Consider the following 144,179-nt stretch of genomic DNA (forward strand, 5'->3'; position numbering starts at 1 on the left):
GTATAATTTAGGATATAGTGGAATCCGTGGGACAGATGAACCTGTGTATTCTATGTGGGACTATTGCCAAGATCCTGGAGAGTCCCCTGCTAGACAGCAATGAGTCATGACCTTGCCTGGAAGATGTCAGATGCAGAGGAGAAAAAGCCGAATGTCACAGAGGGCAGGACACTGTTTAAAAACCACTAGCTCCTCCTTTCAACTCAGTGTCTCCCCTGTCCCCACCCCAAACACTGTTCAGACAGGCAGTAGGCTGGCTCTGAGCCCAGCACACCTTTAGGGTGCTAAAACTACCAAATGGGCCCTGTGTCCTTAGGTTTGGCCCAGAACTCATGGAAGACACTGTCAAGTAAGAAGGGTGGGGTAGTTCAGGAACATGGGGGAACAGAGGAGGTGAGGGATAAAGGCATTTCCCCCAAAGCCTCACCTCCACCTAGACATCCTAGAACTCAGGAAAGTCTCCACGGTAAGGAGCAGAAGTGTGCCTTCCTCATCCGGTTAGAACGGAGTATCAAAGCAGGAAACCAAGAGAGGCTCAGAAAATAAAGGTTTGCCTGAAAGCCATGACATCTGCCCCTAGACGCACAGGACATAGGGAAACACAGCTCCAAGAATGCACCCTGTGATAGTTGTCTTATTAAATTTTTACTGTTTGGGAATGAGCCAGCATGCATGTGTATTCTTGTGTGGAAACCCTAATACCTTGGGCCCTTAGGGAGGTTAAAAAGAGTTGGTTAAGCTAATAAAGAAGAAAAATCCTGTGCAAAAATCACACCCTCCTTTGGGGTTTTGATTTGACTTGCTTCACTTTAAGCTGCCTTGAGGCCCCGTAATCCCTAACCCAAGGCTGGTTAGAGCGAATCAGAGCAGTTTCCTTGACAAAGCCGAGGTAGGTCAGTGGTTCAGAAGCAAAAGACTCAGGAGTTTAGTTTTTGTAAACACAAATGTGTCCTATTTACAGAGTCCCCGATTGTTCCCAACTCTGAGGGGCCTCTTGACCCCCTGTGAGGATAAGTAAGGACCACGGACTTCATTCCTAGCCAGCTACTCCTTGTCTAACTCTCAGAATGCAGGATGGGTGTACCAACCCCGCTCCTTAGAGATTTCTGTCTCACTTCCTTATTTGTAGCTTGGAAAGTGTTTCTCTCCTGGTCATGAAAGCAAGAGAAAAGAGAAAAGCATCTCAGAGAGGGCATGGTCTCAGATAGGGCTTCAGAAGCATGGGCTGATGCAGTGGGTGTGGCCTTGGACAGGGCTTTAGAACCTGAATTGATGCTGACAGAGGTTGGCAGTGATGACGCTAGGAAGCGCCCGTATCAGACAGGATCCAGAAAAGCAGAATCTCTGGGGAAATGGTCGGTCTATCTGTCATCTATCTATCTATCTATCTATCTATCTATCTATCTATCTATCTATCTATCTATCTCTACCTATTATTTATTTATCATCTACCTATATATTATCTATTAGTCACTTACCTATCAATTATCTATTTGCCTATCATCTACCTATCAGTTATCTATCCTCTACTTTTCAATCATGTTTATGTATGTATATCTATCAATTATATATCATCTATCACCTGCCTATCAATCATGTATCTTGCTATTGGTCTACATATCAATTATCTATCAACAAATTACCAATTATCTATCAATAATATAGCTATTCCATTTAACTATATCTATCCACTTACCTACCTATAATTTATCTATCTTCACCTAGTAATTATCTATAGACATCATAGGAACACTTGAGTGTGCACACACACACACACACAATATTAAGGATGTGGTCAGATTTGAGGCTCTGCAGTGTCTGGAGCTGGGCAAGGTGTGCCAATGGCAACCTGCAAGGCTGCTTAGGTAGCTTGGTCATCTGTGCTCTTGTCTTGCTAAGGCCAGCTCGCTTCTGGTTTAAGTCTGATGGTTTATAGGCTACTACAGATATGCCGTAGGAGCCAAAATAAAGACCTCATCCTGACTCTAACTCTGCAGGAATATTTTACACCTAGACTACAGTACTACATCTCTCCATAAAATCTTTATTTTTATCAATTCCTGAGATGCTTCTAGTCTCCGAATGCCCCTGCAGTCTATTATGGCCACATTGATTCAATTTATTGGCAGCGGAAAATGACAGCACTAACATGGGCAGTGTCTGCGCCCCAACTTCCTCACCCGAACAAAGGAAATAGTGAGGGGAGCTCACAGAACTGTCACGAAGAGTAAATGTGCACTGCGTAAGCAGCTAAAGAAACTGGATGACCACTTATTACCGGTTTCAAGGGGACAGTGGTGTGAAGTAATGGCACGTCTAAAGTTAGTCTTTACCCGCAAGCATCTCGCAGAACTTTAAAACACTCCTCCTGTACTAATCGGTGGTGGTAGGAGGATGCTGGGTAGTTAGCCACCCCACTCAGGATCATGGGGAGAACAGGAGTAGTAGATATTGGAGCTGGCTTGAAAGTGGTGGGTTTGAAAGATCCACAAGACACCCAGTTAGGAGACAAAAGGGCTGTAAAAGTCGGGATTGCCCAAGAAAAGCAGACAAAAGCAAGCTAGTGGAAGCGCTCATCTGATCCGCCGTAGGGCATTTGGGGTTGGTGTATGACATCTGTGAGAGGTGATGTAGGATGGCAAGTCTTATCCTAACGTACAGAATGGGCTGACTGAGGAGGGCAGGATCATGTCCAAGGTTTTGTGTCTGAAGTTTTCTAGAGCGGAGACCACTGGCAGAAGTAGGAAGAGTTAACGGTTGTAGGGCAGGGTTTGGCTGACGACATAGAAAATTATATAGGGTACCTTTCATTTAAATGCTGCTACTATCCCAGAATATTCAAGTGGAAACATCCCGGAGGAAGTCAGGGAGGCAAGGGCTGTGCTCTCAGAGGCTGGGACACACTCGCCCATCTTTGTAAGGGCTAAAGACAAAGCTTTGAAGTTGGATGATCCCCAGGAACTTCCCTTTAGTGTAAGCTTGAAAACAAAGCAGGATAGGCCGGCCATCTTTTCTCTGATTGTAAACTCTCAGCAAGCGAAGCGCAGCAAATTCTCATTTTCCATGGTAATCACGATCAGCGCATTTGCTGTGCACATTGTGTTAGCAAGTCCTGAGGGGCTACTCCTGCAAGGGAGAACAGGGTTAAGTTCCTGTGAGTGTCAGTCACAGCGTTTCCATCAGCCAGTCAATACACGATCTCTCCTCCGCCTCTCTGAAGAGTGGTGTGTGTGTGTATGTGTGTACATGCATGTGTTCACGTGTGTATGTGTTCACAGGTGTGTATGTGTGTACATGTATGTGTTCACGTGTGTGTATGTGTTCACATGTGTGTATGTGTGTACATGTATGTGTTCACATGTGTGTTCACATGTGTGTATGTGTGTACATGTATTGTTCACATGTGTGTATGTGTGTACATGTATGGGTTCACATGTGTGTGTATGTGTTCACATGTGTGTGTGCGTATGTGTGTACATGTGTGTGTGTGTGTGTGTGTGTGTGTGTGTGTGTGTGTAGGCTGAGGATGATGACTCACAGCCTTCCATTACTGCTCTTCATCTTATCTTTTGAGACAGGGTCTTGCACTGAACCCAGAGCTCAGCAGTTGGCTGGTGCTAGGCTTATAGATACGTAAGACCATGCCTAGCTTTTACAGTGTGCTGGGGAACCCACTTTACACAGCAAACCCTTCATCAATTGAGTTGCCTCTCTAGCCTTGCTTGATTTAAGATGGGCGTTTCTGTTTAAGACACAATGCCCACTCATCACCATAGATTTCGTGATGACCCACTCTCCCTGCGTGAACCATCTCTAACACGTTTAGAAGTCATGCGTTTAGGGGAGCTGCCTTCAGCACTATGCCTGGTGTAGAACCTTCATCAACAAGGGGTGAAGGCGTAAGTCACAAACAATGCCACACCAACTTGGGATTATGATTAATAGGGTGATATTTATTTAAAGGGGAAAAAACTTACAGATCACTGTCAGCCCTCTGCGTAACCAGGAAGGAAGTCAAGTCACCGGCGGAGCAGGAAGTGAAGGGAGCGAGGAGAGGGAAGTGGCCGCTTTTTTAAAGGGAGAGAGACCACACCCCAAGGGGCTGGTATCTCAGCGGCGATAGGCTGGAGGAGTGGGAGGACCTCCCGTAACACCTCCCCCTTCTGTTTAAATAAGAGAGTTCTAAACCTACTATGAAATTATATACAATAAGTACAAATATCCTATTCTAACTAGCTTAGGTCTTGTATAATAAATAACTTGGCCAAGTCATGAGAGAAAAGTAACTACATCTATATAGTCTTCAACCCCATCGAAGATCTGAGAAGGGAAATAATGTTACCTGGGTAATTAGGAAGTTCAGTAAAACAACTTCCAAAACATGCAACAAATCACAGAGACAACTAGCTACCTAGGCAATCACCCAAAGTCACATTAGCAGCGTTGAAGCAACCAACTTTGGCTAAGGCCTAACATAACTGACACACCATTTTCAAAGGCAAGCAACTTTTCAAAACTATCTTACCCTGTCTTGGCAGGATAAGACAGCCCTGTTTTATCCATTGATGCACGCTCTGTATCTTTGTCAGTGGTTGAGGTATGGGCATTTCTTTGCCCCAAGGCCAGTTCTGCCAAAAGGAAAGGCTCCAGGTGGAGTGTCTTTGGTGCTCAACATTCTCTCGGGAATAGAGTGGTGTTGCCAGGAGCAATTGTGTCTCACTACCACAAAACTCTGAGTTAGATTAAAGGCCATTTTCTACAGCTCTTTGAAGAAGTTGAAGACTATCTATCTATACTGAGTATAATCTCTATATATCTAAAGAACCTGATTAGTCTAATTATAAATGACAAACTTAGATGACTATTAGTCTATATAATTCTCAATATCTATCTAACTTAAAGACTAAGACAATAAACGACTGTGAAACAAATGAGGACAATGACCTCCAAATATAAACAATGTACAAATATACATTGCAGTAGGTAAATATATATCAATACACAAACATTATATAAGTATCTTAATCAGAGGTAGAAATGTACACTGCAATATGGTAAATATATACAATATATATATATCAATACAATATATGTCAATACATAAAAAATGTTTTAAACAGAGGTAGAAACATGAATGCATACAATAGTCAATACAATTTAACTTTGTACCAATATACAAGAATCTATATCAATATATTTGTCTAACAACAGTAACTCACAATTACAAATCTATTATCCCATCATCCCTCTTTTTTTTTTTTTTTTTTCAAAATGATCCCTGAGCTTATAAAATTCCTCCCCCAACCCTCAATCGTATACTAATTATAATCAACCCCTAAATGATGTCCCTAACCCCAAGGGCAAACTTTACTGGGAGAGGGGACGTCGTCCTCTAGAATTACTTCCAGCTGTTATGGGGGCGACGTTCTTTCTGGGGGATCCTGTGAAAGTAAAATGATGGTTAAATTTCAAGATCAATGTCTTTTAAAATTGCCAATAGTCTCTGAGTATTTTGTGCAGGTCTGGCCAAAATGTTGTATAAGATGTGCACCATTTCAGCTAACCAAGTTGGAACTGTCTTGTGCAGCTGGTACCCAAAGCAGGTCTTGTTGTAGCGCTATCAGTATCATGACGTCATATCAACCAGGTGGAGTTGTTGTTATGGGGCCCCATCTTCTTCCTGGAAACTTCAAATGTCACTTCAGGAAAAACTCATTGTTCATTGTGAAAAACTTAAACATTAATCATATAGACATATATATACATATTCACTGAAAGGCATGATAGATATGTTCAATGAAAAGTATGATAGATATGAAGAAAAGCAAAGATGTTTTCTAAACTCATATTTCTTTCTGTCCCATATCATGGCTCTTGACATGAGACAGAAACTCCAGAAACTCTGGGTTTTTCTCTTACTAACAGGCTTGGAATTGGAGAGGGACTGAGCCAGAGTCCAACTTCAAAACCAGCTTTATAAATTTAGAAATATGGTTTAATATTACTTACACAACCCATTCAGTTTTCTTGATATTTCCTATCGGGCAGGTATTTTTCCATCTGTCAGTATCCAAACATCCAGGGTCCCTTGAATTTCTCAAAGATGAGTGTTTTCCTGTGGAGATAAGAACAGAACCCTGCCCCCATTCTATATGTTTTTCTTACCACCTGTATGAATATCATCATTGTGGATGAGTTGTCATTTCTCCTTTCCAAGAGGTTTCTCCTCTTCAAATCGAAACTTTATTAATTTTGATGGTATCCACAATTTTTCTTCTCCTGTGGAAACAAGAGCAAAACCCCTTCCCCAACGTAGCACATCTCCTGGCTTCCATTGAGAGGTCAGCACATCTTTGAAATAAATCGGTTGATTTAGTTCAGCAGACTTTTCCATTATCCAATGTCTCTCTGCTGCTGTCGTTCCTTTCTCATTAGCGTTAAGAAAATTCAAGGTTAATAAAGCATTATGTAATCTATTTCTGGGGGTATTTTCGGTCCCTTTCTGTTTGTTCAGCATATCCTTTATAGTACGATTTGATCTTTCTATAACTGCCTGACCTGTAGGATTATTTGGTATACCTGTAATATGTTTTATATTATAATAATCAAAAAAGCGTTTCATTTTCTTAGATACATATGCTGGACCATTATCTGTCTTTATTTGCGCAGGTATACCCATGATGGCCATAACTTCCAATAAATGTGTGATTACTGAATCAGCCTTTTCTGAGCTCAGGGCAGTAGCCCATTGAAAACCTGAATACGTGTCTATGGTGTGGTGTACATATTTTAATTTACCAAATTCTATAAAGTGGAACACATCCATCTGCCAGATTTCATTTCTCTTAGTGCCCTTTGGGTTACTCCCTGCAGGCAACGGTGTTTGATTATAGAAAGAACAAGTAGGACATCTCTTTATAATGTCCTTAGCTTGTTGCCAAGTAATGGAAAATTCTTTCTTTAGGCCTTTACTATTGACATGATGCTTCTTATGAAATTCTGAGGCCTGCAACACACTTCCAATCAATAATTGATCAATCTCAGCGTTGCCTTGGGCTAGAGGACCAGGCAGACCTGTATGGGACCGGATGTGTGTTATGTACATCGGACAAAGCCTGTTCCTGATTATGTCTTGTACCTGGATAAACAATGAAGTCAACTCTGTGTCATCTGGTATAAATTCAGCGGTTTCAATATGCAAGATAACTCTTTCTGCATATTGTGAATCTGTAACTATATTAAGAGGTTCTTTAAAATCCCTTAGCACCATAAGAATGGCATATAATTCTGCCTTCTGGACAGAATTATAAGGGCTTTGTTCCACCTTACTCAATTCATCTGACTTGTAACCTGCTTTCCCTGATTTATTTGCATCAGTATAGAACGTACGGGCTCCAGTTATTGGAGCATCACGTACAATTCTAGGAAGAATCCAAGAAGTTCTTTTTATGAGGTTAAGTCTACCACTTTTGGGATAGTTGCTATTAATTTCTCCCAAAAAATTAGCACAAGCTCTTTGCCACGGTTCATTGTCTTCCCATAACTTTTTTATTTCTTCAGTAGTAAAAGGCACTATAATTTCTGCTGGGTCTATACCTGCTAGTTGACGAAGTCTCAGCTTACCTTTTATAATTAATTCAGAGACTTTTTCCACATAAGTTTTTAATTTTTTACTTGGTTTATTAGGTATAAATATCCACTCTAAAATAATATCTTCCCTCTGCATTAGAATCCCTGTAGGAGAAATTCTGGAAGGCAATATGACTAGGATGCAGCTAAGATTTGGGTTCACCCTATCCACATGTGCCTCCTGTAATTTTTCCTCAATCATTGTCAGTTCCTTTTCTGCTTCAGCTGTCAGTTCTCTTGGACTATTCAAATCTTTATCACCATCTAAGGTTTTGTTTAAATGAACTATTAGATCAGGTGTTATCCCAACAGCTGGTCGTAGACTGGAAATGTCTCCTAACAATCTTTGGAAGTCATTAAGAGTCTTTAACCGGTCTCTCCTAATTTGTGCCTTTTGCGTTTTAATTTTCTCTAACCCTATTCTGTAACCTAGGTAATTAATAGAATTTCCTCTTTGAATCTTTTCAGGGGCAATTTGTAATCCCCACCTAGGCAAGACTTTCTTTACTTCTTCAAACATCCTTTCTAAAGTATCTTTATTTGGATCAGATAACAAGATGTCATCCATGTAATGATAAATAATGGACTTGGGGAATTGTTTACGAATTATTTCCAATGGCTTACTTACAAAATATTGGCACAGTGTAGGACTATTGAGCATACCCTGTGGGAGGACAGTCCATTGATATCTCCTATTGGGCTGAGAATTATTATAAGTAGGCACTGTGAAGGCAAATTTTTCTCTATCCTTTTCTTGTAACGGTATAGTGAAAAAACAATCTTTCAAATCAATAACTATAAGAGGCCATCCTTTTGGTAACAGAGAAGGCAAAGGAATTCCAGATTGTAGTGAGCCCATAGGTTGAATTACTTTGTTGACAGCTCTTAGATCTGTCACCATTCTCCATTTACCAGATTTCTTTTTTACAACAAACACAGGAGAATTCCAAGGGCTGGTTGATTCTTCAATGTGGTGAGCATCTAGTTGCTCCTGCACCAGCTGTTCCAATGCCTGTAGTTTATCTTCAGCTAGAGGCCACTGTTTGATCCATATTGGCTTCTCAGTTAGCCATTTTAAAGGTAGGGCTGTTGGTACCTCTAAAGGTTTGGTATTTGCTGTATGTTCTTGTACAGCCTGAATGGCTAGTGACCTTTTTCCATAATACCTCATCATATACTTCCCAGAATTATGAGTTCCTGGAACTACAGGAATGTTAATCTGGGTATTCCATTGCTGTAGCAGGTCACGGCCCCATAAATTTATGGCAATATTGGCTATATATGGCCTTAGTCTTCCTATTTGCCCTTCGGGCCCTATGCATTCAACCCATCTTGTGCTTTGTTTTACACGAGATAGGGTTCCAATTCCCAGGAACTGAACATCTACCTCTTGAAGAGGCCAATTCGGATGCCAAGATTCTGGGGTAATGATACTTACATCCGCACCTGTGTCTAATAAGCCTTCAATAAAAGTGCCATTTATACAGACTCTTAGCTTTGGTCTTTGATCATTAATAGAAGTCTGCCAAAATATACGTTTACTCTGTCCAACTGGGTTTTTTGACTCATCCTCCACATGGATTTCATCATTTAGACCAGTATTACTTTTTACAGCAGAAATTGGAGCTTTTAATTTTCTTGGTGAGGCACGTTCTCCACTGTGACTGGGAATGACTGGGCCACTGTTGGCTTGGGGGCCTGCGAGAGGCCCCTCAAGGAGTTTCCCGACGGTATCGGGTTGCCTTGTTTGTCTGTTGTTGACCTGCATTCATTGGACCAATGTCGGCCTTTACCGCATCTCCTACATATACCTGAAGGCCTAGGTCTCCTATCTTTGTCATTCCCAGAGGAGATAATATTCCTAGAAATTCTGTGCCTGCAATCCCTTTTCAGATGTCCTAATTTACCACAATTAAAACACCTGGCAGTTTGATGTCTCCTCATTGCTGTGGAAATCGCTTCTCCTACCCAAGATTCATCGTTATAGCTAAACGTCTCAACATTCATCGTATGCTGAATCCATTCATCCATAGGTGCTGATCTAGACTTTAAAGGCCCAATTATCTTTTTGCATTCTATGTTTGCATTCTCAAAAGCTAGAGATTCAAGAAGTATTCGTCTAGCTTCTGGGTCTGTTACCCCTATGTCCAGAGCCTTAATTAATCTTTGCAAAAAGTCAATAAAGGGTTCTCTCTGTCCCTGCCTAATTCTGGTATATGATTCAACCCTTTTTGCTGGATCTTGTATCCTATTCCAAGCATTTAAAGCTGCTTGGTGACATAGACACAGTACTTCATCATCATAAAGAGCTTGGACCTGTGGATCAGCATATTCTCCTGCACCAAGAATTTGATCTTGGGAAACCTCAATACCTTTTGCTCTTCCTTGCTGTTCCATATGTTTGGATTCTTCTCTAAAATAAATTCCAAACATCAAGGAAGGTCCATTATCTAAAACTGCAGACACTAACTGATGGAAATCATGGGGGGTAGCTCTAGCATTAGAAGCCCAAGTCCTTATCATTTCCTTTACGTATGCAGAGTGCAAGCCAAAATTAACAATAGCTTGCTTAATTTCTTTTAGATCATTCATTGCTATTGGCGTCCATCTAGCTTCTCTGACTCCCTTTGAGCCTTTAGAAGTTGACGCTTTGTCAGAATTAAGTATAGGGTATGCTGCTAAAACCTTTGGTAAGCCAGTTCTAATAGCTGGTGTTGGCATTGTATCCTGTCCTTGTGCCTTATTACTCTGTTCACCAGCTCCAATCATTTCTTCAATCATTTCAAGTCTTCTTATTATTGTCTTTATTATTGTCTCTTTTGAATCCTGAATCTCCTGACCTGCATGAGTTTCTAGTAAAGATTGTATGGTTCTTAGGAGTGCCATGATCTTCCTAAATGATAGAATATTCAAAAGAATACTGAAACCTAGTAACCAGTAAATTAAGTTATCCCCATAGTCATATAAACCTTGCATGATATAACCCATTGTATTGGTAACCAGAACAGTAAAATTCGCGTTGGAAACGAGAACTGCCATATTACCTATTATCCAGCAGGTGGCGCTGTTGCCAAGTCTCGACGAAAACACGGTCCTGTTTCAGAGTCCGCCTAGTATTTGTTAAAAACTGGAAAATGTAAGTTGCTCAACAAAGTAAATGTAATTAAATCAATTCCAGAGATGGAACCAGAAACCTAGAATCCAGGGGTAGAGAAGAGCAATCTGGAAGCTACTTATGCCTCCACGTGACAGAGTCACCCTGAGGGGTTGCAGCTTTCAGCAACCGCGTGCTCTGGTTCGCGCCACTTAAGAGCTGTGCTTGCAAGGGAGATTTGAAAACGACTCAGAAAAGAGCAAATCACGCGGGCAGAGACTACGCGGGCCTGTGGAGTTTAAATCCACAGGCAGCAGCTGAGGAAGCAAGGGCTCCCGCCAAGCCGAACAAGCGCCCACCAAGCTGAACTTGCGGCCGCCAAGCCGAACTTCCGGCCGCCAAGCCGAACTCGCGGCTGCGAGCCGGGAGAGGTTCTAAAACCAAACGTTGGGCGCCAAATGAAGGCGTAAGTCACAAACAATGCCACACCAACTTGGGATTATGATTAATAGGGTGATATTTATTTAAAGGGGAAAAAACTTACAGATCACTGTCAGCCCTCTGCGTAACCAGGAAGGAAGTCAAGTCACCGGCGGAGCAGGAAGTGAAGGGAGCGAGGAGAGGGAAGTGGCCGCTTTTTTAAAGGGAGAGAGACCACACCCCAAGGGGCTGGTATCTCAGCGGCGATAGGCTGGAGGAGTGGGAGGACCTCCCGTAACAAAGGGGTAGTGTAGTAAGAACGGTGGGCTGCGTTCCCACCCAGCTCCCACATGGTTAGCTTTATACCCGAAATAACAACACACAAATTGTATTCTTTTAAACACTGCTTGGCCCATTAGCTCTAGCCTCTTACTGGCTAATTCTCACATCTTGATTAACCCATTTCTAATGATCTGTGTAGCACCACGAGGTGGTGGCTTACCAGGAAGGATCTTAACCTGCGTCCATCTTGGAGAGGAGAGCTATATCGTCTGCTTGACTCGGCTTTCTTTTTCCCAGCATTCTGTTCTGTCTACTCCCCCTATGTAAGTTCTGCCCTATCAGGCCAAACAGTTTTCGTTATTAATTAACCAATAAAACAACAGATAGATAGAATACCCACCTACATCAGGGCAGAGAAGTGAAGACAGCAGTACATGTACGAGTGCTGAGGCAAGAAGGCTGACTGTTGTCTTGGTGGCTCTCTCCTGGGACACGCTAGGTGGGGGACACAAAGTCTTCACTATGCTCCACCCGTCCAGAAACCACCCCAAGTACTGTGGGCACTCAGATGTTATAAATAAGCATCACGAAATAGGTGGATCAGGATAATGGGATCATTGTGCTTGCCTGAGAAGATGAGGTGAACAACAGCCAGCACTGTTTGCCCCTTCGTTCCGAAAGCCCGAGGCTTTGGAGTCCATCCGCAGATCGGTTTGTAAGTATTTGTCACTGGGAGGTGAACTTGGACTGCCATAAAGTTGTTGCGCCAAGCCCAACCGGAGCGCTTATGTATTTCTTACCACGTAAGAAGAATGGTGTTAGGCATAGAAGCTCATACTATTTGTCCGGATTAGCTGCTTTCGCGTTGCTATGACCAAATACCCGATTAGAAGCAACTTTAGGATGAATGGTTCATTTTGGCTCCCGGGTTGAGGGTATAGTCCGAGGGCAGGGAAGGCACAAAGGCAGGAACCCAAGGCTGCTGCTCATTGGCTGCGCAGTCAGGAAGTGGACGCTGGTGCTCAGATCACGGTCCCCTTTTTGTCCAGTCTAGTACCCCAACCCGTGGGATGGTGTTGCACACACCGGGGGAGGACCTTCCCTCCTCCGTTAGATCTCTCTGGAAATGCACCCACAGGTGTGTCTCCTAGATGATTCTAGATGCTGTCAAGTTGCCAACGGTCATACGCCATCACACCACTTCAACAACCCCAAGACTTTAGTGACTCACTGTGCATGATAAGGTATATTTCTTGTTTACAGCAGCGTGGAAAGCAGCCAGGCCAACAGTCATTTGGGCACTCGGTCCTTTTACCCACTGACTCTGCTGTAGGAAGGGCAGTGAAACTTCTGCTGCGTTTTCTGCAAGTTGACCACCAGAGGGCGACAAAGGCGCGGAGGTTTTAGGGTCCACTCCTTACCTCGAGGTGGGAGCAGGAGAAATGCTGGGGTGCCATAGGGTGTGGGTTTGCTCCTGGCATTACAACAAAGACCACACTCATTTATTGTCCAGACGATATGGGGATCAGAAGTCCAAACCAAGTCTGATGGATCTTAATTCTAATGATACAGCAGTGTGTCATCAGTTACCCCGAAAACAAAACCGGAAACATCAGACTGAGGTGCTGTGAATGGCTTTCTCCACAAACTCTTCAAAAGTGAAATTTTACGAGTGTGGGAGTTCAACTTATGTCATTCTTACGGGGCAGGAACTCCCCCTTTGGATTCCTTCCCCCATCTCTTTGACCTTGACCCCGAAAGGTCAGAAACCATCAAGCTGGAAACATCTATGGAAGAAGGGCTTCAACAGTTTTCATGTTCCCAGATGCAGCAAAGATGAAGAAAATATAGTTTTATGTCAAGTTGATTAGATATTTTTGGTTACGGAATTGACACTGTGACTTGAAAACAAAGGAGACTCGTTTGGTGTTTAGCGGCTCAGGAGTTACCCTTGTCTGAGTTTCCCTCTGAGGCAGAAGAACTTTATCCAGGGAACATACGTTAAAGAGCAGTGGCTTCTTATTGAACGTAAGCGTGTTCCCAGTTAGGTACACCCCAGAGTGTTTCCTGCCGAGTGCACCCCAGGGTGTTTCCTGTCGAGTGTACCCCAGAATGTTCCCTGTTAGGTACACCCCAGAGTATTCCCTGTCAAGCGCACCCCAGAGTATTCCCTGTCGAGTGCACCCCAGGGCGTTCCCTGTCGAGTGCACCCCAGAGTATTCCCTGTTGAGCGCACCCCAGGGCGTTCCCTGCTCGCTGCACCCCTTTCAAACAGGTCATCTCAGCAGTGTTGGAGGTCTTGGCGCCTCCGCAGGCCGTGTGTTAGCGGTCTCACTGCAGCTGGACTCGCTCCGCTGATGGCCGCCAGTTTAGGATTCTGTGGCGGAGATGAACAACTTTTCTCCTCACTGATGGGCTACGTGCCACCTTGTCCATCAGCTGTGTGACATGGATGGATGGTGCTCTCGATATGGGAGTGAACGGAAGTTGTTTGACCTCTGCCTCCCGTCTTCCTCCATCTGATAGCAGCATCCGCCTTCCCTGGCAGAGCTGGAATAAGGAAACGCTGCTATCCTTGTTTACCGCTCTTAAACTATCACCACCCCCATCCTAGGGATTCTGTTACTGTGACGAAACACCATGACCAAGCAACAAGGGGAGGGAAGGGCTCATTTGGTTTACACTTCCACATCCCTGTTCATCACCAAAGGAAGGTCAGGACAGGAACTCAAACAGGGCAGGAACCAGGAGGCAGGAGCTGATAGAGACTGTGGAGGGGTGCTGCTTACTGGCTTGCTCCCAATGGCTTGCTTAGTCTGCTTTCTTACAGAACCCAGAACCACTTGCCCAGGGATGGCACTCCAAAATGAGCTGGGACCTCCCCGGTTAATCACTAAGAAAATGCCCTACAGGCTTGCCTACAGCCCAATGTTAGGGAGGCATTTTCTCAATTTGAGGTTCCCTCCTCTTTGATGACTCTAACTTATGTCAAATAAGCTAACCAGCATCCCCTACACCACCCTCCATCTCTCTAAGGAAGAGAGCTCTGCTAGCACACTTATGAAGAGAGGGAGTCATGTGATCCAGTGAAGCCTATCATACGCTCCTTCCTGGGATCATGAATTTTGGACAAGCTAATAGAAAAACTGGAAATGCCCGGAGATGGCTTGCCCCAAAACAAGGGTCTAAGAGAAGCTGGCAGAGTCCCAGGTCCTGTCCCCAACCCGTGGATTCAGCCTTTTCATCAATCTACTAAGTGATTCCTTACTCTCCTAACAGTCTTTGAAAGCTTGGTCAATTTCTCAATTCTTGACCAACAACATTAAGAGTTATGTTCATTTACTATTTCAAAAAACACCTTACAGCTCCCCCTCCCCAACCTGAGGTAGTATGGAAACTTCTAGCAACATCTGGAAGAATCCGAACTTCGTTTTATTTTGATTTACTTTTAATAATACTACTGTGTTACAGAGAATCTTCTCTTACTCAGGTTTCCTACATAATACAACCATTATTTTTTTAAATTATCTATTTTATTTCTGTGTGTGTGTTATCTGGGAACATGTGTGTGAATCCCCAGAGGAGGCCCAGAGAGGACATCAGATCCAGTGGAACCTGAGTTACAGGTGGCTGTGAGCCGCCCAGTATGAGTGCTGGGAGCTGAAGTCGGGTCCAGAGAAACCATTCTTAACCACTGAGCCATCTCTCCAGGCCCCTCCTTCACTTTGATTTCTCGTTAGCTGTTTTATCTTTTAGTACAATGATCATGGCTTTGGACTGGCCAACAAATAACTCGTTTGTTGTTGCCAGAGGACAACTGGTTTGAATTAACTTGCACCATTGATGAGAAGATCCAGGGTCTAATTAATTTCGCTGTTAGGCGGGGTGATTCACAAGGATGCTGAGCCACGAAATTGGACACAGCATTCTTACACAATCACCTTAGAGACCGTAAACAATGACATAATCGGCAAATACTGGCAAGGAGGATAGCCTAGCATGATAGCAAGAATTTCTTCATAAAACATGCTTACCAGTTACTATATCCTTCCTTTAGGTATACATCAGAAAAAAAACAAGTCTGAAAGTAGAACATGTGTGATTTCATGTGACAGCACATGGGAACAGTTCAGACTTACTGACGGGGCCAGAAATATCATTACATTTATAGTACACACATGTAGGGTTTCCTGTGTTAGGTAAAGAAAATTTTCCAGGTGACTTACGCAAAAAGCGGGTTCTGTATGAAGATGAACCACAGTGGGAACTGGATCGCTAAGAACTGAGGTGTCCTGGGAAGAGTGTGAAGAAGCGAACCCATGCCCACTATCAACCCCTCAAAACATGTCATGAGAGGAAACATGTGTCCGTTTTCCTAATTCTACTTACGTTTGCCCAGACTTTTAAAGACTGGAAATTACCCAGAGGGATTCACAGGGGTGGAACCAGGGCATTGTCACGCTTCTCCTAGGAGCAAGGGTGCCATTCACAAAATCTGAGGCCCATCCTAATCGTGCAAATGAACTCATCAAAGAAGATGAAATCAATACCCAGCACGCGCTTTATCGGATCCCCTGTAAGGAAGATTGCTTGAGTAAGTAGAGTCTTGTTGTTCTGTTGCTAGGACGTGTGGAAAGATCGGCTTTCATGTGCCAAGCCATGCAACTGACAGCGGGAGAAATGTCCAAGTTTCTGGGAGAGATAAAGGATCCTGTGCCAAAGCCTCTGGTGTAGCTCGGATAGGACTGATGACCCTGAATGTCCCGTGTTTCCTGGGTTTCTCATAGGAGAGTCCTGGTGGGGGCTACCCATCAGTCTATGATCTCCGGCGGGTTGTGAGTTCAGTAAGAATCATTTTATTTTCTTCAACATGAGGAGATGTGGAATCTTATCAAATACTTTATGAGTCAAAAGACCATATAGTTATCCTGTTAAAGGTGGTAAATGACATTTGCTCTAGTGCTAATGTCCTCTGAATTCCTAGGACAGAGGGAATTTGGATATGTTTTCATTTTCTTAATATTAACCTGGATTTGATTTGTTAATTTTAAAAATGGTACTTGTGCCAACGGTTATTGATGTAGGATTCCCTTCTGTATACGGTGAACATCACTGGTTAATAAAGAAACTGATTTGAGCCTATAGCAGAACAGGAAAGAACAGAGCTAGGGGAAAACTAAACTGAATTCTGGGAGAAAGGAGTTGGAGTCAGAGAGAAGCTATGGAGCCACCGCCGGAGACAGACATGCTGGAACTTTGCTGGTAGGCCACGACCTCATGGTGATGCACAGATTAATGGAGATGGGTTAAATTAAGATGTAAGAGTTAGCAAATAGGAAGCTAGAGCTAATGGGCATCCGGGAAAACAAACAAGTTATCAGTTAATATTCTTTAATTTCCTATATTATCTTTGTCTAGTTTTGCGCTCAGTTCTGATTATAGGACTATTTGAGACTTCCTTTCTTCTGGGGTCAAATTTAGAAACTATCATTTCTAGGAATATTTTGCTTATTATTATGAGTGCCAGGGGTTGAGCTAAGGGTCTCATGAACTCTGGGTAAGTGATCGACCACCAAGCCACATCCCCAGGCATTGGTTTTTCCATATAGGATCTTGCTATGTAGCTTGGGTTGGTCTTGATTTCACACCTCAGCCTCCTGGGGGCCAGAACTATGGATGTGCATCAGCATGGACTTTTCTTATTTTATAGAATGATTCATATTTGATGAAGTAATTTTAATCACATGAAATGATCATGACAATTCAGAATTATTATTTTTAGTATCTAATGCTTTATAATTGTTTATTTAAAAAATCCTATTAATCTTTATCTGTGAATTTTATAGGTTTTTGCTTTTTATACATTTAAATACAATAACTCAAAGTTGATATTTCTCTCATATTCAAACACTAAAACCATATATTGTCTACTTTTTAAATTCCTGTGTGTGCATGTGACATGATCTTCATAGCTATACTTTCAAAATCTTACAAGCTATGTATACACAAAGTTTATTATTTCTCAGTTTTTTTTTTTAGCATCAAGAGGTTCTATTATAAAATTAGGAACAATCTACCTCAACACCCAGCAACACCACTTTTGGGTATATACCCAAAGGAAGCTCTTTCATACCACAAGGACATGTGCTCAACTATGTTCATAGCATTATTCGTAATAGCCAGAACCTAAAAACAATCTAGATGCCCCTCAACTGAAGAATGGATGAAGATGTGATCCATTTACACAGTGGAGTGCTACTCAGCAGTAAGAAATAATAATGTCTCGAAATTTGTAGGCAAATGGATGGATCTAAAAAAAGACATATTGGATGAAGTAACCCAGAACCAGAAAGACAAATATAATATGTACTCACTCATAAGTGGCTTTTAGATATAAAGCAAAGAAAAACCAGCCTACAATCCAAAACCCCAGAGAACCTAGACAACAAAGACCCTAAGAGAGACATCCATAGATCTAAATAGGAAGGAGAAAAAGACAAGATCTCCCAGGTAAATTTGGAGCATGGGGGTCATAGGAGAGGGGAGGAAGGAAGGAGGAAGAAAAAATGTATAGCTCAATAAAAACAAGAAAAAAGGAAAAAAAATGCATGAAAAGGTTCTATTATGACATTATCTGATTTCTAAAATATTATTTAAAATTTCAATTTTGTCTTCTAATTTCATCTCAGAGTAAAAAGAAAACACAGTCTGTATGATTCTAAGTTTGTGAAATTTACTCTGCTCCTGTTTGACACAATTTATGGCCTTATTTTCTAAAAAAGGTCCCATGTGTTACTGAGTACATATAGGATGGTGGAGTCAGGCCTCTCAGCCCACGGTCTCACAGCGTTGGTGGTTCACCCATCTAGTTTACCCACCACAGCGGAGGAAGGGGCAATGGAAGCCACTCCTGGTTTTAAAGTTACATGCTCTGTCTTTTTCAGTTGTTACTCTTAAAACATCACCATGTGCGACGACAAAAAAAATCTATAGTTTTTCTCTGCTTCCCTCATGAACAAAGCCAGTTCGTCTGAACACCTCTGATGATGCTCACACGGACTCCACTCTGTGTGTAGGGGGCAGGAATTTCCATTATCTTTTCCTAGGTCCCGATCAGATGTTCTTACACTATTCTACATCTGGTGTTGGATTGGATGCACCTGCACACTTTAAATTCTCTTCATTCCCCTTTCCTCCTTGCACCCGGACCTGCCTTTCAAGTCTGTCTTTTCTTCCTGAAGTACCTCTAGAAGACCCTCTAGAGAAAGGTCTGCAAAGAGTGTTTTATTTCAAAGTACAGTTATTGGAAAATGATTTCATCTTGCGCAGTTCTTGAAAGATAATTATACCAAGTACATGGACTAGGTTTTCAGCTGTTTTTCTGTCCAAGTCTGAAGATACGGTTGCTTTGGCTTCCTGTTGAGAGCTCTGCTGCTGAGCGTCCCCCCTTGCAGCCATCGCCGGCTGTCTGGCTGTTCTTCCTCATCTGTGGAACCCTGGTGCGTGCCGATGTGGGTTTTGCCGTGCTCCTCTGGCTTGGCACGCGTTTGCCCCCTGTGTGGGCTCATATCTCTCATCGTTGCTCAGTCATGATCCCCCCGGGTGTTGCTGCTTCTCTGTCCTGTCAGCTGCTGTCTTCTTGGACTTTCCCTAGACCCTTCAGTGCCGTTTTCATTCTTTTAATTCTTTGTTTTCTTGTAACTCTGTGCTGCGATGTTGGTGTTTTCTTTTCTGTTTGTTTTGTTTTTGAGACAGGGTCTCTACATAGCCCTTGCTGTTATTGAACTCCCTATACACACCAAACTGGCCTTGAACTCACAGACATCTGCCTGCTGGAATTAAAAGCTTATGCCACCATGCCTGGCATCTGTTTCTTGAGGAGTCTTTCACTTTCCTAATTTTCTCTCTTGTCACGTCTAGTCTACTATTTAGGATGCATTATCCACAGTGATTTTTTAAATGTTATATTTGGCTGTGCTTAAACCATTTATTTCATTCTATTATTATTTCTACAGCTCATAAAATTATTTGTATTTTGAGTTTAGTAGGTTTTTTTTTATTTTATTTTATTTTTTTTATTTTCGAGACAGGGTTTCTCTGTGGCTTTGGAGCCTGTCCTGGCACTAGCTCTTGTAGACCAGGCTGGCCTCGAACTCACAGAGATCCGCCTGCCTCTGCCTCCCGAGTGCTGGGATTAAAGGCGTGCGCCACCACCGCCCAGCTGAGTTCAGTAGTTTTAATATAGGAAGCATGTAGAAGCTTTGTCTTGTTTCTGTTGAGCCTCTCATGGTATTTATTTCTTCAAGGGTTCTGTGATGGTTTGTTTGATTGATCGTAAACTGTGGAAGTTCTGAGGACCTAAATTGGGATGTTTTACTCTGAAGAAGTGTAGCGGCATTTTATTTGTATTTTAATAAATAAAACTTGCCTGAAGGTCAGAGAGTAAAACAGCCCCACTGGTCAGCCTTACAGACCAGGCAGTGGTAACACACAGTTTTAATCCTACCCTAGTTTGCTATAGAAACTGGGCAGCGCACACCTTTAATCCCAGCACTAGAGAGGAATATAAGATAGGGAGGAGAAGACAGGTCTCAGTTCAGTCTCATTCTGAGATTCCTGGAGGCAGGATCGCCATTTCAGACTGATGTAGAGGTATGAGCTAGTTTTCCTTTTTTGACCTTCAGGTTGAACCCTAATTTCTCTGAGCTTTAACTAATCATGCATCAAAGAAGTTCTGTTTGTAAGAAGGATTTCTGACTCAGGGCACTCAAGGGCTTAGGCTGATGGAGTGGTCAGAGGCTCTCAGACACTCTCTGCCTGTGATTGGCCTAGACATCAATCGTGGCATCCCTTCAAGTCTCTTGAAACACACACATGATAGGCAGCTGCTCCTTCCTTCATAGATGCTATTTCTAAGGACTTGTTTCTCTGTTGATGTCCTCATTTAGTCTCTTAAGATGTCTAACCTGAATTTTTTTTTTTTTGATTTTCGAGACAGGGTTTCTCCGTAGCTTTTTGGTTCTTGTCCTGGAACTAGCTCTTGTAGACCAGGCTGGCCTCGAACTCACAGACATCCGCCTGCCTCTGCCTCCCGAGTGCTGGGATTAAAGGCGTGCGCCACCACCGCCCGGCTAACCTGAATTTTTTAATTGTCCCCCAACTTCCTCTATACATTTTTTCTTTGCTACCTCTCTGATGTCTGGCTGGCTGCCTAATATTTCTAAAATACAGTCTGAAGTCTTTAGGTTTACATAACTTGTCACCTTTTTAAAATACTCTGCCCGACTGTCTCCTCTGCATCTATTACTGAGGAATGACCACTGGATTCCTCTTGCTTTCAGTCTTCCTTTTAAGAGCTTCTGTGATGAATTCTAACTGATCTTTAACACTTGATGCCTGTAGGTCCCTCACAAACATCCTTCTGTCTAGCCAACATGCATGCTCAGGTCTACTTCTGATGCCTGTAGGTCCCTCGCGTACATCCTTCTCTCTAGCCAACTTGCATGCTCAGTTCTCTTTGTGTCTTGGCCTTAGTCCCTCCAGGTCCCTCTTGTCATCACTACTTCCTGCAGACTCAATGATTACACTAGATAACCCACACCCCTAGCTGAGAGCTCTCGACAGCTGGCGGCTGCTGGGAGAGGGAAGTCAGTCAGTTTTCATGAAGGATGTGGTCTGTGGTAGGTGGATGGGTGTTCCAGCGGATGGTCCACACCTCTGTGTATATGGGCAGCACAAATCTGACTCAGTGAGCTACTAAAACTAACAAAAAGAGGACACGGAATTGAGAGCGGGGGAAGTGTTGGGGAAAGTGGGGGAGGAATGTTACCAAAATATACTGTATACACATATGAAATTATAAAAGAGTTAATAGACAATTATATTAAAATAATGACTCTTTTAAGTTGCCCTTAAGAATCCTGTTCCGCCTTGCCTGTGTTTTTAGCTGTGTTCTGCACATGTGAATGCACATGTGTATGTATGTGTACAAGATGTCTTTGTCTTAGGAAGTATCATCATATTCCTTTCTTCCTTCTTTCTTCTCTGCCCACCTCTCCCTTTCTTTCTGAAGCTGTCTTTGAAGTCATGTTCTACTTCATCTTTGTAAACCAGTTTTCTCTTCTCTTCATTCCGACCCCATCTTTAGCAATTTTCATCATGAAGACAAATGCTTTTATAACATTCCTAAATGTTTTTCTGGAGCACAGGAAGACATGATGGAGAAAGTGCAGTGTCCATAACTGCTTGATTCTGCTCAAGGTTCCAAGACTTTCTGGATGGAACCGGGTGTAAACAGAAGTTTCTGTCCTGCCTAGCCCTGCAGCCGTTTAGTCCCAACAAAACACACAGAGGCTTATATTAATTATAAACTGGTTGGCCTATTAGTCCAGGCTTATTATTAACTAGCTCTTACAACTTAAATTAACCCATAATTCTTATCCATGTTTAGCAACGTGGCTTGGTACCTTATTCAGTGAGGCAGTCTCATCTTGCTTCCTCTGTGTCTGGCTGATGATTGCAGACTGAACCTTTCCTCTTCCCAGAATTCTATTCTGGTTGCCATACCTATACTTCCTGCCTGGCTACTGGCCAATCAATATTTTATTAAACCAATAAGAGTGACAAATCTTTTCACAGTACAAGACCATTGTCCCACAGCAGCAGGGGATGTACAGGGCTGTATTTAGAGAATTGTTTAGGGAATAAATTGTTCCAGCAGAAGTCTGGAACACCCCCACCCTGTGACCAGAATTCCCATAAGACCCATCTTTGAAAAGTCTCACCAGCTCTCAACATTGTGCCACAGAAAACCAAACTCCAACACAGGAGTCCTCCAGCAACAAACCACAACCAAGACATAGCTGTCCTGATGTCTGAGATGCCATGTTTATATACTCCAAGGTAATTCATATCCAACTTCCTTGCCAACAGAAGGAAGGAAACAGCGAACAGGGTGTCCCCAGCTATGAAAATATTGAATCTGTTGAATAAGCACCCACCACTCATACACCCACCTTGGAAATAAATAAATAAACAGCTGCTTGTAACTGACTTGATGCATTGAACTAGTGAGTAAAAGAAACAGAGTATTTCTAAAATGTAATTGCTGCAGTGTTTCTCTGACCCAAGCCACCTGTCTACAGGTCCACAGAATCACAGGGAAGGAATGGGGGTAGAATGACCAGTTTATACTTCTTGCAGAAGGCCATTCTAGTAAGTCTGCACCACTAAATAGAGAATGTGCCTACACAGACTCACAAACCCTTCCCATGTATTTGCTACAAGGCAAGGCTTACGCCAGGTCCTAGGGATGTAGGGTGTAGGGTGTGTAATTTGGATTGAAAATGTTCCTTGAAAATCTTTGTGCTAAAGCTTGGTCCCCAGCTTGGCGCTGTTGGAAAGTAGTAAAAACTTTGAGAGGTGGGGCCTAGACAGGGGATCTTGAAGTCACTGGGTAGATGCCCTGGAGGGAGATGGTGGGACCTTGACTCTTTTTTATCTCCAAACACAAAGTTTCCTGTTGATGAGGTGGATGGATCGGATTTCCACGAGTTTCTACTGAGATATGCTCTCTTGCTACAGACCCAAAGCAATGGGGCCAAACAACCCTTTCCTTTTTATGGGCTGATGATCTCAACTATTTATTATAGTGAGGAAAAGCTAGCAGACAGGCAGGTGTGAGCCAAACCGGATATCATACCTGTTCTCATGGAGTTTGTAGTCAGAGTGGGAGACAGGGGTTAACCTCAAAGGTAAGTGTAATTCCACAGCCAGGAGAGTGACTGCAAAGGAGAATTATATAGTGTATGGAGTGGAGACCGGCAGATTTCCCTGACCAAGAGAGGTTTGTGGGCAACTCCGGAGGCAGCTGAATGTGGGAAAGCTAAGTGAAGGCAGAAAGGGACAGGGACAGTGCCAAGCCGTGAGGGAACCCAGTGGCTATGGCCTGAGCAGCCAGGGTGTGGATGCGCCTTCTGTGGAGGGCAGAGAGGTAACAGGAAAAAGCTTAGACTGCAGAGGGGATGGAGGAGTGGCTGGGGTGTGTGCAAAGAAGAGCTGGAAGAGGTAGACTTCCGGAAAAAGAAGATGCCTTGGGGCTGACTATGCTGAGGGCTCAATAAGTCACGACCAAATCAAAGGCAGAGCAGATACGTGATGTGGGAGTCTTCTGTTTTGTGTTGATTTCATTGGTTAAATAAAGAAACTGCCTTGGCCCTTTAATAGGACAGAAAATTAGGTAGGCAGAGCAAACAGAACAGAATGCTGGGAGAAAGAAGCAGAAGCAGGCAGTCGCTATGATTCTCCCACTCGACATAGATGCAGGTTAAGATATTTCCTGGTAAGCCACACCTCGTGGGGCTACACAGATTATTAAAAATGGGTTAATCTAGATGTGAGAGCTAGCCAGTAAGAAGCTAGAGCTAATAGGCCAAGCAGTGTTTAAAAGAATACAGTTTCCATGTAATTATTTAGGGTAAAGCTAGCCGGGTGGCGGGAAGCGGCCCGCCGCTCCTCACTACAGATACATCCTTCCCTGATGGAGGAGGCTAGGGAGGAGCTCATGTGCCCCTTTTCTTCCCTAGAACATCCTATAAATAAGAACGAAGAATCACCAGTGAGCTGTGTCAGACAAGTGCTGAATTCAGATGACATAGAAACCACAGAACGGTGCTGATGAGACATCTCCGTGCTTTAAGTGCCTGCTCCACAGGCATGAAGACCTGAGTCAAGTCCTTAGCATCCATGTAAAACCTGGGCAAGGCAGAGCATGCCTGTAATTCCAGTACCGTGGAAGACAGGATCCCGGAGGCTCACTGAGCAGCCAGTCTAGCTAATCACCGAGCTTCGGGTTTAGTTAGAGGCCTTGTCTCAAAAGTGGAGAACAGAAGAAGGCAGCTTCCACGGCCAAGCGGGCTGCTTTAAACTCCCATGTGGAAAATGCCCCCTTTTCTAAGGTTAGAAACACCTTAAGCAGAATAAAAGAGGCTTTGCCCTGATGTCTCCCAGACAACATTCTGTTTCTGTTAACACCATGTTCGAGAACTGTTCTTTTAGTTCTGGGACAGCGCAAAGATCGCCAAGCTTGTCTACGCGAGATCAGGTTGACTTCCCCTGGCTGTGCTGCTTACTGACTGAGTAAATACGAGCTAGATACAAACCTTGAGTTTCTACCTCTGCAAAATGTCTCTATTGACAGTTTGTGAGCAAGGGAGTGGGTGTTTCATGAATGCTAAGTACCACATGTGTATAGAGAGCGCTTGAAGGCTTCCTAGTCATTCATAACTCAGGCAGAAAGAGGTGGTTATCTCCTACGAGGTTGGGTGAGATTTTGGAGGGAAGGATTATTTATTCTACCAGGATTTGAGGGTCTTGCTTGGCCTTTTTAATAACTTGCCACAGGGCAGCTCACTGGAGTGGTGACAGCCAAGTTCCAGTTAACTGCCAGCTGGTTTTGATGTCATTTCGTAGATGGCCACAGGCCTGAGCCTTCTTTAGGGGCAAGGTACACAGTGAGGGCTCATCCCGGGGTTAGTAAATCAATAATTAGTTTTTTCACTCCGAGGACAAGCGCCTGTCTGTGTTGGGGTCCTGTGCTAGCCCGGACCATAAATTATTTCTCTAGACCAGACCCCAACATAAACTCTCTCTCTGGACCGGCGTGGAGGCGTGAGAATAAAGACACAACTCACAAGGCTTTATTGGGAGGGAGATTCTCAGTGGTCCCTTATGAAGTCCTGAGTTCACATCCTGAAGAATTTCTCTCATTTATTCTCCAAACAGCTTTTATACCAACACATAAACTGAGCAGGAAATACACCAACATTCTGTCTCCTAGGTAACCAGGTGAATGGCGTTTTGTCACATCTGCATCTACCTGTCTGCTGTGTATGCTAGCTGTCACATAGGTTTGAATCAGCATCTCTATAAGGCATCCTCCAAATTACAAAGAAAGGAGCAACAACATCCTGACCCTTTGTTAGGGCAGTGACAGCCCGTCTGCAGGGCTATGTGACCACCTCAGGTGGGGCCTATGGCTTCAGAGCCTGGCTGCCACACCACATAGAAATATGGGCCTACATGTCTGTCTTCACACCGTCTGAGGCATGCAGGACCTGCAGGACATGGAGCTCGGACAACATGCTTGGGATGACCCAGCAGCTTAGGATTGTGAGGACAGCTCTGGAGGGACACTAGCTTCATGGCTGTATGCTGCTCTTGGCAAAGGTCTGGGAGTCAGTGAAGTGCAGTCTGGGAAACTGGCCAGACATATGTTTCCACATGATGGTGCCTAGGCCAACTTTTAGAACTGTAACCGCAACTTGAGGACTTTACATTTTGAGCCCTGCTTCTATCCAGACTTGCCGGTGCCCCCTGACTCATGCCATGCTCTCGTTAATTCCTTAGGATTAAAGTGACTGTGGCTCTATCTACCTACAGCAGCAGCTCGCAAACTCTAGCTTGAGACCCAGAGGCAAACCTCTCTCTCCAAAAATATTGACATGACGCTTCGTAACAGTAGCAAAATTACAGTTACGAAGTAGCAACGAAAATAATTTTGTTGATGGGGGTCACCACAATGTGAGGAACTGCATTAAAAGTTTAAGGCATTAGGAAGATTGAGAACCATTGACCCACAGAACACACACACGTGGTGTTGTACACACGGGGTCAAATACCTCCTTGTGGGGGAAATAGAGAGAAGGGAGGTAGGCAATGTGTAAAATATCCTTGAACTTCTTGTCCCCGTACAACCCTCATCACACTGGACTGTAGTTTGGTTTTGATTGACTGGTGAATTCACTGCATTTGACCTAGCTCCTTGAGGCAAGGACAATCTGTCCTGACCAAATTTTGTCCTCAGATCCTAGCATATCGCATAAAGCAAGGCTAGATGCTCAATAGGGAGCATGCTCTTGAGGCAATGGATGTACAATCTCTCTTCATATAGTTCAAGCCAAGGGTCTGCCGATGAGTGCAGGCGACAGAGCTGGACTCTCAGCTTCTTTTTGAGATATGTGTGCTCAGCTCACCTGAGACATTGAACGAAGGGTACAACCCAAGTCTGTGGCTTTCTGTAGATGTGTGGGCTCTCTCTCTCTCTCTCTCTCTCTCTCTCTCTCTCTCTCTCTCTCTCCATGTGTGTGTTCATGATTTGTACCTGGAAGCTAGAGACCAACAACAGGTATTGTTCTTTTTCTAGAGTCGTCCACCTTGTTTTTAGAGACAGAGTCTCTCATTGGCCTTGGGTTTACCAGTTAGTCTATGCCAGCTAGCGAGTCCTAGAGACTCAGCTGCCTTCTCTTCCTGGTGCAGGGATTATAAAGAGCCTCCCTCCCTTTTTGGGGGATGGGTTCTAGGGATCTTACCTCGTCTTTGTGCTTTGTCAACAGAGTAGTCTGTGGCTTTCTATCCGTGCCAACAGAAGCAGCCTCAGCTAGAGCTCCTAAGGCTGCACATGCTAGGCTGGGAATCTGACATCTTAATCCTTCATGTTTCACCAACACATTGGTAGTAAGGAAGATAATTGCCTTGGCACTGCCTTGCAGTGGAAGCAAGTCGGAACTTCTGGGCTCAGGAGCTCGATGTGGGCAGTGGCAGAACAGAATAATACTTCCCTAACCCAGACACCATCTGTTTCTGTCCCTTCCAAACTCAGAGAAGCTGAATGATGTAGCAGCCAGGTCTTGCATAATTGTACGCTAGAGAGGGTTGTACTCCATTTGGAAGCCACCAGAGTGTTCCCCTCAAATCTATAGCAGTATTGGGGCAAGCGAAATAGACTCTTATCTGCACCCTCTGCCTTGATCACACTGCAAGTTGTCATTCGTGATGGAGAGAGCCCTGAGCTTGGAGTTGAAGCTTGGCTGGGTTGTCATGTTGGTTAGAGGACCCGGGACATGCCAGACTCCCTGGAAAGCTGAGTGACACTGATGAGACGCTTTCAAGGACAGAATGAACACGGCTCAAGGAAAGGTTTTCAGAGCATCCTCTCATTGCCAGGAAGAAACAAGCCCCCCACCCATATCATCAGTGTCGAGAGAAATGAATGAGTCTACTATCAACTTCTATTTTTCCTGCCTTTTCCATTTTACAGAATCCTAGAAAAACATGCTTTCTTCCTGATTTGTCATGATAAAATTATGTTTTCATGCCACTCACCCTAAGCATGTTTATGCATAACCTTTAGAGCTGTGTGCACATGGCCATCGTATAACGGGCATTTCACGGTATCTGCAGGTCCCATCATGAGCTACATCAGCAAAGGCAGTATTTCCAGAGATCCAGACCCAAGACTGGACAGGACCGGGTGTCCTATGAGAGGCCGAAAGCACACACTTTCAGAGCTCGGCTTGAGTTCACTGTGGACGCACATTTCTCATGAGAACAGCACTGTAACCCCCAGCCTGCCACACAGGAATGCCGTGACAATGTGTAGGGAGAGTGCAGAACTCTTCTGTTGCATGGTTATTTAAAACATAACTAGGACCAGAGACAGTGTATTTGGATACAGCCTGATGCGTGAGGCTGGGAATAAACCATTGACTGGAGCTGCAGGCGACTGGCAGGGGTCAGATACCTGGGGATCTGCAGAACTACAGAGAGACCTCCATGTTTTTCTTTCTTTCTTTCTTTCTTTCTTTCTTTCTTTCTTTCTTTCTTTCTTTCTTTCCTCCCTCCCTCCCTCCCTCCCTCCCTCCCTCCCTTTCTCCTTTCCTTTATTTATTATTTATTTTTGGATACAGGATCTCATGTAGCCAAGGATGGCCTCGAACTCATTCGTGATCCTCTTGCCTCCAGTTCCCAACTGCTGAAATTTTAGTCCTGTGCCACTAACCCCAGGCTTTGTTTTATTTTGATGACTTAAATCAAAGCAACAATCAAGAGGTGAAGAAAGTATGTGGAAAGACAGTAAAATGTGTTAGGGCAGCATTGGTTGTGCGCACTCAAAATCAAAGCAGAAAGAACAGCTGTGGGAACTAGCTGTGGGGGCAGAACAATGATGGGGGACAAATCACAACAAGGTGTGTATGTGTGTGTGCACACGCAGATGTGTGTATACACATATATGTATCTATATATGAACAAAATATATATGTGTATATATGACACACGTATAGGAGAATTCCATGTTGAGAAACATTACATTGAATGTTAACTAAAGAAATAATGATTAAAAAGAGGCCCGGATTGGAGGTAGGCGGTAGAGTGTATCCAGGCACACAGGGAGCCCTGTATTTTAACTCTAGCTCCACACAAGCCAGGTGTGGTGGTGACACACACCTGTAGTCCCAGCACTTGGGAGATAGTGGCAGGAAGAGTTCAAGGCCGTCTTCACCTTGTGACAAACTTGTGGCCATCCTGGAAAAAAAAATGAGACCCGGTCTCGAAAACAAACAAGGAAAACGTTAGCATGCCTATATTTGTGAGACGGTCACACGCAGGAGGGATGGCAGTGACTCAAGTCAGTTTAATGTCTCCCTTGTCTGTTTTGAACCTAAAAGCTGGGATGCAGAGATGGGCTCAGTTGGTAAGATGCTTCCATGCAAACACGAGGACCAGTTCTGATCTTCAGGACCCATGAAAATGCAGCTGTGGTAACATTAGCCTGTAATCCCAGCACGGGGGAAGTGGAGACAGGAGAATCTCTGTGGCTCACTGCCCAGCCAGTCCAGCCAAAGTAGTCAGCTCTGCGTTCTGGGAGAGGCCCTGTCTCAAAAAATGTGGTAGTGAGTGACTGGGGAAGACAGTGATGTCAATCTCTGGCGCGCGCGCACACACACACACACACACACACACACACACACACACAGTCACACACACAGATGCACACACAGATACACACACAGTCACACACACAGATGCACACACAGACACACAGAGATGTTGTAAGGGAAGGAACCATTTGTTCTTCTCAGCCACCTGGCTAGCTTATACCAGAAATAACCACACAGAAATTGTATTAATTAAGTCACTGCTTGGCCCATTAGCTCTAGCCTCTTATTGGCTAACTCTCACATCTTGATTTAACCCATTTCTATTCATCTGTATGTCACCACGTGGCGGTGGCTTACCGGGAAAGATTCGGCATGTCTGTCTCTGGTGGCTCCATGGTGTCTTTCTCCTACTCTGCCTTTCTTCCTCCCAGCATTCAGTTCTGTCTTCCCCGCCTACCTAAGTTCTGCCCTATCAACCAGGCCAAGGCAATTTCTCTATTCATTAACCGATGAAAGCAACACATGGACAGAAAGACCTCCTACACAGAGAGACACACAAAGACACACACAAAGACAACAAACACACACAGAGACACACACAGACACACAGACACATGGGCACACACACTTACCTTAAAGTTATGATACTTTAGAAATCTCCTATAAGACTTTATAATTACATATACATTGTATTTTTCTGGGGGGCGGGTGTCAGGGTCTCACTATGCAGATCAAGCTGGACTCCAACTCGCAGTAATTCACCTGCATCTGCCTTCCAGGTGCTGGGATTAAGTGTGTGAACCATCACATTTGGGTCAATTTTGTATTGAATCGGAACCAGGACTTGTAAATGTTGGTGACTTCACTGAGGGTCCATGGCCCTTGGCTGACTTCTGATCTGATTGCCAGAAGTCTGACACTGGAAGCTGATTTGTCCTGTGCTGTCTGAATAGTCCCCAGGAGACAGTCACTGTAACAAGCCACCTTCTGGGGTAGGAAATAAATGTGTGTCTCACACCGAAAGAGGGAACATGCTGTCTGCTGAGTTGCTGCACATTTTGCTGTGTTGATAATTTCATTGAGTCTAAACTGAGGGGTAAAGTCTTGGAATCACAGAAGTCCCACTGGCCAGGCCGAGGATGGCATGACCGTGTGACTGTCTGCTTTCTCCACAGCCGGGGGGTCAGTTCTAGAGCTGTCCTTTCAAGGTGATCTTGGGGTGTCTCTAGCTCTCGTGCCCTGCTGCTGTCCCTGCTGTGTGCCCTGCTCTTTGTTAGCCCCAAAGATGGGAGGAGAAAGTCCACTGACCCAAACCATCATGGTCAATTTAATTAAAACGAGCAATTAATTAAAGCAAGCTTTTAAAATTTTTGTAAACAGGCTGCCTCCCCTTAAGGTGGGGTTGGAGAAGTCAGCTGTGGATGTGAGGAAGACCGGGGTAGGGAGTTTCCAAATGGGAAAGAGGCAGGGTTATAGATGAAGACGGGGATAGGGAGTTTCCAAATGGGAAAGAGGCAGGGTTAGAGATGAAGAGCATAACAGGTGGCCAGGAACAGGTGGCCATAGGTGCTGATAGAAGCTTTGGAAACAAAGTTAGGGTTGCAACTTTTTGAAGCACAGACATGGCTGCCATTTCTGGAACAGGCAGTAGAGAACCATTGTAGCTAAGGTTTCAGGTAGGGCATAGCCCAATCCTTGAGAGACAGGCTTAACAAAAAACAGGAATGAACCTAGTCTGTCTTTACTATACGTTGGTTTTTAATCCTAAAATGAAGACAGGCTGGTTCTTTACTCTTCCCTGGGTTATGAGGGCCTATTTCTGGTCTGTCTCCTGCTCAGAGTTCTGAGCCCAGCTTCCCCCGTCCAGTTCCCTGCCCCTCCCCCGTTTGGTGGCTTTCTGTGGGAATTCCCTTCTCTCAGGTTGCATCCCTTGGAGTCAGAGCCATAGTTCATTTTGGCTGCTGCATCAGCCTTCTCTGGCCACTGTAACAAAGTATCACACACGGGGCAGCACAAACTTTGGAAGTTTCTTGTGTGGCAGTTCTGTAAGTTGAGGTCTGAAGTCAGCTCAGCAGATCGGATAACCGGGGCTGGCAGGGCTGTCCACTGGCTCTGATGAGAAAGGCCTTTTGACTCTTCTTGCCTCTGCTAGCCGCTAGTATCCTTTGACTTTGAATTACCTCCCTCCTATGGGACCCACAGTCTGTGGTCACATGTCTTCCCTTATATGTAGATCAAGTCCCTCTCCCCTCTTTATAAACATACATGTGACATTCATAGCCTAAGCACTCTATCTCAGAATGCTAAATTCAGTCACAATCCTTACCCCCAAAGGCACCCATGGCTCACAGGCTCCAGTGATGAGGAGAGACATACATTTTAGGACTGCGTTTCATTACACCATGGCACTACCCTACACCTCCGTGGGGCAATGAGGAAGAGAACGGTCTCCCACTAGCTCCGCCTAGAAAGATTCCCACCTCTGACTGACCAGCAAGAGCTACAGGAACTGTGGGTCAATCGGCTTGAAACAAACAGTTGAGAAAGCATGGGGAGTTTAGGGAGGGAACCCGACACTCCTGAAAGAAGACCATGCTGGCAGTGACACAAGCCAGCGTGCTACTAACTGGCATGTGGGGAAGCTAGAGCCCCAAGGGGTGGGGCAAGAGCGTCTGTTTACAGTAGAATGTTCCTAAGCACTAAAGAGGGAGTCGATGGAGAGCCCTCTTCTCTTTGGGGACCCTGGAGACTTTACTGAAGGCTGTAGTTAGGCAAGAGATGCCAGCCTGGGCTCAGTCTTGATTCTGTCATTTTGTTTCAGAATAGGATTCCGTGTTTTGTTGCCATCACCCCACGCTTTGTTTAACACGCTTTTCGTCTTGTAGAGTGAAACGAGTCCGGTCAAGTTTGGGGTTGCCACGTCGGCGAGCCCATTCCGTGTTCCGCATCGGGTTGGTTAGCAGAGAGCCACACTCTGCTTCCCTAGCGCTCATCTTTGTCGCCTCCAGGGGCGCTCCAATTCCGCTTGTGTCTCAGGTCCGGTGTGGAGCAAACCCAGGCTGTTATCCCGCACAGCGGGACCCCAAGGCAGTGTTTGAATTACAGAAAGGGAGGTCAAATAAGTTCTTGGCTGGGTTTACGCGGCTTGCTTAAGGCCTGCTTCCGTTTCAACTGGAATCACGCGCTCCAGCGAAATGACAGCCAGGAGCAGCCCTGTCTAGTACAGTTGATCACCCTTTCCCAAGCGCTCTGGCTGAGCGGGAAGGAAACTGCGAGCCCGCAGACCACTGCCATGTGCAGAAAAGGGTGACGGGTCCTAGCTTGGTCCCGCAAGTTGAAACCACACAGAGGGGTTAAGGGGTTTAAAGGACAAGTTCACGTCCCGTCTTGTCAGTCACTTTTTGGGCCAGAAAGTAGAAGAATTAGACAGAGAGGGACTTCCCTGTCACTTTTTTCATGATCTTCAGACTATCTTTTAAAATTACATATCCATTTTTTTTTAATTTTACAAAAACCCAGTGGGGTTCCGGGTCTCCCGGACTCTTGGGTCACTCACCCGGCGCCCCGCCCGCCTTGTGGGACCCCTTCGCGAGCGCACCGGCAGGGGGCGCCCGAGCGCGGCTAAAAGACGCAGCGGGCAGCGGGTGGCCCCAGTGGCGGAGCGCGGCGCCTGTGCGTGGCCAGGAGCAATCACCGAGGGGCTGCAACGTCGCTCGCACAGGACCCAGGACGCCCGGCGAGGGGCACCCGACGGCATTGCCTCTGCGCCCCCCTCACTCCGGCCCGCACCCTGCCGGCCACCCGCGCTCGGTACCCGCGCATCCCGGGCTCCTGATGGCCCCTGAGGCCGGGGCGTCCCCGCGCCCGCTGCCCTGGGCGGCGTTGCTGCTCTTGGCGGCGCTGCTCCCCGTGGCCTCCTCTGCGGGGCCCCCAGGTACGCACTTGCGGGACTTTGCGGTCGGTCGGCTGTCTTTTTCTCTGCCCGCCCGCTTGTCACTTTGGGGACAACTGCTCCGCTCTGATTCTGTGTAGCCTCCGTGCCTGTCTTGTCACTAACCTGTGCATCCTCGTGGGTCGAATGAGGGCTCGCTGGGTATGGGCACTGGACACTCTGCGCGTGGGAGATGGGCTTCAGGACACCTATAGCACGAAAGAACTGGGGTGCCTTCAACGGCGTCCTGGAACGTCCAGGAATCAGGAGACTGGAACTTGTCTAGGTGCCCTGGAGATCTAGGCAAAGGAAAGGAAAAGTGACTTTGGGCATCGCGCGGGGGTAGGAGGTGGGTGGGGGGACACTTTCTTTGGTCAGACTCTCCCTGGGGGTGTGGTTGGTCATCGTCTGTCATCTTGTTCACCTGTCTCGAGGTAGGATAGGGTCACTGGGGAGCCCAAAGGGAAGCAGGGTGGCAGGGCCAGCAACTGTCTAAGGAAACCCTGAGCGCCAGGCTTGGGGATTTTGCAGCTGAAAGAAGACATTTGTCTTTGGAGGAGGGATAGGGACCCAGACAGTAAGTGAGTTCCGGAGAACTTCACCCTCTCCAGCCTGGCTGGACACTTGCTTTGCAAGCAAAAAGGCTTGGCTGGCTCTCAGTTGTCGAGAAAGAAACAGTCTTGTACTGGACTTTCCTTCCTATGTCCTTGGTGTCTTGGTTTGCACCTCCGCTATGCATTTCCACACTCAGAACTGTGACTTTTATTTATGTCACCATTTTGTAGGAACCTAAGAAACAGACTTTTTTTTCTGTCCCAGCAGGGCTGAAAAAAAAATTAAAGTTTCTTTTCCAACAAGGGCTTCTTGCTTTGTATGCTGGTGCCTGTTTTGTTCTGCCCACAAGGATAGAGATACAGGTCTGTGACCTCTTTGGTAGCTCTATCATGACTATTGCTTGGCGGCACTGGATGCCATGTACCCTGATGCCGAGTTCCTTTATTATAAAAGGGTCCTATAGGAGGTAGGGGTCTTTTCTCTCCTGTTCATGATCTTAAGGCAAGTATCCATTTCATATTTTACACAATGCCTGACAGAATAAACCTATTCTAGTTTTCCAGCCTCCCCACCTACAGTTGCGTGGCTTCTCTCTTTCTAAGTTTTCTGAACGCTGAAAGAGTTTTTGTTAGAGAAAGCTATCTGAAAGTGGAATCCCTTCCTGTCTGTTTCCACGGTCACCTGTAGGGTGGATTCTGCTAGTGCGCAGGGAGTCAGAGCTGTTTGTGACCCTCAAGGGTTCTACAGTGCTGTCGGCCACTCCTAAGAATGCGCTCCGCTCTGCAAGTCACTGCACTGTGGAATGTTGGAACTGGAAGGCTTGTTGGCACTTCTCTCTACTGTGTTGACGTGGGATTTGCAGGAAAACGATGACCAGACTAGAAACGGACAAAGAAGACAAGCACGTCTCAGAGTGCCTATTTACCATACTTAAGTTCAATTAGCCAAGGGAAGAAGTGGGCATAGCAGCCTGCAGATGGCTCCTGTGCTCGGGAAGAAATCGTGTAATTTATTCCATGGGCTCCTTGAGGAGCCTTCCTGTCTGTCTTGCCATTCACATTGCAGCAGCTGCCTGGATTTGTGTCTGGTGGGGAAGACCACGGGCAGACTTAATTCATGCTTCCTGCAAGCGGTTGCTGTCTGTCCCATCCCTCCTCTTTTGGGTCCAGCATCTCTGTAAGGCAAATTACCGGGAGCTATGCTGACGGTAGCAGACCATTTAGCGCTACAGGGGTTTTGCTTGCAGCACACACCGAAGATCCCAATATGCCCCGAGATTTAGGATTGACGAAAATAAAACAAAGGCAGCCAGTGATGCTCCTCCCCCACAACACCCATTACTACAATAGCTACTATGTAAACATTAAAATAAGGGGGAGGGTGTTGCTCCCCAGTCTTAGGACACATTTTCCTGAAACCATGCAAGCCTTTACAGTGAGCGTCCAGGGGTGGCTAAGGGGTGACTTTTATTTAAAGCGAAAAATCTTTTCAATTAATCTTCAAGTTCAAACTTATTCTCAAAGCTCTTTGCCTCTTTTTCACATTGATGGTGCAAAAGCTTGCCCGACGTAATAAATGGTAGCCAATAATAAGGCAAGACAGGGATACCCAAAACACTAACAACGTTGAATTTTTCAGGACTTTGTGTGTGTGTGTGTGGGGGGGGAGAGACAGAGAGAGAGAGAGAGAGAGAGAGAGAGAGAGAGAGAGAGAGAATGAATGTGCCAGTTTAAATAAGGAATATCCTTGGTATCATTTTTGGCAGGAGTACTAACTCTGACCCACGCAGGAACACCAGTGTGACTTTGCGGGGCAGTTGAGTAACTTGCTTTCTAAGTAGGATCAGTATTTACTTAAAAAAAAATGGCTACAGACAAACTGTAGTTACTGGCTTAGGTAGCTGTAGCACAATTTTTTTTCTTCAAAAATGAACAAAATGGGCTTGCTGCCTCTAGCAAAGTAGTTGCAAGTATTTCCTGTCAGTGAAACAACTTGAGTTTTTAAGTTAAAACTTGGATGTAGCTAAGCTGCCTCTCTGGTAAGCAGGTGCTTCCCTGTGTTAGACCTTTCTCAGGACAGTGGCGATGTGGGTGAATGTGGTTTTAATAGCAATATGGGATGAGAGTGATTTCTAAAATGTCACTTGATATGACATGCCAAGCCCAAATGGCTATCATACAAAGTATCACACAGGGGCCCAATGTGGTGGCTTGTGTCCACAATGCCAGCGCTCCTGTAGCGAGATGGGGGAATCACTGGGAGCCACTCACAGTCAGGGGGCGTAGTGCACTGCACAGCAGCAGAACCAGGAGAGACTCTGCCCCAGTGAGGTACAAAGTGAGAACAGACTTCCTGATGTCATGTTCTGACCTCCGCGTGCAAGTGTGCAATCATGTGTGCACATGCCAGAGCACATGTGTGTACACAAGCGTGCGTGCGCACACACACACACACTCACACACACGCACACACACACTCACACACGCACACACACACGCACACACACACACACGCACACACACACACACACACGCACACACACACACACGCACACACACACGCGCACACACACACGCACACACACACTCACACACACACGCACACACACACGCACACACGCACACACACACATGCACACACACACGCACACACACACGCACACACACGCACACACACACTCACACATGCACACACACGCACACACACTCACACACACACGCACACACACACGCACACACTCACACACACACACGCACACACACACACACTCACACATGCACACACACGCACACACATGCACACACACACTCACACATGCACACACACGCACACACACTCACACACACACACGCACACACACACACACTCACACATGCACACACACGCGCACACACTCACACACACACACGTGCACGCGCACACACACACACACTCTCTCTCACACACACACACACACACACACACACACACACACACTCGATCTATTGCCTATTTTGAACTTTGAATCTTTCACCCCTGTAATAATTTGTCGTGTTGAGAATTGAACACGGGGCCTTGTGCTTGCCAGGTAAATGCTGTGTCACGGAGGTACCACCCTGTTCTAGAGGGATGCATTTTTAGTCTACAAAAAATGAGAAAAATTCCTTCTGTAGTTTCAGATTCTACAGTGCAATCAACCCTTAGGGAAGCTCCACGGGGTGCTCGGTGTAGTTTGAAATATTTTCCAAAGTTGTCCACAAAGGCTGTGGAAGCACTCCCCCGCCCCACATCTGTAGGAGGCCAGATTCTCTTCAGCCAAAAAGCAGCATATCACAGTGGACTGAACGAGTAGACAGCATAGCGGTCTAACCACCTTCTGTTAAGGTGATTTGCCGAAATACAAGGGCCGCTGCCCTTCTGTTGCCTTCTCAGTTAGGGAAACATAGTTATTCTTTTGAAACTTTGCTCTGTGTCAACATGGAAGACCTTTGTATAGTTATTTAAACACTTTTTGATTAAAATTTTCTATGTGTACAAGTGTTTATCTGCATGCATGTATGTGAGTGCTTGGTGCCTGTGGAAACCAGAACAAAAGCATCAGATTCCCTTGGAACTAGAGTTACAGATGGTGTGAGCCACCATGTAGGTGCTGGGAATCAAACCACGGTCTGCAAGAGTAGTAGTCTCTCTCAATAGCCGAACCATCTTTCCAGTTCTGTGGTTATTTTTTAAAAATAAATCAGCAAGTGTCTATCTGATTATTTCTGTCTGTCACTGGGTATCAAACACATGCTAGGCAGACACACCCCCTGAGCTACATCTCCATTATAAACTAATTCGCTTTTAAACTAGTATAATTCCTAGCACAGCGGGGAGGAAGATCATGCATAAGTTTTATGGAAATTTTATAAGTTGCAAGGTAGAAAGGCCACACAGTTTCAGAGCTCATGGTTACACAGCTCAATGGAGCTTAGGAGGCGGATGCTGGGCCAGAGTCAGCGCCATCGTGACATCTCTGCTGGCCTTCAGCAGTCCGCCTTCATTTGCAGACAGACCTGGCCAGGGAGATCCCCTTGTTAGAACCCTTGGAAGCTTTCCCATGACCCAGCCTGCTCCAGATCGCTAGTGTCTCTTTCTACGCTGCGTTGCAAGCAGGAGACCCCTTGTGTTTTAGCTTGTGCTGTGGAGCCTAGCCAGATGGATGGTTGGTACCACTGACTTTTGTAGGCACAGAATGCATTATTGTGAAATTAGAGGGTGCAGTGGGATTGCACGGTGACAATTTATGTCCCTAGGAAGCCATCACTACAGGGCTCCCCAAGATACCAACATGTCCTATCTGCACTTAAGTCATGGTGGCCCATCCCTTGTCATCGGGAGGGAAGGGTGTGGGGTGCATCATTTCCCTGTGGTTGCTGCGAGGAGTGACCACACCCCTCCTGGCTTAGAGCAGCAACAATTTGTTACCACATAGTACTGGAGGTCAGGAGTCCAGAATGGGTCCCTTGGGGGCTAAGAACCAAGGCTGTGTTCCCTTGGGTGACCTATGGCTGATCGGTTTACTTATCTTTTGAGTTACACAGTGCTCACCTCCCTTGGCTCTGGGAATTAGGAGGAGATATTTGGGGAGCACTGTCCTCCAAGGGATGTGAATAAAGAACCTGGACACAAAAGTCCCCAGAGAAGCTTCCGGAGGCTGATTGGGGGCCTCACCTCGACTTTGTTTCCTGTGGAATTTCGGGTTGTCTTAGATTGTAATTTAATTGTAATTTGTTAAACAAATTCAGGGATTTTGTTTTAATTAGAAAATACGGGGGTGGATATTTACAGCTGGAAAAGTGGAAGTGAGAAAGGAAGAGGCCTGCTGTGTCCTTGTGAATATTTGGGATTCATCTGTCTAGATGCAGAGCGAACTGGAAACTCGGTGCCTTGGGGGAGAGCAGGTCGCTGCGCGAGGCGGGAACTGTGGCTGTTGTTTCGGGCACGTCTTCGCCAGCGTTACTAGGTGCTCATTGGAGCATTTGAGACAACTGCTTAGTCACGTAAACCAGCAGCCTATTTTCCTTTCTCCTAGAAGCCCTTTAAGACTTGACAGCTTCCCTGAACCCAGAATTCTCGGCTGCGCTCAGCTCTGTGGCCCATAGAGGGCGCTCCCGGCCTTTCCGAGTTGGTCGCCTCTTCTGTGGGTTTCTTTAAAAGGGATTTGTTTGTTGGTGGCTGGGCCTCAAAGAGAGATGATCCCAAACGTCCAGTTATCAGTTTTGTTCCCTTAATGCGCTGCTTTTTTTCCCCACTTGGCCACTTGTTGAAGCTTCCTGCAAATATTAAGTTGGGAAGGTCAAATTACTCGTTAATGGTCAATATGATTGTATTAACAATTGTGAACAAAATATTAATAAGAAAGGGATTGGAAACCGAAGGCTAAAGCTGTGGTTTGTAACCTTTTAGCTGTTGGGGAACCCTTAGTACATTTGTGGGCCCAGGCAAAAGTTGAAGCAACTGGACCAGGGGGAAGAATATGGAAGTTGAAGGTGGGGGCAGGGCTCATGGTCTTGTTGACTCCGCTCTCTCAGTCAAAGCTAAAGCTTCATTTTTGTACCTAGGAAGAGCATTGTGAATATTATAGTTATGGTAATCAGAATATTCCATATATTATGCTACACTTAAAACTAAGTGTAACAACCTGTGGTGGTTTGAAAGAAAATGGCCCGCAAAGGGAATGGCACTATTTGGAGGTAGGTGTGGTCTTGTTGGAGGAAGTGTGTCACTGTGGAGGTGGGCTTTGAGGGCTCATAGATGCTCAAGCCATGCCCAGTGAGACAGGCCACTTCTTGTTGGCTGCCAGATGTAGAAGTCTCAGTTACCTCTATGGTGCCATGTCTGCCTGTGTACCACCATGTCCCAACATGATGATATTGGACTGTATCTCCAAACTGTAAGCCACCCCAATCAAGTGTTTTCTTTTATAAGAGTTGCTGTGCTCATGGTGTCTCTTCACAGCAACAGAAACCCTCAGACACAACCTAACTGGAGAGCTGTGAATGCTGATTAAAAGGAACAGCATTGCTGCTTTCTATGGTGGCATCAGAAGACTCAGTACAACTCAAGCTGCAGACACGAATTTCACCCTGTGGTGTAGGCAACCTTTTTTATTTCCTGTCCATAACTAACTCTTCCCAGGGTGTTCTTATACTTAGTTTCCACGTCGTGACACTCGTCTTCCCGTGGGAGTCAGGTTCCAAGCTGTTAACGTGAGCTGCTCCCCCAAAGGCATCAGCCAGTACATACTTGTCCTAGGATTTGGACTTAAATCTTAGAAATCCCGCAATCCTCCCCTGCAGGCTACCAGAAAGGAGAGTGCGGGGAGCAAGCCAACAAGCCAGCACTCACGCATTCGTTTCTCTCTCTTCTTGACTGCGAATGTGATGTCTCCCCCAAATTTCTGGTGCCTCAACCTCCCTACAGATCTAAACTGGAGCTGGAAGTTGAAGAGGTAAAAGCAGAACAGCACCCTTTCTGGGCCTCTGCTACTTGGCTGTCAATGAGTGATTCCATCACAGTGTGGTGTGCCGAGCTCAAGTAGGGCTTCCCCAAAGGAGTAGTTGTTGTCAACCTGGTCCCTATTGCAAAATGGACCAGGAGTGTGGCTATGAGCAAGGTCCTTCCTATAGTAGGCTTGTTAAACTTGCCCCATCAGCAGCTGGAGACCTATGCTTGTGTGTCTAACCCCACCCTTAACCCCCCCATGCTTTAACTCCACACACTCACAACCAACACAATGTGCATCTGGCACCCACGCTTTCTACTTGTAGAAACCTTGAAAGTATGCTTTATGGTTTCAACCAGGTATGGGTTTGATCAGTGTCCCTGACTAGTCGTGCAATGGGATTGGAGAGAAAATGGCTACCACAGGTAGAAGCGTCTCTATTCCCTTGTGTATTCCCAGTGCCTTGCTTAGACTCTGAGACTTAGTGTTGCTGGATGAATGAAAGGCATGACCGACTCAAGGTATCATGAATGACCGACTCAAGGTATCTGGTCGACCAAGCCCATTTTCTTCCTTAAGATTTTACACACACACACACACACACACACACACACACACACACACACACACTTTTGTTCATTACTTGGTACCACTCCTTTATTAACAGATTGTTTGTTCCCATTGACAACCACTAAGTGACTTACACATCTTTAAAAACTACTCATTAGGAATCAGGGCTGTCACTGGGTCTTTGTGGTTTCTGATCACACCTATTCCACTGCCTTTTTTAAAAACCCACCTCCCCACAACACTTGTCTGTCTTCTTTTATTAGTATTTTGTTCTGTGCCCCAGACTGGCCCTAAATACACCATCTAACCAAAGATGATTTTGAATTTCTGACCTTTCTGTCCCCACATGCTGGGACTGCATGCATGTCCCCCCATTTTTGGCTTATGAGGTGCTGCGGATTGAACTCAAGGCTTCATGCACACCAGGCAAACACTCACCATCTGAGCCCCATCCCCAGCCACTGCCTAGCACACTTTCTAAGGGAATTTTCCAGGGAGCTTTCAGGGATATCTGAGTGGTGACCAGGGACACAGGAATGCCTGACTGCTTAACATAGTTAGACAATGACTTTCACATTTTGGGGAAAGAAATGAATTTTTAGAGAGAGTTTTTTGTTGTGTGTGTGTTTTGGCTGGCATGTCAAGCAGTTTGTAGTGGGCTGAGTCTGAGCTGAACCAGCGAACAATGCAGTTCTTTAAGAAATCATTTCTTGGTTGCAAATTGAATTTGAAGAATGTGCAAAAGATCCCATAAAAACCTGGAAAGTACTGATTTCCTGCGAGTCTGTGACCCTGTCCTCGGCAGGCATGGCCCTGTGCTCCTTCTGCGGCTCCCAGCTTGCTCTTTGGAGTGACTTATCTCCTTATGGTTGTTATGCACGATATCCATGGGATCCCTCCAGTTTATCTTTCTAATCCACTCCAGAAAGCTAATAATGTAGATGGGGGGGGGGATAAGATTTCCCCCAAACAGTAGCTTCTGTTTACGTTAGTTTTTAAACAAAACGTCCAAGAGCTTTAAAAGTTTAAATCCTAATGATCCCATTTTGCCAGTGTGATTGGTTAAATTTGCCCTCATTTCTGGTTTCATTGTCCTGGGGACAGATGTACTCAAGTCAATGGCATTCTGACAAAAGACAGGTATTGTCAGAATGGTATTTCCAGAGTGTACCCCCAAATCAACAGCAATAAGTTAAAGTGAAAGCAGTCTCACTTCTAAGTCAGAAGTGACTTGACTTCATGAGTACACAAGCAAGAGTGTGGGTAACCCCAAATCCTTTGTTATGTCAGTGGATAAACAAACGGGGGGACTGTTTATCTCTTCGGCTGTAAACTTGGGAGCAGAGAGTCCTGGACTGGTTCTGGGGCTCAGGGTCATTCCATGTCTCCTCTCTGCCACTGCTTCATGCCATCATCTCCCACTTGTCGTCACTTTCTGTTGCCGGACGGTTGTGACCTGTCTCGGGATGATGTGTGATACCCAGGAGGTGAGACAAGAAGCTAAAAGGGGACATGAACATGCTAGGGCCCCTTTAAGTTGTCTTTCGTAAGAGACAGTACATTTCCTCACCCGTGTCAGAGGCCAGACTTCTTGTGAGTGTGTCCTAGCTGCAAGGGAGTCTGAGAGTGAGGGCTTTCACGTGTTTAGCATTCTAGCTTTCTGGTAGGGGAAAGCAAGGGCCAGAGGAATGGGGAATAGCCTTAGGGTGGCCATAGGTAGTAGTTATCATGGAAAGGACAGAGAAGTGGGGAATGGCCTTAGAGTGGCCATAGGCGGTGGTTATTGTGGAAGTTTCAGATTCTGTCAAAATGCTAAGCTGTTATAAATTACTTAGGAAACTTGAATAAGACTGATAAAAATCCAACAAAAAGCATCTTGGGAGGTAAGACTGGCTTATGTTGAGAGTATGCTTGGGGCACATAACCAGTCTCTATTGACTTAGGTGTTTTCATTTTAATTTTGCCATTTCCTGCTTTACAAAATAATTCCTTAGTTATTTACTAATTATTATTATTACTGTTACTATTATTTTAAATTTGGAATAGGAAATCCCAGGCTGGTCTTGAACTATATAGTCTAGGATAACCTGAACTATTTTAAACCAGACGTATTTTATTTGTGTGTATCGGCATGTGAGTACAAGCATGAGTATGTGCAAGTGTGTGTGCAGAGGCCAGATGAAGGCATTGGCTCTCTTGGAACCGGAGTTGCATATGTTTGTCTTGCTCATTACACAGGCGTTGGGATCTGAACCACCCAGCCACCTCTCCAGCCCAGACGTGTCTTTTTATTGCTCCATTTTGTGCTTCTCTGCTTTCTAGCTCTTTCCCCAGTTTCTGGGATGGAGGAGAGAAGAAGGTGAAGCAGAAATACAAGGAAAGGGAATAACAGGAAGAGGGCTTCATTAGTAAATGTGTGTCCTCCCCACTCAGCTTCCCTTGGGTGCAAATCAAGGATGGTCTGTGCCATGGCTGTCTGTAAGAAGCTGCTAACCCAGGCAGTGTGAGCATGTTTGATGTGAAGGCATTGTGAACCAGCATCTTACTCATGCAGATGGTCTTGCATCCTGGGGCTCTTGCTCTGGACCACTCTCAACAGTAGTCTGTGGTGGCCCATGTGTAACCAGCTTGAGCACAGCACCCATATAGATCTCCAGGAGATGTGGTTATTGGGTTCAGTTTCTACAGACAAGTGTGAACCTACTGAGGTGGCCCACCTTCCACAGAGATGAGCGCAGGCTGGTGGTGCCCACACGATGAGAGAAGCAGAGCGGGCTGCAGCAAACTCTATGTAAAGGTTAGCAAGCAAGATCTGGGTAGCGTTGCCATTTGGCTTCTTGGGGTCGATGAAGAATCAATGTGATTTACAATTGTATTCAGAGTCTGCTCGGAGCTGTCATGAGTGCTTTGGCATACACGCAGGGGGACGAAGCCTTCTGTTCTGAATAAAGTGGTGCTTTGTTATCAAAAGGCTAGCTGGAGGAACAACCACAGAGAATTCAAGTTTAGCTGAAAGGGCAGTAGATGTGAGCCCGAGGGTCCAACTGGTTCCTGTGTACATCAGTGAGTGCTGAGGGAAGCCAGGGATGCTGCGGTGATGGATGCTGCAGCTGGGATGCTGTAGCCAGGGATGCTGCGGTGATGGATGCTGCAGTTGGGATGCTGTAGCCAGGGATGCTGTGGTGATGGATGCTGCAGCTGGGATGCTGTAGCCAGGGATGCTGCAGTCAGGAATGCTGTAGCCAGCGATGCTGCAGCCAGGGTTGCTGCAATCACTTGCCAGGAGCAACCCAGGTCATCCTGACTCTCGCTAGCTGGTACTCAGTTGTGCTTGGTGCTTTCACTGCACAAATGCAGCCGCCGAGCAGGGGGACACCTGGAAGCAGAATCCAGCTAGTTAGCACTGTGTGGAAAATGACTGACTTTTGAGGACCGTGAACTGGGATAAAGTCAGAACACCCAGGTTGTTGTCTTGGCTGTCCTTGTCCTTGTGGAGGACCCGGGACATCTGCTTGTCTTGATACTTCTCTTTGCAACACTACGGCATGGCTTCCCTGTGGTGGGGTCAGACACTTTCTGAGCAAAGCTCTTTCAAGTCCTTGTGGTGTTTTATTATTTACTTATTCACTTTGGGTTTTTCCAGACAGGGTCTTACTATGTGCGGCTGGCTGTCCTGAAACTCACTATGCAGACCTGGCTGGCCTCAAACGCACAGAGATCCACCTGCCTCTGTCTCCCCAGTGCTGGGTGGTATTAAAGGGGCTCACACCATCATGCCAGGCTCCCTGTGGTGTTTTATTAGGGTGTATTCCACAGACCCGCAGTCAGAGCCCCAGAGAACCAATGTCAACTGTGGAAAACCCTCCTATGGAGCCTTGAGGTTGAGAAACTTCAGAAGAGGAACCAGGCTGCTGTTTTTCTGTTGCAAAAATTCTTTTTCTTTTACTTAAAATAATTTAGTTTCATTTTACACACCAACCCCAGTTGCCCCTTCCTCCCAGGCTGTTGTTTTAATGTGCAGATTGTGTCTACCTGATGGCCACCTCTCAGCCAAGATCCAGTTGGTCACTGTGGGTCGTGCTGGTCCCCACCCCACATGCCACCCAGCCTCTAATCAACCTGCACCTTCAGTTTCCCAACTTTTATCTAATTACTCTTTATAAGTAAAAAATAGGGAGTCAGATATTGGGGTAAGAACCTGAATGATCAGAGAAGCAGTGGAGAAGCGACTAGGGACCTCCTATCTCTTCCGTTCCTCCATCTAAAAGAACTGAGATCCTCTCTAAGCTCTGCCTTGCTGCTTCCTGTCTATCTGTCTTCAATCCTCTCAAACCTCTATGGTTAATTTTGGTCAGTTAGAGGCTAGCTCTGCCTTCTGAATCAAAGCAAGCTTTATTGTCAGGTTGTGATCAAAATACCACACAATAGGGTCATAATTATTTGGCAAATATATTTTCGTTTGAAGACTGATTTAAACTTTAGCCAATCAACTCAGAGATTTGTCCATATGCAGCCAGCCTTCTGGATGTTTCTGTATATTCCTGTGCTCTCTAGTATTTGTGGAAGATGGATGAGTGTTTCCCCTTCCTCTCTGAAATAATTCTCAAACTCATCTGTTACCTTGATTCCCGCTAGCAATCTGTACAACGGATTAAGTGTGTCTTACCCTCTTCCGGCGTCTCTGGTAAATTTTTGGTTACATACTTGTGGTTGAAGCTGAGGTGATGACTCAGTTGACGAAGTACTTGCCTCATAAGCACGAGAACCAGAGCCTGACTTCTAGACCCCAGTTAAATGCCGGTTGTCATTGTAGACACTTGTAATCCCGATGCCGGGCAAACAGAGCCAGGCGCATCCCTGGGACTCACTGGGCAGCCAGTCTAATCAGAGGAGATGGACAGTGTTCCAGAGAAGGACTCCTGAAGCTACACACACACACACACACACACACGGGGTGGGGGGGGAGAGAGAAAGAGAGAGAGAGAGAGAGAGAGAGAGAGAGAGAGAGAGAGAGAGAGAGAGAGAGACTAGTGTTGTACTCAACTCAATGCTTCACTCATTGAAAGCAGTTTCAGTGATCCCCAAACTGTGGGTGGCTACCCCCAAACCAGGGGAAAACACAAACACTTACATTATGATTCATAACAGTAGCAACGTTATAGTCAGGAAGTAGCAACAAAAATAATTTATGGTTGGGGGTTCACCACAGCAATAGGACCTGTATTGAGGGGTCACAGCATTAGGAAGGTTCAGAAGAACAGGTTCAGATGTTTCCCATGGATGGTAAAACTATTTTCAAGTATAAAATGTGGAGACTTCTGTCGGCAGCCAGGCTTCACACTGTTGGAGAACGATAAGGTCAGAGTGTTTGGTATTTAAGTGGCTTACCTTCTTCAAAGCCTGACCATTCCTCTGAGGGCCTTCTTTGTAACCAAGCTGGCCCTCACCTGCACCGTGGACCGGCTGCCTCTCGTGTCTACTGTGGGTGCTCCCTGGGCACAGCAGCCTCTGCCTGCTGAAGCTGGTCCTCGCCTGCACCGTGGACCCGCTGCCTCTCGTGTCTACTGTGGGTGCTCCCTGGGCACGGCAGCCTCTGCCTGCTGAAGCTTGTTCTCACCTGCACCGTGGACCGGCTGCCTCTCGTGTCTACTGTGGGTGCTCCCTGGGCACAGCAGCCTCTGTCTGCTGAAGCTTGTTCTCGCCTGCACCGTGGACCCGCTGCCTCTTGTGTCTATTGTGGATGCTCCCTGGGCACGGCAGCCTCTGTCTGCTGAAGCTTGTTCTCGCCTGCACGGTGGACCCGCTGCCTCTCGTGTCTACTGTGGGTGCTCCCTGGGCACGGCAGCCTCTGCCTGCTGAAGCTTGTTCTTGCCTGCACCGTGGACCCGCTGCCTCTTGTGTCTACTGTGGGTGCTCCCTGGGCATGGCAGTCTCTGTCTGCTGAAGCTTGTTCTCGCCTGCACCGTGGACCCGCTGCCTCTCGTGTCTATTGTGGGTGCTCCCTGGGCACAGAAGCCCCTGTCCACTGGTGTTGGCTCTCCTCACCTTGGGTGATTCCTCACTGGCAGTTTTTGTGACCTAATACATTGGCTGCCGGGTTAGTTTCAAAGGTTACTTTTGATTTTCCCAGAAGATCTTTATGGTGCCCTGGTCCATCAGTGTCTGAATACTAGAGGCAGAATCTCAATTTGGACTTGTTTAAGTTTCAGAATTCATTGTTTCTCGGAGTCAGGCCATGGGTTAAGTCCAGGAATTGGCCTTAGGGACCTTAGAACCCAGTACTCCCTGTTAAGTCTGTTTCAGTTGCTATAACTAAATATTCAAGACTCGATGCTGTGTAAAGAAAAGATGTTTGCTCAGATCACAATTTTAGATCTCTGTTCCCTTCTGTTTGTGACAACAAGACCAGGCTTTCCAGAGTTCCAGAACCCACCCTCTCAGCATCTTGGTGGTGTACCCAGTTAGAATAAATGCAGACAGAGGAGACTTCTGGGCATGTTGGGGGCCACAGGGTCATATGTCTGTTATAGAATTGAGGAGAGCCTACTGGATAGACAGAAGAAAGATGCTACCATTTGTAGATATTCTAGAGTCCACTAGAGCCCTCAGGGTCTCTACCCATGTAAGTCACTGGCAGATGCTGAACTCAGTAGCTCTAACTTCAGGGTCCTGAAAGTTCAGTACTGAGGAGGTTGCTGTCTGTGGCAACCCTGCCCTCACCTGAATGAATCATCTAATGGAGGAAAAATGGAGTAAGAATCTGGGGAGGGAAGATGTTTAGGTATTCGTTTCTTTTGATACTAAGTTAGAAGACAGCCAAGGCTTTATGCCTGGACTTTAACCATTCCTGGGGACTTTAGTGATGGGGTGAATGTACCTGACCATTGGCGTAAGTTTGTTTTGCTGGTGTCATCCAACCAGGACATTTTTAGGAGGTCACGGCATCTCATTACACCCACATGAGCTCTTTTGAATGTCGCACACTGGCACAATTTGAGACCAGAAAAGGACAAAATAAGGTTGTTACCTGGCTTGGTATTTACTGGTGTGGAGGAAACACGTGTCTCTTTTCTCTTGCACAAGATACAATTTGCTATTTGAAGACTTGCAGACGGTGCTAAGAGTCCATGACCTTAGGGTATGACCAGGACTCTGGAGAACCAGTGAGTCCCTCACATCTACTTTTCAGATGTGGTTATGGTTTTCCAAGACAGGGATTCTCTTTGTAGTCCTGGCTGTCTTGGAACTCACTCTGCAGACCTGGCTGGCCTCAGACACAAAATTTTGCCTGCTTCTGCTTCCCAAATGCTGGGATTAAAGGCGTACGCCACCACTGCTCCAATCAAACTAACTTTTAGCTGCATAAGTTTCTTCAGTAAGTACTTGTCAAAGAATTCATAGCATTTCTTTTAAAATCACCAGTGTGTGGTTAATTGCTTCAGAAAAAAATTGGTTCTTTCTGGTCAACATTTTCTTAGTGTTTTTCTCTAGAGCTGTGGGATCTAAACTGATCCTGTCCTCAGCAGCTTTCTGGGGCAGACCCGAGATAGAGAAGGGTTGCGTGGTTATCAGTTTCCCTTTCTTTCTAGATGGTAAACTGCCTGTAAGTCAGACTTAAATATTCACCCATTCACCTACTACTCATTGATGCCAGCGTGAGCCACCATCTTCTGAGCTGTAACAGTTTTGGCTATATTTCAGCTGCAAAATTGCAATGGAGCGGTTGGCAATAAGTGGACCAAACAGGAGAACATTCCCAATTTGTTTCTTCTATCTTAGCATTCCCTGGAAACCTTTGCCTGGCCCTTCTCCCTTCTCCCATTCCTCCAGCTGAGTCTCCACACACACCTCCCTTTCTCTGTTTACCTGATGAAGCAACTATACTTCAAAAGGGAGAACAAAACCCGGAAGGATTGGGTTGTAACTTTGAATCTGTTTTTCTGAGCGTGAGTCCTCCATGGAGCCTGACTTTATTTATTTATTTGTTTATTTTTATTTATTTATTTATTTGGTTTTTCGAGACAGGGTTTCTCTGTAGCTTTGGTGCCTGTCCCAGAACTAGCTCTTGTAGACCAGGCTGGCCTCGAGCTCCCAGAGATCCGCGTGCCTCTGCCTCCTGAGTGCTGGGATTAAAGGGAGCCTGACTTTATTGGTTTAATTTGCTGACTGTGCTTTGGACCATGTGTTTCTGCATTCTGAGACATAGTTCTCCACACGACTCTCTTTAGCGGAAACCTGTGTGCAAGTCATTAGTGTTGCTAGTAACTAGGCCTGGTAGCACCTCGCACCCTCTCTACCCCCACCACACCCCCAGGTTTCTGTTAACTCTTAGGACGAAGGGCAAGGCAAATCCAGAGTCCTTGGGTTTTGGGAAGGGAAGGATGTCTGGAGGTGGAATATGGTAAGGCTGATCATTACACGTCCTAGCACAGGTCGGGGAGTTCTGACACCTTCTCCATTCTTTAATCTCACCCCTTCCTCATGGACCCACACGCACAGAGACATCTCTCCAAGGCAAAGGACCAAAGGATGCTGGGAGGTTATCTGGGTTAGCAACTAGAGGATCTCTCCTTGGGTCATGGTAGAGGTTGCTAACCAGCCATCAGGGGGCCTGGTCTACTCTCTCTCTCTCTCCTGTGTGTGTGTGTTCCCTCGTGGTTTTAAAACAAATGAAATTAATTGCTAGTTAGCATAAAAATTGAAATATTCAAACAGGCTAGGCTCCCACAAAGCCAGTGAATGCAGTAGGATCAAAACCCAGTGCCATTTTCCTTGGCTTCTCATCAGCCCTCATTGTCTGCCATGTTCAGAGAGTCCGGTTTTATCCCATGCTTTTTCAGTCCCAGTCACTCTGGCCTTGGTGAGCTCCCACCTTCCTAGACCTGGATGGAGTGGAGAGGACCTTGGACTTCCCACAGGGCAGGGAACCCTGACTGCTTTTTGGACTGGAGAGGGAGGGGGAGAGGAGTGGGGGAAGGGGGAGGGAAATGGGAGGCGGGGAGTAGGCGGAAATTTTTTCAATAAAAAAAAGAATGTAAAAAAAATTGAAATATTTAATCGAAAGCTAAGATTTCTGTCTTGGAACTAGTAAGTAGGTCCAGTGGTAAAGGTGACTGCCAGAAAGCCTGAATTCAGTCCCTCGTGGTGGAAGGAGAGAAGAGACTCCTGCAGATTGCCCTCTGACCTTGACATGTGCCTGTCTCCCCCTCCCCCAAAGTAAGCAAAGTGCAGGAAAGCTTGAAATGTTTTCTGTCTTCTAAGGAAAAGGTCTCTGAGCACCTGCCGGTCTGGAACCTGAGGTCTGTGCCTGAAACTAGACAGTGACCCAGCGTACACAGGCACCTTTGCCCCAACTCCCTGGCCCTTGTAGGGACATGAGTAGGAGAACCCTGGGTTGATGTGTTCATCACACACCCCTTCCTTCACCCATTCCCAGTGTGTAGTTAATGATGGATGCCAGGACACATCAGAGCAGGAAGGCCGAGAGGGGCCCAGCCAGCCGTTGGCCCTGCCCACTCTGGAATGGACTCTGTAGACCTTGGCTGGGCTGGCCCTGAGGACTTAGCTCTGGCTTGGGTTTAAGGTTGTGTGTTAACACTGGAGATCCTCTGAGGTCTGTTCTAGAAGCCTAAGACTGCCCAAGGACAGTTATCTTAAGGGTACTGCCGCTTTGATGTTTGAAACAAATAGCCCTCGTGCGGTCCTCTTGGGTAAGCCTTGGGGTTTGGGACTAGACCAAAGTAAGGAGTCAGCGTGAGTACAGAGAACCATTCCTAGATGAGCAAGTAGACCCTTGTGGCCGCTGAGACACAGAGTGTGGCAATGGGTGGCACCTGAGATATCACCAGAGCAGCATTTTGCTATTTAGTAACAGCAAAATATTCTCCAGTCTAGACAAAGCCTGCTGACATGAACTACTGGCATGATTTTGCCACAGTATGGAATTGCTGGAGCCCTAGCTGGCTAGCACTGGCTGCTGGTTTGGGATGAAGCACTTCCTGTCTTTGTTCAAAGCCAGCGTGGGATAGGGGGAGGGGCAGGTTGCAGACAGAAAATTCTTCTAATTTAACCCTAAATCCCTCCCTTCAGCTGTGACTTAAGCTCACTTCCTCACTGAGCATGCCCCGGAAATGAAAAGTAGCTTGTCGGGGTCCTATTTGTCTGCTCCTCTGGCTCCTTACACTTCCTAAAACTGCAGCATTGACATTTGAGTCTGTCTGCTCCCTAAGAGACAAAGCTCCTGGGACAGACAGCCACCAAAGCTGTACCAGTGTCCTCTCTGGAGAAATGTATAGAAAATGATCTTTAAAAGGCCGTGTGCTCCAGCTATTTATTGGACACTCAAGAAGAGCCTGGACCTGGCAGTTCAGGCCTGTAGCCCCAGCTACTTGGGAGGCTGAGGCAGGAGAGTGAGATCAAGGTCTGCCTGAGCTATAGAATGAGCTCAATGGAAGCTTAGAAAGAACCTGCCTGGAAATAAAATGTTTTATATATATAATTATATTATATAACTATACATAAAATAGTTATAGTTATATATATATGAATCATATATATGGTTATATATAAATATTTTATATTTATGTGCACACGTGTGTGCTGAAAATATAACTCAATGGTAGAGTACTTGCTTAGAGTGCAAGTCCTAGATTTAATCCCTGGTTTCATAATTAAATGCATATTTAAATATAAACAAATAAGGGCCTCTGTGTGGTAGGGCAGCTTCATACTATCAGAACGGTCATTTCTCACCCAGAGCCTGGAATCCAGCCTGGAAGTCCAAAAACCACTTTCCCTGTGTGGCTTTACTTCATACTGGGAGATTAGAGTCGCTCGCCCTTCAAAAAGACCACCAGAAGTAGGACAGGTTGTTATGTTTCCAGTTTAGGCACAAGTTTACTGTGACCCAAATCCACATGGTGGTGTGCCCTTGCTGGAAGGACTGACCTGCTGCATCCTGGGTTGGTACCCAGGCATCGATGGAGGAGGTGGTTGTTGTAGGGCTGGCACGGCCCAGGAGGTTGTCTTGTTCACCATCGCATTCTCTTGTCAGCCAGTTCCCCCGATTATCTGTGTTTACTGGGAGGTGCTGCAGATGATGGCATGATGTCAGCTTTAACTGTCAAAGCTGATGGAAATCTAGGAATGAGAGCATGTAACCAGAGCAGAGATTCCATTTCACTGGCCCAGTGTGTGCTGTGAAGGGGAGGTGGTATTTGACCCAATGAATTTTGAAAAACCTTAATTCCAGACCGATTCTCCGGCTGCCTCTGAGACATGACTTCAGGGTGCCCCCAAAGCCTTTGTGCTCAAAAGTGACTTCTACTGGTGACTCTCCGAGGACTAGAAAGCTATTTCTATGTTAAGTTTTTGTCACGAGAATGCAAATGTCCCCAAGAGCTCATGAAGGGTCAGTTTCAGCGTTCTTCCCAGAAAGCAGGGTGGGGTCCTTGGCCAGCTTTGGTTTGAAAAAGGATTATTGTATGAAGAATAAGTTGTAAGGCTACCATGGCTTAGATGATCCCAGAAGGTCTGTGTTACAGGCGAGCTCTCTAACTCATGGGCATGTTGGGAGGTTGTGGTGTCAGAGGTGGGATCTAATGAGAGATTTCAGGTCCTAGAGTTTTGCCCTTGGAGAGGACAGTGGGAACCATCTCTTGCTTCTTAGCCACCATAAGGTAGGCCACTTTGTTATACCATTGATTCTACCACCATGGCTGCATCACCGCAGATCCGAGGGCTACAGGAATGATCAGTCATGAACAGACACTTCCAAAACCATGGCCAAGAGAAGTCCCTCCTGTTTCTAAATTGACTCTCCCTGATATTTTCTAAGAGTGACAAGAAGTTGATTGGCCTAGAGGCACAGCAGGAAAGAAAAGTGAATGTTTGTAGATGGCTCTTCTCTCTAGATGACAATGATGGCTCTTCTCTCTAGATGAAAATGATGCTCTTCTCTCTAGATGACAATGATGTCCTTCTCTCTAGATGACAAGGATGCTCTTCTCTCTAGATGACAAGGATGGCTCTTCTCTCTAGATGACAAGGATGCTCTTCTCTCTAGATGACAAGGATGCTCTTCTCTCTAGATGACAAGGATGCTCTTCTCTCTAGCTGACAAGGATGGCTCTTCTCTCTAGATGACAAGGATGCTCTTCTCTCTAGATGACAAGGATGCTCTTCTCTCTAGCTGACAAGGATGGCTCTTCTCTCTAGATGACAAGGATGGCTCTTCTCTCTAGATGAAAATGATGCTCTTCTCTCTAGATGACAATGATGTCCTTCTCTCTAGATGACAAGGATGCTCTTCTCTCTAGATGACAAGGATGCTCTTCTCTCTAGATGACAAGGATGGCTCTTCTCTCTAGATGACAAGGATGCTCTTCTCTCTAGATGACAAGGATGACTTTTCTCTCTAGATGACAATGATGCTCTTCTCTCTAGATGACAAGGATGCTCTTCTCTCTAGATGACAAGGATGCTCTTCTCTCTAGATGACAAGGATGGCTCTTCTCTCTAGATGACAAGGATGCTCTTCTCTCTAGATGACAAGGATGCTCTTCTCTCTAGATGACAAGGATGCTCTTCTCTCTAGATGACAAGGATGGCTCTTCTCTCTAGATGACAAGGATGGCTCTTCTCTCTAGATGACAAGGATGGCTTTTCTCTCTAGATGACAATGATGCTCTTCTCTCTAGATGACAAGGATGGCTCTTCTCTCTAGATGACAAGGATGCTCTTCTCTCTAGATGACAAGGATGCTCTTCTCTCTAGATGACAAGGATGCTCTTCTCTCTAGATGACAAGGATGCTCTTCTCTCTAGCTGACAAGGATGGCTCTTCTCTCTAGATGACAAGGATGGCTCTTCTCTCTAGATGACAAGGATGGCTCTTCTCTCTAGATGACAAGGATGCTCTTCTCTCTAGATGACAAGGATGCTCTTCTCTCTAGATGACAAGGATGGCTCTTCTCTCTAGATGACAAGGATGCTCTTCTCTCTAGATGACAAGGATGCTCTTCTCTCTAGATGACAAGGATGGCTCTTCTCTCTAGATGACAAGGATGCTCTTCTCTCTAGATGACAAGGATGGCTCTTCTCTCTAGATGACAAGGATGGCTCTTCTCTCTAGATGACAAGGATGCTCTTCTCTCTAGATGACAAGGATGCTCTTCTCTCTAGATGACAAGGATGCTCTTCTCTCTAGATGACAAGGATGGCTCTTCTCTCTAGATGACAAGGATGCTCTTCTCTCTAGATGACAAGGATGCTCTTCTCTCTAGATGACAAGGATGCTCTTCTCTCTAGCTGACAAGGATGGCTCTTCTCTCTAGATGACAAGGATGGCTCTTTTCTCTAGATGACAAGGATGGCTCTTCTCTCTAGATGACAAGGATGCTCTTCTCTCTAGATGACAAGGATGCTCTTCTCTCTAGATGACAAGGATGCTCTTCTCTCTAGATGACAAGGATGCTCTTCTCTCTAGATGACAAGGATGCTCTTCTCTCTAGATGACAAGGATGGCTCTTTTCTCTAGATGACAAGGATGGCTCTTCTCTCTAGATGACAAGGATGCCCTTCTCTCTAGATGACAAGGATGGCTCTTCTCTCTAGATGACAAGGATGCTCTTCTCTCTAGATGACAAGGATGCTCTTCTCTCTAGATGGCAAGGATGCTCTTCTCTCTAGATGACAAGGATGCTCTTCTCTCTAGATGACAAGGATGCTCTTCTCTCTAGATGGCAAGGATGCTCTTCTCTCTAGATGACAAGGATGCTCTTCTCTCTAGATGGCAAGGATGCTCTTCTCTCTAGATGACACGGATGCTCTTCTCTCTAGATGACAAGGATGCTCTTCTCTCTAGATGACAAGGATGGCTCTTCTCTCTAGATGACAAGGATGCTCTTCTCTCTAGATGACACGGATGCTCTTCTCTCTAGATGACAATGATGCTCTTCTCTCTAGATGACAATGATGCTCTTCTCTCTAGCTGACAAGGATGCTCTTCTCTAGATGACAAGGATGCTCTTCTCTCTAGATGACAAGGATGGCTCTTCTCTCTAGATGACAAGGATGCTCTTCTCTCTAGCTGATAAGGATGGCTCTTCTCTCTAGATGACAAGGATGGCTCTTCTCTCTAGATGACAAGGATGCTCTTCTCTCTAGATGACAAGGATGGCTCTTCTCTCTAGATGACAAGGATGGCTCTTCTCTCTAGATGACAAGGATGGCTCTTCTCTCTAGATGACAAGGATGCTCTTCTCTCTAGATGACACGGATGCTCTTCTCTCTAGATGACAAGGATGCTCTTCTCTCTAGATGACAAGGATGCTCTTCTCTCTAGATGACAAGGATGGTTCTTCTCTCTAAATGGCAATGATGAAGTGTTTTTCTGGATTGGGAGAAGCAAGTATGGCTCATTTCTCAATCCCAGGAAGTCACTGGCATTCTGTCCTTATGGCTCAAAGATAGCTTGCCTGTGATTTCTCCTTTATGGCACTTTAGGGGCTTCATATCTGGAACTGGGAGGGGTCCTTTGTGGATTGTGGTCAATGAACATCATCTAACATCTTGTTTTTTGTCTCCAGACTGAACATCCTTCCACTAACGATTCAAAAGGCACCAAATCCATCCTCTTTGCTCAGGTTGTGAATACTCCCAACGTGCTTCCCTCCAGAGCCGTGGGGGCAATGTTCAGAGGGAGAATGTGTGGTCAATGTTACAATCACCTGTGTCGTTCTGTTCAGAGGTTCCATCGGCATCAAAATCACATGCTAACCCATGTGTGTGTCCTCATGAAAATGTTGTCTTCCCCTTCCTCCAGGAGATTCCGAGTGCATTTTTCTTAATGTTTTTAAAATTAAGCTCTCCCCTCCCCCTGGTTACTTCTTTTGTCTTTGCTGAAAGTGCATCGTGTTATTGAATAATCAGCCATCTTATTACCCGAATTAGCTGAAGCTTTGTTTGTCTGTTGCTGTTGCTCTGTGAATATCTAGCACACGCTGCCATGTTCTCACACTACTGCCCTAGTCAGCAGTGAATGGAGAGATTTTGTTAGGTAAAACGATATGTATCAGATTGGTGATTTTGAAAATGAAGAAAATTTTTAGACTTCATCATTGAAGATTCAATAGTGCTTCAAAATTGCTCTATGTGTGTAACCATTTTGTTTGCATTTATGCAAGTGCGCCACGCTCATGTGCAGCCTGTGGAGGCCGTTAGTGGGTGCTGGAGCCTTTGGAGCTGAGACTACAGATGATGCTGTACCATGGGGGTTCTGGGAACCTACAAGTGACCTCTGCAAGAGCAGCCAGTGCTCACAAGCACCGAGCCACCACTCCATCTTCACAATGGTCCTTCTTAACAATCTTTTTTTTCTTCTGGGAAAATGTGGAAAAATTTGAAAATCTGAATATGGTGGATATTCTTCCTAACCCTGGTCATCAAGCCCTCTTCGAGGTGTTCCAAAGCATGTCTAACTTAACATACGGGACACCAGGAGCATATGGGGTGAACAACAGCCTCTGGATAATATAAGAAATTATTCATTTGTTTTGCTTGCCCTGGTATGTACACATAATCAAGGCAAGCAATGCCGAGTGTTTATTTTCACTTCCTTCCCGTTTGATTTAAATTTACCACCCACAGTTATCCAAAATACAGAACCCCGTGTGGGACCGGCATGTTTGTTTCGCTCTCAGGCTGTAATGAGGCGCAAACACGACTGCACTCAAGTCTTTAGGATCACACAGATCAAATGTCCTTTCCTTCTTACTAACAATATTAGGGAACGTTCAAAAACGTATCCTCCCAGCCTGCCCTTGCTGTAAAGTTGATAGTTGCGCTGTTCGTATAGCTGACCACCCACTGAAGCCAAGGCATGTGAGACTGCTGTCCACTAAAGTGGGCCTGAAGGTCGCATGGGACCCACCCAAAGATGCTACCAGTAGACCCGTGGAGCACTACAACATTGCCTATGGGAAGTCACTGAAAAGTCTTAAGTACGTCAAGGTGAATGCCGAGACAAACTCCTTCCTTATTGAGGACGTGGGTAAGTGACAAGCTCTTCGCAGCTAACTGTGCGTCAACATTTGCAGCTGTGTTCTTGGGATAGCTGTCTGCAAGGCAGAGTGTGGCTGGCCTAGGCGACCCGAGAGTCTTTGGAAACAGGAAGCCAAGTTCTGAGACTCATCATAAGGTTATTCTTTGAGGCTTCACCATGAGGCCTTTGGGTTTCACCCCAGGCTTCTTGCCCACCCACTTAACTCAAGCCTTCTTAGCCACAAAACAAAATAGAAAGTTTTAGCGTTGGAATGTGTTCTGGAAAACAGAGTGCTCCTTTATTTTTTGGTCTTACAGAAACTTGACTATTAGATGGTTTAATAGTCTAATGTGAACATTTCCCCTTCATCAGCCTTTTAATGATCAAGTACGGCTGACCCTCGAACAACTTGGGTTTGAACTATGTGGGTCTGCTCAGATGTGGAGTTTCTGGGGAAAGATTTGTGACAATTGGCAAGAAAGCTTTCTGATGAGCTACAGAGACTAGCGATGCCATGAAAAGGTTGGCTGTGTCAAAATGCATAAAACATGTAAATAACTCTGCATTATATCCGCTAATATACTGTAGTATACGAACCTGTTTAAAGTTAGCATTTCTCAAGTATACACGCAAACACTTAGAACCACATAGAGCACTTGTCTCCACTGGTCTTTATTGTCAACACAGCCTGGAATCATCCAAGAGGAGAACCTCAACTGAGAAGTTGCCAAGCTCATGTTGGCCTGTGGGCATGGCTAAGGGAGATTGTCTTGAATATTAATTGATATAAGAGGACCCAGTCCACTGTGGGCAGCAACATCCCTAGGCTGATCCTGAGTCATGTTCAAAAGCTAAGTAAGCGCCCCCCCCCACAAAGTGAATCACAGAATGAACCAGCAAGCAGCTTGTTCCCTGACGTTTCTGCATTGAGGGCCTGCTTGAGTTCCTGTCCTGATTTCCCTCAGTGAGGGAGTGTGACCCGGAAGTGTAAGACAGACAAACCCTTTCATCCTCTGGGTTGCTTTGGGTCAGAGTGTACTATCACCACAGCATCCCTTATCTTTGGGAGATGTCTTAACCAAGGCTGTAGCATTAAATCATGACTGCAGAACATGAACTCCAGTGACGTCAGCCACCTCTGCCTGGGAGCTGTCCAGCTCCCCGGTAATCGAGCATCTCAGTTAAAAAAAAATTTGCCTTTCATTCAAATGATACCTAGGATACAGGAACAGGTATCACCTGACTCCTGTGGTCCTCGAGGCATCCAGGCAGCAGCGAGCTCTTAGTAGCTAAGATTTTGGGAAGGTCAAAGTTCTTATATGCAGGTTTTCACCTGCACGGGTTTTGGGACCCCTTAATACTCGAGTTGCCTAAGGTCTACTGAAGCATGTCCCCATGAAGACACTCGGAAGACCAGGCATGTGGACGGCATAACCTTTGCTGAAACCGGAACTTTACTTTCAGTTGATTCTGGAAACCGGGAGCATTTTAAGTCTTGCCTCAGTGTGCACTGTCTAGGGGGTCTGGACTCGGCTTGGAGATGCCGCCTCTGTACCCTCCTTTCTAAATGCCCACCATTGTGTTAGATTACAACCTTGAGATTGGGCTTGAGGCATGAGGGTGCCCCGGAGCCAGCTGGAGAGCACCAGGAATCCCTTGTGCCGTGGTAGATCTTGGCATAAATTCTAGTCCACCCCTCAGCATCGATGCCCTGGCTGAGTCCCTGGACTTACTTCTTCCCCACCTTCTGCTGGGGATCACTGTGTTATTTGGGCAACTGAACAGAAAGTATATAAAACAGATATTGCAGTATTCAGCTTCCCTACTGCCTGCTGCCTCTAGCTAAACACACAATCCTCTGAAGCAATGTGGCTCCCACCCCCAGTCCAGCAGCGAGGTTAAGTGTAGATGCTATAAGGCCAAAGACATGAGCAGGGCCGTATTTGCTTAAATGCTGGATTGTTGTGATTGCTGTGGAGAAGAAAAAATACACGACAAAGGGCTGTACCGCCCACTAAACAATGTCTCCCAAGTAAACGATGAGTTAACTGGATGGGAGTCATAGACATGTGGCCTCCATTGCTGGGAAATTCAGATGGGTCCAGAGCAAAGAAAGCCTGGCAAAGCACAGCTCTGTATTCTGTTGGGACTGGAACAGTTTCCCATTAGCTCGGCATGTTGTGTCAGACTCCAAACGCCACCAGCTCCTGCCAGAGAGAGACAAAAGTCATGCTTGAGCATAGCAGGTGTCCCAGATGGTCTTGAACTTCCAGTTCAAGGGCTGAAGGAGGTTTTGTTTAAAAGAATGCTACTAACCTTGAGAAATGCCACGACCACTCACGTTTTCAACAGGGCAAACACCCGCCTCTCCAACCCTTCCTCTCTCCCTATTCTCACAGACTTCAGTCTCCTTGAGGAACTGCTCCCGGCTTACCTGCCAAAAGACAATCATTCATTTTGAGGAAAATTGGTGTTGTTTAGTTTTGAACACACTGAATCCGGGTGTGTCCTCCTCATGCTGTGGCCCTATTGGATCCCAGCAGCTTCAGGGGATCAGCCAAGGAGACCTCTGCTACTTGCCTTGACCCTGAGGCCAAAGTGAAAAACCAAACCTAATTATTTCAAGATTAGCATTTTCAGAATTCCAGGAAATATTTTTTTAACTTTTTTTCTTTTTTCAGTTGAAGTAGTCAAAAACCACATGTAGACATAGCCCGGGGAACATTTTACTATGAAAAAGAAAAATTCCATGGAGCTTTATGTAGAGCAATAAAGATTTTATGAGTTTCAGTGATATTTATTTATTATTTTTTTCTGGACCTTTCCATCTGGAGCATCCCTGTGCAGTGTTAGCAGTCTGTGGCACTGTGCTCGGGTACCACATGATCAGAGAGTTCTAATTCCTCTGCTGCATTCATATTAAAAAAAAGTCCAATCTGGTGTCAGTGGTGCAGGAATCCAGGTTTGTTACACTTGCCTGCACTTTGTACTAGACGTAGCTGATGCTCTTAGGGTCAGCCATGCTTCTGCTGTCTGAGGAGAATGCAAGCAACTTTTAGAAAAAACAAAGAGAAAGCTGCTGTTGGGCTTGCTGTGTTTGGGCTTTTGCATTTGGTGGTAAGTGGTGAAAGTGAGATGGTTAATGCACGAAGCCTGTGCTTCTGGAGGCTTGAGACGGTGCTCTGATGTGAACCGTGTGTTTCAGAGCCGGGGGTGGTGTACTTTGTGCTGGTTACTGCAGAGAACCACAGTGGAGTGAGCCGCCCCGTTTACAGAGCCGAGAGCCCACCCGGTAAGTCTGACTAGCCTGGGAGAACCCCCTCTCCGTGCGTCTTCATGCCAATAAAAACACTTCATGATTGGCCTGGTGAGAAGGTTCTTTGGGTAAAGGCACATGCCACCAAGACTGCTGGCCTGAGTGAGTTCAATCCCTGGAGCCCACAAGGTGGGAAGAAAGATCTGACTTCTGTAAGGTTGTCCCCTGATCCATACATTCACAGTGTGGAACGTACACTCCCAATCCATAAGTAGAACTTAAGAATTAAAATTAGAAAGACTAAGTGACTCCCAGACAATCCACATCACAGGCAAGACCAAAGCTAAAGCATCAGGAGAGAGGGTTTCTCTGTGTGTGAGGTTTTGGTTTTATCCCGTTTTGGGAGTAGTTTTGGTGCAGTTTACAAACATTTTGGCTGATGTTTTTCAACAAGGCTCAATTAGCCCCATGACTAATTGTGTTGTCCCCAAAGCTTAGGTGTAGAGTTGCTCATAGCCTGAGAGAACCCTTCTGAGAGACCGTTTGACGAGTCACTAAGGACGTTCTGAACTTGTGAGAATCCCGCAGACCTCATTTCTAACTATCCAGTTGCATTTCCCCAATTTAGGAGGTGAATGGATCAAGATTGATGGTTTTCCCATTAAGGGTCCAGGACCATTTAATGAGACCGCCACAGGTACTTGTCGCTCACTTGGCTCATGTCTTCGCTGAAGCCACATCTCCTAAGAGGGCTGTGGCTGTCACACACATGCGCTCACAAGCCTTCATCGTGTTCCCATCGCTAAACTAATACACATGCTGGTGGCCCAGACTGCAGCTGGTGTTGTTTGTGGCTTCCTGTTCCTTCCCGTCCCCATGTGGGCCGTGTCTGTGTTTACATCTGGAGATCGTCACCCGCTAACAAGCAAATATGGTGGCTGAGATGGTAGAACTGGCCCCGCTAGGAATTTTATAGCCTTTTATCTGTGAACAGCATAATTGACTGAGGCCCTTTAAAACAATGGCTCTCATTGGCCGTTGTGTGTCAAGTCTTGCACTTTTCCTGGAAGACTCTGGAATATTTTGGGATATGCCAGATCCCAGTCTTCCATCTCCGCTCCGTGTTTGCGTGTTTGTGTGTTGCCGTGTGGACCTCGATGTTGTCTGGTTATATTGTTTTACTTATTGAGCGAAGAGTAGCTATTTCTTATGAGCTGTTACTTGAAGACATTTAATTGATGGTTAAAAAAGTAGCCCAAATGCCGCAGGGCAAAGAGCTGTGCTTTGTTTCTGTGTAGCATGTCCTGAGACACGTTGACCTGGAGGTGAGTATATGCTGAGCCTGGTGATCATGATATGTTTCTCAAATCAGTATTTCTGGTGGAGACAGTTGTCAAAGTCTTTCATAGAGGTCATGGGGGTGGAAGAACATAAGAATGAGCTAAAGAAGCTGACTTTAGGGGGAAGCCACAGGCTCTTCCTCAAGTGTGCTGGGCTCAAAGCAGGGGGTGCTGCCATGGAACATTTTGTAGGTGAGTAGAGATGAGGTGCTGAGAGCTGGAAGAGAGAATGGCAGTTAGATACAGTTGGGGAGTCATTCTGCAGAGTGAGAGTTGAATTGCAGAGATTATGGGGGTAGGAGAGGATTGGGGAAGAGAAGGGGGACCAAGAATGCACTTTGGCACACACTGGCAATATAGTGCAGGAAGTGTGTTCTAAGAAACATGTAGAACCCGAAATCACAAATAATACCAGGTTTTCTACATTTCATGCTTTCTCTTCTATTTACAACCCCTAAGTTAGGTACACCGAGACTTTAACACTAGCTATAATAAATAAGAAAGTTCTACCAATGCACGGCAACAGTAACGTGAATGTGACTGCTCTCTCCTGTCACTCCTAGAGTAACCCACTGTACTGAATTTACTCTTCTCAGGGCAGGACTATGACCTGAGCAATATGGTTAGATAAAGTAACACAAGTTGGGCATTGTGATACTAAAAGGAGGATACCATGTATCAGGAGATGTTACTAGAACAGAAGTACCCAGGTAATTGCAAGAGACAATTTGACAACTCAGAAAGTTCCTAGGTAATTATCAAGAGGGCAGCATGCACGCAGTGGACACCCTGGATGAAGGCATCATTTGTATCTTGGGCAGGAGGGAGCGGGACAATGGAAGTGTTCGTTACACTTTACAGAACAATGAGCATTTACCTTCTGAATTGTTTATTCCTTGAAGTTTCCACTTAATTTTTTTGGAGGATATAGTTGCCTATAGATAATTGAATCTGAGAAGGTTCAGCTTTGCAGGGAGGGGGCTACTGCACATGAGAGATAAAGGGCAACATAGGAAAGGATGTTTATTTCAGACACGTTTACTCTTGAACACACACATGCAATCAAGTAGACACACATATTTTACTGGCTGGTGTACATGTCTTGTATTTGAATCTCCTATTTGTATTTTCAGTGTTTATTTTATACTTTTGATCTGACATTAGTTTTAGAACTAGGAATGCTCTTGCTTTTTTCATACATAATCACTTTCTCCAGCCACCTTTAATGGAAGCGTATGAGTGTGTATGGAAGTGTCGATGAGTACATGTCTTCACATGTATGATGTGGCCTCCCAAGTGTTACAGATTCAGGCTTTGGAATCAAAGAAACTCATGCTCTAACTTATTGTTGGTTTTATGCACCATGATGATATTCAGCTTCTTTCTGTAGGAGCTTTGGGCTCTGTGACTGGCAAAGCTGTTAGAATACACGATCTCCATTTGCCATTCATAATGAATAAAAGATACTAGAAGAGGTTCCTAGCTTAACTTGCAGCATATAATGTAGGCCATTCCTCAAAACACTAACAAAATCACCTATGGTATCCAGGGAGCACAGACTCAGAAAACGCTACATTTCATTGTCAATGAAGATAGTGACAATTTGTAGGAAACTGTCCACGAGTGATTGTTATGCCATCTATAGCTTTTGATTTTGAGACTTAAAAAAATAGCCATTCCTTGTTTATGGCAATGGTTAAGTGGATAACAATTTGATCAAACAAAAGGGGCATTAGAATGGTGCAGGTCTGCATACGCAGGCAAGGATTTTAAACCAGAGATAGATAATGTAACCTCAGCATCGGCACTCGGCGACGGCCTGGCAGGAGTTGGCTGGTGCTTCAGCCGACGGTGTCTGGTATTTCACCAGGCGCTCTGCTTTGAAATCAAGGAGAATCCATCCTTCATTCTGCTGAAAACAAGGATTTCAGTTCAAATTCCAGAAGGCCTCCTGGATCTAAGGCTGGCTTAGATCTTTACCTGAAAATAGAACTTCGGTTGTTAATCGATTCCTTCAGTGCCTGTGGTTTTGCCAGCATCGGACCCAGAGGTCTCTAGCCCGAGGGACAAGATGGACAAGGAGGGCTCATTGGCATGGAATGTACACACTAATGGGAAATAAAACCAAGAAGCAGCTAAGTGAACCACAATACATCAGCCCAGTGTTGGCTGGGGCTGCCACCGATGGAGGCGAAAGGGCTTGCACAACCAAATGTGTTTCCAATGGTTCTGCAGAGGCCTGAGAGCAAAGTGTGAGCAGGCTTGAACCCGGATAATTCTCTGTTTATAGATGGCCTCCTCCTCTTTCTGTCTTTATCCCGACCTCCCTCTGTCTTACACCAGAGACGGCAAGCGTCTGTGGGCCTACACCCTTCTTTCTGGAAGAACACCAGTTTGGTTGGATGAGGGCATACCCTGATAGCCTCATTTAAACTTGGTTATCTCTTTAAGGACCCTATACCCCAATATAGCCCTGTCTTGAGGTTTTGGGTTTAAGACATCAATATATGAATTTCTAGAGGACACAATAAAATAATGACAAGTTATTAAAAAATAAACTGTAATCTTGAATAAGCAGATGGGGAAGTCTGGTGATAAGATGGTTTCATCAAGCTGAGATGGAGAAGTATCATGAGGAGGAGGAGGAAGGAGAATGTTCTAGAGACTCCTGGAGGTTGGGCAGGACAAGTGACTCTGAGTCTGGTCACTCACCCAGGTCTGGGCTCAGAAACAGTAGACTAAGCGAAAACACAGTTCCTGGCCAGCAACCTCGGCTTCTTCCCACCCATCTGAACATTTCCTCTGTTTTTTGTCTGAACTCACCTTCTGGGATGTCACCTGCCTCCCCTGCTTCTCATCCCATGGGAGCAATGTCACAAGTGGTTTGTTTTCTATAATACTGATTTCTTATTATTTATTTCAGAATTCTTCCCTGCTGTCTTAACTTTTCCAGCAGCTGGCTCCAGAGTAGCGAGGTCACATAGAGGCAGATCCCTGGGTCAGAACTGTGCCAGGTCCCAACTTTGATAGTGAGCAGCCCACGGATGAGCTGGGCCACTTACTCTTCATCTGCCAAGATTTCAAACAGGAAACCGTGTTACATCCTATTTAAATTTAGTACAGAATATGCTCGTATTTATTTTAGTAATCGTTAAGGCTTTCTACAAATCCAATCCTCTGTGATTTTCCCTCAAGCTGTGGAGCTGAATGGGATCCAGAGCTGAGACAAAGTCTGAGTTTTGCTTCATGATGTCTTTGCATTCTATTTCAGTTATGAAGGCTGTTTACGCTTTCAGTAGTTCAATAATAGCTTGATCTAAGTTGGGTGTGGTCGGCACCATTCCTTTCTGGACATTGCCACCAGCACTGTGGTCCAGACATTCCCTCTGGTTACAGTCACTGGCCTTTCAGCTGCTCCCCCAGTCCAACAACATGAGGGCATATATGTAGTAGTAAGTCTTATACAACAGGCATCCTGGGCCGCATCAGTCTCCATGACGATGACCCATTTGTTAGCTTCAGCTCCTAGTTTCTAGCTGCTAGGTCTTGTAAAGATCTAGAGGTAGGCTAAATTTGGTCCTTGCTCATGCTGAGTTCTGAACTCCTCTGTCTGTTGGCAGGGTATCTTGTTTCTTCTATCCCTCACACCATAAACTTGCTTCCAGACTTTGTCAGGTCCCAGTTTTGTATCTCAGCCTGGGCCCTCAGTGTGGCCTCAGGGCATCTGTCTGTTCTTACACACCCTTTTCTCTTCCAAGATGGCTGTCTCAAAAGGCAGCCATGGTTGTCAGCTTCCTCCTGGCCTGTGTTCTCCTCCCTCCTGCCAGGTGCTCTTGCTTCCTATGCCTCTGGGGGTTAAAGGTGATTAGATGACGCATCTTGTTGTCCTTAGGTGACTTCCATCTCCCCTTCTCCCTGCTTTGGGGAAAGCTGAGTCTCTTGAAGGCTGACTTCATTCACAGAGTCCTTCGAATCACAATGAGACCCCAGGGCAAATTTGGGATTAGATTTCGCTGGAGCCTTCCCTCCAGCAGCCTCCCTGATGCCGGCTCTAAAGGTGGACACATACTCTTGCACAAATAATTTGACACAGAAATAACTTAACCATGAAATCATGAAAAACCAGTTTACGCTCTTCTTACTGTCTTGCTTAGTTGGTTCTTTCTTTTGTGGTTGAAGCAGAATGTTTGAGGCTAGATAAGTCATAAAGAAAAGAGGTCTGTTTTGGCGCATGGTTCTGGCCATGTGAGTGGCTATGCCTGGGCCAGGGCCAGTGTGCCTGCAAGCTGGAGAGCCTGGGTTGTGCTTGCTCATGCAGCCTTGAACGAATGTTCTAGAAGGACCTCCATAGTTTAATAAAAGCCGACATTTGTTTGCAGGCCGACATCTGTGGGGTACATGCTGCCCTCTGACACTGTGTCCACTAAAGGTTCTGCTTTCAAAGTCAGAAAGTGGAAAGAGAAAATGCACGTTTGGGATTGCCATGCTCCGGTGAGGGTGGCCTGGAGGACGTTTTCTAGGATCCCTGAAAAATACGTTAGTCTGGAAAGATGCGCCTCCTTCTTATCAAGCTAATCATAAACTGCAGCTGGATTTTATTGCAAAAGGGGGACTAGCTAAGGGCAGCAGGCTGAACGAACCAAGCATCTATTCAACAAGACCAGGCCTCCCATTTTCAGAAAACACAGTTTTCTCTCTCCATTTGACCCCTAGATGAAGCAAATGCAAGGAGACTTTGATAAAACCATTTCAGAGAAAACCAAACCAAACCTTTGAATGGACACGTGATTTTCCCTAGAATATTTCACATGGGTCCCTCTTAGACTCCATGGTCTAGGAGGCTCCCCTTGCACTGTCCTGAGGAGCCCAGCACCAGGAAAAGCAATCAGGAAAGAATTACTGCCATCTTTGCTCTTGGTGGTCCTTGTGAGCTGTCAGGAAGCGTGGCTGGAAACACGCTATCAGACTGATTCATGGCAGCTGTGGGGTCTGACTCACCCGGTTAGGAGCAGAGGGAGCCTCCACAGCTGGCTACCCTGAGAATGTGGATGATCCCTTCATCTGTATTGGGGGAATCAGGCCAGAAACAGGATCCAGTAGGCTGGACTTGGCAAGGGCTAACCCCGAGCTCCTTTTACAGGTGAGATGGTGATGGTGCCATCAGGATGGCATGAATATTAGCATCTGGCATTGGTTTCCTGGGTGCATAGATAAGCCCCTGCTGCTGAAGGGGCATAGATATTAGCTTTGTCTATTTAGGGAAGGCCTGAGATTCATGAAAACACAGACACAGGCAGCGGTGGAGCCTCTTGAGCCTCGCCGTACTATCAAGGGCTCCTTCACTGGTCCGTGCAGAGTTCTCTGCTATCAACACGTTGCAGTTTGTAGGTGACTTGGCATCTCGCAGCAGAGCAGGGCCTGATGATGTCATTGATAGAGCCTCTGATGGTCAGCTATGGTGGGGTCAATAACAAAGCTACCAGCTGACTGACAGGCCATCCTGACTGGGTTTATGGAGTCACTCAAATCAGCCCGAGAACCTGAGCCCACGGGTTGTGATCAGGAACCAGCAAAGACATGGGGAAAACTGGCCACCTCCAGTGGGAGTCCCCTCTCAACCATCAGGCACTAAAAATGTTATTTTTAACTGTAAAGCAGGCACCAACATTTGGTGTTGTGGTCTACAAAATTTAAACGCAACCTTGATAATTTTGAGATAAGTCAGATTGTACGTAAGCAGCAACACTCCAGACTTTGGGGGAACTGAGATAATTTTATTTGCTGTCCTATGAAAACCTTGAGGACAATTTTTTTAAGCGACCAAGTGTTGGCGGCACCCTGAGTGGCCCCAGGATAGAGTGAGGTGTTTGTCTCTATTTTGGCTAGTGGGGTACTGGATTTCAAGAGCCAGTTGTAGGGTGTAGATTCTGGCAGCCTGGTGGTAGTCTGGGGGGGTCACTTCTGATGACACCATAGTTTTCTGTCCTTGTGATGGGCAGGCTTCTGGTGATAGAGGAAGGTCATTGGTAATAAAGAAACTGCCTTGGCCCATTTTATTGGTTAGAACATAGGTGGGTGGAGTAAAACAGAACAGAATGCTGGGAGGAAGAGGAAGTGAGCTCAGAGATGCCATGCTCCCCTCTCCCAGGCAGACGCACACGATGAAGCAAGCTGCCAGGTCAGACATGCTGAATCTTTCCCGGTAAGACTGGTGCTACACAGTTTATTAGAGATGGGTTGATCAGGATATCAGAATTAGCCAGTAAGGGCTAGAGCTAATGGGCCAAGCAGTGTTTAAATGAATACCATTTGTGTGTTGTTATTTCTGGTGTAAAGCTAGCTGTGCAGGAGCCGGGCTGTGGTAAGAGGCCCGCAGCTCCTACTACATTCTGGTAGCTTCCTCATTTGAGAAAGTAGGAAAGCAAGGTCTCTGGCATACTCCACGGGCCCAGTGAGCTGGGACTGAAGGGCCCCATCGGGATGTTTGAAGTTGGTTTGATGTCATTCATGAAGGCTCGTTGGCTTCTGTAACCTATAATGTTTTACCCGGTATAGATGAGTCTGCGGAATGCCAAGGTTATTCCCTTTCCTCCTTTTCATCCTGGTTTGCTTTTTATACCACATCTTCCTTGCCCCCCTGCAAATGCCTTCCTGATTCCAGGCACTGGCCGACAAGCACCATTCTGATGTCTCTGAGGGTGGCAGGATGTCTGTGTTCTGTCTTTCTCTACTTCAGGTTCTGAATGATTCCTTGGACAAGTCAGTCAATGAGTCTATTAGCATGGTTGACGAGGAACTTGGCTCTTCATCCTTTGGTCCTTCCTTGGAGCACTGGGTACACCTCCAAATTAGAAAGGAATGGGACATTGAGTAGACCTCAGTGGGACAGAAGTCACTGGCTGACTTCCTGATGGGCAGTCAGACCCTGTGAATCTCACCAACAGTTTGTCTAAGTAGGTGTGTGTGTGTGTGTGTGTGTGTGTGTGTGTACAGGGACTTCCACTGCACTATAAGCATTCGGGAGGCACTATGGTCTTCTCCCAGAGTGGCTGTGTTTGTACCCATGTGGCTACAGGGATGCAAACAGTGCAGTCCCTGGGAACTTTTGAGTATGTGCTACAGGACAGTGAGCTAGGACTACAGATCCAACAGCAGGGCTCTAGTTCATGCTCAGTGCCTGTTGCCATCCAGCTCCGCAATGTTCCACCCACCTTTGCCTCTCAGTTTCTTTGTCTGTTATTGGTGGTTATTGGAAGGATGTATTCTCATAGATCCATTCCAAAAATAAAGAAATTAAGAGTCCTTCTTAATTAATAGTTGATCTTATTTAAGTATCACCCCAAACTCATTTAGTAAATAATTAAAACTATCAAGGTTATTTATCGGAGAGGATGCTGGCATTAAAGAGACTTTCAAGTATGTACAGTCAGGTGCTGCATCACAGTGGCCTGTGTATATAACCAAGGCCCTAGAGATTATGTCACTTAGTGATGTCATGGCCACCTTAGTGAGCATATAACATTGCACACAACGGAATCACCTGCATTTTTCCAGGGTGTGTTTCTGCTGTTAATGACACATGACTGAGTTGTAAACACTAGTTACATTGAAGAGTTTTGTGAATCTGTTCAGAGATAGTTTAGGAGTCTGTGTGTCAGAAATCGCCCAGGAAGGAAGACTTCATGATGGATAGAAGATGGTGAGGCAACTGTCGTAGTCAAAGCTATCCCAGCGCCCACTCTAGAACCCAGGCTGACCTTCCATTCACTTCAGCCTCCTACACACTGGGCTTACAGACATAAGCTTTATACCCGGCTGTTATATTCAGTCTCACTAAACAAGAAACTGATGTAGTCAGAGAGTCCCCCAGAAGTAGTAGATTTGAGATAGACCCTGAGTCTAGAGTCTGGGTAAGCCTGATTTAAAACCTATCACATTTAACTAGAATAGAATTATACCCAGGCAAAGCATCAAGTGGAAATTCCCCCCCCCCCACCATGGTGTAAAGAAAAATTTGAGGAGCTAGAGAGATGGCTCAGAGGTTAAGAGCACCGATTGCTTTTCCAGAGGTCCTGAGTTCAATTCCCAGCAACCACATGGTGGCTCACAGTCATCTAGAATTAGATCTGGTGCCCTCTTCTGGCATGCAAGTATACATGAAAGGAATGTTGTATACATAATAAATAAATAAATCTTTAAAAAAAAGAAAAAATTGAGTCCCTACAATTTCAGAAATGGTCTGACTTGCAAAGTTGGTGACACAAATCAGGAGGAAACAACCCTGTCCTGCCTGGTCTACAGTCAGGTGGGTTTATTCTCTGTCTTCCAGCGGGACAGTGTGTGGCTGTCACAGGTCTTCTGTGACCCAGCAGCTCTAACTGTGACTTACCTGGTTTGGTTGTGCTAAGACTGATGGGTGAATATGTCCTGCCAACTCTGAAGTTGTGAATATGTTCTGCCCTGGTGGGTGCGAGCCTGGATTGCTCGCTCGCTCTGCCCTGGTGGGTGGGAGCCAGATTGCTCTTGGCAGTTGTGACTTCCTGATTTTGAGATAAAAGATCTACAGAATTTATTAGAAAAATTGAGAGGGCTTTTGTAAGCCTATCATACATAGCGCAGAGAAAAAAACTTAAACAATTTAATTGCAAACGAACTCTGCCCATACGGAATGTTTTCCTCATGCACACAATCATATCACATCAGCTCCCAGATGATCTGGGAAAGAGTTGGCAGCATACAGAATCCAGAACCCTAAAGGAAAGAAAGTTCCAGAGTGCTTGAAAAACAAAGCCTTGAGAGAGAAGTGGCTGTGTTTGGAGGGGTGGTCGCTCTCTTTACTTTGTGACTTTCATCCACGCTCCTGTTATCCTGGGAATAACCTCTGGCCAAACTCTCTTTTCTTTCCCTTCTCCGAAAGGAGATTGCATTTGATTTGCTTAGAGTCGGCTGACTGGGCACAGTGTGCCCACTCCTCGGGGAGCCTGTCTAGACTCAAACTCTTGCTTCACACTTGTGAGTAGAAGAGGCTGGGTGGCTAGTGGGAGTGTGTATGGAGTGAGCCGTGAGTTTAAACAGGTAGAGCACTCAGGATTAGAATGGGGGAATTCACATCCCTGGCCACACTACATGGTCCTGTGACTTTATCTCTTTGTCCCTGGATATGAATGTCTTCCCTTCCGACCCCGAGGCACTATGTGGACAACCAGGCTGCAGATGGGAGAGGTTGTTGCTGACTTTAAAGTTCTATCTAACATAGCTCGTCATGTTGGGTTATCAGTTGTTCTTTGGGCCTGGCCACATTCCAGGGCCCCTGTAGGAGGACTGGCAATGCTGGTGGCAGGAGCTGCTCAGTACATTAGGACAGCTGTTATCTCTGCCGCAGGGTTATGTGGGTAATGTTTGACAGGCAGTAGCACACATTGGAGCTCCAGGATGCACGCCACAGCCAACAAACTTGTGTGGTCTTGACGAAGCTCCTTGCTCTGGGAACTCCATTCTCTCCCCTTTATTGATCCCATCACTACAGAATTCAAGGGTCTTTGCTCATCACTGCTTGACATTCTGCTGATGAGTGCAGGGGTTTCCGAATGAGAATCTATTCAGAGACGAAACCAGCAACTGTCCTAAAGGACAGACTAGTCCAGGGGACACCAGGTCTCCCTCAAGTCATTGTCTGGAGAGGACTCAGGGATAAAAAACAAGTGCAGGCTGGAAGTGTCGGACCTACGCAGCAGAAAGTGCCTCTCCTGGGCTTACTGGATCATCCTGTTGAATTACAGAAAGTTTAACCTTTTGTATATTGGGGAAAACTTCTGTTACAACTTATATGCCATTCTCAGATGCCTTTAAGGAGAGGTATCCAGTGGCTCCATAAGCTACTCCAGGCACCCACAAAGGCGTGGTCCTTTGCTTACGTGAATAACATTGGAGACGGTCATTTCAGAGTAGCTGCCAGACATGGCTGCCCATGTGTGTGGATGAAGCCAACGCTAACCATGGCATGAGTTTTCGGATCGCATCTGAGCTTGGAGTTTCTAGTCTAATAGAATTAGTGTGAATGGGGGCTGTAGTTAATATAGATGACAAAGAAAGAAGGGTTGGAAACAATTGTCTTATACGATTAGAGAGGTGCTTTTTTGCTTAGCAGCATCCACAAATGAGGGCCCGAAGGCTAAAAATGGGCAAACATTGTGGTCACATGATCCACAAACCCTGGTTCTCAACACATCAGTTCTTAATGCAGATACAAAACTCCAAACACTGGCTGGTGTCCCCAGGACACACTACTCTGAGAAAGCTAACAGTGGGAACATTTCATGTCAGTTCAAGATTTCCGGAAGCTGATTTGTTAATAAGAAAGCCAGAGACCCTGGGGATAGCCGCAATCGTGGGCCATAGCCAAGATTTGTCATGGGGCGGGGCTTACATGGGGATAGGACTAGAGACTCCAGTGAAATCAGTTAGTCTAGTTTGTTAAAGCAAGGAAAATCGTCTTTTCAACGCGGCAGAGCAAAAGCCTCCTGGAGGCCAGTTACAAACAGCAGCTAATTAAGGACTCACCACTATATTTTAATATCTCCCGTTAGCTCTCACGATGAGTATATAGCCTGTCTGGCTGTAAGGGGGTGAAAGAAAGCAGATGCAAAAGGACATCACAAAGCCTCCAAGGTCTGTGGCCGGCAGCCCCGCCACATGGAATGCTTTCATTTTAACTTCAGGAGACCTCTTGGCAAGAAACAGAACCCCGTGAACTTAACAGAACAGGTCACCCAAAATGAGTGCGTTAAGCTCAGCAATTAATCGATAGATTCGGTGTGTGCTGAGATTTCACATACATGATATGAACTTCATGTGGTGCATCATTTAATTGTTTCTACGTCATGTCTTTTTTAAGAAAAGGAAGTGCCCAACAAGCCTGTGCGCATGCGTGTCCGAGCCTCAGATGACAGGCTGTCCGTTGCATGGAAGGCGCCACGCCTGTCTGGAGCCAAGAGTCCACGCAGATCTCGGGGTTTCCTCCTGGGCTATGGGGAAAGTGGCCGGAAGATGAATTATGTCCCACTGACCAGAGATGAGCGATCACATGAAATCAAAAAGCTCGGTGAGTTTGAAATTCCAATGCTTCCATCTCCAGTATTTAGAAGCTCGTTCGAGACAGGGCGCTGTCTTAGTTCTCCCAGCTATGATGATTATCCAAGGTGTTAGTTGCTTTTCTGCTTGCTGTGACAAGACGCTCCACTAAGGAAACTTTAGGCAGGAAGGGGTTACTTTGGCTCACAGTTGAGGGACTGGAACCCAACACAGAGGAGAAGGCACGGTGGCGGGAGTGTGTAGCTGGGACTTCTCGAATCATGGCAGAACAAGAAGCAGAGAGAACAGGAAGTAGGAACCAGCTACAAAACCTACAAGACTCGCCTCTGGTGACACACTTCCGCCAGCAAGTCTCACCCTGTGAAGGTTCCGCCACCTTCTGAGACAGTGTCATCAACTTGGGGCCAAGTGTTGAAACTCATAAACCCATGGGGACATTTCTCATTCAAACCACATCTCTTCATCCCATCCTGTCTTGGCCTCCGTCATATTAACCTTAATCAGTGGAAGGACCTCTCTTCTTCTAAGTTATTTCGACACACAGATACCTTGAGCCAGGCCTCTTTGGTAGGGGTGAGATGTGTGGAGAGGGAAAATATGATCTTGTTATCATCACGTTGCTCTTTGCAGCTTTTTCTTCAACTCCCGAGACCCTGAACCCTGAGTCCCATTGAGAGTGAGCACCAGGACAACTGAGTAGACCTGCCAGGCAGGCTTCACCCCTTTCTTTTGGGTAATAGTAGCCTTAGCTGTGAAGTGCTGGTGGGCACATTTGCGGGCAGCAGGAGATACTGTGTGGTCTGTCTTAATAGGTCATTACCTTTATTAGCAAACTAGAGGGGGACACCATGCTCTGAGAAGATGTTGCTGCAAAATGGAGCAAGTGCCAATGACCCTGTCACTCTTGCCCTTGCTCCCTTATCTAATATCTGGGATCCTTTATATACCCTCCCCCCGAAAAGCCAGGCTACAGAGACTCAAGGGTCAGGGTGGCCCTGGCAGCACACTGTCTTGTCTAGAACTCTGGTTGGAAAGCCTTTTGGCTTATGCTTTTCTGCTTGCTCTTTTACCAATAAATAAGAATTGTGGTCCTCATGGTTCAAGCCTCTTTTATTTCCTAAGCGGTCAAGACTCAAGCAAGGGAGAGGCTATGGCTTCCTGGGCCCACTCAGAAGATTCTAGAAAAGCATCTGGTCTCGTCACTCAAGGGTAGTCAGGTGTCTCTTGGGCCCTTGCAAACAGAGAAGGGGGAGGCTTGCATCATTCAGAGGTGTGGAGGCCGGAGGTGGAGAGTGGCATCGTTGGGGACAGAGGCTGTGGTGGGAAGGAGCAAACGAGGCTCCCACCAGCCTGTGGCATCTAAGTGTAGCACAGGAAAGGAAGTACGGTGCCTCTTGCTTGGCACCTCTGTTGTAAAGAGTAAGTTCTTCTGCAAGATAGGTGAGGAGTAGAGCCATGGCATGCAGGAGAGAGACTCGCAGCCAGGCCATGGTGCACAGTGCTTTGAGTTCTGATGGAGGAAGGTCATTGGTTAAATAAAAAGAAACTGCTTGGCCCTCATTGGTTAGAAGATAGGTGGGAGGAGTAAACAGAACAGAACACTGGGAGGAAAAGGAAGTGAGCTCAGACTCCACAGCTCTCCTCTCGGGAGCAGACGCCTCAGGGAGATGCCATGCTCCCAGCTCCCAGGCAGACGCACGCGATGAAGCTCCCACCCAGGATGGACATAGGCTAGAATCTTCCCAGTAAGCACACCTAGGGGCGCTACACAGATGATTAGAAATGGGCTAAATTAATATGTGAGAATTAGCCTAGAAGAGGCTAGATAGAAATGGGCCAAGCAGTGATTAAATGAATACAGTTTGTGTGTTGTTATTTCGGACATAAGCTAGCCAGGCAGCCGGGGTGCTAGGGACGCTCTTATTACTACAGAGTTCAGGGAAGAGCCCTGGGTCAGAGTAGCTTCCTGGAGACAGAGTTCTGGGAAGGAAGCCTACAGCTTGCACTGCTGGTTTTCTCCGAGATTTCATCTGCTAAGGGCGTAAGTACAGACCGTTAGGGATCCTAGGCAGACACTCTGACAGTTCCCTGGGCCCCCAGGCCTGACTTCCTGGACCATGCTGTAGTGTGAGTGGCTCAGATTTGAACTGGTGAAGACCCTGGGAAGTGGCTCTGCTCCTCTTCCTGAAGCATCCCAGAAGTCTCTGCTTCATCAGACGCTGTATTCAGCTGCCTGCTGCACACTCCAGGAGAGTGTCTATCAAGTTCCTTGATTGGGTGCTTCCAGCAGGAGACGATGATGTGGTATTCCAAGAGGCAGCGGTATGGTGTTCTTTGTACCCACATGGTTCCCACAAGGAGGCACAAGCCCTTCTGAGCCACACGGAACCTCTGAGCTATCTCAAAGCCCAGCCAAAAGACACCAGCGAGCCCTCTCCTCCAGTGCCACAAGAAATGTAGCGAGAGCCGAGGAAGCAGAAGGAAGAATCCAGGCTGGGTGTGCTCCATGAAGAGCAGCTGTGGAAAAGGAGACTTGGTGGTGTGAAACCACAGAAGAATCTGGGATCACTCCAGTCCCTCGTTCTTGAGCTGTCCCTTTGGCCCTGGATGGTTTCATTCTGCCTGCTGTTCAGCTCTGCCTTGATGATACAGACCAAAGTCTACCCGGTCATCCAGCTCAAGAGGAAGACACTCTTTGCAGATCCAATACTGTGGGGGAGTTCTGTTCACATGGAACACTTCCTGTGAATGCTCAGAGGACCCTCGCTCATATCAGACACTAAAACGTAATTTGGCATCGTCCTGTCCTTCATGGCTGCCCTGTTGGCTTTTCTTCTCTTCAGTACTACTCCTCTGCTCACCTGAAGATGATATGAACTTGTTCTTTTGCTGCCTAAACTTGAACAAGTTTGGACCTAAGGTGTATGTGACCTCTAAGCCCAGTGTGTAATCACACAGGGTAGGCCCTTCCCAGCTTCTTCTACAATATGTTAGCTCTTGAGTTGTCGTCTCGTGGACAGATTGGGCTTTTCATGGTGGGTTTGTGTGAGGAGAAGGGCCTCATACAACCAGGGCAGAGTGGGGTGAAGGGTGAAGGGAATTCTCCGGGGTATGCTGTGCTCCGGGAAGCCCATCTTTGTGACGTCTTCTGCACTGTTCACCACAGAGATGCCACCATCCGCGGGGCATTGCAGGAAGTGGACACACACTGAGGAACCATAGAGACTGGCTTGAAGTCACATTGGCAATGCATCTCACCCCTAGACAATCACCAAACACACTTTATTGGTGGTCTTCTGTATTTGGGAAATCCCTGGGAAATGTAGCGAGGCCAAAGCGATAGTCAAAGTAAGCCCCACACAGAAGGAGATGGGATAAGCCCTGCGGGTGGAGCAGCCTCAGGACCACAGAAGGGAGAGATGATGAGATCAGGCCCTAGGCAGGAGTGGTAACTGATAGAAGACAAGCAAGTCTGGAGACCTTTAGGAAGATGCAGACTGGAGACCCTTGGGAAGTGAAATGTGGTACTCTGTTCTCATACGTCAGAGGCTGAGAAATGAGCCAGCCAAGGACTGCATTGATGGGGAGTATATGGGATGCTCTGGGGTCATTGGGTGGTGATGCTGCTGTCAGTTCGGAGGTTGTATTTCCTCCCAGTATTCAATAACCAAGGCATAGAGAGAAGCGTACATTTAGTGTTGGATGCTTTCTGCTCTATCTCTGTGACAGCTGCTTAGGGCCCGCTCCTTCCTCAGCAGAAATTAGTAAGAGACTGGGTCTCAAAGTTGGGTAGAACCGGTTGGAAGACCCAACTCCACTGTGACTTTGGCAGTTGCCTTACCTCTCTGAGTCTGACTTTCCTGTGAAATAAAGATCGTGATAAGGCACAGTGGGCACGAAGACTGGCATGTGAAATGTTTAGCATAGTTGGGGCAGGGCAGGGGAAGCTCTTAGGGCAGAGAGGGTCCTGGGGAATGAGGGCACTGTCCCATGTCCTGCTCTTTGGTCCACAGCCTCTGAGTCGGTGTATGTGGTCTCCCTGCAGTCCACCAACTCCCAGGGGCAGAGTCAGCCCGTCTATAGGGCTGCCCTCACGAAACGGAAGAATTCAGGTATGTTCCCAGGGATGCAATTGGTGAAGGCATGGTCTGGGGTGTTCCACATGTGCTGGCTGTGATAGGGTGATGGGTGTTCCCCATGGTGCTAGCTGTGTTGGGGTGATGGGGTTGGTGACTTTCAAGGGAACTGAAGGAAACTATAGGGCAGAGTGTCAGAGGAACGAACACATTTCTTCCATGCGTAGAGACAGGAGAATTCTTTGGATGAAGCCTGTTTCACTGCGGATTGCAGATAGCTTAGCAGTACAGTTGCTTTGCAGTGCTAGAGGGAGTGAGGCATCGTGCCATGGAAAGACACAACCTTGTCCATCTGTAATTGTCCCTAGCGAGACACTGAACCCAGCAGGAGAAAGCACAGGTGTGCTGGAGCAGCATGGAGGCGCACACACCACCGTAGCTCACTTTATGTAGATGCAATGGTATTGAGAGTAGTATGAAAATACATAATTGTGGGTTCACTAATATCTCAGTCATTGTGCACTTATTGAAGTATATTTTTCTCACTCCCATTGGTGGGTATTTGTTATATCACTCATAATATTAGCCAATCACACACCTTTTCTGGCCATGAACCTCAGTTAAGGTGCTCTAGCTCCTTTCTGCTGCTGCGATAAACACCATGACCGGAAGCAGCTTAGGAGAGGAAAGGGTTAATGTCCTATTACCCTTTCGGGTGACAGTCATCCCTTGAGGGAAGTCAAGGCAAACACCTAAGCCAGGACTGAAGCAGGACCCACCTGCTGGCTCAAGCTCAGCTAGGTTTCTTCTACAGCCCAGGCCCACTTCCCTGGGATGGGTCCTAGTTGGTCTTCCCACACCAGTCATCAATCAAGATAATCTCTTATAGACATGGTCCCAGGCCAATCTCATCAGGGCAGTTCTTCAGCCTAGGCTCTCTCTTCCTGACTCTAGCTGGTCTCAGGTTGCCAAAAGCTAAACAGGATAGGAGGAAACCCCAGCAGGGTCCCAGTGTGAAATGGAACTTGCTCTGGTTTTCCACGCTGCATAGGGATGTCCCACCTAGATCCTGGTTCATTTGTATCATTCAAAGATTACTACATAGAGCTTGGGCGGCTTTTCTAACAGTCTGTTCCAACTTTCCTCACTTAGGTCAAATATGTATTCTTTTGAAATCAAATGACCCATATACAGAAAACCAAAACATAAGAGAGTTAGAAAGCAAAGCTGAGGACACCTTGTGGGTCTTAGTTACAGACTGGAGTAAGATGGTGAACTTTGTGACTACATTTTTGATGACAAAAATAAATGGCAGCAAGAAATTGACAAACTTACCTCTTTCTTATATCTGAATATAACATTTAATCTGCCTTGCAACCACGTACTCCAAAGTGTGAAGAACATTGATTCCCATGAAATTCATAACCGTTGTTTAAAGCAGAATCTTTACTTCACATCCCGATCTCTAAAGACTAGCACTGTGAACTCCCACCCCCACATAGCCTCATGAAGGTTTTAGTATTCTAAGAAATTTGCAGCATGTAACGAGCAAATGCAGAGTTTCTTGCAGCGTTTTCTAAGAAGGGGTGGCAGCTCCTTTGCACTCCTCTGATGCTGCTTGGCTCAGTTAGCTTTTACAGTGAACTCCTTACTTCCTAGAGAATGGCTAAGAAAAGTGGAGATCTCCCTCATCTTAGCTGGTGTTTCTATTGTTGTGGAGAGACACCTTGACCACGGAGACTTGTATGAAGGAAAACATTCAGCTGGGGTGGTGGATGAGAGTTCAGAGGTTCAACCCACTATCATCATGGTGTGACGTGGTTTCTGGAGAAGCACTGAGAGGCCTACATCTTGCAGGCAACAGGAAGCAGACTCAGTGTCACACCGAGTGAAGCTTGAGCAAAAGAGACCTCAAAGCCCTCCCCACAGTGACACACTTCCTCCACTGAGGTCACACTTACTTCAACAGAGTTACACCTCCTAATAGTGCCACTTCCTTCGGGGGCAAAGTTTCTTTCGACCTCTCTCCCGCAATACAGACAGAGTGATCTCTTATCTTTCTGCTTATCTCGTTTGACCTGAATTAAGAACAAGCAACTAAAAGTTAGGCATGGCTTGGCCTGAGGAAGTCAGTAGAGAACCTATGGTAAGAGGAGCCGATTTGTGTGCCCACTGTCATTCCAGAGGACAGTGAGCTGGATGTACCTGAAGATATCAGTGTCCGGGTCATGTCATCTCAGTCCGTACTGGTAGCCTGGGTGGACCCTCTTGTGGAGAAACAGAAGAGAGTTGTCGCATCAAGGTACATACGCTTATTTCTTATCTTTATGTATGAGGAACACAGCTTCTCTGGACTTCATTCAGTAATTTTCTGTTTTAGCTTTGTAAAGATTTATTTATTTTACTTCTTGTGCATCAGTGTTTTGCTGGCATGTATGCATGTGGACTCGTGTACCATGTGCACGATTGGTGTCTACAGAGGTAGAAGAGGGCATCGGATATCCTGCAACTGGAGTTATAGATGGTTGTGAGCCGCCATGCAGGTGCTGGGAACCAAACCTGGATCCTGTGGAAGAGCCCAGTGCTTTTAACCACAGACCCATCTCTCCATCCTGATTCCATTTTCTTGCCTGTGTGGGTGCCAACCCCTCTTTTGCTACTGAATGTTCCAGGACTCTGTGGCAAGCTGTTTCCTGCAAATCAAATAGGACCTGGGAGTGTAATTCATGGAACAGGAATTCACATCTCTCGGGCTCCATTTTGTCTGTGTGGAAATTTTCTATGCTTGTTGTTCCCTGGCCTCAGTTTCCCTCTGTGCTGTGTTCACGGTGAGAGGAGTCTTCTTGAAGAGTCAAGGCAGGATGGATTTTTATGTAGAGTGGTAGATGCTTGTTGAATGGTGCACACGTGGCTTCTCTGTAGACATTCGCTGATCTCTGAAGTATGTCATGTCCTGCTTGCTGTGTGTAACAAAGAGCACCTTTTCTTAGCTCATGATGTTGTGCTGGTCTGTCTTTTATACCCATCTGTAGTAGCCACAGACAAAACAACTTTATCAAGTTAGAATCATCTTTATATGAGTTTCATGGTTTTCCAAACTGCAGAGAAATTCCGTGAATATGAGTAAAAAAAAATTTCTATGTTCTAAGACTTGATAGTTTGTACAACCAAGATAAAGCCAAAGGTTTGTAGCCTGATTACTATGTACTGAGTTTTGAACCTGTCTACAGCAGGAAAGTGGGACATACTTTGAAATATAAGAAATACAATGCTCAGATTATGAATGTGTATACACTATGATCCCTAGTAGGTACAGGATAGGCTTGACTGTCTGCTGGCAGAATGACCCCTGTTGAGGTGCTCAGAGCAGTCACTGTGCTTCTCTGTCAGTATACTCTCCCCCAACAGGAAGCATTCATAATTACCCCTGGGCTTTGGTTTCCAACCAGGGGAAACTAGAACTCTCCTCAGAAGGAATGCTTTATCCATTGCTGTGCTGTGTCTTCAGCTGATGCCTTCTCCTGCCATCTACACATAACTGATAACACTTGTATGCACACACATGTACCTGTGCATGCAGAAGCCAGAGGTCAACCTCAGTTGCTGTTCCTCAGGTATCTTCTGTCTTTTTTATTTATGATCTTGATAGAGACTCTCTCACTGGCCTGAAGTTTGCCAAGTAGGCTAGGCTGGCTGGCCAGCAAGTTCTGGGGTGACCCTGTCTGGTATTATAAGCATGTACCCCCATGCATGTTTTTTTCCTGCATGGTTTTTGTGAATCAGACTCTGGTCCTTACACTTGCCTTGCAAACACTTTACCAACTGAACTCTCTTGATCCCTGAACAGAACATTTTTAATGCCTCAAAGGCTTTCTAATGAGAAGTCATGAAGGAAAGCTTGATTAAAAGACATCCAGGCTTTAGAGTTTGCTGCCCTGAGAGTGTTGTAGATGTATGCTGTCTGGGCTTCTGAGAATCAGTACATTGGGTGTTTCTCTCTCTGCAGATCATACTGGGCCTCTCCAAGCCACTCTGTCCTGCTCCATTTCACAGCAGTCAGTCTATTCAAGGCCACTTGTTCCCTGTTCTGAGCCTGTAGAACATGCCCAAATGAGCATGAAACGAGGGTTTTTATGTGCGCATTCATGTGTGTGTGTTCTTGGGACTGTCACATTCTTCAATCCATGTGCACACACACCACTGCCTGCCTCCCTTTACCCCTTCCTTTTGTCTTCTCTGTTTGGTCTTTGGAACACTGGGACATTTTCAGTCTTGGACAGCAATACACTCTATATTTCTTGGCCTGTTTTACACTTCTTTCCAGGGACCCTGTCTGCAGATTCTGAGAGCCAATGATACAGTCAAAGCTTAGATTTTTCTCCTCACATCTCCCCCCTCACCTTCCAAAAGTCACCAGGGAGAAACAAGCAGCAAGGAATCTGGAATTCAGCTTCAAAGACTCTGGCCCCCACGAGGATTGTTGATTGTGTTTTCTCATAGACAGTACACTGTGCGCTACCGTGAGAAGGGGGAGTCGGCCAGGTGGGATTACAAGCAAGTGTCTAACAGGCGTGTACTGGTGGACAACCTGATCCCAGACACGGTGTATGAATTCGCAGTCCGGATTTCACAAGGTGAACGAGACGGCAAGTGGAGCGCCTCCATCTTCCAGAGAACGCCGGAATCCGGTTTGTGTCTAAAATGGCCTTGGGCTTCCTACTGGGGACCACTGGTAACTGAGAATTCAGGGTGACACAGGGTAGCGCCGGCCATGTTTAAAGTCTCACTAACTAAAATCTTACTAGTAGAGTTTGTATTAGAGTTAGAGTTTGGGTTCAGACTATTAAATTAAAAGGGAAAGAGAAAAATGGAAGAGGTTAAGGAGCAGTTTGTGTTGGGCCTATGCTTTGTACTGTGGTAGCCCGTTTCTGCCAAAATGTTCTTCTGACGTGTCAAACCCACTGAGTTCCAGGGTGAAGCATACACAAGTTGCTGTTGTGGCCACGAGTGTCCCTGGGTGGCCTAGCTTTTGATATATGTTCTTCCTGAAGTTGGGGTTATATTTGAATTTAGGGAACTTCTTTTCTGTAGCCAATATTACTCAATAACAGCCAGAACTACATCTTTAAAAGTTGTAGGAGGCTGGATATGGTAGCATGACTTTTATCCCAGCACTTGGGACACAGAAGTGGTGGGTCTATGTGAATCCAAGGCTAGCCTGGTCTACTTATCGAGTTCCAGACCAGCTAGGGTAACATAGTGAGTCCCTGTCAGAAAGACAAAAGTTGCACCGAAAGGATGTTAGAGATTTTGCAGTTCTGATTCTGTGATATTGAGCCAGAAGAGAAAATTGGAATTTCTAAAAGCCTATTTCTAAACTCGCTGCATGAGTTGGAGGAAGTGGCATTAAGTCACTTTCCAGAAAGCTAGTATAGAGCCATCGCTCGTGTGTCATTGACGTGAACACAGTATCCACTTGGAAGGTCCACGAGAGCCCTGTGACATCTTTGTTTTCTGCCATCCTCTAGCTCCCACCACTGCCCCGGAGAACCTGAATGTCTGGCCAGTCAGTGGCAAGCCCACGGTTGTCACCGTGTCCTGGGATGCACTGCCAGAGACCGAAGGGAAAGTGAAAGGTAGCTGTCTCCTCTTTACCCCGTAGTGTTCTTCCTGAGCAATGCTACTCTGGTGACTGACAGAAACTAGACAGACACCATGTACAGTGAGATACTAACCCGGGGGACAAACCCGGGGGACACAGAGGCTTCCTGAGCTGTACGTGATCCCCTGCCAGCTATTCTTGTGATCTTCCTGCAGGCGGGATCTTTAGGCTAGTCACCCTGGAGACATTTTTAACTGTACTATGTGCTGTCATAGCCTTTATACCCTGTGCTAAATCTAGAGCTTTCCCTTGTGCCTGCAAGATCCTGAAAGGAGAAGCTGGCAGGGGTGGGCCGGGACTATAAAGATCTTTAATGACACAGTAAATACTTTTAATGGGGCTGAAAACCTTAAGTTATAACTTCCAGAAAGTGGATTTGTTCCCTAAATTTCAGCCTGCATTGATTTATTTGGGTCAAGGAAAGGATGAGAAAAATAGAGAAAAAGATTATCAGAGCCTTAAAAGGACAAAAGGAGAAAGAGATGTGTACAGCTGGTGAAACTGCAAAGTAGTCTGTTGGGACTGCTAAGAAAACAATGGAAAAGGTTCAGTAATCTGGAGACGTTTTAAAGACTCACACTGGATTTTGCCTGGCTTTGCTGACAAGTGCACCTCACAGTAGGAAGGATGGAATCTCTATTAGAGAAAGGAATCTTTCTCTTGTTACAAGGTGCCTTAGTTAGGGTTTCTGTCTCTGTGAGGAGACACCATGACCACAGGAACTTGTATAAAGGAAAACATTTAATTGGGGTGACATTCAATTCATTATCATAGTGGTGGGACACGGTGGTGTGCGGGCAGGCATGGTGCTGGAGGGGGACCCGAGAGCTCTACATCTTGCACAGGCAACAGGAAGTGAACTGAGACACTGAATGGTATCTTGAGCATAGAAGACCTCAAAGCCCACCCACAGTGACACATTTCCTCCAACAAGGACACACCTCCTAATAGTGCCACTCCCTATGAGATTATGGGGGCCAATGACATTCAAAATACCACATTAGGTTTGGTTTGCAAATTTAAATCTGATACCAACAAAAGCTCTGAGGAGTTTGTTCAGGCTTAGAGAAACACAGAAAACCATGACCAGTCTCCTTTGAGAATTTCCCGAAGGAAACTATTAAATGGCTCATTTTTTTTTCATTCAACCATAAGATGAAGTGGCTCACATGTCATGTGACTTTATTAGAACGGTGTGTCTCCAGGAAGATGATTGGCATGACTGTCCTATACTTCTTTTCTTTTCACTTTTTAGAAAGAATGGATTTTTTTCTTCAAAAGAAGTTTGTCTCCATGTGCCACAGGAACAAATGACAACATTTTGGCTAATTAGATTTTCAGTTTTTGACAACAGTAGTTACTGTTCATCTAGTGAATTTATTTTCATAATACAGACTCATTCTTTTTCTGTCTCACATCTTAGTGTATATCATAACCAATGCCAAAGGAAACCACAGGTCGACAGTCAAATGTTGCCAGAAATGAGAGTTACTGAGTTCTTACAGATGGAAGAGATTTATGTATCTTAACCCTGTTTAGTTTCCATATGGGTATAATTGTGAGATTAAAATTCATGATAAATTGGGGATATTTTCTGTGTCTGGGAAACATAAAACGTAGTAAGAGAGTACACATTTTGATAAGGCTAGGAGTTTTTCTAGATGTACCTAATCCATTAAGGAATCTAATTGTAAGGTTTTGTAGGACGGAAGCTCACCCACTTCTTACTTTTTGTGATTATAAATGACAAGTTCTATAAGAAAAGAGTGCTGTGTTCCCCAGACAGATGGTGCAAAGACTTTTCTAGGTGAAAATATTATATATTCTGTGCACTGTGAGAAGCTGAGGCCTTAGAGGAAGGGGAAAGATTCCCTACACTCATGTAATTGCGTGGTTTTTCTGGGATTCAAAGGATTTTTTTCTGAGGTCATGCTCTTATTAGCTTGGTAAGTTATTGGAATCTTAAATTTGTTGAGAGAATAGGCAAGGGCAATTCTTTGTTGAACGTTAAAATGACACTATGAACTATGCATTTGTCTTTATTGTTGCATATATATGTACATGTTTCTAAATATATAGATACAACCTGCCCAACCCAGCTAATGTTATTTGTATACACATAATTTCAGGGCTGACGCTTGAGAGGGGTAGGAGGGGGAAGAGGCAAAATGGTGTAATTACATTTTAATTTCAAAAAATATAATAAAGAAGCTTAAAATATAAATAAATATTAACAAAATTCAGATGTAATAAAAGAAACAGTTCCTCATACTGAACTGTTTGTGGTTGCTAAACTGCAAGAGCATTCTGTGCTTATAGACAAGCCAATAAAAATAGGAACGTTAGGAACCACACCGCTCTATCAGTGACTTTCCTTCGCAGTTTCAAATACTATGAAGTATTCTCAGCAGCACAGAGTGAATAAGAACTTTTATAATTCTTACAAGAATGAAATTTTACGCCAGATATGGAATTTTTTTTCTGAGTTAATATACTAAGAGTCACTCCACTTGGTAAATGAAAGCTGATGTGAGGAGTTATTCAGAACCAGTTTCTGGAAGTCGGTGCTTTTGGGGTCCCTTGGTTTCTTATGCTAGGGTATGCTGATGCCACTATAGAAAGTTTGTAAGTAAATGGAACCCCCAAACTAGTATATATGTGTATGTATATATACATATATATGTATATATATAAATATTTGATCAGTTGTATATAGACAACTGCCCCTACCTCGTGTGCTTCATTTGCTTAAGCTAGCAAGTTGCCCGCCTGTGACTTCCAAGGACACTAACGAGTGTGAGCTTGCCTTGCACCCTGTTCTTCCACTGCAGCTGCCGACCAGGTGGTCATCGCCAGGGTGTTAGCTTCAGCCATGTGTGTTCTAACTCATTCTGCCCCCGCGGTCTGTCTGCTGGATGCAGGACTGTTTTCATTTTCTTCCTTCCAACCGTCTGCCAAATCATTTCAGAATACATTCTTTCATATGCCCCGGCTCTCAAACCATTTGGAGCAAAGTCCCTCACCTTCTCTGGACACACCACTTCTGCCCTGGTGGACGGTCTGCAGCCTGGGGAACGCTATCTGTTCAAAATCCGGGCCACAAACAGGAGAGGCCCGGGGCCACACTCCAAAGCCTTCATTGTCACTATACCAACAAGTAAGCATTGTGTGTTTGTGCTTTTCCTCTCTCCTCATTCCTGTTGTTTGTTTTGTGTTACTTTGAATCATGCTTTTGGGTTTAGATGTGCTCAGTTGATTTTTCAGGGGTGAGTTTGCACAGCTGTCTCTAAAGTGCTTTGTAGTCCCCTTTGAAGTCAATCTTTCCAAAGACTAAAATGTTACTACTGATATTAATTTATTGACAGTATTATCAATATATTGATTATATGATTACCTTAGTATTAGTGTTTTACTCGGGGCTTATATTGGGAGGGAAAGAACATGTTTGTAAGCTTAATTTGGCCTTTTAATTGTAAGCCTTATGCTGCATGCTTTAAATGGCTCATTTTGTCCTCTAGTATTTTGGGGTGCAACATTTCTCAGAAGACTTCCAATTGCCTGGTTTATCTGATCAGTAATAAAACTAACAAGTTCTCAAAGATCCAGAGATGGGGTGGTCTGTTGGTGGACCAGGCTCCCTTCATTGCTTCTTTTCGGCATTTATTCTGGAAACACACAGCTGTCTCCTCTGTGTGTTGCGAAACCCCATGGTTTCATGCTGGAAGACACTGAAAAAGCTGTCTGTTCCCTCTAGGTCCCCCTGTTGCTGTAGGAACTCCTTCCCAATACAACCTCCCTTCCCTCAGCCTGTTCTTCTCTCAAGACAGAATGAACCACAGGATATGTTTAAGATACTGTTTTGTCGACTCTGGGCTCTAGTTTAAGCCTAATTTTGGAGATACAAATGCATCCAATATGAAAGACACACTAGGTCAGAGAGAAAGCAAGTGAAAGTGTGTTGAGGGGAGACGGAATCCTGGTGGGGCTTCAGAGTGTCCAAGCTTGGAGCTCACTCAAGCCACTTACAAGTTCCATCTGCCGTTACTCTGAAACCGAGTATAGGTTGCTTGACATTAAGAACAGCCATGCTACATTGGCATCATACTGGTACTTAGCTTAAGAAAGCCCTACTTAAGACCTTGTACTTAAGAAACCAGTGACTCATAGTCATGTCTCAGTGTTTGGGGGTTGGTTCCAAGACCCCCAATCATGCCAACTCTGCAGAAGTTCACGTCCTTTTCTCTGAAACAGAAGTGTTGCATAGAACCCACACACACATTTCCCTGTATGCTCCAAATCACTTGTAGCCTACTTACACAATAATGTAGTGAGAACACTCTGTGGACACTATATTACTTAGGGGGAAATGAGTCTACACACAGTCAGTACAGACACATTTTTTTCCTTAAATGTTTGAGGCAAGATTGGTGGAATCTGAGTCTGCAGGATCCATTGATGCAGGATACAGGGCTGACTGTCCATCTAAACCCTCATTCTAGAATTTCTTCAGATGATACAGCGAGGCGTGCCCTGATTCAATCCACACATAGGATCTAGTTTATACAAAGTAAACTAGAGCAAGAACAAAAAGAATGTTATAGTTGGGGATGTGCATGTGTCGTGGTCTAAGGAATTAGAAGGAATCAGTTACAATGAGACACGTGGAACTCCTCCACACTGGATGGCAGATGCTCCTAAAGCTCCCCTAACACCCACCATTTAAAAATCTGTTCCAGCCAGTTCCCCAGAGGCCAGTGCACACCAGGATGGAAGGAACATCCGGAAACCTGAGAAACCTCAGCCTTCTCCCTTTACTCCTAAAACCGCAGCTTCTTCAGAACACACTCCCCCAGCCAAAAATGCCATGGATGATCTCCTTGACTTAAAGAACAAAATCCTGGCTAACGGTGTTCCACCTCGGAAAACCCAACTTCACTCTAAAATGGGGGAGCTGGATCCCCAGACCACGGACATCAATGGTGAGGAGGAGCTGGATTCCCTTGAAGATCCTCGTCCATCACGGGCGGAAACCCTAGACCGGAGGCGGCCCCTGAGGGTACCAAGTAGATCTGGTCATTGGGTTCCAGCTCCTGGCAGGACTCCAGCAAGGACTGGCTTACCAGTGCTGCCCCGCAAGGAGGGGATGGATAGGCGTGGCACCTCCCTGGTCCCCCACCCTCATCCAAGGGTTGAATCTTCAGTGACTTCAGTCTCTTCTACCTATACCCAGCGAAGCTCTACAGACAATGATTCCATGAACCAAAATGAGGACGATCAAGAAGTTTCCCCTGATCCTAAAGCTGCTTCTTACCAGACAACTAAGAATCCAGTTGGGTCCAAGCCCACCGCAACCCCTCGCCACCATGTGGCTTCTGACACGCTCAGGGACAAAAGCAGGCTGCTCCCAGGGGCGAAGGCAGAGCCGTCTGCATCGAGGCGTTCTCAGTCTTCTGCCAGTGAGGAGGATTCCAGTGTCACGGCCCAACCCCTGGGTCATGGCCCCCTGCACAGAGGCTCCTCTCGACCACACTCCAGATCCCAGCTTTCTAGGGGCTGGAAGGACCGCCAGGATGCACCTTCCCACACTGCTGTGTCACCTTCTGGCTCTTCTCGCCCCTTTTCCCTGACAGAAGGCTCAGAGGAAGAGGACACTTCTGATGGTGGAGGAGATGTTGACGGAGATGCAGGGGACACCAGAAGGCAGGCTGAGGTCACTGCTCAGACCCAGCAAACCCGGCCTGCCTTGGGACACTTCAGTTTGACACGGAATAAGCCCTTCTCTGCCCACAGCAGAAATCCGAACAGATTCCCCAGATTCCGGGGACTAAGACTGCAGCCCTCTGGGTCTACTCAGTCTACCTCAGCTCCGAAAGTCCTCACCAGGTCTCCTTCACAGCCAGCACCCCACACCAGGTCTAATGTCTATGGAGATGGTGAGGATGAAGAGCCACTTCCAGCCACTGTGGTCAACAATCGTACACCTTCCTCGTCCAGGCACCCAGCCTCTGGGGGATGGGACACCCTAAGAAGAGGCCCCCAGAGAGGAGCTAGCTTGTACAGGAAGGATCCCATCCCAGAAAACCCCAAAGCTGCTGGAGCAGATGCACATCCTGGGGGCAAATCCCCTCTGTCCTCCAAGGCACGGGACTTTGAACAGAGAACCAACGAGGATGCCCATCAGACATCCCCAGGGTCTACCAGTCGCCAGTTACCCCCTGCTCGGCTTCCAGCACCGAGGTCACAGCCCTTCCCTGGGTCCACTGTTCCCAGAAGAATGACACCTGGCCGCAGCTCAGAAGTTTCTAGTTCTCAGAGTAAGAGTGATGAGTCAGGGCGTGACCGGTCACACACAATGAACTCCCAAGGGGTGCTCCCCTCGGCTTCCCAGAGTCAGGATGAGGAGTCCCAGAGCAGCTATGAGGAAAACAGCACTGAAATTGAGACTCCAGATTCCCGGCCTCTCACTCACTCGGCTCGTGCCAAGGATGCCACTCCATCCACATTCAGACACCGGCAGGTGGGCTCCCAGATAGGGAACAGCGATAGCAGCCCTCAGCCCAGCCACACAGGAGCCTCTGTGAGACCCAGCCGGCCTGGCAGCCCCCACTCTCCGGCCCAGGTTCCTGGCAGGGCTGGATTCCAGGCCACACCAGTGAAGAAGATCTCCCCTTCCAAGGGTCCCCTGCCTCCTGAATCTCTGCAGTCAGTCTTTACTGAGGAGGAGGAGGAAGAGGAAGAGGAAAAGGAAGGACTTTTAAAAGGCAAGGAAGACTCTCTGTCCACCTCAAAGTGGCCTTCTTCCTCCTCCCAAAGGGGCAATAAATATGCGGACAGAAACTTTGACAAAGACATGGCTGCGGTTGGGCTGGTTCCCCAGGGAGGGAGCCTTGTGAAGGAGGAGAACGCCATCCCTGGAAGGCGACCACCAGGCAGCCCTTCAATAGCCACACACCCACCTCCACGGTACCAGCCTCGAAACCCTGCTACTGCGAGTCCCATGGCCAGCACCCACTCCTGGCCAAGGTATACCACCCATGCCCCTCCCAGCTACTCCTCCACAACGCCCATGCTTTCCTTGCGCCAGCGGATGCAGCGACGATTCCGGACCCCAGTCTCGCGCCACCCGCCGAGACCCGTGCTCGCACAAGGTAATTGGTTCTCACTTTTAGCCAACCAAACTTTTATATTTCTTTCTAAAAAGTGCTAAGTGGTTGTTTTAAAGCTTATTTTAATTTGTGTTACTAAGCATCCATGATAACCGAGCAGGTACCATTCCCACTTCTCTGTTCAGTTGTGTGTTGGGGCCGTGGTTGGTTGTACAGTGGCCACTGCTTTTAGATGGGTTTGACCCGCAGAGGTCAGAACTGCCGGCTTCAAGTCACATCAGAGATGTCTGAGCTGCAGCTGGGCTCCGGACACCGAGAATATTGTCACCCTCCAAACTGCCTCTTCATCTGGGACAATGTGTCATACCCAAATGTTATTTTCAGTTATTCACTTGACAGAAGATATTTAAGGAATCAACAGTAATAACACATGTATGTGTGTGTGTGTGTATATATATATATATGTATATATGTGTGTATGTATGCATATATGTGTTTGTGTGTGTGTTTTTGTGCATGTATGTGTGTATGCAAGTGTTTGTGTGTGCTTATGTGTGTGTGTGTGTGTACAGGCTTGTCTTCTGCTTGTTTCATCCTTATCTTTTGCATGTAAAACTTAACCAAATAAACCCTAGTACAATTTCAAATATCTTCTGTAGGAATTTCTTAGACATTTCTTCACCAAATGGTGTCTACAACCTGCAGAAAGCACTTGGTAACGTTGTCATAGAGTTGGGTCAGGCTAACACATGCCCGGAATTCTGTAACAGACAATGGAACATAGGCAGCTATGAACTAGGGTCCATGTGAACCCGCAGGGTAGGATCCCTGGCATTTGCCTTAAGTTTGCAGTCTGCTGAACCTTGTACTTCCCTCGTATGTAACTGGAGTTTTTTAGAGCATCTTCAGCAAGTGTGTGGGAATCTGGTGGCATTAGTTATTGACTCATTAATTCATTCACTTGAGACGGTGCCTCACCCTAGTCCCGACTGCCCTGGCACTTACTGTATGGCTCCAGTTCCCTTCAAACTTAAAGCGGTTCTCTTGTTTTAGCCCTTGAGTGCTGAGGTGCAGGCATCAACCACCGTGCCTGGCATCATGTTAATTTGCTTGATGCATTGTCCCATTTGGGGGTAGTTTTTTCTCCTAGGATTGTTGTAAGTGACATAGAGCTAGATGTAGAGTTTACCAGGGTCTTGTATGTAAAAGAACACACTACATGCTTGCTATATAAGGGGAGGCATGCACTAAGTCTGACCAGCAGTATTGTCAGAAGCCCTGACTCTTCTGAAGTCAGCCTGGGCCTCAGAGGCTACCAGTTGATAATAAAGGCCACCTGTCTCCTAGAGGAACTGGTCAGAAACAACTCATTTAACTTCTCAAGCTGCGCTGCAGAGCCCAGCACACCAGGACAACATCATAGGATGACTGGGACCTGGGACAGGGGGCAGCTGGAAATAGCTGTGCTGTTTGGTGGTGGCTAAAACTCTTGGAGATCATCCCCACTCTTCTCTGAGATTCCACTGCCTTCTCATTGGTAAAAACGAAGCTAGAACTACTAAGGTCTTAAACTTCACGAACAGAGGTACTTAGGAGGCTATTCTCAGTCCCCCAGCATGGTCAGGATGTCACTGCATTGTCCTGTAGAAATCACAGTGCAAACTTATCTAATACATAGATGCTACTGGTTGAGATTCTATTTTGTGTTTGTTGGAAACGAAGTGTTTGCACTTACAGGTTGATGAAGTCAGTGGTCTAGGAAGGTTGAATTTACTAGGAACTTCTTTCCCCTCTTCCCCGCTGTGTAGGTTATAATGGACGACCAAATGTAGAAGAGAACATACCTCCTGGTAGTGTTGGAAAACCGAACAGACAAAAGATTATCAATGGTCCTCAAGGAACAAAGTGGGTAAGGTAAACTTCTTTACACACTCAAGGTGTTCTTAAGTGCTGGGAAGAGAAAACCATGGATACTGTGTGCCAGTAAATCAGGCAGTCTGCCCCTCTATTCCCCCTCCTCTTCCCTCCCCTCTCCTCTCCTCCTCCTCTCTCATCCTCTCCCCCTCCTCTCCTCTTTCTTTTCCCCCTCCTCTCTCCTTCCCTTTTCCCCTCCCCTCTCTTCTCCTCCTCTTCCCTCCCCTCTCCTCTCCTCCTCTCTCCTCCTCTCCCCCTCCTCTCCTCCCCTCTTTTCCCCTCCCCTCTCTTCTCCTTCCTTCCCTTCCCTCTTCATCTCTTATTGATAAATTTTCAGTGTACTCCAGCTGGCCTCAAACTTGAGATCCTCCTGCTCCGCAGCCTCTCTGGCACTGGGACTGCATAGGTGCCACATCCTCTTCTCCTAGAATTTAACAGCTTAAGAAAGAAGAAAAGGATAGGTCTCATGTTTAGCAAAGGCGATAGCCACTCCACAGTAGAAACTTTCTCTTTTTTCTTTTCCATCCATGGTTTTAACTGCCTTAAATATAATGTCTAGAAAGTCTTTGGTGATCAGTGAGGCTTAGCCTTGGAAAGCCCCACTCTGGGGTTTTTCCATTTGACTTGATTGACAGGAAGATCAAAGAAATTCATGGTCCTACCGCAGCAGCTACCTGGAACCTAACAATGGCTTTTCCTACATTCCACCCTATATTTAACTTTTATTTTTAGTTTAGTGTATAATTAGATAGTGCATTTATTTTGTTAGTTGTCTCAAAATCTTTGTAAAGAAAATAGTAAACCCAAACCAAAAAACTAAACAAGTAGACAGTTTTATCAGCTAATCCCTTGCATCTGACCATTGTCTGACTGAAACTGAAAATATGTCATAGTGCTTTTCACTAAGATGATGAATATGCTAAACTCCTGCCCGGGGCTAAGACAAATGTTTAGGGGATTTTGGGGGTTGAGACAGTGGATAGAAAACAGTATTCAGGGCCTGAAAATATTCCTTGGAAGAATGAAAAATCTCACTGTAGAAATCACCAGCCAAGCTTTCTACTTACGATGAAAAGGTTGTAAAAATACATGTACTGAAGGTGTCTGAAAAATTTCACCACAGATGGTCTAAGGATGAGAGCCATGACAATCAAACAGAATTGCTTTATGAATGGTTCTGAATAGGAAAGGTCTTGACACTACCCTGGCCAAAAGCTGAATGGCAATCAGAGCTGATTTTGAAAGTAGGATCTATCACAAATGTCTCGTTTTTGCTGTCAGAACAGGACATTTTTTTGCATCATGGTTATGTAGAGATGGGTTTCAGGTGTTCCTCGGTGTGGGAGCACTGTGGCCTTGTCAGCTCCGTGTGTATCTGAAGGCTCACTAACAGACGGGGATGCTTGTGGGGGCAGGACCACACTGAGGGACTATCAGGAAAGAGCGGGAGATTCTCAGAAGGAAAACAATAAATTTCCAAGATTTACAATTTCTTAGAGTAAGAAGTTTCTGTATGCTATTTTTATAATAGTTCTATAAGTTAAAAATTTTTAATTAAATAATCAAAATTTTATTTTTAACATAACACAATGAAAGCATTTCATATTTTTAAGCAACTAGTAATATTTATTTATTCACTCATTAAATATAAGGAATACAAAAAAAAAGGAAACAAACATTCTTTACTCAAAACTATTTCTCAGAAGTGACCTGTTGGGGACATTTTGGTGGATACCTTTTCAGAACACATGTCTTTGACATTTTCAAGCCTATGTATAAAGTAAATTGTTTTTTTTTTTTTTTTACAAAATTATCAGTCCCATTACGTGGATATGCATAAAGCTAGGTCACTATATACAAGATCTCATATTCCTCTATTGGCTGCTGCTGGGCCGTTATTTATTTAAGTTCATCTGTCAGCTGATAGATTCCGAGGTTGGCTCTTGTTTACGATGTACTAAATGGCTGGAAAATACTTGAAATGTCTTTTGCATATTTGGGAAGCAGAGCAGCTTCTGTTTCATATAGGTAAGCAGTGGTACAAGGCAAACAATATGATACAAGATGTGATTGCATCTGACTTTGCAGACACTGCGAATGATAGCGACAAGGGGGCTTCCCTCTCACTTCCTTTCTTCTGTGGATGCTCACATGTCTGTGCCCACAGCTGGAGATGTGAACATTTGGGGATCCCCAGTACCCCTCCATCTGTGTTGTCTTGGTTTAGGTTGTGGACCTGGATCGTGGCTTGGTCTTCAATGCTGAAGGGAGATACCTCCAAGACTCCCATGGCAACCCTCTCCGGGTGAGACTCGGGGGAGATGGTCGCACCATCGTGGGTGAGTGAGCTGCGGGTAGCTTTTGTCTTCCCCAACCCCTTGTTTCTAATGGTTTCTGTGGTCTTGTTGCTCTTAGCCGTGTGAGAAGAAGGTCCCCAAATGGGGCCAGAGCTAGCTCTTTTCTCATGGCTTTAGTCTCCCTGTTTCTTCAGTCTCCCCCTCTAGAAGTGTTCTCTAATTTGTTCTTGAACTTGGTCATTTAGAACTCAGGGCAGAACAGGATAGCCCACAGGCTGTACTGCCTGATTGGGAAGACTGTGAGAATAGTTCTTACATTTTAAAATAACTCTTTCCTCTTGCCCCAAAAGAAGAATGTCTGTGGCATATGATAAAATGATATGAAATTCACATTTCGGTGTCCATACACGAAAGCTAACTTGGAATACAGGAACACTTACTTATGTATCATCTAGTTCATCACTTATGTATTGTTTAGGCTTTGTCTGCTGAGTGTTTCGCTCTACAAGGGCTGAGTCGAATAGCTCCACCTGGCCCGGAAAGCTTAAAAGTCTTACTCTCTGGACTTCTATGGAAATGTTTGCAGTCTCTGGCCCAACCTAACATGTCTTCTCCCCGAGGGATAGAAAGAGCAAGCAAAGGACCACTTCCCTTAACAGACAGTTTTCTCTGGATGTGGCGCACACCGACTCAAGAGTTTATGTAGTTCTATAGCGGGAATGGGCAGTCTCCTAAGCCCATCTCTCTGCAAAGCTACAGATACCAGCACCTCAGACACACACCATTGCTCCTCTGTCTTTTGATGATTAAAGTGTAGGCATGCATACGCTTTGAGAAGATGCTTTCTCATTGTGTTTTCTGTCCCCTGGATTGTTTCACCTTGTTGTTTATCTCTTGCTTGGCTTCATTTCAGATCTGGGAGGAACTCCTATGGTGAGTCCCGATGGCCTCCCCCTCTTTGGGCAGGGGAGACATGGCAAACCTCTGGCCAGTGCCCAGGATAAACCCATCCTGAGTCTCGGAGGGAAGCCCCTGGTGGGTTTGGAGGTCATCAGAACAACCACTCATCCTCCCACCACCACCATGCCACCAACCACGACGACCACCACTGTGCCTACCACCACAACCCTTCAACCCCAAACCACCACCACCCGTCGGACCACCACCCGCCGGACCACCACCACTACCACGCGCCGCACGACCACCACCAGGCGTCCCACAACTACAATCCGAGCTACCCGGAGGACAACCACCACTACCACCACTCCGGAACCTACCACCCTTTCTCCTACCTGTCCCCCTGGGACCGTGGAACAACAGGACGAAGCCGGCAACCTTATCATGGGCGCAAATGGGATCCCGGAGTGCTACCCCGAGGAAGGTAACCAGCTTTGTTTTAATGTAGAAAGCTTACAGAGGCGGGTCTCAGAGCCTGCCAGAAAGGGGTGAGTACTGGGCAGAGCGGATTGGCAGCCCGGCAGAGGCATTTGGATTCCCAGGGCCGTTGTTTGTCAAAACTTTTACAGCAGGGTCGTCAGATTCAGGAACTAAGAAGTACAGTGTGAGATGCACTGTGTCACATATACAGTGTATACATGTGTGCGTTTGTTGTTCCTCCAAAACCTCAGGGTGTCTTTTGTTTATCTGACAGCTGAAACTTAGTGTTATTGGTTTGGGATATGTTTTTTTAGATGTGTGTTTCTGTAACTTGGTGTGTGTGTGTGTGTGTGTGTGTGTGTGTGTGTGTGTGTGTGTGAGAGAGAGAGAGAGAGAGAGAGAGAGAGAGAGAGAGAGAGAGAGAGAGAGAGAGATTGGTAGGTTGGTTCTGTGATCGCGTGAGTGATCAGGTCTGACGGGTTCTGACTGTGAGGCCCATTAGATAACAGCTGTGAGCTCCAGGAAGTCAACACTGTGCTGGGCAGTGAAACTCTGGGTGATCAGCCTTCCCTTTGGAGAACGTCAGTCTCAAGTGATGAGCCTTCTCCTGAGAGGACGGGGTTTCCATCAGAAGACCATACCGCTTCTGCTTTGCTATGGTTGGTTTGGGCCCTCTGGTCACTCCTGACATCTGTCTGTCTTCCCACTGAAGAACCACATCTGTGAAGATCTAGGTCACGGCACATCATCAGCCTCTTCTCAGGCATCCGAGCAAAGAGGGACAGACACACGCTCTTCCCTAGGGTCGGAAAGACACACGTAGCCTGTAAAGCCTGAATATTTTTTTTAGTCTGATGCAGCGAAGACCCTTCCTCTAGGATGTGTTTTGCAAGCCAGGGATACTCAGAGCGTTGCTGCCTGTGAGGTGTTCTGAGGAATCTGAGCCTGAACACTGTGCTCAGAATGAGGATCCACTCCCAAGGCATTGTTTGCATGGAGAGGTGCAAAATTAACGGGAAAACTGGACACATCTTCAAAGTCCACAGTCGAGAAAAAGAAACGCAAACCAAGGGAGAGAGCCACTGGGGGAGAGAACTCTTCCGCTGTTCACTCGGTGAGTACACATCTGAATTTCCTCTTTTTAGCATTGTTTATGGGAGGGGTACTGGGTATACGTGTGCGGAGTCTGTGTGTGGAGGTGAGAGTCAGTTCTCTCCTTCCACGGCATGAGTTCCAGAGACGGAGCTGAGTCACCAGGCTTGGTGGCAAGTGCCTTTACCTGCTGAGCTGTCTTGCTGGCTCCTGCGTTTACCTTTAACTTCTCAGTGTTAAAGTGGCTTCCTCCTTCTGCATACATTAATATGTTTATCTCTGAAAGTGGACGTGTGACTATAGATGATTGCTTTAGTAAGTGGCTGTAAACAAAAGAATGACTGCCTAGGATTTGATTTCCATCACTGCCGTTTGGCATTTTACTTTACCTGCATGTGATTTCATTTACATTGCTCTATCCCAGACTTTAATTTGACGTGAAATCCAGTAAATTTTCTTAGCATCTGTACTAACATTTTCTTCGCCGATCGCAATGAACAGTGTGCATTTTGCTTGTAACCCTACTTCTAACTCCTTGGTCCAACCAAAGACTAATGGACCCCTCGGCAGCATTTTGAAATCAAGTATAAATTTTATGAAGTTTTGTGGAAAAAAAACCAACTAAACTTGGTGAGAGTGGCAGATCCTCTGCTGTTTTTAGCGGACTATGCATTATTTTTAAAAATCCTTCAGTGAGATCTGCTTTCTATACCATTGGATGCTAAAACTTGCATGTTCTCTTCTTTGCTTTGATTCTAACCATAGTTATTTAATATTTTAATTTAAAATCCTCTCACTGAGATGTGGTTGACATATAAAAAGCTGTGCATGTGAGTCTGAAGAGTTTGGAGGGAAGGCTTGTGCACACATTTGGTCATCAAGACCACAGACATGTTCATCACCCCTCAGAGACCGCCCCCTTATTGTTAGATATAATCTTTTATCTTTTGACCACTGTTTCATGTCTTAGAGCTGCTCTTGTTGTCTGTGTCACTATGCTGGTCGACTGACCTAGCATGCACAGATCATTACTTTCTCAGTTGCTAGCAGTGGGCGCCAATGGCTTACTGTGTACTCGCTTCTGATTTAACATGTCATTTTCAAATATCACGAGCCAGACACAGTGCTTGCTTCCCTCTTGGATAGGAACTGAGTCCCAAAGATGGCTGGAGATTTGAAAATAGCAGAGTCAGATGGCTCTAGAAGAGCCAGCTCACCACTGTGTCACACAATCTTCTTGTCGACTGAGTACCTTGTAACGGCCTCGGTCAGGAATGCTCTGTGGTCACTGCAATGACACGGAGCCGAGCAGGTCCCAGTCATGCCCAGCATCAGAGGAAGGAGGCTCTTTCTTGGCTCACGTACAGAACCCACAGAAACACCTGGGTCTCACCCATGCCCTTGCTTTGCTTTCACCATCATGTTCCCTTCACATTGTCTCCTTCCCAGTGCTAAATAAAGTTCCATCCTGAACACACGCTCACTCTGGGTACACAGTGGCTCTCAGTACACAGCTACAATCAGTGGGAAACCATCCTGGCTGCTGGTGCACTCCCCAGCTTAGGAACCTGAGTGTTTGTTGCTCCATAGTTATGACTTGGAATCTGCACTGCTGGCGGTGAAGAATACCACTGAGGGGCTTTTCCAAACCCCTCTCCCACCTCGCTTCAGCTGAACACTGGACATTCTATTCCGTTCGTAAAGTCCTGGGGTTTGGTTTCTGCTCTCCAGCTTTTTAAGCATCCAAACATTCGAGTCTTGGCTCCCTTGGTGAAATCAGGCCTCCTCCTCTTTTCCTTTGAAAACCTCTCTCAAGAAATGTTCTAGGAATAACCTCGGGCCATTCAGTCATGCCAGCAACTCTGTTATTTATGGATACTTCCTCTATGTTATGAATGTTCTACTTCCCGTAGCCAGAGATGCACAGTGCAAGTTTGTTTCCTTGATACTATTGCATTTATTCCTCTCTTTTTACACATATACACACACCCTTGCACACACATACATATTCATACACATATCCATCCACATACACACGTGAAAACACACCCTTCACACACATACACATTCATACACACATCCATGTACATACACACATTCACACACACGTGAACGCACACACATGCACACACGTATACATATCCATGCACATGCATCCATGAATACATACACACACACACACAGAATAACTTTTTGTTTTTTAGCTCAGTAATGAACTCCAGAGCTGAGATAATAGAATCTGCCATGTCTCTAATTTCCCAGGGTACCACATTATCATCCTTAGGCATCTAAATATCTTAAGATTTTAAGAGGTAATTCTGGGTTTTCTAGCTGAGAAGTAAAAGTCAGTGATCTTTGTTTTCCAGTCTCTTTCTGCAGCAGATTGTGTGAAATTGCATGTATCTGGAGATGCCCTGAGCCAACTGAACATTCAAGAATGTGTAATGTGACCTCGCTACATGTTGGAGAGACACATTCGTCATTTTAGAAAACAGCTCCAGCTGGCCGTGCTCACCCTCCTGACAGAAAGGAGAATAATCAGAACGTAGTTCCATTGGAGCCACAATCCCATGTGGGAATGTGCCCGAGGTCCCTCGCTGCTGTCTACTTCTTCTCTCTATACTTCTACAGAGAAAAAACCTTTAAAAAGCCATTATAATGTCTCTGGAGCTGAGGCCCTAATTCCTTGGAGACAGAGTGCATTCATTATTTTCATGAGGTACTGAAAAGACTCGGGCACACAACATGTCGATGACTGGAAGCCACTTTTATATGAAGATCAAATTTTGACAGGGGTTCTGGGTTGGGTTATAGGACATCCAATTTTACAGAGTCCAAGTGGTCCCATACGACAGAGTCAGGTGGTCATCAGTTCTGATGATATGTGGGTGTACAGTTCTGACACAGAGAAGATACATTTACTTGGAGAGAAGATGGTGGTAACTCAGAAATAAATTGATTTTATTTGATTCTAGAAATATATTCAATTGCTTGGTGGGATGTTCACTTATTCCAGAAGCCTGTGTTGGTCATCACAAGAATCTAATTTAGCACCCATGACCTTCTGCGCGGGACCGGCCATCTCAGCAGCTCTGGGCATTGCCATGGATTTGGGAATCCACAAAGAGAGTTCTGCTTCTTCTTGTTCATGCTTGTCCTGGAATAGTAAAAAAATGCACATTTTTGCTTATTTTTTTTAAACCTGGAGACATAATGAAAATGGAATGGAAATGACCAGAGAGTAAAATCACACTGTGCTCCTAAAAGATAAAGGCAAAAGATGGTGGTCAGGAACCAACGGTGGCAAGATAAACCCAAACTTCAGTCACCATGAACTTGAAAACAAAATGTGAATTGACTCAGAAGTAATTCTGTCTTGGATACAGGCATGTTGATGTTGACCTAGCCCGTAGATAACGTGTGTGTGTGTGTGTGTGTGTGTGTGTGTGTGTGTGTGTATACAACCATGCTTAGAATTTTGGAATTTTTTTACAGGATGACCATCCCTGCTGAAGGGTGGATGATCTGGAACTGGCCTTATTAACATTCACTGTAAGCACAGGTTGCCACCCCAAGGTGATGTTCAAGGGTGCTGGAGCCTGCCTTGAGCAGCTGAGGGTAGCTCTGAGTGTCCTGCTGCAGTGTTCAGAAGATGCTGGGCAGGCGGCAGAAGAGTGTCCCTGCCCTCCACCATAGAAGCTCCCTTTGGCACTGTCTTGCTCACTATGTTATAGACTGAAATACTGCTGTGTAAGTTATGTCTGATGGCTAAAAAATGCCAAATTGATGCATATGGTTTCCCGGGGAAGGGAGCTTATACACTTGTTCCCCTTCCATTTCCCTGTGGAATGCTGAGTCAAACAATGCGTGTTTGCAAGCAAACAGCTGGATTGGCTAGTTCAGCATCTGAAAAGGAGAGGTAGTTTGATGGAGTGTGAAGTACATGAACTCTGAGCCAAGAAGCCTGAAGCTCAAGTTCTGTGCTCCGCATCTGTGGGGCTTCAGGTCACTATGAACCCTCTCAGAGCCCCAGCGTGGAGCCTGAGAAGTGGGCGTGATAAACATGGGTATCCCAAGGATGTGCTGTGTAACTCTCACGGCACACACCGAGGGCACCCAGAGTCCATAAGGCATCTGGTAGGCATTGCTCCTTCCTCCTGTCATCCCGCCACTGCGTTAAAGGGGGTGTTGTGTTCAGAGAGTTCTGTGCCACAGCTGCGGGCTTCAGATAGTAAGTGGGGAGGGGTTCCCTTGAGTTGGATTTAAGACTTTCCCACCATAGCGATTGCTCTGTAGACCCAGGTGGGGATAACACCACTGCACAAAATCTAAGCAGCTTCAGTCTTAGCTTCCCAGATAATGCAAAAAAAAAAAGCCTTTTTATTTCCTCAAATTATTCAATTTTGCCAGCCCAGTCATTACTTCATGACTGGAATTCTAATACTAGTTTGCATAATTAAATTTACAATTTAAAAGTTAATTTTAAATGGAAGACATATAAAAAACTTCATCTACAATTTTATAAATCACATTGAAGTAAAATTCTGTCATCCTAAGGTGTCTAGAGGTTAGTAATATCTTAACGAGAAATTTAGTCATTGACATAACATATTCAAAGTTCATATGCAAGTTAAGGAATCCAATGAGTATCAATTTCCCAAGTTGGGTAGTAAAACGTCAGCAGGCAGGAAAGACAGACGAGAAAGAATGACGTAAGACAACACGAGTCTTTCATTGGGACGTGGGACTACAGACGGGGGTCTCCGTAAAACCCTGAGCCTGTCATCTGCTTACAAGTGGGGCAAGTCTTAGGGTACAAAGGGAGGGCAGGGAAGGAGGCTGAAGCATTTCCCTTTCCGGCTCACAGTCAGCCATTGCTAGGGGGAACCCCTGAGCAGTCAGTCAATGCCAGGTGATTGACAAATGCCTCTCCTAGCGATTACTAGGGTCCCCCAAGGCAAGGAGGGCAGGGGCTAGGGAAGCAAGTTACTTAACTTGGAAGAACCTAATTACTACAGTTGCAACAATCATCACGTTCCAGCCAAAACGGGAGAGCCTTACAGCAGGGCTGACACAGGAAACTCAGGTAGTGCAGTCTGTCAAGCGAGAGGCAAGCAGAGGTGGGAAATCACCTCATTCTAGAATATTCTAATGGCAAGACAGAAGAGGGGGGAATAAAGGCAGATAACTTGAGGTCACTGGGGCAGGGATTTTTGTCACAGGGCAGAGCCCCACTCTCCAGGCCATCTCTGAGCATTTGCGCCAAGCTTCTGTCAGGAGCACGGCAGGCTTCCCTCCAGGTCTAGAGCAATTCAGACGGGTGGGCAGAAGGGTCTAAGAATGCAGAGCCAGGTGTTTGCTCCTGAGCAAAGGGTATTGGATTGCCTTTCTCTGATCTATAAAAGAGGGGAGGCCCAGCTTCCTGTCTGGAGTTCCGATGATCTTCCTTCTGCTGAAGTGAGGAGATGCTGGTACTGGTGGCAACTTGTTTCTGAGAGCCACTCAGGATGGATGAGTGGTCATCCTGAGGGCCAGGATTCTGAGACAGTGCTGGGAAGAGCCATGGGTCCGTGATGATCTGTTCTCTTTCCTCTTCCTCCCTAGATGACTTCTCAGGCCTGGACACTGACACAGCATCACCCACAGATGTGGACTACGTTGTGTATGATGACGGTATGGAGCGGACCCCAAAACTCACCTTCATTTCCCTACCGCAAGATCCTATTTTGGTTAAAAGTGTTTGATCCTGATTGCATTTTCCTCTGGGACAGTGGGTGGTAACTACCCCCTCTTTTGAGTCACTCTCAAATTTATATTTAAGCTGGAGAAAAACAGTAGACTTGAGGAGCTGGTATGGCTTCCAAGCAAGTCCCTTCCTAGCCCCTTGCCATGAAGCAATCCTGGTGTTGCCACTGCCCAGACTTCCCCTTCATTGGCATCTTTATTGGCAAAACCACATGGTTTAAATCAGCATGGAGCCTCTTTTCCTCCTCACTCTTTTCTTTCCTAACTAAGTAACATAGATGCAGCCACCATGTGTTGATTTCTTTTCACGGAAATTTTTCAAATGGTTTAGTTCAATATTGCAAAATGTCCCTGCCCCACGTACCGCAGCCCCTTAAGAAACTGCACCTGCTCTTGGTGGTTACTCTTAGGGCCCTGGGGTTGTCTTGTCTCCGCTATTGAGAAGTTTACCTTGGAAACTTGCCCACCAGGTGTGGCTTTGCTATCCAAACTCAGGATATACTTCCTCTAATCTGCTGGTGTCAGGTGTCTTAGCCACAATCCCGTGGGTGTATATGTTCTTTTGTTCTCTCTCTCTCTCTCTCTCTCTCTCTCTCTCTCTCTCTCTCTCTCTCTCTCTCTCTCTCAATATGCAGCTGCATATAGCAGTGGTTCAGGGTGTATGCATGTGTCTGTGTGTGCAGGAGGAGGATATGTGTGTATGTGTGTGTAAGTGTATCTGTGTGTGTTGTGTGTGGGGGTGTCTTTGTGTGTGGTGAGTGTAATATTATATATTACATTTGTGTGTATGCCTATATGTAACATCTGTATATTTGCATGTCGTGTGTGTATATCTGTGTATATGTGTGTGGTATATGTGTTGTCTATATGTGTGTGTCTGTATAGTATAGGAGTACATGTGGTGTGGTGTGTGATACATATATATGCATGTGTATATATGTAAAAGTAAGTATGTGTGTATTAGTGTATGGTATAGGGGATAGTCTGGAATGGTGTGGTTGGGTGTGTTTGTTTGTGTGTGTGTATCTGTGTGTGTTTACAGTTGAATCTTAAATATCCTTAGATTGTAACCAGTGTCACTTTTGCTAGCACCCTTTACAAAGACTTTCCATCTTTTCAGATTATGGATTTGAGACCACGAGGCCACCGACCACCATCATACCCTCGACCACTGCTGCCACACCGAAGGTCATCCCAGAGCAAGGCACTGTCAGCTCCTTCCCAGAGGAAGAGTTCGATCTGGCTGGAAAGAAACGATTTGTTGGTGAATGTCACTTTCTTAATCGGAGACGTTGGTTTTAACTTTTGCCTTTGAAGGCAGCGTAACTAAGCCTTGGCCTGGCTAAGGTGGTATATTTTAAGAAAATGCTTCCCTGGGGTAAAATATCCAGTTGAGGTAATTTAGTGAGCTCATTTTACTTAGATACACATTACTTTGCAAAAGTCTGCACTAACCAGAGACCGGTGAGTGCTCAACAGAGGACTTCAGCGAGTGCATACCTAGAGTATGCCAGCTCATGTGCCCGCACATGGGCACACAGCGGCCAGAGGACACCCAATGTCTTCCTCCATCACACTCTACTTTGATCCCTTGAGGCAGAGGCAGCATCTCATTGAATCTGAAGCTCAATATTTCAGTTAGGCTGCCTGACCAGGGACTGCAGGATCTGTCTCCAGCACCCAATACCTGGATTACAGCATGCACAGCTATGCCAGGTTTTTAATGTGGGCACTGGGGATCCAAACTCAGATCCTCATGCTGGTAAAGCAAGCATTCATACCCACGGATCCATCTTCCCCACCCTGTGGCCAGTCTTCTGAAGATGGTTGGACTTTTAGTGGCACAGTTTCCTAAATTCTGAACAGCGCAGCTTGGCGAATGCTGTCAGTAGTGGTGACAGTATTGCAGAGCCAAAACTCCCTGTTGGGGCTTACCATCTCCAACTTCATCAGCCTCATAGAATTGGGATCTAGAAATTCTTTTCTCTCCTCTTCTTTCTCAGCAATTAAAGCAATTTCAATGGAAGATTCTACCCAGCTGAACTATGCTCTAGTCCCTTCCCAAGCCATCTTTTCCCATGCCCTCGATGAACTGTGTTAATGAGACAGTTGGATTAATACGTTACTGAGTGGAGACAAGCAGCAGCTTAGATTAACACCACACTTTTTGGTTTCCAAAACAAATGTTCTGCCATGAGCAGAGAAGAAGTCTTGCCAGCCAAGAGGCAGTGACTGGGCGTCTCACCATGCGAGGGAAAGAGCAAAGCCATTAGGCTGAGGCAGCATTCCTGGGGCTAAAGCCAGTGTTTGTCTGGTGTTCCAGCAGTCTGGAGAGTCCACTAACCTCTCACTTTCCCCTGCTGGAGTACAGCTAAGAGGGAAAGAGGCATTTGGTGGTGTCATTAGCCCTTCCGCAGATTGCTTCTAAAAACCAAGACGCCTTCCGAAATCTCTAGTCATTTCCGTTGAGCTTACTTGGGGGTCTTGGGTATATAAAGCCTTAATGTCAATTCCTTGGCATTCTTAACTTCTCTTAGAATATAGTCAAAGATCTGTGGGCTGGTGTCAGAGAGCCTGTTTGTCCCTGGCTCATGAGCACATTCTCATATCAGGAGGCTCAGTTGTGATGGGGTACCAGGCTATGACTGGCATATTCCCAGACTTCTGTAGCCCCTGAAATCATGTGGGCAGGAAGGGCTTCAACATGCCGTAAATGTGAGAGTGGGAACCTAAGCAATAGCGCTGCAGAGGGCCGCTTGGACCTTGGCATTGCACCCAAACATCCGAGAGGGTTGTGAGGTTCCCGGAGCTCTGCAGGAGGCCACCTAAGGGGAAAGCTTGAAGCTGCCATCTGGTTCTCTGGTCTTAAGATGGCTGAGGGAACGAAATACGATGAGGGATGCTAGCTATCTGACTCACAATTTTCCAAATTTGAGGGCATAGGAATGGAAGAATGCCGGAGGCTTGTATTACATCAAATTGTAGTAAGAGGACCTTTCTAAATCACTTTGACGTTGTAATCATCGGTGTTGGTGGGGCAACGAGACCTTTTGTAACAATCAGATTTGGAGCTATATGTACATAGATCCATTCATGAGAGGCAGGGATTGCTCTTTGATTCTGCTTATGTATATGTGTGTATGTTTGCTTATTTGTATGGGCATGGGCACACGTGTAGAGGGCAGAGATTGGTGTCGGGTGTCTCCCTTGTCACTCCTCCCGATATGTATTAAGGCAGTCTTGTTTGTTGAGCCCAAAGTTTGCCAATTATCATAGTCTATAGTGCCAGCTTACCACAGGGTCTCCTTGTCTCAGCCTCCCAAGTGTTGGATTATGGATGGTGGCCATGCCTGCTCCACCGTCACATGGGTGCTAAGGGTTGAAACGAGGCCCTTACTCTGGAGTAGCATGTGCTTCACTCACAGAGCCGTCTCCACAGCCCCAGGAGGTGCATCAGGTGTCTCTGGAGTCTTGGCAGGGAGAGGCTAAGCTGTGGATCTGATTCCAAGGAACACACGCTATGATTCTGCTGTCCCCCATCAACCCCCCCACACACCAAACCAACTCCAGCTGGACACCTCTGTCTTTTCCAGCTCCTTATGTGACGTATCTCAGCAAGGACCCATCAGCCCCGTGCTCCCTGACCGATGCTCTGGATCACTTCCAAGTGGAGAGCCTGGATGAACTCATTCCAAATGACCTGACAAAGAATGAGCTGCCTCCTCAGCATGCCCCCCGCAACATCACTGTGGTTGCCATGGAAGGCTGCCACTCATTTGTCATTGTGGACTGGAACAAAGCCATCCCTGGAGACGTGGTGACAGGTGTGTCCTAGGCAGATGCTCAGCATTCCCACAGGTCTGGTAGAGAGAGGAGAGGGGAATGGGTGGATGCACAAAGGGGCAGGTAAAGTGGAGAAGACGGACATCATTTTCGGTGGCACAGGGAGCACAGGTAAGTAGAAGCCTTACCTGTGAGTCATAAAGAACACAGGCTGGAAGCCAGAGTCCTGAATTATAATTCCAGCTTGGTTTATATGACCTTGAGTTGATAATACGTCATCTCGCTGGAACTCATTTCCTTACAGGGAAAATAAATATCATTATATCTTTAACCAATATCCTGAAAATAGCCACACAAACTACTTGTTAGCCGAAATCCTCTTGGAGAGAATGATGAAAACATTTCTACTTAACTATTACTTAGTGTTTCCTTCTTCTGTGCTGCTGGCTGCTCCCATGCCAGCCTGGGTGGTTCCCAATTCCTTTTGTGGGCATTGGGAAAAGTGGAACAACCCTAAGCATCTTGAGTCTCTCCTCTGGGTCTTGGCCTGTGCGATGCCTATGAGTTTCTGTAACCCTGCCAAGATGACAATGGGGAGCGAGTGTGTTGAACTGAGTTCCCACAGAAAAAAGAATTGATGAGCTCTGTGAACAGTCTCCTCTTTTGTGGATGAGCTGTGTACGAGGAAGGCAGACATGTCGGCTGTGGATGTGTCTCTCAATGGCAAGGGTAGTGTCAGAGGTTCGAGATCAACATTGTCTATCCCAAGCGTCACGTGTAATTCTACACGGCTAGTGCCTTTGCTGTAGGACCCTGACACCGTCTTTTAAGGAGAGAAAAGTGTTCAAGAATATTCCAAGTTTAGTTTTTCTTACAGACCTTGTACAAGGGTCCCAGAGTCAGGGTAAGGGACCAGGAAATGCAGTCCTCATGCATCCTGCCAGATTCAGGGCAAGTGTCAGTGAGGAGGGACCTGAGTCTTTGGCATAACTGACGGCTGCTCATTTCATGTTGTGTGCCTAGTGAGACCAATCTCTGAAATGCATGGCAATTTCTAAAAGAAAGCAGAGATCAGTGGAGGAAGGCCTGTAACCAAGCCCCTGAGATTCTCTCTCTCCCCCCATCTTTTTCTCTCTCTATCTTTCTCTCTATCTCTCTCTCTCATATGTGTGAAGTGTTTGTGCACACATGTGTAGGTACGTGTGTTACGTATGTAGGAAAGCCAGAGGAGGGTGCTAAGTGCCTGGCTCTATCACTTTCCACCTTATTCTCTCGAGACAGGAACTGAACATGGAGCTAGCAAGGGTGGTGACCACAAATTCCTCAATCTTCCTATCTGTGTCCCCCCCTCCGCACTAGCAGTGGAGTTGTAAGAAAATGTGCCCACGCTCTGCCCAGCATTGGGGCTATAGAAAACATGTACCCACACTCTGCCCAGCTATGGGATTATAGGAAGCATGTGCCCACACTCTGCCCAGCAGTGGGGCTGCAGGAAGCATGTGCCCACACTCTGCCCAGCTGTGGAGTTATAGGAAGCATGTGCCCACACTCTGCCCAGCTATGGGGTTATAGGAAGCATGTACCCACACTCTGCCCAACTATGGGGTTATAGGAAGCATGTACCCACACTCTGCCCAGCAGTGGGGCTGTAGGAAGCATACCCACACTCTGCCCAGCTATGGGGTTATAGGAAGCATGTACCCACACTCTGCCCAGCAGTGGGGCTATAGAAAACATGTGCCCACACTCTGCCCAGCTATGGGATTATAGGAAGCATGTGCCCACACTCTGCCCAGCAGTGGGGCTGCAGGAAGCATGTGCCCACACTCTGCCCAGCTGTGGAGTTATAGGAAGCATGTGCCCACACTCTGCCCAGCTATGGGGTTATAGGAAGCATGTACCCACACTCTGCCCAACTATGGGGTTATAGGAAGCATGTACCCACACTCTGCCCAGCAGTGGGGCTGCAGGAAGCATGTGCCCACACTCTGCCCAGCTATGGGGTTATAGGAAGCATGTGCCCACACTCTGCCCAGCAGTGGGGCTATAGGAAGCATGTGCCCACACTATGCCCAGCAGTGGGGTTATAGGAAGCATGTGCCCACACTCTGCTCAGCAGTGGGGCTGTAGGAAGCATGTGCCCACACTATGCCCAGCAGTGGGGCTATAGGAAGCATGTGCCCACACTCTGCCCAGCAGTGGGGCTATAGGAAGCATGTGCCCACACTCCACTCTTTCTGTGCATCTGGAATCTGACCTCAGCTCCTCATGCTTGCGCAGCAGACGCTCTTTTCTCTGAGCCATCACCCCACTGCCATATCTGGCAAATGGGTGAGCACACATGACAAAGTCTATCAAAAAATCTCCTTTTATTCTCTTTGGCTTCAGATCCCTCATACGACTGCTATCCTTAAACAGCTAGATCAAGGTCAGCAATGGAAATCATGGGTGAATGATGACCAACAAGTGAGGGTCACTGTGAGTCTTCAGTCACACCCACAGGCCTGGGACTCACTGCCAGCATTCTTCACTTCATGTACAGGACAATTGTGTATCTCTACCAGGAAACTTGGGCTTTGGCTATCCTTGAGTTCTTATTTTTGTATTCGTTGTACAGTGATGGTTTGCAGATTCACATTTTTGTTCCAATGTACCATGGCAATATTCACCCTCTCCCCTGCCCCTTTAATCTCACTTTCTGCAACTTTCATGTCATATATATGATCTATCTATCTATATCTATCCATCTATCTATCTATCTATCTATCTATCTATCTATCTATCTATCACCTATCATCTCTATCTCTATCTATCATCCATCTATCATCTACCTGTTTATCTCTATCATCTCTCTATCTCTATCATCTATCTCTCTTGCTCTCTATGTCTGTCTATCTATATATCTATCTATCATCTGCCATTATCATCATTATCTTTGCATGCACACATGTATTATCTCTGTCTCTTTCATATCTCTATCTATCATGTATCTATCTATCTATCTATCATCTATCTATCTATCTATCTATCTATCTTCCACATATAACAGAGAAAACAGGACATTTGTCTAAGTCTGGCTTAGTAAATACTAAGTGCAGAACACTGTTTTCCCCCCACTTCTTTTTTCTCTGTGAAGTCAGGATTAGATGTAATTAGCCCCAATGAGCTGAGTGAGGCCAGCGAGTGATGGTGGCAGAGAAGGAAGAGGAGTAGGAACCAGTGAGACATCAGAAAGCACTTGAGGGTGCTGTCCCCATCTGGGTTCATCAGAAGTTACTGAGGTATACCATCCTATCTCAAAGTGACGCTTGCTCTCCTTGAGGTTCTCATTGTATGCATGCGTTACCCCTCCCTGTCATAGCTCTTTGTGATCTGGCTCCCTCTTAGCTTCAGCTGTCACACGACACAGCCCCGAATTATCTGAGGGAGTCTCAACTGGGGCATTGCCTCTACGCAATTGGCCCATAGAGATAGCTGCGGAATATTTTCTTGATTGATAGTTGATGTGGTAGAGTCCAGTCCACTGTGGGTGGTACAATTCCTAGGCAAGTGGGTGTGGGCTGTATGTGAAAGGCAGCTGAGCACAGAGGAGGAAGCAAGCAGGTAAGCAACATTCCTCTCTGGTTTCTGCTCCAAATTCCTGCTTGAGTTTCTTTCCTCTTAGTGATAGAGTATGACCTGGAAGTGTAAACTGGAATAAGTCTTTTCCTCCCCCAAGGTGCTGGTGGTCATGGTGTTTATTGAAGCATCAGGAAAACAAACTAGGGCAGGTTCCTTGATGTTCACCAGGCTCCTCCCTCTTCCTGTTTCCAGGGTACTTGGTCTACAGTGCCTCTTACGAGGACTTCATCAGGAACAAATGGTCAACACAGACTTCATCAGTGACCCACCTGCCCATTGAGAACCTGAAGCCAAACACAAGGTATGACACAGTGGTCACTTAGAAAGATACAGTCAGACCTGTGAGCTTGGTCACAGTATCATCTGCTTGGGAACAAAGTCTCGCCATTTCCCTGAATTCTTGGTTTAGCTTACAGAATAGCAATGAAGGCTTACCATGTACCATGCCTTTTGCTTAAGAGAAATTATTGCATGTATTGTAGCTGTTACTTAACAAGTGGGTTTATTCCTTTCCCAAGCATTGCCTTCCGCGAGGGAAGGAATGTTGTTCTATATGTTGGAAGAGAATTAATTCAGCTTTTAATACAACCTTGCTGTGTGATATTAGTGGGACAGCATTTTGTCAAATGTATTAATTATCTGACACTTAAGGTTTGTGATGCAGGTGTTCAGTGCATTCTAGAAGGGTGGGTTGCATGCATTAGTAAAGGGTACAAGTGTGTCTCCATCACTGAGCAGTGGCTGGATCAGAGCACTAGTGCTTCTGCAAGCCAAAGTTTACGGCACTCAGTGCGAAATTGGCAATATGGTCCACACAGGAGTGCGTGACTGCATTCTCCAGTTGTATCACTTGGTTTGGGAGGTCATCAGAAAGTGACCTGGTGGATGAACACAAGTGACCTACTAAGTATGCCTTGGCCAGGCAGTGGTGTGCCGGTACACTGACTGTGTGGTCAGCTGGGCATGGGGTGGGGGGAATTCCTGGTTTATAACATTTCCGTGACTGTGGTCAGGTACTCCTGCTAAGGCCAACTGCGCAACATCAACGGGCCTGTAGGATCCAGATAGCCACAGCAGCACACTGTTGTATAGCACCAGCAGGCTTGCAGAAAGGAGCTCAAAGGAGCTGCCACAGGCAGAGCGACAGAGAAATGCAGCGGACATATGCTAGAGGGGACAGAATCTGGCTAGAGCCCTGCTACCAGGAGACTTCCCCAAAGCTGGGAGCACTCCCTGTGACATTTTAATGTGCCATTTAGGCTCTCTGGAACCAAGCTTCCATAAACTGTTATGAACTGCAGGATTTGGCAAATGAAATGAAGCAATAAGTCCCGGAATGGAGAAAGTGCTTCATTCCTTTCTAATGAAATGAATGTTGACCAGCAATGAAAGTTAATCAGAGGAAATAAAAGCAACAGGATCAGGTGAAATAGGGTCAGTGTGTGTGTGTGTGTGTGTGTGTGTGTGTGTGTGTGTGTGTGTGTGTGTTTCTGTGTGCAGGGATTTCTTACGTCGACAGCACTGCCACCAGACATTTCAAAACGCTGGACGATGCCTTCCAGTGTGTTTGCCACATGAGCATTTGCAGCAAAAGTCAAATCTTTGTCTCCTGACCTCTCCCTGCCCTGCCTCCCCTGCCTGTGTCCAATGTTCTTGCCATATATTTTGCTGCCATATTGGATTTCTGGCATTTTGACTGCCAGGTGATGGTAGCATAAGGAGAAGGGGTCCTTGTTCTGACCACGGCTCTGAGTCCAAACTTCATTCAAGCAATTCTTCCTGTTTATTTTGAGCCAGGGTTTGGGACATGGGGGTGAACCGGATGCAGCCCTCATAAAATTCACAGTGCTGTCCTCATGGGTTTTATTGTGGGAAGATGAGACAGATGTTAAGAAGGACAAACAGTACAGATACAGACTTCCACAGTCAGTGTCTTGAGGAAGTTTAGGGAGAGTACACAATAGGGGCCTCCCTATTCTTATGAGCCCAGGGCTAGTTTTGTAAGAGCCTGAGAAAGTTAGGTCTGAAGTGCACAGCAGTTAAACCAGAGAACAAACAGGTAAGGTGAGGCGAGGTGGGCTGAGGCAAAATTGCTCCAGGAAGAGGGGGGCTCCAAAGCTTGAAATGTTCTAGGAAGATGGAAAGTCTCAAAAGAGAATGAGGATGAGGGGAAGATGGACAGTACCGGGCCCCATCTGCCCCGTGCACCCAGGCTCCATCTGCCCCGTGCACCCAGGCTCCATCTGCCCCGTGTGCCCAGGCTCTTCTGCCCCATGCACCCAGGCTCCATCTGCCCCGTGTGCCCAGGCTCCTCTGCCCCATGTGCCCAGGCTTCATCTGCCCCGTGTGCCCAGGCTTTTCTGCCCCATGCACCCAGGTTCTTCTGCCTCCTCCAAGCAAGCATGGGCTGTTGGCTCTTGGGATGGAGATGCAGGTAGGGTGTAGTATAGGACCTTCTCTCATCAAATTTCCTCAGAACCCATGTGAACAGCAGCTGCAAACAGTCTGAGCAGTATGAATACAATGAACAGAAACTCATCCCCTCCCCCCCCCCCTGCACACGGAGCGGCATACTGAGCTGGTGTGAAAACTTTGGTATCCGTTGGGCAGCCTCTTTGGCAGTCCACCCCAGTGCTCAGGACCTTTGATAACCAGCCTTAGAGTCCTCGGGAGAGACAAGGAATCACCCCACTCAGAGGAGGAGCCAGAGTCTAAACATGAGCCTTGGTGGCTTATAACATAACCTATTATTTTTTTTCCAAACAAAGACCCGGCCGTAGCTCCTTGGAGTCTGTGTATTTTAAAATCTTATTTTACAGTAGAAAGATTGTATAAGAGCTTTAGGGCAGTCCCGTCAGGGATGTGAGGAACTACTCAGCACAGGTGTCCCGTGTGGCTTCTGAACAAAGATAGCACTCCTCATTTTTAAATGGCTTCTCTTTTAAGAAAAAAGTCTTTGCGAAATTCAAGTAGAATGGATGATTTGTGCCAACCCACTGTTGGAACTGCCATTGGAGTTTTTCCCTAAGTGTCTCCACAGCCACTGATCGAGAGTGTGACTAATCAAGAAACACACACTGCTGGGTCCATTGAGATTTGGAAATGTGTTCTTAATTGTGCATATCTTTTTAAAAAAATAAAGAATTGAAATGAATAGAATCAATATGTGGACAACTTCAGATTTTACCAAATGGCTTTTCTCTTCTTCATTCAGACCATGGGAAAATGTCTCTGTGTGCTGTGAGGCCAGAGGTGCCCGTGATGATGATCTTACCTGTGGCCTGTGGCCTGTGTGATGTTCTTACCTGTGGCCTGCGTGATGTTCTTACCTGTGGCTTGTGTGATGTTCTTACCTGTGGCCTGCGTGATGTTCTTACCTGTGGCCTGTGTGATGTTCTTACCTGTGGCTTGTGTGATGATCTTACCTGTGGCCTGTGTGATGATCTTACCTGTGGCCTGTGACCAGGAGTCAGTGGTACCCTCCATATGTAAACAGCCCTTCCCTAAAACTTTGTACTGTCTTCTAATCAGCACATGAACCTGTGTGCCTGACTTAACCAGGCCAAGAACTTTGAGACAGTTAAGTGAGACATTCTTTCTGGCCAAAAATTAGAGGAAAATGCTATTTCTAAGGTTCCAAGAGCCATCATTCACGGGTCCTATGGTAGCCTTATGCTATGTGAAACTGCAGAGAGAGGAGAGGTTCCAGCCGATGTGCTGATCCCCAGTTCTTCTTTGAGCATCAGTATTGGCAAAGTAAGATGCTTAGGAACTTCTTTTCCTTCTCTATAAGCTAGCCAACTCAAACAATGCTTCCTAGAATATTCTCTGTTCTGAGGCATATTTTGATCGTTTCAGTAAAGCCTCTCTCCTCTTCCTGAACAGGCTTCTCTTTCCTGAAGGTGCCAAAGCTCAAGGCAGGACCATCTTGTTAGTTCCTCTGAGAAGGATAAGCCCTAGCCACACTTTCCTACAGACAGAAGTTTCTGTCCTGCCCAGTCCTGCAGTCATTCAGTCTGAACAAAACACACCGAGGCTTATATTAATTATAAACCAGTTGGCTTATTAGCTCAGGCTTATTATTAACTAGCACTTACAACTTAAATTAACCCATAATTCTTATCTATATTTAGCCATGTAGCTTGGTACCTTACCCAGTGAGGCATTCTCATCTTGCTTCCTCTGCATCTGGGTGGTCACTGCAGACTGAGCCTTTCCTCTTCCCAGAATTCTCCTAGTCTAATTGCCCACCTATATTTCCTGCCTGGCTACTGGCCAATCAGCATTTTATTAAACCAATACAAATCTTTACAGGATACAAGAGAACTTTCCTGCTAGTCACAAGTCACATTATTGTTGGACCCACCATGGAGTCTGAGATGTTAGGTTAATATTTGATTTCTACTCTGTGTTTTGTTGGACCAGCTCCTCTTTCTTGGAGTTTATACTGGCACCTGAGTCTTAATCGGGTTTTTAAGGGATGAGCTTGAAAAGATACCCAGTGCCTGCCTGTATGATCCAGGAAATGCTCTCTGAGCAGCTATCAGTCTAATTTTCTATTCCATCCCCTCAGCCACCTGCCTGGGCTGTGCTAATTGTACTATTTCAAGACATCATTAAATATGAAAAAGTTTAGTAAAAAATATATGAGGATGAATGACCAGCTGTGTGTATGCATAATGTGTGTGTGTGTGTGTGTGTGTGTGTGTGTGTGTGTGATATGGGGGTATGATGTGGTATGTGTGTATGTGTGTAAGGTATGTGTGTGTGGTGTATAGGGGTGTGGTGTGTGTGTATGTGTGTAAGGTGTGTGTGTGTGGTGTATATGTGTAGTGTGTGTGCTGTGTGTTTGGTGTGTGCATGTGTGTATGGTGTGTATGTGTGTAAAAACAGACAAGCAGGATTCTAGAGTTACTACAGAGGCATACTTGGGAGGTTGGGAATCTGTCTCATGACTCAGAAGTCAAATAAATTTCTCTTTTAAAAGATACTTTCTTTCAATTTCAGATACTATTTCAAAGTTCAAGCCAAAAATCCTCATGGCTATGGGCCTGTCAGCCCTTCGGTCTCATTTGTTACGGAGTCAGGTATGGGCACATTCTTCTTTGTTTTGCTGTTTGAAAAGTGAAATAAATGATCATAATGATGGCTATTGGTATAGTGAAAATTAAGACAAGAAAATATCTTATCTTCTGGGTGAGATCAGGTTTCTTTTAATAATTTAAAACAAGCATCCCACCCCACCCTCCACCCCCTTCCCACCCCACCCCCACCTCTGCTAGGTTAGAAAAGAAGTGAGGTCGAGTTCTAATGAAAGGAAAAGCAAATTTAGTTTTCAATCTAAAGATAGTTTTGACTCCCTGGTATAAAACAGTTTTAGAGCTTTCTTTGTTGCTGGATTTTTATTATTTGTTTGGTTGGTTTTGGTTTTATTGCAACAGAGTAGCCAAGGCTGACCTGCAATTGATTAACTAGTTAAGGCTGGTCTCAGGCTACTGAGTCCTGAGATTATAGGCAGGAGCCACCCTCTGGGAACATTCACCTTAGATGCCATGGGAGACAGCTGCTTCTCCAGGTATCCAAGTCTCCTTCTAGAATCTCTACAAAGGGGCAGAGATGCCTGTAACACACACTTAGAGTTGAGCTCCTATTCTGTCTTAATACACTATCCCATATGTCCTTGTATTTGGAGTGCTGGAAGGCCAAGCTCCCAGGCTCTGTAAGGCCAGGTTCTTGCATGGGTCCCAGGGACATGAGGCAGAGTGCTGGCCCAGCATACCAGAAGGCACTGGTTTGAGCCCAACACCACCTAAAAATGATTTTTTTTCTGAAGCAAAATTTCTTTAAAAGCAAGTTCCACACTCTCGGAATTGATTTTTGCAGCTAAAGCATAGATAGTTTTAAAATATTAAATGTCATAGATTTTGAGCTATATTTAGCCCTGGTCACTGTCCAGACAGGAAGCATGTCTGTCACTACCAGCAGCTTCTTCCTATTGTCCTGCACCCTTTGCTATCTCCAGTGAGTTCACGTCATCTAGGATTTGACATAAGTGGCCTAGAGTGGAGACCCCTGTGCCTAGTTCTGTCAGAATCACCCACGCACTGTGTATGTTACTAGAGTGTAGATCCCTGTGTCGGGTTCTGTCAGAATCACCCACGCACTGTGCGTGTTACTAGAGTGTAGACCCCTGTGTCGGGTTCTGTCAGAATCATCCATGCACTGTGCATGTTAGTCCTTCGTTTCCCTTTCATCATTGGTCTGTATTTCTTTGTGCAGCTGCACCACAATATCTCCATTCAGCCCAATCTGCTGCAATTGAAGTTTGTTCTATTGTGTGTTAATTACAAAGATGCTCTAAGTGTCTATATACAAGTGCTTGGGTTTGTAATTTGCCTTCTGTTGGGTAAACACTGAAGAATGGAATCGTGTGTGATATTATAGTACACAGAACCTTCTCATAAATCACCAGACCTCCCTAAATATGAAGCTTAATAAAGTTTTTACATGATTTATTTCTTTAATTTTGAAAGTGCATTTGTGTGTGTGTGTGTGTGTGAGAGAGAGAGAGAGAAGAGAGAGAGAGAGAGAGAGAGAGAGAGAGAGAGAGAGAGAAGCAGAGAGACAGAGAGAGAGAGAGAGAGAGAGAGAGAGAGAGAGAGAGAGAGAGAGAGAATGTGTCACCATGATGTGCATATGAGAGCATGTGTGTACATGCCAGGGTGTGCATATGAGAGCATGTGTATGCAGGCCACAGTGGAGGTCAGAGGGCAGCTTTCAAGGGCTGGTTCTCTTCTTCCACCAGGTAGATCCTGGGGTAAAAGCCAGGTTGTCAGGTTTGGCTTACTTACTGAACCATCTTGCCAGTCTGAAGTACTGATTGCTTTTATGGTGCACAATTTCAAAACATTGTCTCTCCCAGAAACTCACAGCTTCTGTGTCAAAAACAAGGCAGTTGACTGAGAGTATTTCTCAAGAGAAAATACTTATAGAATGAAAGTATTCTTTCATTCTGGGAAACTTTGTTATCTGATAAAACATTATTTTCTCTCTATTCCAATTTGGTTAGCTCTTTTAATTATAGTCAGTGTTTCAGCATTTTTATAACCGCAATGCATGTTACAAAGCCAATTATTTCTTTTTTCATCCACAGACAATCCTCTGCTTGTTGTGAGGCCACCAGGTGAGTTTCTCATCTTGAGGATTCTGATGCTCAGGTTGATGTGACTGTAAGGTGTACAGTCACCATGACGACCCACAGGTTGATGTGACTTTAAGATGTGCAGTCACTATGATGACCCACAGGGAGAGACGGTGGGACATTTTACATCTATGTGATTTTTTTTCTGATAACTTCGATTCGTTCACCCTCTATTTTCTTTGTGGAAGAGAATTACTTGGAAATGCTTTAGTAGGACTATAGCTCTTGGTATCTATGAAAAACTATGATGGAATAGCTAATACCTATAAAATAGGCTCTTTGTTTACATGTTTTTTGAGTATTTTAATATGACAAAAAGGTGACAAACTGCAAGTATATGAGGGTGGTTTGCCCTCCTCAGCCAACCAACTGAATAAACCTGTGTTTCTAGTTCAACAGGAATAAGGAGTGACTAAAAGAGCATGCTTAGACATAGGGACTTGGAGTACTGTGGCCTGTCCCAAGGGTCAAATATGCCAATATAGCTGCTTTTCCTTGAGGCTTACATCTGCCATTAGCATTGAGAACCCTTTGTTGAAACTGCAAGATCTTAAATACTCTAGGTTTTTTTTTTAATGTGGTACTTAGCTTTTTGTTGTCATGACAAAACCCCAAGAAAACCAAAGGAGAAGGATTTAGTTTTGGTTTATGGTTTTGGAGATTCCAGAGCACAGTCACTTGGTTCCCTTGATCCCAGGTCTAAGGTGAGGTGCAACCTTGTAGCGGGAGGTAGGACAGCAAAGCTGCTCTTCACAGCAGGCAGGCAGGTGGGAGAAGGGAGCCCTTCACAGCCATGCTCTGGTTACATGTATCCTTCCCCAGGCTTCTCCTTCACTCAGGTTTGAGTCTATCAGTGAATGGGTTAACCCACAATGACCTTAGAACCTGCTTGATCCAATAATCTCTCCATGGCCCATAAGAAGCAGGCAGACCAAGCCTCTAATGCATGAGCCTTAAGGAGACATTTTTAGAACTTCAGTTGTACTCTAGCATTGAATAAGAAAGGGGAAATAGATAATGCATGCACATATGCTCAGAGAAGCCCCAAGAGGAAGGAAGGCCCAGAGGAAATGCTCAGTTTCCTGATAGTTTGTGTCTGATAGCCCCTGGAACCCGCCTTACCTTAGAGCATGTGTTTTGTGTTGTCAAGGTGGTGAGCCCATCTGGATCCCATTTGCTTTCAAGCATGACCCCAGCAACACTGACTGCCATGGTCGGCAGTATGTGAAGCGGACGTGGTACAAAAAGTTTGTGGGAGTCATTCTTTGTAACTCACTAAGATATAAGATCTACCTCAGCGACAACCTGAAAGGTAGGTCTGGCGCTTGGGTGGCTGTGGTAAACTTCTGCTGGGCACTGACTTGGAAAGCAGATGCCTTAGGATGTGTCTGAGGTCTGGGACTGTGAGGACTTTGGTGCAAACCAGTTTTGTAGATTCCACTTTGGGATAGCTAGCTTTATACATAGGTGCCCACTGCATTTGGGGCATGAAATCCAAAACCAACTGGCCTGATCAGTTTTTAATTTGTTTCTTTTTCTTGCTAGAAAGAATAGGTTTGTCAAAACCAAAGTCTTCCCTTCCATCCTCATCTCTCGAGATTTATCTGCTTCATCTCATCACCAGTCTCTCCCTATCTTGTTCTCTCTCTGTCTCCATCTTTGTGTGTCTCCATTCATCTCTTCCAACCATTTTCTCTCCCTTCAAAATCTCTGGGAGAGATTGCGCAATCATCTTCGGGATCCCAGTGTGGGAAACAGAGTTGTCCAACCCCTAGTTGTGATTCAGCACCATGGACAGCACCTCGTGCCTGCAGCTGTGTGGGAAGTTTCTTCTAATTATACAGACAAGTCTGGCTTCTAACCTTCCCTCTTGAAAGCTGAGGATTAAAAGGTCCATTATTTGCAGGGTGGAGCTGCCTGTATTGTTCATATACAGGCATATATTAAGTGTTTAGTATACAAGATCTTGGGGGCTTCTCACAACACTTAATGACATTTCTGCCATTACAAACATTTTTCAGACATGGAAACTATGGAACACATGATTTAAATAACTCAAACAGTCTCCAATGCTTGTTCTAAGTTGTAAGCCAGCTATGACACTCTCCAGTAGTCACTGACCTGTGATATACCCTCACACAGACACATTCTACAGCATTGGAGACAGCTGGGGGAGAGGCGAAGACCATTGTCAGTTTGTGGATTCACATCTGGACGGAAGAACAGGGCCTCAGTCTTATGTGGAAGCCCTCCCCACTATTCAAGGTAAGAAGGACAAAGCTGCTGTCTTATTCTGTGGGTGGGAGAGGAAAATTGTTATAATGAGAAAATACGTGGTAGCTCTGCCTTTGACCTAAAATTTAGAGATTAATGTTGGGAGCACTTTGGATCATAAAGGGTTAAAATAAGGAATTAAAGTACTACCACCATATGCTGGCCTTGAGAAACCGGGAATACAGAGGAGTATATAAGACCCCAACCCTGTTCTCAGAAATAAGCTCTGTCCCCAGGAAGAGCAAGCAACTGTGTGGAAGGTGAACAACGGTGGGCAATGTGAAGTGTAAATAACAACAGATTATGCCGCCTGGCTGTCCTCTTCTCGAGGGATTGTGTTCTTGGTGAGCGTATAAATTTGGTTGTTAGGAGAGGCAGTGTGAGCAGAATCTTACAATACAGATGAACATGAACAGTGAACAGCGGAGTTCAACTTGAGTGAAGAGCAAGCATGAAACCCACCAGAAGAGGCTTCAGGGTCAGGGCACCAGCTCTCTGATGATGCATTGTGAGGCGGGAACACAAAAGCTAGCCAGTGTGGGATGTCACAGATGAGCTCAGCCTGCCATGCAAACCAGCAGCAGCTGGAAGCAGTCCAGCATCTTTCCATCATACACTCAACTCTTGCTGATGTTGTACATTCAGGATATGATGTGCTGATCTATAGGTTTCTTCTTTGTGGAAAAATATGTGGATTTTACATGAGCATCTCTGTTTAGTTTCTATTGCTGTGATAAAATACCATGACCAAAAGGCAATGTGGAGATGAAAGGGTTTATTTGGCTTACACATCCTGGTCACAGACTATCATCAAAGAAAGTCCAGGCAGGAACTCAAGCAGGGCAGGAACCGGGAGGCAGTGGCCATGGAAGAGTGTTGCTCATTGACTTGCTCAGTTTGCTGACAATCTGATGGAAAAATCTTCTCAGGTGAAGTTCCTTCCTCTCCAATGACCCTGGCTTGTGCCAAGTTGACAAAAATACCAACACAATGAATTAGCCATTTTCTAATAATTAAAATACACAGGCAGCAAAATAAGCATATTTAGAATCTTGCGTCTAGAATAAAGAACCAATGGGATTTGTCTACTTCTTAGAGTTACTATAGACAAATGCTTCAGGTGACTCTAGATGCGGGGGTGGGGGAGGGTGGCATTTCCAGCCTGCAGTAGGTGGGACAAAAACTAAGACTCGGGAAGATTTCACTCTATTCTGCAAGTCTGACAGAGGCTGTGTTGTGGCACAGTCCTCCACTTCCTCTCTAGACTTTTTATTAAGACTTAATTGTCATTTTGGTTAAGATTTTTACCTGATTAGGTGGGGCCACATTATAGAGACAATCTTCTTTGTCTGCTGATTTAAATTATAACCTCATCTAGCAATGCTTCAGTAGAAATGTCTAGAGTACTGTTAGGTCAAATATGTAAGCCGGCTCAGTTCATCTCCACGTACACCCCATATCTTTTTAGCTCTCACAGTGCCCTAGCATCTGTTACAGTCCTGTGTTATCAGGCTCCTCTGTGACTAAGAGCTAAGGTTGTGGTACTAACCACGGCTGGTTAACATGCTCACTGGTACAGTGGAAGCTAGCCTTTATTTGATAAGAGTAAAGTAAATAAGGCTAAATGTGAGAGCCGTCGAGCCCCCCAAAACATCTTGAGGCTACTGGAACATCCTTCCACATCAAGGAGTTGGCAATGCTCAGATTTTTTTCTGGAAAGGTCTAAAAGTCTACTCTAGGTTCTGGGGCTTAAATCTTGAGCTGCGCAACTCTGGGGAGCTGGAAGCTCTGACCTCAGAGAACAGGATGAGGGTGAGTGCTGTTCAGTTTCCACAGACCGGGGTACACTGCACAGTGAGTGCTCACTAGTGATTGGCTAAAATCATGTTCTCTTGTGATAAGTGAGAGAAGATCTGGATTATTTCCCATGAAACATGATGGGGTAGACCTATTATTATGATGACACATAGAACTGGCCCAGTGTACTCGCAACTAACACCCAGACTGCAGGATGAGATGTTTCCCATCAGTGACTTTGACGATCTTTCTCTTTCTTTCCCACTGCCTTTCCAGGCTACTACCGTCAGTACCGCCAGGAGCCCGTCAGCTTTGGCAACATTGGCTTTGGAACCCCCTACTACTATGTGGGCTGGTATGAGTGTGGAGTCTCCATCCCGGGAAAGTGGTAACCACAGGACCAGCTTGCTGCAAGCTCACCCTCCAGCCTGCTTGACTAACTTGCACTAGGGACTGTGGGCAAGAGAAAGACAGTGTTCCAAGCCCAACGTCCCAGGGTATCAGGAGGCCACAGGGTGGACACAGAGCATCTGGTCCTCTTCGGTCAGAATTCGGCCACATTTCTTGGTCTGGACCATAAAGAGAATTTGGTTTTGCTGAAACTTCTTCTTCATGCCTTATCTGTAATCACACATTCCAGACATCAACCTAGCAGAAGATCCAGTGTGACTTCCAGACTCTTCCGGCACAAAATTTGGATACTCCAGGATCTCCAGGGAACGGCACTGGCATGCTGTTTGCTTTACAGAATGCTTTCTGCTTTTCTCGTCTTTGAAGCAGCTGAGTTTAAGCTTCACACCTGTCTGTATGACGTAGAATTGAATTACTGAAATTACCAAAGGAAACACACTCCCTTTGAGATTTATACTAAAGACTTATCCACCACTGGGCAAGGTGCTTCAAATCCTATTTGTAAATTCTCAATTTTGATATATATGTGTATGTATATATGCATATACGTATCTACACTCATCAAGAATATTGATTAAACTTGCTAAATTTCTTTTTGTTCTTTAGATGAATGTGTGACAACTGTGTGGACAAAGGTTCTGTCTGTTAATATCTTCCTGGGGTGTCCATGGATAGATTTTCTGCAGAATATAGATTCTGTGCAAAGGTATGCATGCTTCTGGTAGTTGCTGCTGGACTTGGGCCATGATGGAGGTGTTGATGGACAACACCATTACCAGTCACCCGTGCCTTCCTCCAGTCATTTAATATCATGGGGCAGATGACTTTATTACCTTTGTTGAAGCGTGTGTGTGTGTGTGTGTGTGTACATGTCTCTGTGTGTGTGTAGGCTTGTGTGCATATTTGCATGCAGGCATATGGATGTGTGTGGAGAGGCCAGGGACCAGATCAGACATCATCCCCTTGTTTGTCGAGACAAGGTTTCTCACCGAGAGCTGGGGTTTACAAATTATTCTGGGCTGGTTGGCCAGTGAGCCCTCGGGATCTGCCTGTCTCTGACCTCCCCTCTGCCCAGTGTTAGGAATACAAGGATGTCCCACCATACCCAGTTTTTTGTGTGGGTTCTGGGTATTGAACTTGGGTCCCGATGTACTTTCCTGACTGAGTTCTTACCTGCCCCTTTATCTAATGTGTTTCCAGACGAATGAATACTTTAGGTTTATCGTGATTTTAAAGTCATGTCTTTTTAAACATGATTTTAAAGTCATATCTTTAAAAACTCAATTTTCATTTCTGTCTCTGTCTATTCCTGAAGTAGAAGCATCTTCCTCCCTGGACTCTGGCACAGAGGTTCATTTAGAGCCTTTATTTCCACTGTTGCAAATGTGTCTGTCTTTCCTATGTGCCCCAGCTAGCCCTGTGAATGAAGGGCTTGTCTTCTTTATTATTATTATTATTTATTAAAGATTTCTGTCTCCTCCCCGTCACCGCCTCCCATTTCCCTCCCCCTCCCCCAATCAACTCCCCCTCTCTCATCAGCCCGAAGAGCAGTCAGGGTTCCCTGCTCTGTGGGGAGTCCAAGGACCTCCCACCTCCTTCCAGGTCTAGTAAGGTGAACATCCAAACAGCCTAGGCTCCCACAAAGCCAGTACATGCAGTAGGATCAAAACCCAGTGCCATTGTTCTTGACTTCTCAGCAGTCCTCATTGTCCGCTATGTTCAGCGAGTCCGGTTTTATCCCATGCTTTTTCAGACCCAGTCTAGCTGGCCTTGGTGAGTTCCCGATAGAACATCCCCATTGTCTCAGTGTGTGGGTGCACCCCTGGCGGTCCTGAGTTCCTTGCTCATGCTCTCTCTCCTTCTGCTCCTGATTTGGACCTTGAGATTTCTGTCCAGTGCTCCAATGTGGGGCTCTGTCTCTGTCTCCTTTGTGGGACTCTGTTCTGTCTCCTTTCATTGCCTGATGAAGGCTAATATCCAGGAGGGTGACTATATGTTTTTCTTTGGGTTCATCTTCTTATTTAGCTTCTCTAGGATCACGAATTATAGGCTCAATGTCCTTTATTTATGGCTAGAAACCAATTATGAGTGAGTACATCCCATGTTCCTCTTTTTGGGTCTGGCTTTCCTCACTCAGGATAGTGTTTTCTATTTCTGTGCATGCAAAATTCAGGAAGTCATTGTTCTTTACTACTGAGTAGTACTCTAATATGTATATATTCCATACTTTCTTCATCCATTCTTCCATTGAAGGGCATCTAGGTTGTTTCCAGGTTCTGGCTATTACAAACAATGCTGCTATGAACATAGTTGAGCATATACTTTTGTAAGGGTCCAGGGGTAGGGTGATCCCAAATTTCCTGAGAAACTGCCACACTGCTTTCCAAAGTGGTTGCACAAGTTTGCATTCCCACCAGCAATGCACAAGTGTACCCAAGGGCTTGTCTTCTTGCACCGAAGTGGCAGCATCAGAGGAACTGAGAGGGACATGAGCTGAAAGAAAGGGCTGATGGGTCTGAGGGCAGCTCCTGACATAAACCACAGGCAGAGTGCGGTGCAGGAGTTGGGGGCTGGTGGTTTTCAGACCCTTCACCGTGCTGCGGTAAAACCTCATGTGTCTGGCTTTCTGCAACTCAAGACCAGCCTGTGACATTCTACAACACCCATTGCACAGTGGCAACAACAAAGAAAATAGCCTGAGAAAAAGCTAGAACTTCTCAAACAGCCTGCAGCTCCTGGGATGCATGTTGCCAAGGCGCTACGACTGGGGTCTACTCCCCACCCCCAAAATTGTGTGTTTAGATAAAACACTGTGAAAGCTTTTGCATTTTCTATAGGTCTGGTGAACAGGTCTCAAGTGTGAATTCTGTGGATGACAGTTACCCTGCAGTGTCACAAGTTTGTGTAGACCTGCTTCAGAGAGACAACTGTATGCTTATCCAAATTCAGTTTGCAAACTACGTAGGGATCTTTAAGTAGTTCTGGGAGGCTCTCACACATAATAGAGATTGTTAATGAAGATGCCTTAGTTTCTACACTAGCCAGCATCCAAATACCTTTCATGGTGCCAGATTGAAGGTAACCCAAAAAACATTTTCAGAAAGTATATAATCTACAGTGCTCTCCCCACAGAGGCTGCGATCTGGCTTCTTTCTCCACTCTCAGGAGAAGACTAGTGACTTGGGAACAAGGGACTGAAACATCAGAAGCAAATCAGGAGTGATCTCCAGGGTGAACTAACCAATAAGACAGACAGACAATCAGACAGACAGACAAGGGGCTAGAGACATGGCTCAGCAGTGATGAGCACTTGCTCCTCTTGCAGAGGATGGAAGTTTGGTTCCCAGCACCCACATTCCATTTGGTGGCTCATGATCTCCTATAACTCTAGATCCAGGGGATCTGATACCCTCTCCTGGCCTCCATGGGGACAAGCACACACATGGACCTTTACACACAAAAACACGATGTATAAATATTTTTAAAAGAACGATAAGTAGACAGATTGATAGATAATAGAAGATAGATAGATAGATAGATAGATAGATAGATAGATAGATAGATACTATCAAAGGTCTTGATAGGGACAATTAGTTCACATGGTTATGAAAGGCAACAAGTCCCACAACAAACTGTCTGAAATCTGGGGATTCTAGAATGCTGGCAGCACACCTGGGCTTGGGGCTGAAGGATCTAGGTCCAAGGACATTAAGGATGTCATTGTCAGGCCAAGACCAAAGGCCTGAGAACTTGGCTGGGCCAACAGCATCCAGAACTAGTGACCCTGGAGTTCTCCGTAGAAGAACATGCCCAGCTCCCGGAGAATGAAGCTATCTTTCCTCTATCTCTGTTTTCCTGGAAGCTCCAGCTGCAAGAATGAGATCCACCCACACCGAGGGAGGATCTTTCCCACCAGCCCACAGACTAGCATGCCAGCTTCCATGGGGAACACCTTGACAGACAACCCCTCTAGCACGTCATTGTTTCTCTAGGCATTCCTTGATCCAGTCAAGTAGACACCCACAGTGATCCCTCCTGGATAGTGGTATCAGCAGCATTCTGATGAATTATTCCAGTTACATTACAGAACACATCCAATAAGTCTCTGATGGTCATTTTGAACCTTAGAAGGTCAAATTCTGGGTGTAACACTTTAGAAAGGCCATTGACAGCAAGACATCGAAGACAGAGGAAGGTACGAAAACACGAGACTGTATTGCAAGAACTTCCACGAGATGCTTTACCTCCCCAGAAGCCCGCCATGAAAGAGCTGAGCATTTGTCAGCTCCAGACATCTGAGCGGATGCCCATAGGGTTACAGGGAAAGGTAAGTGGCTCAGAGAGATGGCAAATTTTAGTTCAGCTGGTGTGGGTGCCCTCAACATCCAACCATGAGTGAGTGGGTGTCGCCCTCCATGGGGGAAACTTTAGACACAACCAGGATGACAATGCCTGGCCTCAGTGGCTACTCTGCTGTATGTGGCCCGTAAATCCACAGTGGTCTGCACACATGAGAAGGGCTGTAAATGATGCAAAAGAGATAAACAAAGAACCGGTAGCTGGGACAGAGACTGCAAACAGTGTGTGGAGCCTGAGAATTTTAAGATCTGGCCCTTTTAGGAAAAGTCTGCATAGTCTCTCAAGGTTTAACGTCCTAATTTAAAAGTAACATGTAATAGTCTGGGAAAGATATCCCTAAAGTGCTTGTTGGGGTTTGAGTTTGACGCCACATAAAACAAAAAACAAAAACAAAACAAACTTAAACAACAACAAAAGCACATTTTTTTCAAAAAGCCTGTGTATTGTGGCATGCGCTTTTGATCCCAAACAGAGACAAGTGGGACTGGGGACCTCACTGGCCGGCCAGCCTCACAGATCTGGTGAACTTCAGATGAGTTGTAAGACCCTGCCTTGAAGGTTCCAAGCTCAGTTAGTAAGTGCCTGCCACATAAGCGTGGAGGCCTGAGTTAGAATCCTAAGCACCACGAAAGCTGGGCATGGTGGCAGGTGCCTGTAACCCCAACATTGGGCAGCCAGCCTACCTGGACCAATAAGCTTTTGCTTAAGGGAGAGGCCACACACACACACACAAGTGCTCACACTCACACAAGCAAGAAACCACACATGAACAGCATCACACACACACACCAACATGGATGGCTTCTGAGGAACAAGAGCCCGGGTTTACCTCTGGCCTCCATACATGTACACACACTTATGCACACACTTGCACACATATTAGCATGCACAAACATACACTAGCATATATTGTTTCAAACATTTGTGCTCTTTTGTCTTACAATACGTTTATTTTCCGACCACCATCTCCCTGTGCTGTTATGTCTTTTGTGGCTGGGTCCTGGGTTCCCAGGCTTCTGACTTGGAAAACTCTTTGCTCATGTTGTGATCTTGGAAACTATTATGCTCTTTAGACAGCTTCATGCACGGTTAACATACCTGTTTACTTAAGACATAATTCGCAGCATTTTCCAAATGAGTGTTGATTTATTTTTTCCCTTTTGACCTACTCAGGCCACATATCTGGGTTAGTTGGTGGTAGGGCAGGGAACTGGGGACTTTAGGGTGGATCAGCCTCTCTCAGCACGGAAAATAGCTCTGAGTCATTATGAGCGATTGCAGAACAATTCCTCTGGAAGTCAGGCACTGACCCGAAACTTCTCTTCTTCTCATCTTTTTATTATTATAAGTTTTACTTTATGTGAATGGGTGTTTTGCTTGAATATAGGTCTGCATCTTTGGGGGTCACCAGATCCCCTGGAACTGGAGTTATAGACAGTTACAAGCTGCCATGTGGATGTTGGGACTCAAACTTTGGTCCTCTGCAAGAGTAAACGGTATGCTTAACCAATGAGTGTCTCTCCAGCTCCCAGATCTGTAACGTTTTACACAGTGCCTTCCATGACCTCCTTAAGGCATAACTGTTCCCGAGCGGTGGTGCATGCCTTTAACCCCACTTGGGAGGCAGAGGCAGGTGGATCTCCAAGTTGGAGGTTAGCCTGATCTATGGAGCAAGTCCCTGGACAGCCAGGGCTACACAGAGAAACCCTGTCTCATGCGAGAGGAGGGGAATAACTATTTTTCAGAGGACTGGGTTCAATTCCCAGCACCCACATCTGTGAGCTCATGACTGCCTGTAACTCCAGTTCTAGAGGCTCTGACCCCCTCTTCTGGTCTCTGCAGGCACTGCACATATTTGCTGCACATAAACTCACACAGGCATACAGCCATACCCACAAATAAAGAAAAAGTATCTTTTTTGGTAAGGTGTCACGCTTGGATGATTTACTCTTTAAAATAACTTAAAGTATCTTTGCAAACATTACCCTTGGATCCTGGATCATGCCCCAGTCTCAGATTCGGCTGAGCTCAGGGCTGCTGTAGGAAAACAGAGCTCGGTGTCACAGAGGGTAGGTAAATGACTCACGTAAGAGTAGAGCAACAGTCTCAGGACAGGAGATGCCTTGTAACGTGCTGTCAGGTCTCTTGGGACTCTTCTGGGTCTCTTTCTTGGGTAATTCCTACTCTTGTTCTCTGTGTGTATGCTCAGTTTTCTCCTGGAGACCAGTTCCCACTGAGTGTTTATGACATGAGTGACCACTGTTTCCATTTAGCCTGGGTCACTCTGTGCCCTCCCTTGATTTCATGCCTGTCAGACCTTGGGAAACCCAGCTCTTATTAGCCGCCTACCCAGGTCTCTCAGGTCCAGACTCAGATGTAGAATGAGGTTTTGAATAGGCATGCTGATCCAACCAGTGGCTCCTACGTAAGGAATGCCACTTGGCATAAACTAGCAACTGCAGCCTGACTATAGAACAGACAACAATGCCTTTCTAGAATGGATAATCAGGTGGATGAAAGCGAACTAAAGCGAGTTGCCGTATTAGGACAGTGCTCATGGTAAAAGGACTTCCTTTTGAGACTTTCAGGTTTCTCTCAAAGGCTCTAGTATCCCTCCTTAATGGAGGAGCTGGAAAAGGAAGTTTGAGGAACATTCCCTAATCCACAATAAACGATGTCACACTCCAAATAGGCCAACAGAAGGAGACAACAGAGAGACCATTTGTATAGGTATGGGTGGATACCACATGCTGTGGGAAATGCTCTTGTACACTGTAAAGATTTGTCACTCATATTGGTTTGATAAACTGATGATTGGTCAATATCCAGGCAGGAAGTATAGGCAGGGTGACCAGACTAAGAGAATTCTGGGAAGAGGAAAGACAGAATCAGTCTTAAGAGAGACATAGAGGAAGTAAGATGAGAATGTCTTACTGAGAAAAGGTACTAAGCCATATGGCTAAACATAGACAATAATTATGAGTTAATTTAAGTTGTAAGAGCTAGTCAGTAATAAGCCTGAGCTAATAAACTATTTATAATGTATATTTCTGTATGTTTCTTTGGGACTGAATGGCTGTGGGACCTGGTGGGACAAAAACTTCCATCTTCAGCTGCATCAGTGAGCTGCTACTATTTAAAGCTGAAAGGGCCAGAGGAAGGACTGGTGGGAAAAATCTAGAAGAGTCTTAGACCTAAGTTTCAGAGGAACAGCAATGTTGCTCAAGGAACTGTGTCAACAAAGGGCACCTGCAGGGTAGATCACTGGGCTCCCTCCCTTCCTCTCTTCCATCACTCCTGCCTTCTGTTAGTGTTTTCCATTGGCCAAGACCATCTGGAAGCCAGGTGACCAAGAAAATGGTTGAATGTTTTCAGATTCTTCTCTTTTGGAAGGAATGGATGTTTTTAGTGGGCATTTCACCGGCTCCATCATTCATAGCTAAGGAAACAGATCAGACAGGTGAATAGCTGGTGAAGTCGTATTTCTGACTACAATGAAAACTTTGAACCCCTGCTCTTTCTACCTGTACATGGGTCTCCTCTCATCTTTCCCTAATCTGGGACAGACATCACTAATCAATCAAGCCAATCCTTCCTCTGAATCTGCATTTGGCTTCATCCTCACCACTAACCCCCGACTAGAGGACAGGTATCCCAGGTAATACTAGAAGCCAAGTTCAAGCTCATTTACACCTCTGCTTAGTCAAGGCAAATGACTCTTTACTGACATTTGACAGAAACAAACCTTCTACCCCAGGACCCCATGGTCAGAATAGAGACTAAAGGACGGTATAAGTAAAATAGGATAAAGGATAATGTGAATTTAATCACTATTTTCCATTTGACTTAAGTTGGCATTTTTCTTTTACTTCATGCAGAACCCAGTTCTTTGTTAAATTTATCAAGTATTTGATCATCCTACAAAATCTACTCAGTCATGTCTAACTGTGTGTTGGTTCCCCTTAAAAAGTTTAATCAAGTTTAGAGGAAAAGACACCGATGTCCATGTGGGTGAGGAAAAGTCCCTCCTGAAATGTATTTCTATTGCTTTTTTAGAGCTGGATTCTCAGTGAAACTGCTGAGCCTTGCAGTCACAGGAAGGGATTTGAAAGGTTGTCCCTTCAGAAGAAAGCAGAGAAAGGCACAGGCGTGAACAACCAACATCTCACTTGCTTCCTGGGAGCACTGCCTGTAGGAGGAAGAGATGAAGGATCTGATGCTAGACCAGACAGAAGTGACCACAGTGGCTGTTGTCTGGGAGACCATCTGTACCCTAAGACAGCATCTTCCCTCTCATGTGTCACCTGTCTTTCTCAGAAACTGGCCTTTTCTGAGCTGTAAGCAAGGTTTAGTCATTGTCCTCCTCCATCAGGCTAAATGCATGTGGCTCCTGTACTTAATAAGCACATAACGAAACTTTTCCTGTTGTCTGTATATTTGATTGATCAAGATTATCAAGCCCTCGGAGAGCAAGAATAAACTTCCAGCTTCCTTTACAGTTCCTCCTGACTCCGAGAGAGCAAGGTGACTCCAGCTTAGTTATCCTCCGCAGCCATCTCCTCCTTTCCCCTTGCCCCAGAGTGGATCAAAGCATGCTCCACCCCCAGGCTGCCCACTTGGCCCTAGGCAAGTCTGGCTTGCATTCTATCCTCCTACCTCAACAAGACCACACACTCTCAACTCTTGGGTGGGGTGCAGGGAGGGGTTGAAAAGGCTAAAATCTAGGGGGATCAGGTAGGATGTCCAAAGCTCCACACCAACACTCCCTTTCTGTAATGAATGTGAGGTTTGCTGTGGAATGACGGTGTGTGTGAGGCCAGTTCTGGGACACAGTAACAACCTTTTCCTGGGGCACAGGTTCCCTGTAGGGTAACGCTGACCCATGGATGCCCTGGCTTCTAGAAATCGTCAGGCTTCCTTTTCACTCAGCATCTATCTAACCTATCTTTAAGTCAGCAAACACTGGAAGTGTCATGTGGGCTGGGAGCTGAATGATATACAGCCAGGCAAGTACACAGTCTACAGTCACTACATGTGGTTAACTGAACTAGAACAAATGGAAACACTTCATTTTTTTCATACTAGATTGGAAAATGGGGACTCAATGTTAGATTGAAAGTATTGTCTGAACACTACAACCTCCAATGGTCTAAGTCTGTGGGAAGCACAGCTGCTGGATGCTCTCTGGATCCCAGTTAGAATGTTTTGGGGATCATAGCCTTATCATATGGGAAATATTTATTTGGTGACTCCTGTCTGAAAAATGCTGCTTTATCCCCTAAGAATACTGCAGCTGATGGGAAGAAAATTGTGGTCTGAGAGGCGCAAAAGCTTGTTGGCCAGTCCAGAGGGTTTTCTCAGTCTTACTTTATCTATAGCCAGGCTATTTCTGAGCTAAATTATAATTGAGTTAAAAATGGTTTGTGCCTGGTTCACAGTTTGAAGACGATGAGGAGAATATTATTCATGCGTCTGTCCGTTCATCATGTCTGTCCATCCATCAGTAGTAGTCCACTTCAGAAAGTGTTTATGAAGTACAGAGTCCCTCCTGAGCACAGATGCATCCCTTGTTTTTATGGCCGTTTGGAAACTTATGCACATAAAACTCCTTCAGTGCACACTTCTGTAAGTTTTGACAAATGGACAAGGTCATGGAGCCACACTCAGCAGAGCAATCCCCCTAATAACCCCTTTTCTCCACCTCCTATCCTCCAACCACCAATCTGTTTTCTATAATTCATGTTTTCTCAGGATGTTGTAGAAGAGAAATCATATATGTGTTGAGAGTCCTATGTGTTGTTCTAAACTCTAGGAATTTGTTCTTTTAAATTATGAATAAAATTGCTACAAGTATCCATGCCCAGGATCTTTTTGAACAGAAGATATCATTAAAAAAAATAAAACAACCGTGCCATGCACTGGGAGAAAATACATGATAATCGTATGTCTGGCCAAAAAAAATGTTTTTCCATACCAAGTGTTAAGCACTTTGTCAACCTAATGATAAGAAAACAAACGACCAGTTAAAATAAGTGGGTAAAATATCTTTGAACTTATTTACTATTTTTGTGTGCATGGGTGTCTTGTCTGTATGCATGCCATATTGCAGTGACTGTTGAGGCCAGAAGAAGGTGTTGGATTACATGGGACGGGAGTTATAGAAGGTTGTGAGATGTCATGTGTGTGCTGGGAAATGAATCCAGGTCCTCTGGAAGATCAGCCAGTGACTTTCACAACTGGGCCATATCTCTAAGCTCTAAAGTATTTCAAAAAGACATTTTACTAGTGATATTTGGATGGCTAGCAAGCATAAGAGCAGATAGAGGACAGAGGTTCATATTATAAAGCTTATTGTTTATTGTTGTGTGTCTAGACATTTGTCTGCATAAACTCACTGGATGACCAAGCTGCGTTTAGTGGTATCATTGCTCTGGTCTGTCACCAATTCTCTGGGGCAAGTGCCCTTGTTCACATCTCCCCAGGAACAGTGCCGTACAGCAAAGGTACAGGCTCACTGCCAAGCTTTACTTGCACAAGATAGAATCAAAGCAGCAGAGAAAAGATCTGAGAAACTTAGTGTGAGATTCGATCACTGTCTGGGGATGATGGAGAGATTGAACTCAATCTTAGCCTAACTAGACTAATGCACGTAGTGCAAACACATGATCATCCTTGAGAGGATAACAACAGGACAGGGGAAAGCAGCCGGGGAGGCGGTAGGTAGAAAGGGGTAACCCACGCTGCACGGCTCCCACCAGAACAGCTTGTAGTTAGTGTCCAGTGGCTTTTCCATCCCAGTGTTCTGAATTTTTCCACATAAGAGTCCAAAAAGCCTAAAAACCAAGATGGGTTTATCATATCAATGGCCCCACTTCCTTGATACCAATTTCTGTCCTGGTTTCATTTCAACGATTGTGGAAAAAGAAAACAAACCTTGATCAAAAGCAACTTAGAAAAGAAAGGGTTTATTTAGCTCGCAGTTCACATTACAGCCTGTAGCTGCAGGGCAGTCATGGCTGCAGGAGCCTGATACAGCCGTTCACATGGGATTCACAGTCAAAAGCAGAGAGAAATAAATGCATGAATGCTTATCTGCTTGCTTGTCTGTCCTCAGCTTGATTTCTCCACTCTTAAACAGTTTCGAGGGACTGAAGAGATGGGTCAGTGGTTAGGAGCACTAGATGTTCTTCTAAAGGACCCAGGGTTTCATTCCTAACGCCCACAAGGCAGCTCACAACCATCGGTAACTCCAGGGGATCAGAAGAAATTCAGCAACTTCCCTAAACTTGTACTCACCAGACGTTGAATTCATGATGGCTACCTGTGAGACCATCATGTCAGCTGGAGAAGAACCTCTCAGAGTTTTTAGGAGCATGTTTTATATGTGGCAACTGTTCCATTAATTGCAGAGATTTTGTTTGATGAACAGTTTGTTCTTTGGTTCTCTAGACTGAAATCCACGCACACATTTTCTTGCAAGTGCATTTTGCCCCCCATGTCTTGTGTATCACAGTGCAGACATCCCAACACTGTTATGGGCTCATTAATCACACAGATGCCTTGCTCAAATGTTTGGGTACAATTAACCCCCAATGCATTTGTGATGTCCCTGATCCTGCATTCTGAATGTCATCTGTATGTCAGTGGAAATATGATACTATGTTGAGAGCCATCTGCAATTCATCCATGAAGTTCTGTTCAGTCAACCTCATTCATTCCAGCCACATCATGAAGGGGGACAGCTGGATGGATGTGACGGCTCATCCTTGTCCTTCCAGCATTTGGGAAGTAGAGCCAGGAAGACTACCATGGATTTGAGGTCAACTGAAGCTACATAGTGAGTCCAAGGCCAACCAGGGTTACACACAGAGAGACTGTCTCAACAAAACAAAATGGCCAAAGTCACATTTTGTTTTTAAGAAAAAAAATGTAGAACTTCAACAAGAATCTTAATTTAATCTGAAATGACTTCACTAATTTTTGGTCAATTTGCCCAATGGGAGTGGTCCTCAGCTATGAGTGATCCATAGTTAATCCATATTTAGAGCTCTTCATCCCTAGTTTCTGCTATAATGACCTAAACAAACAAATATGTCCATTTGTCTCCCCTGAAAGGTCACCTATGCCCTCTAAGATTTCCAAACATATGAACAGATGTTACTCATACATAATCTTAAACTCCCTGATTTCCCATTAGGTAATTTCTCCAAAATTTGACCTATTTGTTGAAATAAAATACATTTCATTTAAGATAGAAATGGCCAACCTTCTCCGAGTCTCTGTGGAAACAGCAGAGGGCCTGTTGAATGGCTTCTGAGGGTGTCCTTTCCCCCCGAGAGCTGCTCACACAACAGTAGACAGCTTGCAGCGAGGTCCGAGCACTGCCGTCACTTTTTCAGGCATGTCCGGGCCACGGTGCTAGTCTGAGGGTGTTTGTAAAAGTTGCTGAAGCACACTTAGGCTGAGCCACCATGGTTATTCATGGACAGTGTGCACAGCCTTCATGGCAAGCAACAACGTGGAAGGGCCTGTTTTTAAGAATTTTGAAGAGGCGAGTCACTGCTTAATGTTAATTTATTTCTATTTGAAATAATCAAAACCTTTTGCCAAATTTGAAGTGTAATTGAAGTGTTCATTTTATATTTACCAGGAGAGAAGAAGTCCACTCATTCAGTTCACCCCAAGGTACACAGATGTCCCCACATCATCTACTGCACGTCTGGTCTGCTGATCAGGTGCCAGGACCTATCTTACCAGTATGTGGGCCCCTCCAGGCCCAGGCGTCATGAGGAAAATCATAATCCCAACAGCTTTTGCCTTCTTTTCTCTATTAAAAGGAAGAACAATTTAGATAGGGCAATCCTGAGAATCTTTTTGAGACATTGGAGGTTGTATGCCGTAAGAGAAAAAAAGATACAGAAGTCCTTACCTCTGAGATGGTGCCATCCCCTTTGGGTTGGGTTTATAGCCGTAAAACATGGCCTGCGTCTGCCCACAGGATGAGGATGGTGCCTGTGCAGCAAGTCCCGCGGTGTCCATAGTGATGAACATCATCATCTTCATCAGTGAACAGGCAGAGTGGTAACTTGTCATCAGAAGTCAGGATGCTGTCTCCGGGCACAATCAGTTAGTGTCTGCTGAGGATCCTAGCACTCCCTTTCCTGCCGTGGGGATTGTGGGTAAGTATTGCAATAGGTCCTTCACCATCCTGACTTCTGCATGGCCTCAGGGAACAGATCTACCTGTCAGCTGTATGTGTACCCCTGAAGCAGAGGCGTATGCTCTGCTGTGGTTCTCTTGTCACTTAGGGGGTCTTTGGTACCATAAAGTCACTAGCTCATCTTGACTGATGTCCGATGATTTAGCTCCTCCAGAACCCACTTTCCTCAGTGGTAAAGCTCCCTAAAGAGAATCATCAGCATTCTCTGCTGTGTGTCTGCTGGGGATGAAGCCACCCTATCCTCCGGCTTCAGGAGTGGGTTGGACGTGTGAAGAGCCAGGCACATGATAGAGTCTGTCTTTTAGGATTCAGAATGCCATAATTGCAGGGGAGCACCTCACCTACCTCCCTATCTGCCACAGTTTCTAAGGAAGTGCTGTCTCTCCTGCCCGGCTGGGAGGATATGCATCTGATGTGGTCGTCTCCCAGCAGCCATAGATATCAAAGCTAACACATAAAAAGACATAGCCTGTTCTACGAAGAGAAACAGGCTCCAGGTTCCAGGCTGAGCTCCTGCATCCAGCCTACCCTGGAACAGTACACTACATAACCTCACAGTGGACTGAGGCCACAGGAGCTACTGGGTATGAGTCGGTTGTAATGGGGCATTTGAACCTGAAATCATCCCCGTAAACTCTTAGAGAAAATGTAGTGGTGGAAGAATTCACAAGCCTACCCCTCTTTTGGATGTTTATAGCAGTTCTGTGAGAGGTGACAGGTGGAAAGCGGTGGACGACTAGGGAAGGAGGCAGGGACGACCAGGAGGCAGTGGTCAGCGGATGGAGGATCGGGGTCAGGACACTGAAGGGGTAGACTGGATGGGCAGAGGCTTTTAGTAAAAACAAACAAACAAACAAAATCTCTAGAGCATGGGGCCTTGTGTTTAGGACTTCTCATTGCCCCTCAAGAAAACCCTGACAAGGATAGATGTCTCTCTACTGACAACAGCATTTAGACTGTGTCCTTGAGTGAACAGTGTTCTGTTCCTGGGCCACACGAGTCTCTACATGCGAGTCTCTACATGTATACATTTTATACTTCTATTTGTAGAACCCAGTTTTCATGGCTGTTTGAAGCGGAATACTTTTCTCCTTCTCAGTTTTAATCCTCTGTTTATAACTATTATTTTTACTCGAGAAGCCATCAGACCTGGCTAACAGCCTCGTATTTTATCCAGTATTAATATTACTAGGAAAACACTGAAACACTCCTGGGAAGTGACTCATAAGAGTCCATAATGTCCAAGTTTTGAGTATAATTTTGCTTTTTAACAAACCGAACAGCAAATAACTTTTATTTTATTCAGAAACTCTCTTCAGAGAGCACGAAAGTTGTATTTTACATGGAATCTGTGCTGAATAAATCACTTTTGTTCTTGTTTTCTTTCACTGATTCGGAGAAATTTGGAAAAACTTTGGGCAGTCTTGCAGACCGACAGTGATTTACTCAGGTGTTAATTACCCCAGAGACTTAGCGTGGAGCTCTGCTTGGCACGCCAGTGCCATGCCAGCACCACGCCAGCGCCATGCCAGAGCCACGCCAGCGCCACGCCAGCACCACGCCAGCGCCACACCAGTGCCACACCAGCACCACCCCAGTGCCATGCCAGAGCCATGCCAGCGCCACACCAGCACCACCCCAGTGCCATGCTAGAGCCACGCCAGCGCCACACCAGCACCACCCCAGCGCCATGCCAGAGCCACGCCAGCACCACGCCAGCGCCATGCCAGAGCCACGCCAGCGCCACACCAGCACCACCCCAGTGCCATGCTAGAGCCACGCCAGCGCCACGCCAGCGCCATGCCAGAGCCATGCCAGAGCCACGCCAGCGCCACGCCAGCACCACGCCAGTGCCACACCAGCACCACGCCAGCGCCACGCCAGCACCACGCCAGCGCCATGCCAGCGCCACGCCAGCGCCACGCCAGCGCCACGCCAGCACCACGCCAGTGCCATGCCAGAGCCACGCCAGCGCCACGCCAGCGCCACGCCAGCGCCAATGGAGCTGGAGGACCTGTGCTTGTTGTTACTGTCCCCACCACTTTGCAGTTCAGAACATAGACCACGTACAGTCTCAGTTAGCTTTCTCTTGCTGTGATGACATGCCATGATCACGGCAATGTTTAGAACAAGGAGTTTATTGGTCTTGACCATCATGGTGGGGAACACAGCAGCAGACAGGCAGGCATGGTGCTGGAGCAACAGCTGTGAGCTCAGTTCCTTAACCACAGTAGGAGACAATGAAAGAGAAACTAGGAATGGCTTAGGCTTTTGAACTAGCAATGCCCACCTGCCATAGACCTATCCCTTCCCACAAGGCCACACCTCTTAATCCTTCCCAAACAGTTTCCACCAGGAGACCAGGCATTCATGATGAGCCTATGGGAACCATTCTCATTCAAACTACTATGCTTACGTTCAGTGGACGTGTGATCAAATAAATACTAGTTCTAAATGGTCTTTGAGATCTTGTAAGATTTTTAAAAAAGTGCTTGCCACTTGAAGTTTATTTCACAGAACCAGCAATGGGCATGGACAGGCGGTGACAATAAGCAGCTGGCAGGTATCCTCACTTCCAGAGGGACAATGGCAGCAGATGGTTCAGGATCCAGTTCCAAAGCTTTGCCAAAGAGGATGTCATTGGCAATAGGTGTCTGGGAAAGCTGGGTTCTCATTAAGGAAAATTTTTTAAGTTTAGCAGAGTCTTGGTTTCCAGGAAAGTTTTAAGAAAGGCACTGAGAAAGTGTTCATAAATTGGGCCTTAGCAGACCCCAGGGAGGACTCGGGATCGCACAGTCTGTGATCTGAATAGCGTCCACAGCTCCCAGTTAGGCTTTAGGGACTCCAGGGTGGAAGACAGTGAGGAAACTATCATAAACTCACAGCACACGGGCATTAGAGAGGACCTTGGCCTCCCTGTGTTCTTTGAGCTTCTGCATTGTACACAACCTGTTTTGCTACATGAGTATCTGTCTGGTGTCTGAAGGCCCTCACTCCATGGCTCCTAGCTAGGGCCTGAGGCTCAATGGGAGCCGATATTTGTTGGCTGGATAAGTGGAAGACTCCAACTTCCTGATTTACCAGTGAGGAAGGTGGCACTCAGACTCAATGCCCAGCGATTAGCATCCAGTTCTGTGGGGTGTGGTGGCTGGTGTTTTGTCAGCTTGACACAAACTAGGTGTCTTAGTTAGTGTTTCATTGCTGTGAGCAGACACCATGACAATGGGAACTCTCATAAAGGAAACATTTAATTGCTCCAACTCCAGAGGCAGAGAGAAAGAATCTAAATATCCGGGCTCCCTTTGTGCCGCCAATGGAGCAGAGGTGTGGCTTTCAAAGTTAGATCTGTTTTCCTTCATTAAGGGACAGTCAGCTGGAGAAGAGGACAACAAACCCAATGCCCTTGGAAGTAAACGCCCAGAAGGCTTAGCTTCTCACTGACGCACAGCGGGTGACCAGGGAAAGGTCCCTTAGCCTCGGGCTGCTACCCAACCCAAAAGGAAAATGGTGTTGTTCCTCAGCCTCAGTGTCCCTCACTGTCAGGAGCCTCTCCTCATCCCCTCTTCCAGAGTGTTGGGGAAGAGATGGTTCTTTAGCCAGCCAGCTAGGCCCCATTCTCTTTTCACATCCTGCCCCCTCTGGCCTTCTCCACTGTGCTGAAAACAGGAAGCATAGAGATATGAGCAAAATTCTAACACTAGGTAGGCTAGTTTTCCAAAAGCAAGTACCATAAATGTAACTGGAGAGTTGCCTCGGGGGTCAAGAGCTCATACTGCTCTTTCGGAAGACCCAGCTTCAGCTCCCAGCACCCACATTGAAAGGCTCGCGGCTGCTGGTAAGGTCAGGTCAATGGGATCTGACTCCTTTTTCTGGCTTCTGCAGGCACTGCACATACATGCGCGTGCACACACGCACACACAAACACACACACACACACAGTCTCTCAAGTACAGTTATAAAATAGAGCATTATGGAGAAATTTCACCCATCCCCCAGAACTTTGGAATCTCTGTGAATTTTCTCTCTGTCAGGAATTCTCTTCGGTCCCACTTCCAACGTCCTCTCAGAAGTGTCTGAGAGCCACTTTCCTGCCATCTCCATCCCCACTCTTCGCCATGCCCGAAAAGTCAGCAGCTCATAGCACTCGAGGAAACTGCCATCAGTCTGCTTAGAATCCCTCTGGATCTTTGCTCTATGCTTCCATGTCCTACAGATTAAAAGAAAAATCTGTTTTGGAAACGGCGTGTCAGTTCGAAAAGTAAGTTTTTGGGAAACAGTCTCAGATGCAATCTGGAATAAATTTTATTGTAAAGTATCGATGAAAACATTTTTGGCTTCTGAGCAGGAATGTATTCTCGGTTGAGTATTCTCTTGAATGTTCTTCCTTAAGTCAACATAATTACATTATTTGGTTTACTTGAACCCAGCTATAAGCTATTACGCTATTAACAGTTGTTAGGCCCTAGATTTGTGTACAGTAATCTGCTAGACATTTCAGGCATGGTCCCTAACTTTGAAAACTAGCAGTCTGGTTGAAAATAAAACAAGAGAGCAATTCTACAGTAATTTGTAAGCCAAATTTAATACTCAGGAAAAGCTAGGGATGAGAAGAGTAACACCATATGCCCCTCCAGCACCGTGATAGACAGTACTAATCATTGCTGTATGATCTCTGTGGCCAGGATGGCCCTGGGACCTTTTTCATCAGTCACTACCAATCCATCAGGATCAGCAGGCTAATTAAGTCTCAAATCCACCTCTGGGATAGATTGCCTAACTGTTGAGAGGGTTTCCAAATTGAATAATTCTGGTTGGGCCTTGGCCTGCAGGCGCTGTGCTTGAAAACTGAAGTAGCTTGGGACTTATGGGATCTGCTGTTGATAATGAATCCAAGGCCCACGAATTGCTAGTGAGTTTTCCTCCTAATCATCTCACATCTTGAACTCATGTAGTAATGTGAAGAAGTATTTGGGAGATTAATCAGAAAGTTCTGAAAACTGAAATTTAGATAAATCTGCAGACTGAAGAGACTCAGAAGAATAAGATTCCCTGAATTCTGCCACGAACTAATGATGTGATCTTGGTCAGTAATCAACTTCTTGGGGAACTTAAACTTCATCATGAGGACAGGGAGAGAGAGTAACATTTTAATAATGTTGTTTCCATAATCTTGCAAACCAGTAAACTAATATCAACAAAGAATGAAAACCAATGGTTTTGCTTCACTATGATGTTAGGGTTTTAACCTGGGCCCCTTTATCAGTCTTGAGGAAACTCCTGAAGTACATGCAAGTAGCATTTGTGACCAAATCTGGAAACTCCCTAGATGAGAGACGCATTGACCCCTCCCAAATGAGCAAACACACATCAATGAATGTGCTGGGCTTTGCTAAACCAAGGCTCTGGGGCTGGGGAACAGCTCAGTGTTGGATTTTAGCATGGAGGAGGGGGTATTGGGTTCCAAGCCCAGCGCTGCTGAACTAAAATAAAACAATAACAACACATACTGGAAATGACTTCTGGGGGAATTTCGAAGCAGAGAGAGCGAGGGTGCTTTGTTATGTTTGGGGCTGCTCGCTTCCCGCCCTCTCAGGACGTTCTGTCTGGGGAACTTCTGTGCAACCCACACAATTATTTCCAGATTACTTTGTTCTCACTAACATGGACAGTGTGAGGTCACTTCTGTGTATATAGAACATGGGATGAATAAGCTTCTGATGGGTTCAGAGGCCAGATTTTTAACTTCAGCCTGGTTTTAGTGTTTTGACATTTTCTTCCTGACACCAGCTAAGTAACACATTTCTAGCTCTTCAAGGCCTGAGTTTATTGTTGCTGCCATGAGAATGATTCACAGGAACCTGTGTGTCAGTGAAGTCAGGCCACGATGTTCACCGTTCGGAGAGCACACATTTCAAGCTGGTGCCTGTAACAGTGATCAGGTTTTTTTTAATTGATTTCTATTGAGCTCTACATTTTTCTCTGCTCCCCTCCCTGACTCTCTCCTCCCCTGTTTCTGTCTGATGTGGGGTTGATGAAGCTCTTTTCCCATTCTGCAGGCTGGCGATTTGTCTTGTTGACCATGTCCTTTGCTTTACAGAAACTTCTCAGTTTCAGGAGGTCCCATTTATTGTTTCTCCCAGTGTCTGTGCTACTGGGGTTATATTTAGGAGGTGCTGGCATAACTGGATATCAACATGTAGAAGAATGAAAATAGATCAGTATCTATCACCATGCACAGAACTCAAGTCCAAATGGATCAAAGACCTCAACATAAAGCCGGCCACACTGGACCTCATAGAAGAGAAAGTGGGAAGTACACTTGAATGCATTGGCCCAGGAGACAACTATATAACCCCAGTAGTGTAGACACTGAGAGAAACAATTAATAAATGGGACCTCCTGAAACTGAAAAGCTTCTTTAGCAGTTTTTGATCATGGAGAAGCTTAGTGAGGAGAAGCAGGCACCTGTCAGCTGGGCGTCATATTTGACCTGGAGCCACGTGTGCTGGTCTACGTTGGGGAAGCCTGGGCGTCCTTTAAATGGCCTCTGCTCAGACAGCTTCAAGATTCAAACCTGCTGGAGCTGTGCAAATACAAAAGGCAAGTGGAAATACTTAACACATTCCGGCTTTGCAATGGCTCACTTCTGAGTGATAGGCAGAACTCTGGAAAGTCCATTCTGTGACCCAGGCACACAGTGAGTTTTCTGAGCTCGAGGGTGTTGAAGATGCTGGACCAGCTGTGGGTGATCCAGGCTTTATCACAGTCCTGCTAAGAAACAAAAAGACATTAAGGCTACATAGGCCTGGGTGAGATCCAGTAACACTGGAAGCCGTTACCACAGCTCTAACCCAACGACAGCAGGGGAACAGCAGGACGGACTCTCCTTTATGGCAGAGGAGTCTTTAAAACGGGACAAGCAAAAGAGAAGCAGAACCCACAGACCCCTGGCTCTGGACAGAGGGGTCTGGAGCTTCGGTATTTTCTTGTCTGTTTCTACAGTGACACATCACATCTGCCTGGCTTGGAGATCCTAAATAACTGTATTTACCCACTAGGCATGAATGGGCTTGCCCCTCCTGAATCTTGTACAATGAAAGACGGTTCAAGAACCTGCATATAGGAAGCATGGCTTCATGAGGCGCTGTGGGAACTCCTTCAGCCAATAGCCTTTAAGATACCAGCCCATTTTGGGCGTGGTCTCATGTACTATAAAAGTAGATGAAAAGCATGCTCAGGCCTCTTGACTACCGAATTCAGTTCCAGTTCCCAACGCACGCAGAGGACTGTGGATCACTGCTCTTTCTGTGAGTTTATCCCCACATAAATAAACCCTAGTTACACTCCATTCTGGGCTACTGTGGAACTCTTTTGTATGCCAACAAATTGGCACCCAACATGGTCTGAACCCATGCCACTACCAGGCCCTGCCCAGGCCTCCATGGCCTTCTACCTCATGCAGTTGAACTATCCCTCCGCAGGTGAACTACCCCCCTGGACAGCTGTGCAAGGTTTGGCTCTGCTAGCCCGCCACCGTGATTTGGCAGTTTCCCTCAGACCTGCACTAGAGTGGCTACAAAAGGCTCCTGGAGACCAGCATGTGCTCCTTGCTGCTCCTGCTTGTCCTGAAGTCATGTCCCGTCAACCTTGCCTCCTCTGTGAGTCTGTCTCTGTCCTTATGGCATCAGGAGCATTGCTGATTCCATTTGTTCCCATGATTATTTATCTGTCTTCCCCTCGGGACCAAAGCTGAGAGCTGGGACAGTGGCATTCCAATTTGCCATTGGAATACCAGGTCTTTGCACAAATGCTCCACCTGACAGAACTGAACAGCATCTGCAGAATGAATGACTGAATGGACAGGTGAGCGGGTGAATAACTGGTCAAGTGGAGATCACTGTGCTTAGAAGATGCTGCTGGAGGCAGAAGCCCTTGTGTGCTGCTAACAGCACAGTTCTCACTGTATGTTCTAGTGACATCTCCATGGCTGTCACAAACACTATGATCAAATGAAACTTGGGGAGGAAAGGGTTTATTTGGTCTATGGGTTACAGCCCATCAAGGAAAGCTAGTGTGGGGATGCAAGGCAGGAACCTGAAGGTCAGAACTGCAGCAGAGACCATGGGGGATGGCCCTTTGCTGTTTTGCTTTCAGGCTCATGTTTAGCTGACTTTCTTATATATGGCTGAAGATCACCTGTATAGGAGTGGCACCATCGGCCAGTATGCCGGACCCTCCCATATCATCGGCAATTGAGAAAATGTCACACCAATGGGTCCACAGGGCAATAGCAGCTACTCAGAGACCATTTGCAATTATATCAGACAGTAATCTTGGAACTTAACCGTCATTTTAGTTTTACAGGATCCCATAGAAAGAACATTGCCCTTATGACAGCTGGAAGTAATTTTATAAGACAACAGCCCTTCTCCCAACAAAGTTTGTTCTCAGGGTTAGGGACATTATTTAGGGGTTGATTATTACTGGTATAGGGTTGGGGGTTGGGTGGAAATTATGTATGCTCAGAAATCTCTTAGAAAAAAATGGAAAATTGAATGGGATAATAGGTAGATTAGTGTGAGCTTACTCACAATAAAAATAACAATAATGAATAATAGAATGAATACTTGTGAGCTATTATTTATGAACAATGTACATTGGTGTAGATCCTTGCATATTGATGCAAATTTAAATTATATTCGTTATACTGAATGTGCTCCTATTTCCATTTATGGTATTTCTACACCTATGCAGTTATTTTTGTCAGATTGTAAGCATGCATATTTCTACCTCTGTTTAAGATATTTTGTACAATTTTAGGATATATTTACAATACAATTTTAGGATATATTTATCATATTGCATTATATATTTCAACCTCTGATCAAGATACTTATATATTGTTTACATTTTGAGGTCATTGTCCTCATTTACTGCACAGTTGTTTAAAGATTGTTTAATATTCTAATATTAAATCTTAGTCTTTATATACAGGTATTAAGTATTATAGGTCAATAGTCATTCATGTTTGTCATACTTAGAGTAATCAGCTTCTTTAGATATATAGACATTGCAATCTGCATACATAGGTAATTTCCAATAGCTTCAAGGAGCTGTAGAACAAAGCATTTAAAGAACTTAGGGTTCGGCCGGGCGGTGGTGGCGCACGCCTTTAATCCCAGCACTTGGGAGGCAGAGGCAGGCGGATCTCTGTGAGTTCGAGACCAGCCCGGTCTACAGAGCTAGTTCCAGGACAGGCTCCAAAACCACAGAGAAACCCTGTCTCGAAAAACCAAAAAAAAAAAAAAAAAAGAACTTAGGGTTCTGTTGAGGTGAGACATGATTGCTCCTGGCAGCACTGATCTATTCCCAAGAGAATGTTGGGCACTGAAGACACTCCACTTGGAGCTTGTTCACTTCTTGGCAAAACTGGCCTTTGGGTAAGGAACTGCCCATGCTTTGACCACTGACAAAATGCACGATGTCTGGACTGGACAAGCAGGATACAAGAAAAAAGACTGCCAAACCTTGCCAAAACAAGGGAAGACAGTTTTGAAAAATTTTTCTGCCTCTAAAAATGGTTTGTCAGTTACTCTAGGCTTTAGCCAAAGTTGGTTGCTCCAACATTGCAAATGAGACTTTGGGTGATTGCCCAGGTAGCCGGTTGTCTCTGTCATCTACTGCACATCTACTGCTGCTTGATTGCACTTCCTATCTACTCAGGTAATATTATCTCCCTTCTCAGGCCTTTGATGGAGTTAAAGTTTAGATAGTTGTAGTTACTTTCCTTTTATGATTTAGACAAACCATGTCTAATATAAAACTTAGGTTCCTTAGGATAGAACCATTATT

The 144,179-nt window shown here is 45.7% G+C and overlaps 1 protein-coding gene across 3 annotated transcripts; it reads left to right on the forward strand.

Annotated features, from left to right (window-relative positions):
- The first annotated feature begins 32,801 nt into the window (after positions 1-32,801).
- Positions 32,802-121,353, forward strand: Fndc1 (fibronectin type III domain containing 1). Of its 3 annotated transcripts, XM_075950661.1 has the most exons (23): positions 32,802-33,076; positions 56,520-56,714; positions 59,911-59,997; positions 60,590-60,658; positions 72,196-72,402; positions 76,406-76,504; positions 78,653-78,770; positions 80,969-81,156; positions 81,997-82,104; positions 85,099-85,287; positions 86,867-89,278; positions 91,045-91,145; positions 93,378-93,489; positions 94,361-94,828; positions 101,521-101,589; positions 102,782-102,925; positions 105,255-105,485; positions 109,258-109,366; positions 114,073-114,152; positions 116,219-116,248; positions 117,417-117,578; positions 118,409-118,531; positions 120,614-121,353. In XM_075950661.1, the coding sequence occupies exons 1-23, from the start codon at positions 32,977-32,979 to the stop codon at positions 120,727-120,729; spliced, it is 5,517 nt and encodes a 1,838-aa protein (XP_075806776.1). In that variant the 5' UTR covers positions 32,802-32,976; the 3' UTR covers positions 120,730-121,353. The 3 variants fall into 3 exon arrangements, with proteins under 3 accessions (XP_075806776.1, XP_075806780.1, XP_075806788.1); XM_075950665.1 differs by lacking the exon at positions 85,099-85,287; XM_075950673.1 differs by lacking the exons at positions 56,520-56,714; positions 59,911-59,997; positions 60,590-60,658.
- Positions 121,354-144,179: the final 22,826 nt, after the last annotated feature.

The sequence above is a fragment of the Microtus pennsylvanicus genome, chromosome 1 (assembly GCF_037038515.1).
Source record: "Microtus pennsylvanicus isolate mMicPen1 chromosome 1, mMicPen1.hap1, whole genome shotgun sequence".
Taxonomy (NCBI): Eukaryota; Metazoa; Chordata; class Mammalia; order Rodentia; family Cricetidae; genus Microtus; species Microtus pennsylvanicus.

Bases quoted from the DNA above. Each gene is read 5' to 3' on its own strand.
- Fndc1 (XM_075950661.1), top strand. From the start codon at position 32,977: ATGGCCCCTGAGGCCGGGGCGTCCCCGCGCCCGCTGCCCTGGGCGGCG. The intron at 82,105-85,098 runs GTAGCTGTCTCC...AAATCATTTCAG, and splicing joins GACCGAAGGGAAAGTGAAAG to AATACATTCTTTCATATGCC. The intron at 94,829-101,520 runs GTAACCAGCTTT...CTTCCTCCCTAG, and splicing joins GGAGTGCTACCCCGAGGAAG to ATGACTTCTCAGGCCTGGAC.